The sequence below is a fragment of the Falco rusticolus genome, chromosome 17, assembly GCF_015220075.1.
Source record: "Falco rusticolus isolate bFalRus1 chromosome 17, bFalRus1.pri, whole genome shotgun sequence".
In the NCBI taxonomy this organism is placed as follows: domain Eukaryota; kingdom Metazoa; phylum Chordata; class Aves; order Falconiformes; family Falconidae; genus Falco; species Falco rusticolus.
Genome location: NC_051203.1, coordinates 285,334 through 407,229, shown reverse-complemented (window position 1 = coordinate 407,229; position 121,896 = coordinate 285,334). Strand labels below are relative to the sequence as shown.

Here is a 121,896-nt window from a genome sequence, read left to right as displayed (position 1 = left end):
CAGAGCATGGGGTGAAACCAGGTGTGTCTGGTCCATGGGGTCTGGAGAAGGGCATTGGTGGTGTAATTCTGCTGCATAAGGGTGAGCATTTTGGCTCTTCCCTCTGAAGAAGAGGGGTGAGGAGGATGATGCCAGTTTATGTGGGCACAGTGCAATTTCCCAGTCCTCACTCAGGCAATACAGACAACTTCCAAGGCACAACTTCTCCCGGCTTGGCTGGGAGAGGCAGGCAGACAGCTGATGAATGAACCAACAAGGTGCTTTTCACATGCAAGAGGACACAAGCCAGCCACTGGTCAGCAATGGGGCTCATTTATTATCTCACAAGAATGAATGACATACAGCTGCAGTATTGTCAGCAGAACCAAAGCTTTGCCCAGGGCCTGAGCTCTGACTGTGGGGCTCCCTGCTGTGTTGGGTGGCAGTGGGAGGTTTTGTGATGGAGAGGATGGATTTGGGAGATCCCTGAGCTGCAGGGAGCGAATTTGAGACTGTTCCCAGTGGCCTGTGCCCTCCTGATGCCATCATCCCACAAGGATGATTTCTATTCCTTCCTTCTACATGAGCTGCCCTTAAAATAGGGGAGGGCAAATGCAGCCCCCAAAATGGCTATGCTGCATGGGGGACATGCAAGCAAGAACCAACAGCCTCTTCCAGGAGTGAGGTTTGGGGGCAGTGAGACACCACTTTCACTGTGCCTGACCAGGAGCCCAGTGACTACAGACCGGAGTGTCCCAGGGGTGGTGAAGGGTACAGAGGTGGAGGAAGCGATGAAGGTGGAGGCAGCTCAGTGTTCCCTTGGGTGTCCTGGCCAGGTGCTGCTGTGTGACCTCAGGCAAAGCACATAGGTTTCTCTGGGGAGGTGTTTGGATTTGGCTGCCTTGGATTTCAGAGACCCCTTGTTAGACCCTGTGAGTCAAACTGAAAGAGGGACTGAGCATCGCCAGCTCCTGGTCTTGGCTGAAAGTGGGGGCCCTGCCCAACTCATGAGGCTTCCAATGGATGAAGTGGAGGTGGTCCAAACCTCAGGTGCACACATGGACACACTGCTTTTAACCCATTTCTTCTGCTCTTCCAGTTGATGGCATGGGGCAGACACAAGCCCATTTCCAGGGGTCTGTGGGACCTGCAGAAGACCCTGGAGGACAAGGCCTGAGGTCCCTGTGGGTGGTCACGTCGTTGCAATCAGCCATTTCCATGTGTTTCTGCCACAGAGCAATGGCTTTCGCTAAGACACCTCTGCCTTAAGAAGACATGCTTGGCTTTGCTGCAGGCTCCTCCTGGCTAGCGATGCTGCAGGATGACGATGAGGAGGGTCTCCCTGACCCATCTCCTGAGCTGGTGGGGCTCTCTCCCAGGCAGTCCCTAGAGGAAGAAACACTCATGCAGGAGGTTTATCTCCTCCCATGGCCAGCCCTGGGTATCTGGAGCTCAGTCAGAGCCCTTCCAGGCGAGTGGCAGCTGGCAGGGTGGTGCCTGTTGCCCAGGCAGATATGATGGGGAGTGAGGGTAGATGGGTTGTACTGGTGCTTTACATGGAGCAGCCTGCTGTCACCTTGCTGGCCACCTGGCGCTGGGGCTGGCCCTCAGTGTGTGGTGTGGGGCTGTTCGGCATTGCTACTCAGAGGAGGTTTATAAGTGAGATGTGTAGGGTGGCATGGGCTGGGAGGGGAAGAAGGTTATTCGGAGGCTGCTGCCAGCTGGATCTCGGCTCTCTGAAGTGATCAGCACCTCACTGTCACTGAGGCAGGGACAATGCTCAGAGAAGGCCCTCTCCTTCCCCCTAGTGCCTACCCTTTGGTGGCAGGGGATGAGCGTCATCGAGGGGAAGCTGTAGCTGTCAAGGATGGGGTGCACTCCCAGGGAATCAGGTGTCTCAAATATGTGGTCGATGTCAGAGAAGCTCACCAGAGCCTGGGTGGAGTCATAGGAGCTTTTCTCCATGTCATCGACCCCACAGGACTGGGGGTAGCTCCCCTTGTCCTGGCCCTTCTGCCTCAGCAGGCGGAGGTCATCTCTGAAGTGGGGGTTGAAGAGCAGGTAGAGCAAGGGGTTCAGGCAGGCGGGCAAGGGCAGGACCACAAGAAGGATGGATTTGATGACCTCTGGGGTGATGAGGAAGAGGTTGAGTGTGGAGGAGAAGGTGAGGAAGGCCACTGGGCAGTAGAGGAGGCAGTTGGTGAAGATCAGCCAGGCCACATGCTTGACCATGGCACAGTCCCAGACAGCGCTGAACTCCCCCTTCAGCAGGTTGCAGTAGAGTCGGATGTATGTGCCTGTGATAGTCAGGAAGCAGAGCATGTTTGTCATCACCAAGGCCACAGTGAACCCTAGGGTGGCGGGTTTCCTATCCGGGATGGGATATGGGAGGCAGAGAGGGGATGCTCCATATTCCCCAATGGAGAAGAGAGGCAGGACGGCAGCCGCAGCGGACAGCAACAGGCAGCAAAAGGCAGCAGCCTTGACCTTGCATAAGGAGGGTGACTTTCCATAGCCCCGCACACAAGAGACTGAAATGCTGCACTGCATGGCAGCCAGCGTCAGCAGAAAGATGGCAGCCTCAGAGGCAAACACTGACAGGAATCCTGTCACCCTGCAGCCTGCACTGGTCTCCCATCTGGCACCGTATTTGGCAAACTGGCCATAGGTCAGGGCATCGACGAGAGCCAGCATACTGCAGTAAATGCCAGTCAGTATGTTGGCTCCAGCTATGGAGCCGATGATGAACTTAATTGGAGAGAGGTAGCTGGGAGAGGCAAAGACGGCCAGGATGACCAGTCCATTGCAGAGCACCGAGACCAGAACGATGATCCAGACTCCCAGGCGGATGATCCAGCTTTCAAACAAGTGATCACAAGGCTTGAAGGGACCTGGGAGAAAACAAACCCCAAAGTTACACCCAGAATAGACTGCTTTGCTCCAGCGGTGCTGCTCAGGGCAGTGGCCAGGTCTCAGCATTCTCCTGGTCCCAGCAGCCCCTGAATACTGAGGGCTGGGAACGAGCATACAGCATCATCTGCCCTCTTCTGCAGCTGCCTTTTGGTTCTGTCCCTGCACTCTTGACCCCACACTGGTGTGCCTCTGGCATGCTGACTGGGGCATCCTCTCAGATCTTATCTAGGGCAGAAACAAGGTCATGAGAAACGGCAAACTTATGAGAGCTCCTAAAATGCAAAAAGGCTGGGGCCTGGCATTGCCACCCCATGACTGTATGCATGGCAAAGCCTTTTTGCTCTCTTGTCCCAGGCAGCAGAGAGCAAAATAAATTGAAGGAAACTGAGGAATCTTGTTCAGCTCAAAGGGAGTGGAGGTCTTTGGCTGGCTTTCCTCAGAGAGCCAGCACCCCTGTACCCAGGCAGCCGGGCATGCCCTCTGCTAAAATCTTGTTCTTTCTTGCCTCTTTTACAGCAAACTCAGTGGGGCAACTGGTGAAAAGACCATCCCAGCCAGTGTCCCACGGCTGCCTGGATATAGCCAGGCCTCTCCAGCCTCCAGCTGTGCTTGTGTAGGACACTACTGAGCTGAAAATGGGGACAAAATCAGAAGGCAGCTTCCTCGTGTCCCTTCCTGCCTGTGCCCACTGGCATGTTTTTGATGGAAGGATAACGTGGCTGAATGCAGTCCAGCACCTCCCTTCTCTCCCTTTCTCAGGAAACAGAGTAAAGTACCCCTGCACTTTGCAATGCCACAAGTATGATCGGGAGATCAAGGACAAGGTCTTGTAATGTAATATTCTGGGCTGGCAGGGACAAAGCAAAGCCTAAGCCTTGCAAGGGAACAGGCACTTCTTGAAAGCCAGAGTCTGAGTGCAGGCAGGCTGGGAGATGGAGGAGCTGGTGATACCTGGGATTCCTGATCAGGGATACCCTGACCCTGTCTCTCCTCCTAGGAGGGCAGCCTCATCCAGATGGGAGAAGGAAGCTCCTCCCTTGTCCCCAGTTTGGCCAAAGCCCAACCATTCAGGCTTCTGAGTTGCATGTCTGTGAGACACTGCAGGAAAGGTCATGGGATCCTGGGGATTTAAAGAAGCTCAGAGGATCTCAGCTGTGTTCAAAGGGTTTCACTGGCTGCTCACCGGGGCTTGGTGTGCACTGAATAGTGGGCTGCAGCTTTGATTCCTCAAGGTCCAGCTGGAGATCATCTGCATCTAGGTCATCTGGGGAGAAAACAATGAGAAATGGTGCTCAAAGAAGAACGAGCAGAGCCATCAGGGCTAGCTGGGCCAGAAGCTTTTCCCACTGCCTGTCCTCAACACAGACCTTCCCAGCCAGTTCCCAGCCCACAATTTCAAAGTAGCGGCTGGTGTCCAGTTTATCCCCTGCAGTCACAGCTGTAGAGGGAGAAGGTCTTGTAAATGTTGGTGGGTTGCAATGTGGCCAACCCCTCTGTTTTAAGGTTACTCCCAACATTTGAAGTGTAAGAACCCAAGATCCAAGAGTTGTGTGACTGCAGATCCCTCCTCCCAGCATGCTTTATTAAGAATAAATACTCCAGCCTATGTGGTTACAGAAAACAAAGCCTTCAAATGCATCTTCTAAATGGAAGCTTTCTGGGCAGGCCTTGTCCAATGTTATTTCATCAACAAGGACTTTGGAGCTTTGTTCAAAGGGAGACGTTAGCCTCTACTTGCAGCACAAATTCTTCATCACCAACCCCCACCACCAAATGGCTCAGAAGCAAAAAGACAAGAGAACTCAACATTTATTGCTTTATTTTATATCTTATGATTTCTTGGGACTGTGGTGCCCTGTTTTTAATCCTGGAGGTTCCCAGTCCTGGATTTGCTCAAGGGCAGCCTGCTTGCCCATGCCTGCAGACTTCAGATCTGTAGGGTTTATGCAACCAGACTGCACTGCCCTCAGAGCCCACCCTGCTGGGCCAGCATCTCCATCACGCTGGCAGCTGCACCTGGAGCCAAACTTTGGCTCTCTGAGGGTCAGGCAGAGACTCCCTGGCTGAAGGAGAAGCTGCGGGAAGAGAATGGGGCTGAGAACTCAGCTGTGTTTTTGATGGCCTGTAGGTGTAGGCCATCACCAAGGAGAATGGCATCCTCTTAATCTAATCCAAGACATGCTTTTCTGCTTTGTTCGTCTTTTCAAACTACTTACTGCTAATTCACAGCACTGGAACACAATGAAGACAGCTGCTGTCCCACTGTACCATCCCCACCCATGGCACTAGCATAGCCTTCTCCTCCCAGTGGAGATCTTTGGAGGGTTTTCTGCAGGCGGGAGGAAGGGGAAAGGATGTGGGTTTTTGCTTGCTGCAGCCCAGTAGCCTGGGAGCTGGATCTGCGGCTGTGGGATAAACTCTCCCTTGGATGATATGGACTGATGCTGGTGCCCAGGTGTGCACCTGGCAGCTCAGACGCTGGCCAGGAAGGTGAGTTTCTGTGCTGAAGGTATGGGTATGGATAACCTAAGTGGGATTTAGTTGCCTAATCTGCTTAGAAATGGTGCCTCTCATGAGGTCTGCTCTTTGCCTGCGTTTGAAAATATGACTGGGATTATTTGATTAAAGAATCATGACAAATAATGTGCTATCTTTAGTGCCTCCTGACAAGCATTGTGGCTTTCTCGGCTTCAATGAGCTTTGGAAAAAAATGCCATTTTTAAAATCTGTCTGTGTAAGAGTTGAAATATTACTGCTGCTTTGGAGTCTGGCAAGAAAACACTCACAGTGGGATGGAAAAATATTTCCTCCTTGTATTTTATAGTCTTATAAATCTCCAGTGTCTTTTCCATGCACAGTGCGGAGGCTGTGATGTGCAGTCACGATACTCCAATCAATGCAGAGATCTGAACTTTTTGTGCTTTCCTGCCACGCATTCCATGGTAATGTTAAAGCGTAATCTGCTCCCATCCCTCTTCTTCTCAAAGGGCCAGAATGCACAAAGGCTGGTTTTAAGCATAGGTTGAACATTTACATGTCATCTTTTGTTTTGCCTGGACTACTGAGCTAGCTGTGAATTGCAAAGCAATTCTTGGCCAGCACAGTGGGATTCAAAGCAGAAAATGTACCTCTTTCTGCTGGAAATCAGTATTTCTCCCAGCCTGGGAACTGTAGAGAAAAGAAAATGGCTGTTGTGTTCTAGCAAGGCAGACTGCATTGTTTTTGAAGTAGCCCTTATTTATTTGAATTTTGCTAAGGTGCCTCCACTTTCTGAGGCCTTATGGAAAAAAACCACTTTACTAGTAGGGCCCTTTCCATGGAAAATGGTTCGCAGCTGGTTGTACCAACACTAAAGTAGGAGGAAGAGGAGGAGAATTGCTGGAGAAGGGGTAGAACAAAAAACAGTGGGCTGAATGCTTCTTCCCATTTGTATTTCTGCCTTAGGCAGGGCGGTCCCCATGTGGGGTTTGCGGATAATGGCTCTCTCCCTCAGAGCTAGGGCATGGGTGGCTGCAAGGGGCCTGGGAAGGTGCTTTCTGGGGGACTCGAGCAGCCTTCTTGAATGACAGAGGCAGGAAAAGTGTAGCGCTAAGGACCCTCCAGGGTTTGCTGAATGATTGCAGAAGTCAATTATCAGCTTTACAAGCTAATGGAGGTGCTGGACTGGGTAAAACAGTGTCCTGTTGTCAAGAATAACCATACAAGTGCCTTCTCACTTTCTATAGCTTTGTGCCATTATGGCAAACGTGCTTGTAAGCAAATACATCCCTTTGTATCCTCAAAGCAGTGTTCTGAAGTGAGGTGCTGGGACTGTGATGGAAGTGCCCTGTGGCAATGGTAGTGCTTGTACTTCTCTTGTCTGCAGCCAGTCTCAGGAGGGTGTCAGGAGCAAGCTGCCGGGAGGCGTTGGGTGAATGTCCTGTGTGACAAGCCCCCATGCCACCTCTGGGCTGCTGCCCGGCCACACCGGACAGGCTTGGGGCAGGGGCTATTTGCTAAATGCTGCCGATTATAATCCAAAGAGACATGACCCAAGCACCAAAAATTTTGGAAATGGGACCTTAAATATCTGTTGTGACAAGGTGACAGAGTAGTGAGACATCACTAAACATATTCCTTTGGGCCTCAGGTGGCCATTTCTTGGATGCGACTGGACGCACTTGGGTGGTGTCTGGGGGATTCCTGGACATCCAGAGCCCTGGGAGGGTGGTAAAGAGCTGAGCTGGCTCTGGGGTCCATGGCACCATGTGCACTCCGTGGCTGGAGTTAGTCAGTCCCTTGGATGCTGGGCTCAGCTAAGGGATGGGTAGATGCAGGAACTGGACGTGCTGTGGGAGGCAGCATTGCCTGACTGCTGGAGCAGGCCTATGCCACTGGGACCTGTTCCTCCCCCTACATGGCTGCCTGAGACAAGTCACCTTTCACCACCCAGCTGTGAGGTTCTGTGGACTTGTTTGTAAAGGGCTCCTCAGTCCCTTGCTGGGAGCGCTACGCAGGGCTGAGAGGACCTGGCTACCTGGAAGTGTGCCCCATCCCTCTCACAAGTTCTCCCACAACATCCTAGCACCCTGACTGGGCCTGCCACTGCAGGGACAGAGCCCCAGGTTATTTTCTCTTAATGAGACCACTTTATCTCTTGCACGGAAGGAATGTTTGTGAGTGTTTTTCCTCTTTAATGAGGAAGTGTTACAAGATTCATATAACACAGCTAAATATCACTGGTGGCCATCAGGAAGGAAGCACTGGGAACAGAAATAAGGCAACAATTAAGTGAAATAGCAGTATCACAACATCAAGAGTAGACCATGCATTGCTGGATGGTAAGGAGAGTCATCTGCAAAAGCGGCACATAGTAAGGAAGGATATTCTTGTGCATTTCACATTTGCACCTCTGTGGTTTGATATTTCAAGACAAACCCAGTGCTTTAACATCTGAAAATGTGAGCCTTTATGAGCTGCTAATAGTCTTATGTGGCACATCTTAGAATCAGTCAGCATTCCCCTCTGGTCCTAATATCTCACGAACACACATATAATCCATGAGGCTGAGACTCACTTGGAGGCCTGGGAGCCTGTGGTAGGTATTGGCCTGCTGACAGGGGCAGAAGAAGGTATTCTCTGAGACATCAAATGCTTTGGTGCCCAGCAAGAGCAGGTCTGTAAGCAGTACTATGGGCCCTGGCTGCAAACCAGGTCTTTTCACAGATGCTGCGATTTGCTAGGCAAACACCAAAACTGTATGCACAAGGACTGTTAAAGTACAGGCTGCATTAATGACAGAAAAACTGACCCAGCTGAGAAGAAACTCCTGCGGCAATGACCGTAACATATGGCTCCTCTGTACTGTCTGCCCAGCGTAACCACCAAGTCTACCATGCTTCCAGGAGCCACATCATGCTGGTAGGAATCACACTTGCTAGCCTCTGGCTGGACTGTGTACATTGCCAAAGCTTATTCAGAGTCTGTGAAGGCTCAGGGCAGGGCAGATGGCAGGAGCAGGAATGCAGGGCTTGTGACTCACTTGCTGGCTGTGTCATGAAGCGTCTGGATCATCCTGCCTCCCATCACTGCTGTAACAGGGTCTCCAGCTGCTCTGGGACAGTATCTGTCTCCAGATCTGGTCCTGCCTGCTTAGGATGCAGGAGGAGAATCTGCAGAGCCCCTGGTTATGGCTGGATGCACAGAGCTCCCTGGAGCAGGTGAGTCAACTCAGCCCTCTCCCCATCTGCAGGCGCACAGCGTGATGTGGTTTTGCCTACAGCATGTTTCAGACCTCAGAGGTGCATGTGGCCTCTGTATTTACACAAACATATAAACAAATGCAGCATCCAGGCTGTGTCCTGAAATGCTATTCCCACTCTCTAACAGTTACAGAGGAAGCAAAGGGCTCATTGTTTTCTTTATTCTGAGATTCCCTTGCAAAAGGGTCACACCAGCTTTCTGCCTGGAGCTGCTGTTGTGCTGTGAGTCTGTGGGTGCAGGAGATGGGCTTTGCACACTTCTCTGCTGCCTTCATGGAACAGATTTCATTTGTAAACAGAACTGCATTTTGGAGCACAGAATAAACTGACTCTTGAAGAGAAACCATTGCTTATCTTTACCTGTGGAGCCATTTCTGCCCTGCCTCGGCTAGCCCCTATTCCCCAAATGTGTACTCATCCTATTCCCCAAATGTGTACTTTTGTTCATACCTAACCCTGACCTTTGCTGTAGCATCAGGGTATGTGCACATGAGTAGCACAGACACAGGTCTCTCTAACTCCAGCCATCTGCGCATTCCAGTTCCTGAGTTCATTTTCTTATTCAGATTAATCCTAGGGTGCATCCTCTGCGTGTTGTAGCAGCAAAGACTGATGTCTTGCCAAAGGCTCTGTGCTGCCTAATGGCCCAGCCCAGAAGCTGTCCCATGTAACCTCAGCCACCTTCCCGTGGAGGTAGCCTCCTTCTATAGTCAGCAAGGCCAAGCTAGCAAATGTGTCCATGCTGTTGAGGACTGCCAGGTCTTTCTGTTAGACCGTGAAGGTTTGGATGTGCCAGATCAGCTCTTTCTCCAATGCAGTGACACTAATTGAAGCCCATTCACAGCAACTGGCCACCAGAGTTGAAGGAGGATCAGTCTGCCTTCCCAGAGGCAGGTGTAACTCCATGGCTGGCAGTGGGACCACTCCTGCAAATGCAGGATCGCATCCTGGCTTGCAGCATGGCTCTACCCATGGATTGATCACTCCTCCCAGTTTACTTACAGTGATTATCAGCATGACCTGGAAACAATTCCATAGTCCTCTTGTGGGGATCCTCCTCCTCAGGGCTCATGTCTTCTGCCTCCCATTGGTTGGACATCTTAAAGAAGCTGCTGCAGCTTCCATAGGCACAGCACTGGTAGGCGTAAGGTACCTCAAGGACTCTGCAAAGGGGAAAGCAGAACGTTCAGGTGCGTCACCTCCATAGCCTGACTCTCCATTGCTTTGCAGTTTTTGCTTGATTTCCGCATATGACAAAAGCCAGCCTATCAGGTGATGTTACATTGGAGCAGGACGTTGGTGAATGACTCCTTGTAGGACAGAGTGCAGACCCAAGTCACCCCGCTGTGTCTCTGCACTGCCCCACTTTTGACACTTAAGACACTGTCAATAGGATGTTGTCAAACACCAGGTTTGGAAAGTGCACTAAAGTTCCTGGATAATTCCTAAATCCTTTCTGCCATTCTCCCTAGATTGAATTAGTCTTTCTTTCCCATGCCCTCTGGCAATATGCCATGTGCATGTGGACTCTTCATTTCTTTTACTCCAAGGAATCCTTTATTCAAGGTGAGAAGCTTGAGAGCTTGAGCAAGTGCAAGGTCCTCCTTGCTTGTTGCTGAAGGTCAGAGAGGCACCTCCAAACTCCAGTTTCATGAGCATGGCTCACCCCTGCCAGCTCAGGCAGGGAAATCTTGGGTCTCTCAAGTGTAGCAAGTTATTTTAGTATGTCTGATTTCTACTTGACAGTAGAATTGTTAGCTGTTAATTATAGCATGTATTACAAGGTTAATTAAACAGCAGCTGAACGTCATCTGGATGAAATACCAGGCGATCAGTCAGCAGCTGCATTTTCATCAAAGACAGCAAACTCCTGCTTCTTTGCTGGAAGTCAGGAAGACTGCTGATGAAGGCAAGGGAACGTTAGGTTTTCCAGACAATTAAGGTCTTCTGACAAGATCAGTAAATATGTTGAAACTCTATATTCTAAAAATATGCTTTTGTTTTAAGTTCCCAAACATTTCTGGCTGAGCCCCGGGAGGCTATGGAAACTGTATACAAGCTTGCTTCCTGTTATAAGCTCCAAATTAAATCCTATTATTGAAAGGTGGCAGGGAGGTACAGATCCTCCCAGGATGGCTAAGAGCTATTCTCAGATGATTCCTCCAGACATATGCCCCCAATACTACTTAATGGCAGTACCCCAAAATTTAGGAGATTTTAATGGGTCCGTTGCCTGGTATGGTTCAATGAACCACTCCTGCAGATTCAGTCTGTCTGGTACAAATCCAGACTGGCTCCACAGATGTCAGTGGAATTAGTTTAGAGGAGGAATGCCTCTGGAACTGCAGAACCTGACCTGCTCTGCACAAGGGATTGCCATCTTGGGCATTGAAAGCCCTCCAGAAGCTTCTGGGATCCCCTGTCATTTGGAAACCAGTCATGCAGCAGATCCCAGCTATGAGGAGTCAAAAAAGTCAGAAGGGAAAGCCCTGCAGCCATCACTGCTGAGGCAGACCGAAGTGAGAGCTCCACACTTTTCATCCAACCTGAGCTATTAAGCCCAGTGTTGGCGCAGTGGCCTGTGACCTCAGCAGTGGGTGTCTAAATTTGAGAAGGCCCAGCCTTGGGAATCCATACTGTATGAGTGGGAGCAGCAGCTCATGCATCCTTGGCTCCCGGGGAACTACCTGGGAGACCAGAGGAAAAGATGCCTTCATCTCACAGGAATTTGAGTCATCAGGACCATGGACCCCTCAGCCCGAGGACAGATGCCAGGCTGGAGACCCACCACTAAGGGAGGTTCAGGAGAGCCAGACTTTGCAGCATGGCTCATCTTGCTCAGTTTGACTCCTTCAGGCCCCTCATTAATCCATAGCAGACAAGACACGGCCACACAAACAGAGTTTACTGAAGGAAAGCTGGATGTCATTAGCTAGGATTGGCTTCTGGGAATGTTTTCCATTGAGAGGAGGGAGCCCTGAGCTGGGCCTGCTCCATGCTTTCTACTTGTGTGTGTGTGTTTCGGGTGGGGGTGGCAGGCCTGGGAGTACATCACTGCTCTCCTGTGGAAGGCTTTAAAAGATGAGGCACGTTAGCAGCAGATGAAGCGTCCTCAATCTATTGGCCTGAAAGAATGGAGGAAAGCAAGAGACACAAGGAACGCAGGAGGCTGATTGCTATAAGCAAGTACAGGCTGTACTGAGTGCCAGAAGTGAGAGAGTTAACACCACTGGTACCTTATTTTGGGGAAGCTCTCCTTGCTGAAGGGCTCAGAAAGAGCCGGGTTGCCTTGGAGCTTCAGATGGGTCAGTCCACCCAAACCATCCAGAGGCAGCACGACCAGCTGGTTATCAGTCAAGTCCCTGATGAAGGGAAAGCAGAGAGGGAAACTATGGTTAGGGTTTTGCTGCTAGTGGTATCTCAGCCAAGCAGAGGCTTGGAGAGCCATGCTGCCTGCCTTGATTGCTCCCTCAAATATGATGCTGAACTGGGGCTGGATGCTGAATGGGGACCAGGATCCTCTGGAGATAAACAGATTAATACTGCAATCCCTGGGGAAACTGAGGGGCAGGGGTTAATGCCCATGCTGAAAGCTCTGGGTGGTATCTACCTCCCTGTGCACATATCTACCCCACGCAATCTCTTCCCCCACCACTTCCCCCATAGTAGGTCAGGTATGACTGTAGCCCCCAGCCCATAAAGTACCCACGAGTGAGGGCAGTGAGGGGGCTGAGGACTGGGGACCTCTCCAGAGCCAGCAAGTATGGTCTGCAATGACTCTTGCTGAAATGGTCTATCAGGCTGATCATTCATAAAGGCATCTAAGGCAGGTATGAAAGCGTCAGAAAGTGGAGGTTTAAGTGTTCAGGGTGAGAGCATTTTGAAGATGGCCCTTCTGGGCTTTTATCATCCCTTTAACATTGGTAGGAAACCTTGGGATTTGGTCTGCCCACATCAGTGCCGAGACATGCACCTCAGCGCTGCAGCCTTCTGATATCTAAAATCCAGGTGTCCTGGTAGCTTGGGGAGTCAGTCTGAGGTCCTCAGATACCTGCTGCCGATGGCCCACTGTGAAAGAAATGTAATTGTGACTTACAGCTTGGTGAGCGAGTGTAGGGTCACAAAGGCTTCAGGGTGAATAAACTGGATGTGATTCCAGCTCAGGTCTCTGCAAGGCAAGGACATACCAGTAAGAGGGGTGCAGAGCAGGGCAGTGAAGCTGCTGGCACCAGCCTGCTCAAGGGGTTCGATGCAAGCAGATGTGGGATCTGTAGTCCCTTGGTCGGCAGCAAGTTCTGTCTCATTGCAGCTCCTTGGAGGCAAATATGTTTGGGTCTATATATGGGTGATTTCTATCAGAGGGCACAAGAGTTTGCCTTGGAGGAGCTCCTCCACTGAGACCAATAGGAAAGGTTGCTTTTTGGCGTAAATTTCTGTAAATTTGGGGATTTTATGCTAACATGCTAAACCTCAGAGCAGTAGACAGGTTATGCCTTAGTGCCAGAGAATTCCTGATGCCATCACAGTTGTGGGTCAGGGGCTGCTGGAAGGTGAACCAAGGTCATCTTAGAGTGTCTCCTGTGATGTACAGTTGGTTTGGATTCACCAAGGCTCCTCAATAAGCTCTGCTTCCATCTGAGCTGGAGGGCTCAACTCCCCCTGTCATCAGTGGAGAGGAACCACCGTATCTGGAAGCATTGCTTCCCCTAAGGCTGACTACATGAGCAGTCTCCTACAAGTATCTTTATTTCTCCAGCTCTGAAGGGGCTGGAGGCACCTGCCCAGATGTGTTTCTCACACTGCAGATGGCTGAAGGTAGGTGAGGTGAATCCTTCCCACAGGGACTCAGAACATATCCAAGGACAAATGCTAGAGCTTGCATGCTCAGCCATACATTTGTGTGACTATAGTGTGGCAGCAGCATGTGGGTGTTTTGCATGCTTGTCTGTAGTGTCACATGTAATATGTGAGTGTTCCTGTGAAGTTGTAAACATGGTTTATATGACACTCATGGGATCATGCTGGCCTGTTAAATGACACTCAAATTGCTGCACCATGGGAAAAACCTTTTATGCAATTTAGTTCATTTCCTAACAGAACAGTAAATAAAGACTACCAGCACTTGGGGGGCTCTTCCCACATGTCACAGGGAGAATTGTGCCCTGTGGAGCCTTATTAGCTTCTGAAAGGTGCCAAGCACTTAAGTGGGTTGTCTACTGCAAGGTCACTATGCGTGTATGATATGTGCCGGCCTGTGTGCACTTGATATGTCTAACATATATTTTTGAGTTGTGTGGAGACAGTCCCAAATCAAATGGGATGTTCTGCATGGGTGTTCCAGGAGCGCATGGCCCAGGACTAGCATGTTTAGGGGAAGGGGTGCTAGAGCTCATGTGTGCCATGGTAAATCCCTGCCATGAGTCCATGTCTCCATGAGCTTTTAGGAGGCAGGTGTCCGTAATCTGTGCTGTGCAACATACAGCGTGTGGTTAGAGCACTGGTGTGGAGTGTCTGCACGTGTGGGCAGCAAGGCTGGCAGGTAATGAGTCTATTTATGGGGGGTGTCTGCAGGCAGAAGGAAAGCCAGAAGGAAGGTCTGTGCCCTGTTCCTTCGTAAGGGGAAGTGGAAGAGGGACTAGACAGCGAAGTCTCCCAGCAAAGCAAAGGGAGTGGGACTGGGAAACTTCACATCAGCCCGGCTGGGTGCTTGTGGTTCCCCTTCCCCCAGCTAAAAGCTCTGTTGTTCCCTTCTGCCAGACAGTACTTACATGGATCGAAGGGCCATCAGCTGCACAAAGGTGTCTGCTCTGATTTCATGGATCCTGTTGTTCTGGAGACCACTGAAAAAACAGAAACTGGTTTGAGAAAAGAGCCGAAGGCAGCTTTTATACTTTGTAGGGATCTTTGTCCTGTGGCAGCAGACACAAACTGTCACAGTGGAAGTTGGCATTCGAGCTTGGGAGACCTACTCTTATTTCAAGGGGTAAACAGGATGAGCAACAAACCAGATCAAAGCCAGTCTCTCCTATGGGCAGCTCCAGGGCTCAGACAGCCTCTCCTTTTGATGCCATCATGGCACGGTAAAGTGCCATTGATGTGCAGTGGTTCAAGGTGCACCATTATCTCAAAGGCCATGCTGGTTTCCCACTTCGCTCCACCCTAAGCCTGCAAACTGCTGTGGGCTGTGGGAAACTGTGCACAAATCTGGGGGGGTCTCACTGAGTGGGAAGGGTGGAGCTTGGGAAGAGGGGGTATTGGAACAAGGTAGTGGAAAATAATTCAAGGATGTTTAGCTGCAAGGGACAACCTGTGTGTTGCAGCTAAAAATCTGCACACTGGCAGTTACAGCAGAGTGACTGGCACACCTAAGTTGTTTCATGCCAGATTGTACCACCGTACACCACCAGACTTAATTCCAAACTATTTCCAAGCAGGAATGTGGGTGCCTGGTGGGGGTGGGGCTTACAGGGTGCTAACTTGGGGCTTAAGGGACCAAATACTCGTTTCGTAAGAAAATGTTGATTTAAGACACAGTCTGTTTGACTTAAGTAGTCTGAAAGAGGGATTTACTATGCTTTTGCATTAATGTTAAATCTGAATTTCGTGTATTATAAAATATTGTAAGAAGAAATTCAGGCACAATGTGTGAAACTACAGGTTTGGAATTCTGAAAGTTTGTCCTTTTCTGACATCTTTTCTATTTTTTCAAACATTTTCCTAGGGGTACTTTAGATAAAAATATGTGCAGCTCTAACTGTGTCCTTAGAGTTCCTGAAGAGGCAGCAAGGACTATGCAACTCTCATTTTCACATGATTTCACCCAGTGTCCTAGTGTCTGGTTTTGCTAAGGCTGGATGAACTGGTCTGGCCATCCAGTCCGGGGTGCTGCAGAGCGCAGGGATAACCTCTCCAGTGTAATTTGTGGTGATGCAGCTCCCACACATCTATTCTGCTAGGTTGCAGAATTCTATAAAAAAATCACGGAGTCTAAGGCCAAGAACTTCTGTAGATTTGAAATGTAGGGCCAGATCTCCAGACACGTTGAACTGAACATGAATAACTGTTCTGGAGCAACAGAGGTGCCTCGCAGGGCCCAGAGAAGACCCAATTCAAGTGCTAAACATGAAGAAAACATCAGTCTTCTCTGTGGGAAGGCAAGCCCTGAGTGGTGTGGATAAGAGCTGCTTTGTGCCCATGACGCAGACCCCTCCTTGAAGGAGAAGGTATTTATGGTATAGATAAATTCTTGATTAACTCATACTGTGACTTGAGTTAGTGATATAAAATTCAGTTCTGGCACATCCTACTTCTGTTTGCTGTGGCTGGGACCTCTGAAAAGACCTGAGTGAATGAAGCTCCTATGCACAGGGGATGTGTTTTTATTCTGCATTTGAACAGGGGTAAAGAGTGGAGCTCTGGTCCATTTGCAGTCCAAATAGTGAGTTATAATGCTTAGCTTTCCCAGTGCTTGATGAAGGTTGAGTTTTGTGTGTGGGAGCTGCCTCTGTCCCTGAAATAGCCCTTTTGCCCTAGAGCATGGTGTAAGTGAGGGCTTGCTCTTTACTTACAGTTCCTCCAGCCGCTGACACCGGTGGAAACTGGGCAGATCTTCAATCTGGTTGTGTGACAGTTCTCTGCAGGGGAAGGACCAGTACAGTAATGTTAGGAGATCAAAAGCAAGTGCCCCCAAGCCCTCTCTTGAAAAGCAAATACTGCTGGAAGAGGGGAGTGACCTGACTCCCATTTTGCACAGCTGTGGAGAGTGGTAACCCCAGGTGAGGGAGATTGCCACTGTGCACACACCTGACACTTGCTCTGAGCATCTTTGTGCAAGGCTTGATGGTTTACCTACTGATCCAGCCCCATCCCAGCTCTCTCCAGCACAAGCTGTGGACTGATGGAGCTGCTTCTACAGCTGGGATGGGCTTTTCTTCCCCAGCCCCAAGTCAGCTGTGAAATGCATCTGTGCCATCTTCTACTGTGCACAGCCTTGCTTTTCTGTGGGCAAAGCCAGAGGTCCCGTCCTGCCATTGTGGATGAAGTAGCTCACAAATCTTGCTGATGTTCTTGCAGAGCCTGGGGAGGTTTTGGCCAGCAGAACAGCCATCCCGCTGCCCTTCCTCCTTCCTGGCACAGCAAACCCAACTGCCTGTCGCCTGCTCTCCATTCAGCCTTTCCTGGCTTCTCCCCAGGGTTAGGGAAGGGGTTGTGGCACTGGCAGGAATTCAGTACAGGACATTACAGACTGAAAACCTCTGGTCCCTGTTCTTTCAAGTGATCTTGCTTGAAAGCAATTCCCAGCAAACTCCTGTTCCCGCTGCTTCATGGTCCAGTGTCATATCAGCATCCAGAGTAGAGTGACCTGGTAGTCAGAGGAAACCCTATCCTGGCACAGCTAAATGTGGATTTATTAAAACTGAAATGGGCTGGGTAAGGAGTAATGCTTAAAATCAGCTCTTGCTCCCACCAGCAGAGGCTGGATTTGTGGTTGTTCAAGGGAAATTTGCCCCAGGTTAAAGTTTTGTATGTGGCCTCTCTGCTGACTTCACAAACTCAGTTGCCATGTTTCTGCTAATAAATTGCTGCTAAAACATTTCAATTATTTTTTTTTTTACCAACCCCTTCTCTACCAGTTCTCTATGGTGGCATGGAAGAGGGAGGGAAAAGCAAGCAAAAGTTTTCTGCTTGGCTCTGGAGGCTGTCAGCCAGTATGGAGAAAGAGCTATAGCATCAATCATTTTTCCCTGGTCCCTGTGTCAATCCAGTAGGCTTGACAGGGCAGTGGCTTATCCAGACAGTGATGGAGGGAGAACACAGCCCCAGACTTATTTTTGGTTCCTCCAGAGTGAGGGTAACCAGATGCAGCTCAGTATCTACCAGCAGAGCAGCCTCAGTCACTGATGCTGTGTTGTGAACACACCAGGGTGAAGGTACTGGTGGTATCAAGGGACTTTAGCTCTTCTCAGGGACTCGGGGAAGTTTAATCTATTTCTGCTTGAGAGGAAAGACAAATCTGTGCCCTGAGCAGAAGCTCTGGACAAAAGCAGCAGGGCTTTGTCAGGTTGACGCCAAGCTCAAGCTCAGCAAGGCTGCCCTGCCTGGGTGTGCTGGGCTCAGTGGCCATGCACAGACCAGCACTGCAGCACAGCCACGAGCCTCATGCCCTGTGGTGGCTCTTACAGCACCTGTGCAAGACCTCTGCAGAAAATCTGCAGTGTGGTGTGAACAGCAGGAGGCCAGAAATGCAGCATTAACTGTATCATCTGTGTTGAGATGTGTCACAGTCATAATGTCAACCTGAGGAACTGTCAAGGGGCTGGCAAAGTGGGGGAAGCAGCAAGAACAACCACCAGCTCTCCAGGGACGGAAGACCAACGCACTTCAAAGGCAAGAAAGATGTAAACATGCACAAACATTGGCCCACATTTTCTCTCTCCAAACTCTAAAAGCAAAGCAATTGATGTCAGCAAAATTAACGGAAAGAGGAACAAGGAACAAGGGACAAGGTGGGGTGTCCCAATGAAACTCTCCCACAAGGAGGGGAGAAGCACGAAGAACAGGCTTTGCTGTGAAGGTTTACAGTCTGATAACTTGCAAACATAAACAGAGCACTTGGGACCCTACCTCCTGGGCCATTCCAAAGGCTGCACTTTCATGGCAAGATGTCTACTGAATTAGTCCAGATGTCTAAAGATGAGAGATCTTCCCTACAGGGACAGCTGGAGCCAAAATGCTGTGATCTGCTAAGTTACAATTTGTGTTCTTTTATTTTTATGTTTTTCTCTTGTTTCCAATTTCTATGATGAAGAATTCACTCCTGTTGCTTTCCTGGAACAAGCTTGTTTTCATTTTCAGCTTGCTTGTATAAAGACTGATGAGAGTCAAGCCTCCTGCTTGCCCTAAGGCTGCAAACTTGTATAAATCTGGCTCATGACTCATTTCCTGACGATGTCTTCGACTGCAGACGAAATTGGGGATCTCAGGAATGAGGTGTGTGATTCCTGAGAAGATGCAGTTGTCTTTCTGAGATGCTGATTTCATCATGTACCAAGCTAAAGAAAAAACCACATTCCCCCACTCAGCATCATTCAGCATCTTGCCAAGCAGGTAAAGCCAAAGCAACTTAGAGACTGAGTAAAACCCTGATCTGACACTGCTGCACCTCGTGAGGGTCCATGGCCATGTGGCCTTGTAGGTCTCCATCAGGTCGGGCGTGTCCCCTCCTGGGATGTGAACAGAATCCTTCCTCCAGACGATGGCCCTTGCTGGGGTTCCAACTGCAGTAAGCCAACGCTGGGGCAGAGCATTGTGTGAATGTGATTTACCCCTGGCTTTTGTGCCATGTGTGGCCAGGAGCTCTGAAATGCTGCTGCTGTTCTTGCCCACCACCCCTTCCACCCTCTCTAGTCTCCTTGCATGGGGCAGGCAGTTTCCACTGGTGCAGAGCAAGGAGGAGGCCAATGTGGATGTGCTTTATTGCTTGTTGCCCTGAGTCCAGAGCATAATGCTGGGATGAAGCAAGAAAGTTCAAGAACTTGCAGAGCTCAAGGTAGTGCCTAAGAAGGTGATGTTTTCTGCATGGAAAAGATAATGGGAACAAGAACCACAGGATGATCTTCTATAGCTGGTCCCCTCCCTGAGCTGGGCAAGAAGAAGGTCCAATTTCTGATGGCACTTTTCTATAGGCTAGGCAGGACAGAGAAATGTGTTACTTACAGGACTCGGAGACTGGGCAGCTGTTGGCACATTCCTCTGGGGAGTAAATGGATGCCTGCACGAGTCAGGGTCCTAGAGGAGTGGAAGAGAGAGAGGAAATGGTTACCGAGAGCCAGTGCACAGATTGTGACCCACAAGCCCCGCTACCAGTCCCAGATGGTGGCAGGAGAGACATGAATGGGATAATGAAATACCTGGAGAGAAAAAAACCCCTGATTTAGAAACGGGCACTGCTGCTGGACCTGGTAAAGGTAAATGTGCCTATAAAAAATTCTGGGATGCTGCTGAGTACTGAATTCACTTCTGTCCTTGGACATGTCGAAGGCAGGTGGAAGTGCCCTCTGTGGCATGCTCTACCATCCCAGTTCCCCATTACCCAGACTGGTTATCCACCTGGAGCCACAACTGCCTCAGAAACCCCTGAATGGGGGACAGATAGTGTGTCCCTGTGTCCCTGAGGCAAGGCATGGCCAGGTCACGCTCTGGGACTGGGGTGCTCCGCTGTGCTCCCAGTTTTGGCACAGTGCCCTAGAGAGGAGAACCGTGGGTGGCCAGATACAGTATGTCCTCCAGGCTCCTGCTCTTCTGGGTCTGGTGGTGTGAGGATGGGACCAGACCAGCCGCAGGAGCCCCCAGCCTGGGTGGCAGATGTTTCCTGCACTGAACTGCACTGCCAGTGCTGGTCCCGGAATGGGCAGAGACACTGCGTCTCAGTGGAAGCACTGCACCCAAAGGCTAATTCCTTCACAGATGCAGAAGGGAAGGAAGAGGAAAAAAATCAAAGTAAGTTTGGAGGACACTCAACAGTACTGAGAGAGCAACTCACAGAGAGGAAAGCTGCTTTCAGGAGCCACAGGGGTGAAACGAAGCAGAGAGGTGAGTGACCAGGGAGAGGCAGAGCTGAAGACAACCAACTGCACAGCACTGTGAAAGTTGTCCTCGCTGAAACAGCCTGGACCACCTTGAAGGAGGAAGAGCACAAATAGCAGGGTAAAAGGGAGAGAGTTGCCACTCACAAAACTTCTAGGCTGGTGGTGCCTTTAAGGTCTGGGAATTCTCTGATGTCTGTTGCACCGTTGAGTGACCTGCAGAGAAATGAAGGTGAAATGAAGTGTCCAGAGAACCTGAAAGCAAGTGCAACTGCCCACAGTCCCAGACTCATCAGCTTCCTCACACCCAAATGTGGTGATCAGAGGCCCAGATCCAAAGGTGCCCCTCTCATCAGCATGCCACAGCCGGCTGGGTGGATCAGTGCAGTTGCAGTGAGCCAGATCTGGGCATTTCTATTCAAGGAGGCTCCACAAACTCAGACCCTCCCCCAACCACTGACATTCTTGGCACCACGTCTACCCAAATTAAATAACAAACCCCAAACAATTACCATGGGAATGTAAGCAGGGCATCCCACCCAAGCCTGCCCATGTCTGTGCATTTGGATCTAAAGAATGTATGGGTATTTGAAGGATTTATTTTATTTGCCTCAGTGTGTGTTCCTGCAGTGAGAGGATGGGTGGGGCTTATAAATAGAGATTTTGAGGTTGCCTCTGCCTCAGTTATTTTGTGCTGTACCACAACAGGTTAGCTGAAAAGCCAGCCTGTCCAGACCAGCCAACATGGAGCTGCTGTTGTGGTCCAGATGGTGCCCAACACATGGTGGTGGCCCTGGAGCAGGCTTAGGGCCATACGTGTGAAAGCACTGTCACTGCTGGCTGCCCAGTGAGATTATTTGTGCCATGGTGTCTGTGTTATGGGACATATGTTCCTCTGCTTCTCCATCTTGTGGAGCCAGATCTGGGCACATGCCCTCAGTGTCCTTGTATATGGGTAACTACACAACAATGCAGTGTTTGCTTGAGCAGCATGCAGCGAAAGCTGTGGCACTTGTGAGTGTGGTCTTTGCTGGTGCTGATGCATCTGTGGAGACCCTAGAAGACTCCAGTGCCTGTCAGCTGGCTGGGCAGGAGGAATTAATTGCTCCCTCCAAAATGACCTTCTCAAAATTATTCTTCCTCAGCAGAAAACATCTGCAATGTCTGTCTACTCCTTGGCTCACTGCCTTTGGGGCTGGCCAGAAGAGTGGCATCAGGGTCTTCTATTGGCACAAGGGCTCTAGAAAAGAGGAGGGGAGGAGGCCACTAAGGTGTCCAGCTCACAGGGCTTGGAGCTTGGATGTATTACCACTCTGAGGATGTGGTTGTTGAACTTACAGAGTGTGGAGCTTTGGCAAGTACTGGAAAGCGGACTGTCCAACAAACTGGATGGGATTGTCATAAAAATGGCTGCAAGGGAAGCAAGTAACTGGTCAGATTCTGCTGCGCATAAAGAGAAGATGCTACTACAAGTCAAAAGCCTTGGAGAAACTAGTAGTAAGCTATGTAGGAGGTACTGGCTATTCTGTGAGGAACCCTTGTTTTCCAGATAACCCCAAGCTCTCCCACTAGCCTGGCAGAACATTGCTACAGCTGAGGTCTCCTGCTGCTCTGAAAGGGGCCTCTACGGTCCTGTTGAACCAGGCACACCAGAAAGATGCAGAGCTCTCCTTCGCCCCTGCTATAGTGCTGTAACCCTGCTGGGAAACACCTTGCACTTGATGACACCTTCTCTGATCTTACATATCCACAGCACCAGCATCTTTCCTACTTGTGACAGTCAGTGGAGAGAAGTGAACTCTCCTAGGATCCAACTAGCTTTAGGAGGAGTTGAATCACCTCCTACAAGAAATGCTTTTCCCCCACTGACTGTGAAAGACTTTAGATGGGCAAATCCAATGGAGACATGAGTATTCTGGATGTGTCCCACCCCCATGTCACTCCAAGGATTGTGCCCAAGGAAGATGGGGATAAGCTGGTTTGTTTTGACTGGAGCAGTGACTATTTTCGCCCAGTGTCACCATGGCTTTTCAGATGTTTGGGTTTTTTTTCTATAACTTAAGTCCTGGACTGGCCAAGCAGAACTTTTGTCACTTGCCATGATTTCCAATATCAGTGTGGTACAGGGAAGAACTGTCCAAAAATCTCTACCTGTGTCTGGGTCAGAGGGGAAATGAGCTGACAACTGGGTGTATTTATCTGTAGAACTCGTGTCCATGGGTCTGGAGTAGGGAAACAATGATCTGGTGTCCCAGCTCCCTATAGCTACTGCTATAGCATATAGCTACTGCTGGAGCTGGCTAGCAGCTTTTCTAAACACAAGGAATAAACACAGGCAGATGTCAACCAGGGCTTAGAAAATTCTGTTATTCATAGCAAGATTTCCATGCAGACCACCCATATATTTTTCCTTCATTGTTATCAGCCCGTACTGCAGCAAAGTTCAGCTGTGGGGAAAGGAAAACCCATGGCAAAACCCCTGAGGCACAGCTGAGAAGGAGCTAATTTCAGCTTGTGTTGGCCCTTATATAACAAATGTTAAATTGCAGTCACGCTTACAACTGTCAGAAATCCCAACCAAAGACATCAAGGAATATTCCTTTCTGGGGAATATAAAGATTTAGGAAAAATTGTTTTATTTTCTTACATTGTTTGGAGGAGGGGGTTCCCAACAAATGCATTCTCTGGAATAGCTTTGATGTTGTTGTTATGAAAACCGCTGTTGGGAGAAACAAATATCTTGATATTAATGGATGAGAAAGGCTTGGAGACACCTTCTTTCCTCAACAGTTTTAAAGGTGGAGAGCCTTCAAAACACATGTAAAATAGGAGGTGTAGGCTCTGTTCCAGCTACAGCATAATCCCAGCAAGTGAACAAGGTCTGTCCTTTGACAGGACAAAGCCCTCATTCTGCTGTATTTACTCTGTGTATAGCTTGGTGCTCTATATGTCACTCCACTGAACCCATCAAGAACACAAAGACTTAAAGTTTAACACTTTCCAAGTCAGGAAACAGGAGCAAACAAAATACACTTATTTTATACCCTCCAGGAATTACAATTTTGATGGATGGTCTCCATTATCGCTCCAGAGCTGTTAACCAGAGTGCAGCCTACCATGAATTACTGGCCCATGTGACTTTAAAGTATTTTTAGATCTAGCTGTGATATTTTTGGTTAAGCTTGAGAAAATTGCTATAAGCAAACTTTTGCAGCAGAAGAGAGTTCTGTGGCCACAGTCTGACCTCCTATACATCAAAGGCAGCCACAGGATCCTGCATCCAGGACCAAGACCAGGCTCTGGGTGATCTCCAGGTTGTTTAATCCCAGAGGAGTCTGCATGAGTGATTAGTTGGATGGCTGTTTGAAATCTGCCTCTTATTTAGTGACAGGCATTTCAAAAGCCATCTCAAAGTGGATTAAGGATCTTACTCTCATTTTGAATGTCACAGTAATGATGACATCTGGTCTGATCAGAGAAATCTCTTGAGAATTCTTCCAGTAAAAGAAAAAAGTAGTGTCAGATTTTTACTCCAACCTTGCCAGAAGCCCCAAAGCAGCTGCTTTTGTGCCACCCCAGCCTGTCACCAGCATAACACAGACTTAGCGTCCACAGGAGCTGTGGATCCACATCAACTTGATTTGACCCCATCCTGGGGCTTCTACCTTCATCAGTGTTAAGTGGGATGTTTTCCCATTTTTAGTGTCTCCCAGGCTGACCGGTTAGTGGAGAAAGAGCTAGCCACTAAAATGGTTGTAAACTTTTGCAATTCCTTCTTGTAAATTTGTCCTAAGGGAGATCAAACAGTTTCTTCACGTCAGAGGAGGTGGCACAGGGCCTGCAGAAGCCATGGCCTCACAATAACACAGATAACTACATGGTTGTGGTCCCAAGCTGGGGAATGGGCATTAGAAGTAGCTGGAGGTCAGAGGGACTTTGAATCCCTCAGATGCCACAAAATTAAGAGCTGCAGGAGGAACTGGCTCCAAGCCTGATGGAGATCTCCCACTCCCCTCCACCAGCCATGGTGCAGAGACTGATGGTGAGGTGGTTAGAGCTGATGGAAACTAAGGGGATAAACTGCTTTCATGTGCATGGCGGAGAGGGCTGGGAAAGACAAAAGAAAGGCTTGGACTGAGTGCTGTCCTCAAGTCAGAGCACATGCGATGCTTTATTGGTCACTCTCCATCGGGGAATGCTTTTGAAAAGGAATAAATAGAAAATCTTACAGCTCCTGCAGTCGGCCCAGCGTCCTGATAGCCCCAGGGAATTCCAGCAGCTCATTGTAGTTTAGATCCCTGAAAGACAGAGAAAGGAAAAACATTCATTAACGCTGCTGTAGGAACTCAACCAAATGTATCTGTGCTTTGAAGGCATGGAAACTTGCTTGTTAAACATGGGAGACAGGTTTTTCCTACTGTGCTGATCCAGCCACTGCCTGGAAACAAAATCTCACACATTCCTGCAGCAGGAATATTCCCTGCTAGGAGCACTGTCAGGCAAGAGCCAGTCCAAGTCATGGCTACTGCCATCTGGCCTCCCTCCCCCCAAGTCCCTTCATGCCTGGGGCACATCTCCAGAGTGCCACATCCCCCTCTCCCAGGAACTCACCCCCAGGGGCTTTGGCTGGGAGTCATTTTTCCTGCCTTTCCAGGTCAAAATGGGATTTTACAAAGGACAAGAAAAACAAGAGCAGGTTCAGCTGTGTGGGCCCCATGAAAGGGCTTCCCTGGGCCCTCTCACCCTGTGGTGCAGAGGGGATCAGAGGACCATTCCCGTTGGTGCTTGTCCTGGGGATGTCGTATTTCCCTGCCACTGGGATGTGCTGTGACTGGGACCAGTGGGAAGAGCAGGCTATGGGAAGGCCTAGGTTATCTCCGATGGTTAGGGTGAACCCCATGTTGGAAACTGTGAGCCAAAGGTGGAAGTGATGCGCAAGAGGTATTGACATTGCTGAGCATTAAGTTTAATTTGCAGTATAATAAATTAAGTAAAATATAATATGTTGGTCATAATGACAAGTGTAGAGTTTACCTGCCTTGGCTTGGCAACCAGAAGAGACATCTGAGCCTGACTGGAACCTCGTGGGCTGTATTTGCTCTCCAAGGATGGGCTGGCATCTCCAGAAAAGAATTTATTTGAGCTCTGGGGCACTGCTGGCAGCCTGGGAGGAACAGCCTTCTGAAGGTATTGATCCTGCTGTTGACTAGAGGGGGCCCATGGAGACTGGCTGGGTTTTAGACGTGTAGCACTCTTCCTCTAGCATGCCCAGTGCTCTGCTTTGAAAGTTCCAGCTGAAACAGTAACTTTTGACCCTGTCCTGGCCATCCCCATGGGCCAAGACACTGAAGTCTGAAAACCATGTGACTGCTTCCTACCTGCATGAAATTTGCTGAGTTTTAAGTGGTAGATACTTTGGAACATGAGGGTAATTACTGGCTCCTGGAGATTACTGTATAATTACACTTAATGGACCTCAAAGTAATTACCATGTAACCTGGATTGTGGTTTATGGAACAGAAATAACCATGCATTTACACAGCAATGGGTTGCTGCCCAATTACCTTGTAATTCTCATCCTCTGGGCCCAGGCATGGTAATTACATTATGATCTCTCTTGGCCCCCTCTCTCTTGCCCGGTCTTCTCCTTTGCCAGTGTCCCTGCTTGGGAATTACTCTATGGCACCATCTTGGCTTTGCCCTGTAGGTATTTACACAGTAGATCAGCCCAGAGGGCCTCTCCCAATAGGTTTTCTTTTGCACCTTCCAGAACTCCAGGCTCACATGACTTATGTCCTAGCGAATACTTATCAGGGAATTACAAGACAGGGGACAAAACCAAGAGAAAAATAGGGAATGAGTTTTTCTTGGGTGTCTTATGTAGCCCTGACAAGGTCCATAGCAGACCTTGGTGCTGGATATATGAAAGTCATTTCTTTTTATAACCTCCTCAGTAGTAATAAAAATTAGCGTTAATTGGCTGGACTTGATGATCTTAAGGGTGTTTTCCAGTCTAAATTGTTCTGTGATTCTGAGATTCTACAATTCCCTTTGCAGCCCAGGGAATGCAGCAGGTCCTGCTGTGGCAGGGTTTGTCTCCCCGCACCAAGGGCTGTCTTCTCTCCTCCAGTGACAAGGCACTCTGGCTGCCTGCACTACGTGTATGGATTTGAGCAAATGAATCCTGCTCCTGCAGGACCTGCCTCCCAAGGTCTGTAAAGGGTTCTTATAGTTTAATAATTGCCAGTGGTGGGAATCAGCAGGAGAGGAGCACAGGGCTGGTGACAAGGCCAGGAGCTCTGCTTCCATGCCACGTCCAACCTGCAGTGCAGTGGCAGAGTCCCAGCACACGTGAAGCTGCTGTGCACATCCACGAGGCCCAAGAGTGGAACAGGAGTCATGTGTTCCCTCCTCACAGCAGCTCACATCTAATAGATACAAGAGCTCTGCGTCTCCTAAAGAGCTTGCTCTGACACACTCAGTTCTCATCAGTGTCCAAGCAGATCAGTGATTTTCCCCAGTCTTCTCTGCTTGAGACCAAAATGATCTGTTTAAGAATACATAGCCCAAGACATGACTGCTCATATGCCTCACTCTTTGCAAGGCACTCATAGCTCGTTATCAGCTGCTTGGATGCTCTTAGGCAGTTTCTGTTGATGGTACCTGTCAGGTGTCCATCACTGTCACGGCTGAGTGCCTCACATTATAAAGGCTCTGTTATGGGGGGGAAGACGGGGCAGGACTTTTACAATGCCCAACCCTTCACCAAAGCTCAGGGAGGCATAAGAGTGTATTTCCAAAGAGAATGAGTGATTAGAAGTGCAGACAGGACACCGCTGGGTATTTTGAAAGCATCAGTCAAATCCAATTAACCTTCAGATCACTACACTGAATGAAATCAGAGGGCATTAGCAGCCTAAGTTGACTGGCAGTCCCAAATCTCTATCTGTGCGTAAGGTGCTTAACACCTTTAAAAATCTCACCCTGCAATGACTTCCCAAGATTACCATGAAGTTTCACAGCAGTGCGGGAAGCTACAGAGGTCGCTCAAGGCTGGGTGTCTGCCCGTGCCTCTTCACTCCCTTGTGCCATGAACTGAGGGGCTGGGATGAGCCTGCATGCTGCCAAGGGACTGACCCTGGAGGAGAGGCACCGTGAGCCCTGTCTCCCGATGAGGGCCCACTGCTGTCATGTCGCTGACGCTGGGGGAAGCTTTGTGTGATGCCGCGGGGTTGAGTTTCTCCTCAGCGATACCCAACGTGTCTGTGAGCAGCTGATGGATGGAAAATATTGCCCAACAGAGAGGAGGCTTGGCTCACTGTGATTCACTAACAGAAAAAGGGATCTTAGATCTGTAACCAATATTATTTACAAGGAATAATTGTGTGCTGTAATATTTGCTTCTGTCTTTCTCTAAAAATGCATTTCCTTTCCAGCCTGCATCTCTTCCAGGCAGGCTGGTCTTTCATCAGCAGATGAACATTTTGTTTGTACCTCTGTGTGTGTGCAAGTATGTACAGGACCAGTTCTTCCTGAGTGAACACACACCTTTCCCAGCCCTGGCAGCATCTTGGTGCCTCCCTCCCCCCTGCACTTGACAGATAGACAAAGCATTGTGTTCAGCAACTCCCTCTGGGTAAAAAAGCCATCTCTGAATGCTGGCGTATACTGGGCTTGTTGGAAAGTGGAGATGCAACCAGGTGTAGTCATGCTGCTCCAGCCTGGCTGCCAGCGACCCCAGTCTGTTCAGGAGAGACAATGTGCCCGTGCTCGCTCCTGCCCATGCTTCCTGGTTTTCAGTGAGGTGAGCCTCCCTCCCGGAAAACAAACCCAACTGTGCTCGTTAACAGCTCGCCTGAGTGATGCTTGCAGCCAACTGCTCTTGATCTGTGTGCCACTTGTGCTGCCCTGACTTGCCTCCAGTGCTGCCCTGTGCCAAGCCCTGCCAGTTTTGGGGGGAATTCATCTGACTGCAGCCTGGAAGAAGCCAGTACCTGAGATGGTTCCCAGGTGTCATCTCTTCCCTCCAGCACGGCAGCTCTCCTGGAAGCCCAGACCCAAACCCGGACACAAGGGTGGCTTCCCTCTTTCTTTTCCTTCCTTCCCAGAACTTGAGTTGGGCTGTGGTTCAAGCAATGACCCAGAAACAGCCTCTGACCTTCATGGCGGGGAGGCTGTAGATGTTTGTGGCAGTGAAGAAGTTTCTGCTCGTTTAGTGAAATTCAGTCCTTGGGTCTTTTCACAGATGTCTGAGAGCGGCAGGGCTACGTCCATCCCAGACATCACTCCTCTCGGCCTGCTCTTCTGTGATGAGTTTGGCCCAGCCTGTGTGCCCAGTGGTGGGCCTCCAGAGTTTCTTTCCCAGCGTAGTGTCAAGGCAGATGGGAAGGAGTATGGGCTCAGTGGGTTGGGGAGAATTTTGTGTTTTGACTTCAGTGGCAAGAAAATTTCCTCCACTGAGCATGTCAGCAAACTGTACATCATTTGCAAACCCTTTCCAGGGGCTGGGTAGATACAGAAAATGGACGTGCCCCCCCTGCCTTATCTGAGCTGCCTGGGAAATACTTTCTGGTCCCAGCTCCACACGCTGACACTTTCCCACTGCTTCCAGTTTTGGGACTATGCGGGGAAAGCCCAAGCTCCTGTGGGCCAGGAGGCCTCCCTGGCCAGCCCCATGGCCACCCCAGCCCATGTGTCATAGCGGTGCAGCAGTGAAAGTGTCACCTGGTGCCAAGGTTGACTTTTTGGAGCTTTCCCCACATAGTCCCAAAGCTGGAGTGATGTCTGGGATGGACATAGCCCTGCTTCTATCAGACATCCATGGAAAGACCCAGCACTGCTGGGTCTCAGCTGTCCCAGGTCTGGGGTCTGCCCCATGGCTTTGCACATTACGTATGGGTTCTCCTGGCTGTGGGGTGCTGTCCTTTTTGGCACACCTGGGAAAGTGGACCCAATGCCAGCATTACCTGGTGGAAGGATGCCAATGCGCCATGGCCATGGCTATGCCAAAACAATAGGGAAGCCTCAGAACAAAAGAAAAAATGATGGGCATGGCATAAGGAAGAGCGTTTTGCCCATTATCAAGGGTTTTTGGAAGCAAAATACCCAGGCGAAAGATTCAGAAATGATGTGCAAGAGAGATTACTATAAAAAAAATCACTTTCCTTAGTTGGGCTCCAAGTTACCAGCTCCAGGCATCAGAGTGGGATGTCGAAAGGAGCCTTGTGTGTTCTTGTTAAAATGAAAACCCCTTAAAGGTCACCCGGTCTGCCCAAGACACAGTGAACTGGCTGGCTTTCCATTGTTGTTATTTCTAGAATGAGCCTATAGCTTCATATTTGGAAGATCTTACCCAACCCTGTTGTTTACTTAGAAATAAAAGTAAATTGACATCAAAGGCACAGTTATTTTGGGCTTTAACTGCCAGGATGATTTGAAGCTGACAACACGCAGCCTGGAACTATTAATATCAATCAGGCCAAAAGGAGAGAAGGAGGGGAAAGAGTCTCAGGTCAATTTTCTGCCTGTTAGGGACTATTAGTGGTTCCACACAGGAAGCCAAAAAAAAATTATATAGTACTATAAATTCTTCCATAAGCCACAAAACACCACAAATTTGCAGCTAATAAACCTGAAGGTGCAGTAAGATTAGAAGCTGGAGACGGGACATTTACTGACTATTTCAGTCCCAGTATAATCTGAGATGTGACTGTGGTGGCTTGGAGGGAGACTTTGTGCAGCCTGTGATAGGGACTTGCATTTCCACCTGTCCTGTGCTGGCATCTAATACTGCTGCTGGTAAATGTAATTGCCACTGCTGCTAGTCGTGCTGGTTACTGTGGCCAAATCAAGCACTGGAAATGATTTAATTGGTAGTCTGAAAGCTCAAGGGGGCCGTCATGACCATGTAGTTGACCTCTTGCCTGGCACCAGCCAGACAGCTTTACCCAAATGCCTTATATCAAGGTCATGGCTTGTGGTTGAGCTTGAGCTGGGAAGAGCTGCCTGATTAGTCCAGACTATGAAAAGTAATTGTACCATTAGGTGCCATATTTCTGTTGTGTAGCACCAGCACAAACCCTGCTCTCCTGGTAGCAACCAACACATGAGGTGAGTGGGTGCCTTTTCCCAGCATGATCTAGATTATGAGATGCAGCAAGGGCCTGTAATAAGCAAAAGGAGGGAAGGGGGGTGTGAAAGGAGGCAGAGCACGTGTCTGACTCCAGCCAGCTTGGAGCTGTGCGCCCACCGCCAAAACGGAGGCACGCCAGAGGCAGATGCTCAAGTGTGCACAGGAGAGAGAAATGACCGATTGTGGGATTCGTCTGTTAGGGTCAGTGTTTTAATTTGGGAAACTAATCGTGCCCTAGAAAGGCCCATTTTTGGCAAATTATAAGGAGAAGCCAGGCTGTGATGGAATGTGAGAGAGTTCATGGGTGTCCCAAAGGAGCAGAGATGGCCCTTCACACCATGGGAAGGTTGTTTAGGGACTTGCCCAGGAGCAAGGGGCAACCTCTGTACAAGGATTCATTCTGACAGCTTGGCCTGGAAACATCACAGCCTCTCACTGACATGGTGCTGCACCATTTTACAGGGTTTATGTGGCACTGGAAGGTCTACTGCTGGGGCAGGGGCCACCTGTCTGTAGGTCATGCCTTGTATGCCTGCAGCTGCCAATCCTTCCTCAAACAGCTCTGTTCTCCATTTAAAAACACAGCAGTGCTGCCCAGGATGTGTCTGTTCCAACCAGTATTTCTGTCTGTTCTCCAACTGACTAAGGTACTGGATTAAATATGTTTTCAATTTCGTTGATTTATTTAACAAGGTTGAAATAAGCCTTTGAGAATGGGATCTCGTGGGGGGTCCTGAGAGCACAGGCGGTGCCATGCACATATCATTTACAAGACACAAAAGGAGCTGACCGCAAAGTGGAGCAGCGGGGACCTCGGTTGCTGGGGTGCACAGACAATAACCACGGAGCTGATGACTCAGGCAGGGGAGGCACGGAGAAGGCTGCTGCACTTTGCCAGGCAGGGGGGAAGAAGGCAGACTCGAGGAAGCCTGTCGGCAGCAGAGCATTTCTGGACTGTGGGAAAGAAGCTGGGGACCTCTACCTACCCCACAAGGTATACAAGCTGCTGGTGATCGGTCCCCAGCCCCCTGCAGAGTGCTGCTGCTGGAAGGAGGGAGCGTGGGGTGGGGGCAGAGCTTCTGTGCATCAGCACAGCCGTGGTGAAAACATACCCGCAGCTTGCCTCTGCTGCCATTTCTGCTGCCTGCAGTGGCTGTTCCTCCTCGTCACAGACAATCAATTCGCCCTCACATGTTTCTGGAGGCAGAGGTTCCCCTCCTCCAGCACAGGCAGCTGCTTCTGCTCAGCGGCTCTGTGAAAGGGCCTGGGTCCAAGTGAATCCCAAGGAGCCAGAGGAGTTGGGGACCCCTGACAGGTCACAGAAAGAACATCTAGAGACCCAGAGCTGGAGGCGGGGGGAGAGTCGGTGCTCTTTGTCACTGCAAGATCGGCAACTCCAGGGAGGGGGGAGCCAGGCTGGAGAGCTGGCAAGGTGCGAGACAGGTGGTGTGAGGATTTGGTGGGCAAAGAGATAATAGGCAGCACCCTGTGAAGGAGGTGAGCCTTACAGTGGAGCTATAACCTGTGGAAAAATGCAGTAGCTCCAGAACTACCTTTTCACCTGAACTGCCTTCACTTTCAAACTATTTCTCTAAAATCTTGCAAAATATCATGTCTGCCTGGGGTCATGTTCAGCCAAAGCTCAGAGCCCAGCTGGAAGGTACCTGACTGGTTCAGAGCCTGAGCTGCATCAGTGAGGACACATTTCTGGCAGCCCAGGCTTCTGCTCTTGGAAAAGGACATGCAACAAACTGAGACCAGTTGGCCCAAGGAGACCACAGGAGGGAAGTGTCTGGTCCCCATTCTCCCAGGCAGTGCTTCATGCATTTGACAACTCAGTTTTACAGGTGGCTTTCTCTGTTTGGCAAAGTCACCTTCCATTTACGCATCTATCAGACCAGTCAATGAACTTTACAGGTCTGTTCTTGGACCAGACACAGGGATCCATGCAACCAGGACCCTGAGCTGTGGTCCATTTGCCAAAAAGCCACCTGCCCCCTTCCTTTCTCCATCCCCTGAATCTTGGTACCCAAGCCTCTGCTGAAGTCACCTTCCTGCACTGGTAGGGCAGGGTGGAACCGCAGAGCCAAGCTGCCTCTGACGAGCTGCCTGGGGACCCATAATGACACACAGCTGGAGCATCAGTATGCTGAAGATGTAGCAGAACAGCTCAGCAGAGTGAACAGGACATCCTTGGAGGAGTCAAAACCAGCTACTTTGGGAACTTCACAAACTGGGATTAGCATCAAGAGACTGCACAAAAGGTTTCAAATTAAACATGCTGGTGGAGACAAATGCTACTTGAGAAACAAGGTAGCACTTGGCAGACAGTTTTGCAGGAGAACAGCAAAGCCTGCCTAGCCCTAAAGGGGTTAAACAGCGCTTGCATGAGCTGTGGTGGAGGTATTTCCCATTTCCTTCTTCCTGGCTTCATTGCCCGAGGTGCACTTTATATTAATTTTCTTTTTTTATTCTCCCATAGAAAATCCAACTCTCTGGAGGAGTTGGTAGGTTCCAGCTCTGCTCTGCGTTTACAGACTCAACTAATTACCCAGATAATAGGGCAGCGCGCTGAGAAAGCCTGTGGTAAGGGCATTTCCTGTGACGCAAGGTTAGGCAGATAAAATGCCTGGAGCCAGAGGGTTTTGGATTAAGCCATTCTGGGAGACGTTTTTAATTTATTAGCACCATTTTTAAAAAATAAATTAAAAGCTTTTTTTAATGCATGGAAATTTGCTCTTTCCAAGTGATTTATCTCCTTTGTCTGATGAGCAGAGGAGCTGGCAGGGTTGTGGATGGGGGAGCGAAAAGTCAGAGAGATAGGAAGCAGCAGGGTCATCTCAGGCAGAGGGGATGGGCGAGGGCTGCAGGGCCTCTCTGAACTGGTTCCCCATCATGTCAGTGTCAGGTACAGGCTGGAGATGCCTGAACAACCAGAGGAGCAGCACTTTTAGGGCAGATCATTGCTATTTTGGCTGTAGCCTTGAGACCTTCAGCATTTTGGGCTGGTCCTGGGGAGCAGCCACTTGTTTCTCATCCCTGCCTCTGCCCTGGGAGCCACCTTAGCCCTGCTGTAGGCTGGGGAGACAGGGTGCTCCTGAGACACGTTTTCACTCTCTGCCAATGTCAGGGTCTTGTCTGGGTGCGTGTGCCAGGGCAGGGAGGAGCCCTGGCCCCTGCTTTTAAAGGATCTAGTACATTGTCCAGGAGGCCTTCAGGAAGAACGTGTCACATAATGACATTTACACTCTTATTTATACTGTGTCTTTGGGAGAGGGCTAAAAAGTGCCAAGTATCACCCATTTCGACCATCTAATACCTGGTTTTATGGCTCAGCGAGGCTTGGGGTTTCTTCCCACAGCCCTGCAGCATTGCTCTGTGTCATCTCTCAGACTTATGGGAACTGGTAAGGGAATCTCACTACATTTCAAGGCAATTTCGAAACCCTATTGGGAATTTGGCAGAGCAGCTCTGACTTGCTTCCAGCCCATGTGCCCATGTTTCCTTCCCAGAAAGAGGAGGCCGAGGGGGCTGGTGAACAGCCAGATCTTGCCCTGACAGAGAAAGTATTCTTGGAGCTGCTTTCTCCAGCTACATGCTGATGTTTGACCGGTTGAGACCTGGCGGCTCTTGCACATCTACCTGCCCCCTCATCAGCATGGAAAACACAGAGCTGCTCTTGCTCTATACATGGCAGAGCTGACTTGTGCATGGTAGCTGCAGGTCAGTGCAGGGGAAACATGAAGTCATTCATCTGGCTTCATTTCACCTCTTTCTAGATTGCTGCCCTCCTAAAATATCAGGACTTAAGACCTCTCTAAGAACAGAGATGCTCCACTGGGATCTGTTTTTGCAGAAATGATAGGACCTGGAGTAGGCACCTGGTGTGATTGTACATAGGCAACTTGCACACTGCTGAGACCTGCATGGGGCAGTGGATGCTGTTTCTTTTAAAGTTTTGGCTGCATTTGGTAAAAACAGACATTTCCCTGTCTAGCTCAATATGAGAAGAAACATTTCCCTTAGAGGAACAGAGGTTTCTGCACCTAGAACTTCCTAGGCTTTTCTAAAAAGCCCAAAACAATTTTTTTTCCTTTCAACTTCTACAGTTCAACTGTTATGCCTGGCTTATAATCAACATCTGGCCACAAATACTCATTTTAGGAACCCTGGAGAAGTTTCTGCCTTCACCAGCTCTTACTATCCTGCTGCCTTCCAGGAGGTAATGCCCACGGGGTAACTGAGAGCACAGTTTGGCCTCCACAAGCCAAGAAAATGTGCTAAGTGCTGTCAACAGAATGTAATCATAATTTGAGTTAAAGGGTATGTGCGGAGACTGTAATAGTCTCCACATGCACAGGAACTGGGAGGTGGTATGTAGATGCAGGTCTAGCAGCTTGGCTGGGTTGTTGCAGCCAAATGCTCAGCTGTGTTTTGCCACAAAGCTTGGCCAGCTTTGGTCAGCAGGGTAGATGAGTGCTGGCAATTAACATGAGGGGGATGGCTCCACCTGAGGAACAACGTGTTCCTCAGAGATCAGTGACTTGAAATACTTGCTGGCTTAGAGGTAAGAATTAGATGCTCAGGCCAAGAGGAGCAAAAGCCAGCACACTCTCTCTTGAAGATGTTCCTTCAGTGTGATCAGATGCAAAGGAGAGTCTGGAGCTCTTGCCCACAGCACTGTTCTTGCAGCTACAGGCAGCTGGTGCAGAATGCGGGCTGCGGGATACTCGTATGCACAAGTCTGGGCTGTCAGAGCCTGAACACAGGCAGTGGTCAGGCAGAGCCCTGCTCCAGGGGGACAGCCCCTGGAGGTGGAATACTCCCAGGGACAGGACTTCCACAGCTGCAGCCTCGCAGAAAGCCCTGTCCCTGTTCCTGCAGTGCTATGCAGTCCTGTCCCTGTGGGAACTGAGAGCAAGAAAGGGAGACGCTGAGCTCTCCTGAATGCTGGGCAGCATCTCAGATGGGCAACAAAAGGTAAAGGAAGTGCTAAAGCAGGAGCAGAGGGGAAGAGAGGGAAAATGAACTTTCAGCACAAGTGTCTGTGGAAACTGAATTATTTCCCAGGGCAATGGAAGCCCTTTAGTCTTTCCCACAGTAAATAAGGGGCCAGCTTCTTCTCTGCAGCTCCATCCTGCTTGGGATGGGCAGCACGGTGGCTTTAACCACCCTGGCTGCAGAATAAGCTTGCCCTGATGTAGGCTGTGATGTTGCTGCATGGTCTGCCTGGGTTATAGCCCAAACGGGGCTTTCTTCCATCAGCAAGTCCGCCCCTCCCTCCTGCAACTTGCCTGCCTTTGTGCTGCCCGGACGCCATGACTCTGTGCTCACATATTTGCCTGCACCCACCATAAATGACTGGGGAGAAAGCCAAGCTGGCACAGTGATGGAGGAGACCCGTGGGTCACCAGAGGAGACCATCTAGCAGCCTCCCTTCCCACATCATCCCTGGCACAGTTCAACCTCTCCCCAGCTGAGCCCTTCTGGGTGGCCCCAGGATGTGCCAGTCTGAAAGTAAGAGACAATGCGCGTCGTGGTCCTGCCCCTGAGGAGTGCGTCTGGGGACCAAGGGCTTGCCTGTTGCTTCCACTCTTGCCTGATTGCTGCTGCTGGCACCGTGCTGGGCACAGAGGGGCCCCGTCTCCTTGAGTGGCACTTGAATGCTGGGAAGCATCACCTCTTTTTTTGCCGTGACCTGCACCCCCTAGTTCTCCTTGGCAAGGAGTGAGGGCCTGGCTCTGACCCCAAGGCCTGTGTGAAGGGACATGCTTCTGCACAACTGAAGGCAACAGGCACCTCTTGCAGTCTTTCAGAGCCTTAATTTATTTGCTTGTTTATGTTTCCTCCTAGGCCATTGCACAGCACATGAGACCCAAGCAATTGATACTGCTGTTAAAAGCACAGTGTGTGCAAGGCAAGGCCACCAGATTTAACTCTCTTTGAACTCAGGGTGACCCATCTGCTGCTAATGAAGATGTGTCCTAAAGGAGAGTTCATTTCTGCTTCCCATCTTCCTCCGAGGTCTCCTGACAGACTGCCTACCCAGCCATGCCAAGAACATGGTGCAAGCTGAAGGAAGCTGGCAATGGGTGGTGCCAGGTGACTTGAGACCATCTCAAAGAGAGGTATTCCACAGATCCCCAAGGATTTTACCAGCCTTGAACTCAAGACAGCCCCTTATTCTGCTGGAGTCAGGTGTTTAGGAGGCTTTGGGACAACATGCCTGTGGTGAGGGGGTGGGGACACCCCCCGGGGAGAGCATACATGCAGGCTCTTGGGACTGCACCAAGACTCGACTTGTGTCCAGGGCCTCAGAGCCCCCTCCCAGCCACTCTGCCCACATGTGCAGACCCCTCTGCAGCAGCAGCACAGCTAGACCAGCTTGCACAGGCGCAGGGAGAAAGTCCAGTCTGCCACCACCCCAGGAAGCATCATGCCCTCCATGGGCTGGTGCCTGGAGCCAGACCTGCTGCTGCTCTCTGTGCGTGGCAACGAGTAAAACATGCAGTGTGGCTGGCCCAGAGACACCAGCCCTTTCCTGTGGGCTGTGCTGGAGGGCATGAACACACACGAGTTCTTTAGGACAGAGAAGAGAAGAGGTGACTCACAGGGTTTCCAAGCTGTGCAGCCCATCAAAGCCATTGGCTCCCAGGCTTTGGATCCGGTTGTTGTGCAGGTGCCTGTGGACAAAACAGAGATGGTCAGTGCAGGTGCAAGCTGACTTTTTCCTGCCACTGTGAGCCATGGCCCAGGGACATCCTGCAACTGGAGCACAGCCTGGGCTGGGCTGACAAGGGGTGCTACAAAGTCCCCTCTCTTGCCCCATGAGACACATGCTAGGTGCAACAGTGCTTGCAGAGCAGCTACAGAGCTCCCATTTCTCCCAGGAAACCCAGGCTGACATAGGACTTTCCCTGAGACCTCCACTTTCACAGCTGCCAGGTGAGTTTGGATGAACATGCTTAAGCAAGAAGCTTCAAGAAACACCCTAGATCTCACCTTACATTGTGCCCAACCCTACAAAGTGCTGTGTGGCTTCAACAGTTGCCCACGGACACCGGGTGCTATCTAAGGACACAGCCATATTTAGACTCCTCAGAGCCCTAGTAGTAGCAAGAAGGCTTTGAGTTCAAAATCATCCTGTTAGTCACAGTTTATTATCTTTACTTGCAAAAAAATGAAAATGCTGCCAGTTCCTGGATTTAGCTCCAGTCTGACTGCAGTGAAAGTTGTCTTTAGTTTAATGGTTCAGAGTGGTTAAATTGCAGAGGCCATGCGACAGGCTGATGCACATTCTCCACCCCAAGGCAACAATTTTTTCCCTGTTCCCCTTCATCGTGGTGCTACATGCCATGAGCCAGTGCTTAAGGGCTCTGGATCTCCCAGCCTTAATGTTGGTGCTGAGGGCCCCTGCAAAGCCACCTGGGGTATTTTTTGCTTTGGAAGCTCCATAGGTGATGAGTTTCTGGAGTCCCATGTGATGGGTTTTCTGTTTCCACGGGCCCCTTACTCCAATGTCTTAGTTTTTGGGTAAACCCAAGACCTTATTTCCTGGATTCTTCCTTTCCGATGTCAGAGCCTCTGTGTGTGTATGTGCACATCTGAGTGTTTTTGCCATCTGGCTTCCTTTGCAGCTGGTGGGAGCTGCATGGCTAATCGTGCATGTTCCTCTGAAGTCCTACTCAAGGGCACCTTGAAGTTCATCTAGAGAGATCTTGTGGGCAGCCGCAGGAAAGTCTGCTGAAAAGCAGAAGACAACCCACTGCTACCAGCCTACACTTCTGCCAGCCTGCGCTTCAGCACATTAGCGATGTCCGTGCTTCCACTGGGATGGTCTGTGTGGAGAAATGCCCGCTGAGGAGGTAAGGTCCTCTGGGGCAGGATATCCTCTTTGCTGTCTGTCAGGGTGGGTTTCCCCATGAGTTCATTGTACAGTTCAGGTTCTTCTTTAACGCGGAGTCATGTGTGGTGAACCTGCTGCCACACAACTTGCCTTTTGTCCCTTGCCCATGCTCAGGGACACACCAGCCTTTGTCCAACAGTGCTGCCTCCTTCCAAAAGCCTGGGGGAGACTCCACTGGCTGGCAGGTGGATCAATGACTTTTTTTGTTATTTGCTGCTTGATCTAAATCTGTCTTGGCTTGAAAAATCTCTTACTCCACCTGGATTCAAGTGTGAGCTGTTTGGCTGAGCACAGGCAGCTCCCACTGCCAAATATTCTAGGGTAAAACAGGAGAGAGCTGGGAGTGGAAGAGCAGCCAGGCTCTAGGGCAGTTTGGTAGGGGCTTGCAAAACAGAAACCAGCCCAAGACGGATGTTTGTCATTGGGATGAGAACATACAAACATTTCAGAGGAATGGGAAGGGAGGGGAAAGATATGTGATAAAATGTTTGCTCCTTTGAGCAAACAGGAAAAAAGAAAAGGATGTTGCCTGCAAGAAAACTCTTAGAGGAGAAAAGAAGCTGAGATCAAAATCAGAATCTTACAGGAGAAATTTCTCTTGTCACAAGAAGAGAAATTTGTCTCCAGGTGTTTTCATCTATCAAATGTTATGGGATAGGTTCAGATCATGTTGCCCTTACTTGGCACTTCCAGTGCAAGATGGTGCCAACCGTTTTGGGTCAGTCTGAGTACTGGATACTGCATCTGGCAAATGGAGTGTTTGGATCTGGAGTTGCTCTGCAATTGCAGCAAGAGGTACCACAGGAACCCTGTGCCCCACACCTCTGTCTGCTGGGAGGGGACAGCGTGGGGAGAAAGGAAATGCTGAATGCTAGAGGAGATGTGAGCTCCCTGGAGCTTTGTCAGGGTGGTACAGCAGGACACCTTGTCTAAGCGTGGATGTGCTGGGCAGCTGACTACCGTCTCTCAAGTCAAGCAAGGAGACAGAATAGAAAAGCAGTCACCTGCTGTGTTTCTATTTGGCTCTAGAGTGCTTTGTTTGGAGACAGAGTAATGAAAATCGTTAGAAGGAAGTTCTTTGTTGGTAAGAAAATTATGAGCAACCAAAGAGGAGAGTTATAAAAAAATTTGCAGTCCAAGCTGAACTCTAGAGTTGTCCAAGCTGAACTCTAGAGTTGTTACCCAACCACATGGCAATAATAGAAACATTAGAGTTGCAAAGGTAAACACTTGAAAAGATGTTCCTTTCTTCCATCCTGCCTTCCCCCCCACCAGTAAACAAAGTTCAACAAGTAGAGTTGCAACATCTCCAGTGTTCGTCAACTTGAGCTCAGCCCACATGACGTTCTATTCTGCCCCGTAAATTACAGCTGGTTTGATAGCAGCTCGAGATACTTGGTTCTGCGCTATAAAAAACCCTTCTGTGATGCAAAAACATGAGAAGTCTTTAAGCCCTTGCCGTTCCTACTGGAGCTTGTACCCACCACCGCCCTCAGTAAGAGCAATGAACTTTAAGATGTGTCTCCCTTTGCAGGTCAGCAGCACGATGGAGTGAGGCTGGTTTGTGGCAATCATCCATGACAGTAGCTTTGCCCGGGAAGGAGCAAGACAGTCATTGCTTTTTTGTGGGCTGGCATGCAGACTGCTTTTCAGTTATGCACCTCCATTAGAAAACAGTGATATCTTTGCAAAAGTGATTATCACAACTGACTTCTGGCGGGGTCGCAGGTTTGCCCAACATGCTCCTGCAGCAGCACGAGTGCTACCAGATGTCATGAGGCTGGCTAGCTCCTCTGCTGTGTCAGGTGAACCCATGCTGCATCTTGCTGAAAGGCAACATAAATTACAGTAGCTGCAGAATTCCGAGTGGCCACGATCCCCCAGACAGGCTAGGGAGAGGTGCTTCGTCTAGGTTGGTGTCTCAGGTGATGAGACTTTAGAAGCACACCAGAAAAAAACCAACCCTACAAGATTAATTTGTGCCCCTCAAAAAAATGCACAATTGTTTCTAGAAGGAAGATTTTCTATCCTCGCCAACAATTTCTTATCATGAATTGGGCATAAATGCAACTTTTTCGAATCACCCCTGCAGCACTCCTAGTAAAATTTGTTTCATTTTCATGTCACTTCCTTTTCCTGTTATTTTTCAGTGGATTAATTTTGATTTTTCTAGTGGATTAAAAGACCCTGGAGAACAGTCTTGTACTGAACTGGGAGTGAGTCCAACACAGGCATTAGCACTGTGAGCTCTAACTCTGGAAGAGCCACCTCCAAGGTGACAGGGCATTTGTCTTACACACAAAGGAAGGCAGCTTCAGCTAATGTGCTAAATACTCATTTAATAAAGGTGCTTGTCTGCATGAACAAGAGGGTAGACTGTAAGGAAAGGGAAATTATATTACATCTGCGTTATGCACTGGTGAAACTGGCTCTGGAAGGCTAAATGTATTTCTGGTACCCACATTGTTAACCGGATGTTGATAATTTGAAATGGGTGCAGAGAAGAGCAATAAAAATGATCCGAGGTCTGGAAAAAACTAGAATGGAGACTGAGAAAACTCAATCTGTTTAGCTTATTAAAAATAAGATCAAGGGGATGAATGCAGTGTAATGTATAGGATTCTTCCTGGTTAGAAAATGGGTACTAAAATGGTTCTGTGATTTAGTGGAGAAAAGAATAATAAGAACAAATGTCTGAAGTCAGAGCCAAAGAAAATTCAAATGGGAAATATGAGCTTTTTTTTTTTTGTTGTTGTTTTTTTTTGTTAACACTATGGATGATTAACCACTGGAACAAACTACAAGGAAAAGTGGTGGATTCTCCATTGCTTTCATTTCTAATGACTTCATTTTTTCTTCTTAAAAAGGACAAATAAAAACATTTTCCATCAGTTATTTGCATTAGATGATTTGAACCAAGTTAAAATCTGACATGATATGAATTCTCCCACTGGACCAGCCATTGCCATGAAAAATTTCCAGCTCTATTGTGGCAAAATCATCCTTTTCCTCAACCTGGCCATAGATAAGGAGAGAAACCTAAATCATAAATGGTGCAAATTCCCATGGAATATTTCTGTCAGTGAAGGACCAGCATGCAGCTTGTCTGGTGAAGAATAAAGCTTGATCAGAAGTGACGTTCTCAGGGGTACATTGGAGTGAATGGGACCCAGGTGTTCCAAGCAATATTGTTTTTAGCAATAATGAACTGCACATACCTGGCACTCTCCACCAATACCTGTGTTCCCAAGAACTTCTCAAAGAGGGACTTGTTAAGTCCCTTGTACAGGTGAAGGTAGTGATGCACAGTGATGATTAATCTGACACTGACCTACCAGACTGGGGTTTGTTGTGCTGGGGAGCTCTGAGTCCCACAGATGTCAGCAGAATCTACTGGCGCTCAACTCCCCTGAAAAGCAGGGATGGGATATTTGATGTTTGCCCCCAGGCAGGGAGGACACTGAAAGTCAGTGGTCCCTTTTGGAAGTTTTGGCCAGAGTAACACCAGAACAAGGACCAAAACAGGAAAAGGGAACCCAGGAGTCTTGGAAACCAGTTTTCTCCTCTGGTCACTAAACTATAATGTTAGAGAGCTCTATCATGTCCTTACATGATAAAAACTGTAAGAAAGAGAAATTCTGCTAAATGCCCTTCATTTACTATCTTCAGATCTCAACATGTTCAGATGGAAGGTCTTATTGGGTGACCTCAGAGGGCAGCACTTGCAGATGAGTGGCTTTTCCCTGACAATAGATCATCAGCTGAAATTCAGGTTGCATGAAGGTAAAGTGCTGTAGAGGAGGGGAAAACCAGCCTTATATGAGCATATGCAGTAACAGGCTTTTAAATATCTACAGGAAGAAGGTCTTGGTGTTCAGTAGCTGTCAAAAAAGCAAATCAAATGATAGAGATGACTAGAAAAGAGAAAATAGGCTACAGAATGGCATTATGCCATTGTATAAACTGGCATTAATTTTTGTCTTTGCTACAGAGAGTAGTTCTGCGTCTCTCCATCTCAAAGGTGTGGAGGAACAAACAAGTGTGATACGTAGATTAACTTCTGATTGGAAAACAGCTGACTGGATATGGACTAGAAAAGCCATGAGAAGGGACGTGTATGACAGACAGTAACAAAGACAGAGATGGCACAGAGGAGGTAGAGACAGAGTACAATAACTAGAGGGTATTAAGCAAAACTAACAGGTAGTGGCACAGAAACAGCTTTCCCATAGTCCTTGTTTTCAAAAGACTTCTGACCAGGTAGACAAGGGTCAGGGCCAGGTAAGAGAGGTGGAGCATCTTTTTTGCATTATGGGGCCAAGTTAACTCACTGGCTCCAAGCTCACTGCATGTGAAGCAGCAAACGCTGGGTCCTTTTGACAGCGCCATGTTCAGCATTGCAGGGATGTTTGAGTCAGTGGGGGTTCCAGGAGCTAAAGCTCCCTGTGGAGCCAAACAGTGAAGGATCTGGGGTTTGACCTAATTTGCTCTAACATAAGGGATCACCTGTTACCTGATGAAAGTAAAACTACCCAAAGACTCTCTCTAGCCAGATCCGTCATTACAAGGCTGCAGAGCAAACCGCTCTACTGCTTGGCCTGTTCAGGAGAGGTCACTCCAACTCGGTGTCCCATCCACATCCTAGCATCTCTGCTGAGAGTGCTCACAGCTCCTTTGGTGACACCAAGAAAGAAGGGAACTGCCACCCATTGCAGAGAATGTGGCAGCAAGGGGGAATTCTTGGCTATGGTTCCAAAATTTGTCCATGTGTGATTCTACTGCAGGACTAGTGGACCTCTCTGGGGACTGGGGCTGAAAGAGGTGTTGTGATTCCTGGTTTGAGAGTTCACTTTCTGCTGAATTCAACTGACAGAGGAGATGAGGGACACTAATGAGAACTGCTGTCATGCACTTTATCAGCCTGTCAGCACAGCAGCATGGGGGTTTCAGATGCTTGCTTCTAAATTAAAAAAATATTTTATGCCTGAGAAAGAAGACAATTTTTGTAAAAAAAAAAAAAATAAATGCTTCATACGAATAATTGGCTGAAAAATGTTCAGGCCTGTTTCTGTTTGCAGATGCTAAGATACATTCTGTCCTGAATAGACCAGGCTTGGAGATACATCTTCACTGTCCTGTTCCCATGACCCACTCTGATCAAACAAAGTCTTGTGCCATCAGCAGCACAGTGCCAGCATCACAGCACGTGAAGCCCTTGTTATCAAAGCTGGGAAAAGGATGGCATCAATTACTGACACTCATAGATTTCATGATGAGTGATTTGCGTGAGGCTCTGCTTACTGAACACCCTGCAGCCCTATTTGGCAACCTGTAGCAACGATAGGTGGGAATAAGATCAGGGAAATACTCAGCAGAGGTGTAGTTTATCGGCAGAGACTGAATTCCTTAACTTATTCCAGACTGAGGCTTCTATACTCTGCTGGTGGTGCTTTGAGTGAGTGCAGGGTGACCACTCACATCTCTCCCAAAGACCCAAGGTGTGTGGGGGAGGAAAAGCACACCTCTGCACCCAGGAAGGTCATGCCCTTAGCCATGGTCAGCTGTGTCCATGAGTATTAATCAGGCTGTGTATGAGATGAAAGATTCCCTTGTGCTCCTCCACATCTGCCCTTGGCTCTTCTCCCCCAGGTACTCATTCTAATACCTCTCAGGCAAGAAGTTTCCCAATATTTATGGTACCAGCCAGCTCTTCTCCATCTACGTGCGAATTCAGACACTTGAAGAGAAATGCATGTATATGTCACCTGTGTCCTGGTAGGGCAAGTCTCCTCCTGACCTTAGTGCCTAGCTGGGCTGGCTTTTGGCAGGGGTTGCTTCTCACCTTGGTGGGTGAGTCTGAGGCAGGGAAACATCCCTGCAGGGGTGCAGGAAGAACACTGGGTGACTTTCCACTGGCTGCGTGATGACAGGGCTATGCATGGAAGCAGGGGAGATTTATGGGGCCAGTTCTGCCAAACACTTGTGATGCCACAAAAATTTATCATTGTGTCCCACAGTGCCTGGCAGGATCACACGTGTTCTATTCCAATTGTCTGTGGTGGGACATTATTCTCTCCCTTGTGACCTAATGGTCAATGACTTTTATTTCTTGAGCTTGCCTGTTTAATTAAGGAGTTGCTTTTCACCCAAAGTATGGGATAAGCCAGAATGAAAGCAGCATGCTTTTGAGACTGAAATAAAACCCCAAATGTCAGCTCACCCGCTGTGCTAGCTATTAAAGCTGAATGAAGTGGTTGCATTATGATGGTCATGGGATGCCTTGTAGAATGAGCACTATTGTGGGTGAAAACTACTTATTTGACATTTCTCAAGTTGCTTTTAGCATTTCTCCTAAATAAGCCTCTATGCTTTGTCTAAACAGCTGAAGTTGATGCTTGATAAAACTCTGGACTGTGCTCTGTCCAAGCGCTTTCTATGCTAGATGGCTTCAGTAAACACTTTAAATTTTGAAAGCGAAATAATTGCTAAACTTTCACTAAGGCACCACATGCTGAGGTTACTTAATACCCTGATATGAACATATTAGCAAATGAAAAGGTAGCATTTCATGTCAATACAGGAGCTCTAAACTAGTTGGCAATCACACCTGAATTTGCTAATCAACACCAAAAAGGTAATGACTAGCTAATTTGCACATGTAAACTTCCTTTTAAAAGCTAAATAATATGCAAGCCTCTGTTGATAGAAAGGATGCACCTCCTGACATAACTGCCAAAGACATCGGTTTGCCTTTTGATTACAGGCTGTGGTGTGTCTGGCTGCCTATGGAGTAAATGTTTCCCTCCTGGGCCAGGTATCTATCTTCTCAGAGCAGCACTGTTCTCTACATCGCTCTGAACACTGTCAGTAAAATGTTTATAATGCAAACTGGATGACAACAACATGCACCATGGGGTTGTGATCACTGCAAAGAATAGGTCATCTGCATATATAACACAGTTATGCAAATAGGCACGTGCAGGCTTGGACAAGGTGTTGAGGTTAGACCTTTTGTTCAAAATCATATTTGGCCAAAAAATTTTCTTGGCATGTTTTCCAAGAAAAAAACAAAGTTGTTCTTTGACCTGACTGCAAGTTGTTGCAGTTTTATTTTTTTTTTTCATGTTGATATAAATTCCTGTAGCTTTAACACAAGGATTGGAGGGAAAAGAGAAATTATAAGTTTTTTATTGCTTGAATCTTCGGGGGGGGGGGGGATATCTGCTGTTTCTATGTACTGATTTATTTATTTTTTTAAATGCAAAACATTTTTTTACTATCAAGGGAGCTTTTTGGCTCTTCAGTGAAAAGTGGGGAAAACGTGAAAAAAATCAAAAGAGGCAGATTTAGCATTTCGTATCAAATGGCAAGGATTCCTTGACTCTCAGTGAACAAAATCCCTGCCTGCTGCCCCTGCAGCACAAAGCTGCTCCTGGGGAGTGACCACCAGGTCTTCTTCCCACGGGGGAGGAGGACCCTGTTTGCCAGGCACAGTCAGCACCTTGTCCCAGCCGGAGGATGCTGTGGCTGCGAGGGAGGAACAAGCAGAGAAGGCTTACAGCACCACGAGGCTGCTGAGGTTCTGGAAGGCGTAATCAGGGATGTGCCAGATTTGGTTGAGAGCCAGGGTCATGGCTTGCAGCGCTGGCAGGTGGTTCAGAGCTTGGACAGGGATCTCCGTCAGGGCATTATCGTCCAGCCACAGGTGACGCAAGGAGAGCAGCCCCTCAAAGCTCTTCTCGGGCACCACAGAGATAAGGTTTGCATCCAGGCGTCTGAGTGGAAAAGAAAGGGTGGGGGTAAGTGAGAGACGGATCTAGCATTGCTGTGTGCCCGCAGTGTTATGCAAAGGGAGTTTTGATGCTGAGGGGGATGGATTGATGGCCAAGGAGATTGGATTAGGCTGTAAATAGTGATTAGCATAAGGAGGTATCGGTGCAAGGCTCCTAACTGTGCTTGGAGATGTCTGACCTCTGCCAAGGATGATCATTTCTCGATGGCCATTTAGAGCTGCCAGCTGATGGCAGCTTCTTAAACAAAGTGGTTGAGCTAAGTCCTTTCACATGGACCTACCAGATGGACAGTGGACAGCTGTGGCTTGCAGGCACCCCCCTTAAAAATGAGCATCAAAGCTGCATCCCCTGGGGCTGGGCTTGCCAGGGATCTGCCTGAGCCGATCTGCAGAGGCACAGCCCTATTTGGGGCACCCCACAACCTGCTTAGACCCACTGCTGTGGGATGTGCAGGACAGTCAAACTGTGTGGCCAAGGCCCCATTGCAGGAGAAAAGGCTTTGTCTGGAAATGCAAAATATGTGGCAGTCCTGCTTGGGGTCCTGTGTTTGATCCGAACTGCCAGAGCTACCTGCAAAATCACCGCAAACGAGTCAGACCATATGTCATGGTGCAGGAATTAAGCCTGTGCTCTCTGTATCGCACATGTTCAGGCCTTTCTTTCTTCTGGATTTGCCAATAGCTTTTTTCTTTTTTTATAATCATGGAAACCTTAAGGCAGTTGAATCTGAGGTTTAATTTGGTGAGAAACTTTAATTTTTAAGACTTGTTTTTGTTCCAAATTAGAATGAGAAGCCAAAAAATATTAAGCTTATTAAGAAAAAAAAAAGTTAAAAAACTAGGTTTGGAAATCATCTCTCTTAAAGATCTTTTATTTCAACAATGGTGCACAGGATACAATGTGTTATCTTAGATTTAAAAATCAAAATATAAGAGGAAAACACTTCAAATTTGGATGAAGTACCAGGAACCAATTATACCAAGGAGAAAGCAAATTCTGTTTTCCATCCATGGCCAACAGAGCTTATTTTATTTTTCTGAACTATCTAAAGGAAAGATCTCTGAATTCAAATTGCAAAGAGAAAGCACTTTGTCTTAGCAAAGCATGGGAGAAGGTAGTTAACAGAACTGTCACGGCCCAGCCCTTGAATCAACACTCCTCCATAAAGGAACGTGCTATAGAAATCAGTATTTTTGACTACAGAAAGGAATACTTCTGATGAAAATTGGACACTGGAACAGACCCCCAGACGCTGTTTTCCTCCCCCCACCCCCCCAGCAGCAGACCCTTTTCCAAAGAGCACAGACATTCACAAACCACTTCCCAGCACCCTGCAATAAACTTCTAGTCTGCAGGAGGAGGCCAAATGCCCCACCATGTGCACAGAGCAGGGAAGAGGCCAGGTGCAAACAGTGGTCTCTGTGGGGTAGGGGTGGTATTTCCTGGGTGAAATTCTCAGATGATCCTGGAAAACAAACTTTTTCCTATGCCGCAGAGGGAAGCATTTCCTGCACTGGCTGGTCTGAGCTGGATGGACAAAGCTGGAGATTTGTACGTGGTCAAGAAGTGCAGTCAGACCTTCCTGAGATCACCCTTGGACAACTGCCCTTTAAATGCAGTGTACAAGTCTTGATACAACATCACCTCAAAATGAAATGATACCCCAATGTGGATTAAATAACTATTTTGTTACTTCCATTTTGCCACATCACCACATTTTTCCAAATTGCAATACGCTTGCATTGCTGCAAAGCAGCATTTCCTGGTGTAATGCTGTTCAGCTGAGAGTTTTTTAGCCAGCTCTGTTGATTCCTCTGTGGATGACAAAAGCACATCGCACCCAAAGCTCAGCTCAGTTGCCACCAGGTTTGAATCTTTGCTCAGAAGACTGACACAAAATGGTGTATATTTTCCTCTTGAAGAGGGTGGGCACATTGCAAGTTCTACCTCAATTTACCTCCTGTCACCAAGACTACAAATAATTTGGAGCACAGTATCATTTATCTTCCCAAGAAGACAAATCCAAAGAATAAAAACCAGAAAAGCAAACCCTACAGCAGCCCAGGGTAAGATTAAAGACTCTATTTGAAAAATTTCATCAAAATGTTTTGGGACAAACAAGAACTTTTTAACCAAAATTAAAACTTGTGTGGGAAATGTTAATCTTTGCTTAATTTTTCCATTCCTTCTTCAGCATAAGAATTCTGTTAGTTTTTGGCATCATAATCTGTTTTTTTTTTTAAAAAAAAAAAAGTACTGCTTACTTTTCTCAGAGACATTCTTTCATCCAAATCCCTATATGTTTACTGAAAATTGTTTTAAAGTGAATGCTCTGTTTTAAGTTTAATTAATTAAAGAACAGACAATGAAAATATCCACTGGGAATAGTTATCATTTTTCAAAACCAAATTAAAATTTCAGAAACAGAGATGCTGAAACAGAGGCAAGGGCTGGTACACCAGGCTGAGCTGTCCAAGGCAGGGATGGTTTGTGGCAAGGCAGCGGGGTGGGCCCTGAGACTGTCTGGCTTTATGTCCATACTTTGGCCACCAGCTGCTGGGCAAAGCCACAGACGTGAGCCACGAGGGAGTCTAGCTTCAGTGTGATGGTGCCCCAGGTGTTGGGGAAATTTACCGTTAATGCTGATGTATCTGCTCCATGGCTGTTTAGCATATGCTCAGGACAGGCACTTTTTAAAATCCATGGCCATAGGTACGAGAGAAGTGCCAGTGAGGTAGCATGGCTCCTAGGCAGATTTTTGTGAGGTGCTTGGACACCTCCCTGCCTTTGTGGATCCCTATGGTTAGTATAGGCACGATAATTGAAGTTCATCTAACGAGTTTGTTAACTCTTCTGGATGGCCACTAGCTTTGGACATGCTGCAGCTCCCAGCTAGGCTCTGCTCCACGTCTCTGTGCCCTGCCATCAGTGAGAGGTCACCTCTGCAACACCCAAAGGAACCCCAAGTCTTCTGTCCCCTCACCTCCACATGGGCTGCCTGGCGGCAATGTGGAGCATTGTGGGGAGCATGGCCACTGCCCCTGAGACACTGTGGAGAGCAGCACGCTCAGGGAGTGCTGGTGAGCTCCAGCCTCATAACTGCTGCCTTAACCTGGTCCAGAGGGTGAGAATCAGACCCCAGCCAGACTCCCCAGTGAAGAAAAAAGGGAGACTTTCTGCTGGTTGCAATGAGCTGGACAAGGACCTGAGCAACCTCAGAAACAGCAGCCTGCTCGGACCACAAGACAGCAGCTATCTGGAGCTAATGAAGTTAAAATTAGGAACAAGGACGTGTCCAGGTGAAGGTATTTCACACACAGAATGAGGGGCAGGATCCCTTATGTGCCTTTGCAACATTGAGAAGGGAACAGGGAACATGGACTAAGTGATGGCTGCCTTCCTGGTACCAAAAGTTCTCTGGGTTATTTAATTGCTCCTTGGGGAGCTGATGGCTGTTTCTGGAATAGAGGTGCATTCTTTCTAATAAAAGCTGTGCATGTGGGTATTGCTAATTGCTATGGCTTTCAGACAGCTCTCCACTCTCTTCTGGAAGGAGAAAAGCTGAAGTTCTTGGCACAGAGTTGTTAGTAATTATATCAATTATACTAAACAAAAACCAACCCAACAGTTCTCTCCTTTCTTCAGTGTGTGACTCTGGCTCTGTAAGTGTTTTGTTATGATTTATACCTAAGATAATTGGGCTGATTAGTGGGTAAATTGGACAGTGCAGGCTGGGGCTGGCTCCTCACCTTCCATGGAGATGTTTTAATCTTTATTTCACCAAATCACTCAGTTGGTTTTCCTTGCAAGCATTAACCCGTTTGTTGTTTACAGAGGAAGATGCCTCTTTCATGGAGCTGCTGAATGGCTTAGAAGTGGGACTTCATCTCACACCTGCTGTTAGGTCTGGAGAGTGGATGACACAGTGGTCTCCAGATGTCTGCATGGACAAAATTTCCAAGTGACTTCACAGGCTCAAGCAAGGCACTTCAGAGCATCATCCTGTCCATTGGAGGCAAAAGGAGCTGATTTTAAGTGGGACATTCAAGAACCACGTCATATGAAAATCACCAGCTCCTTGAAAGTCTCAGCTTCTGGGTGTAGACCTGCATCTACTGCTGATAGTTATGGGGCATTTATATGACTTCAACGTGACACTTAGTCAAAAGTCCTAAAAGTGCCTGGAATCACCTCAGATTTTACTCCGTTTTTGGTTTTATGGACTACAGGGATGGGGATAGAGGGAACTGACTGGGAAGCATGTCAAAAGTCCCTTGGCTTTTGGTCTGAGCCATTGACTGTGTCATCTTCGTTCACATCTGTGCTGAGCCATGGTGAGAGGAGCAGGTCAGCACCAAATGCAAGTATGTCTGAGCCCCACCAGCTGCTGCCTTTGCTGCTGCTGCACCAGTAGCAGCTCTGGGGAGCCAAAGGAACCCGCACGGGGTGGGAAAGGGAAGTCTTTCCTTGGGCAGGGCAGTGTCAGGTAGGCTTCATGTGGGTGCAGGGTTAGGAGCCCAACATGCCTCTGAAGAGCCACTTCATTCCTTTGAGCATTTTCTGTATTTGATAAAGGTTTGAGGAGGAATTGCCTGCCTTCTTGCCAGGAACAGTCTAGAGTTGATGCTAGGACCAAAAATATTTCTAGAAGGGACCAAGCATGTAGGGAAGTCCTTTTCTAATGAGAAAAGGTCAGGAGTGGGAGATTCCCCCTTCCCAGCGTGCAGAAGATAAGCCAATGCAATCAGTTCATCCATTCAGGAGGTCCAGGTGGTGGTGGTGCTATGTGCAGCTGCCAGTGCAGTGAGCATGTCATAAGTTTTGCATTAATTCTGACAGGTCAAGCTACAATCTGAGATCTTTGGTTTCCTGCACCACAGACCCAGCAGTTTTTAAGAACTGTCATGTTCCAAGAACTGTTTCCAGAGTATTTCAGAGGATGTACAAGTGCATTTCCTAGACATCTGTAAGCACATGCATCCTGTTGTCTGTAACATGACTGGCAGAAGTGTGCAGCAGTGGATAACCAGAAACAGCCCCTCTGTTCCCTAACAGATGTGGTGCAAATCTCAGGCTATGACTGGCAGAAGCAACTTTGCCCGTATCTTTCCAGTTCCTTCTGCCTGTGGAGCATTTACAGGGGGAGCTGCAGCCTAGAAACCAATAAAACCAGAAAGTGCCATGCTGTCAGGAAATATCCTGACTTCTGCTGCTGTGCTTCCTTCCTTGCACACAGTACAGACAATAATAGCTGGCTCTCTGTATGCCTTAGACAAACTATGTGCAGTAACTGGTCTGCAATATAAACTCTGATGTTCCTCCACTGCCTGCAGCCCAGTCACAACAGGACAGTGGGACCTCAGACTCCAGCCCATCCTCCCAGTATTTTTTGCAATATATAGAGCTATTATTTCCCTTGATAAAGTTGGAGAAAACTTTCCACCAAAGACTATACGCAGCGTTGGGTATACTGGGCTGGGCTGTTCTCTCTCCAAACCGAGGAGCTCCACTGCATCTCGACTCTCTGTCAACAGCAGAATATAGGACATAAAAAGGATGGTCTGGAGAGAGCTGTGACCCCGTGAAGGTGTTGAGGCCTGACCCAGCAGCACTGGGAGGCAGAGATGGTTGCCCACCCCTCCCTGAGTCCACCCCTTCCTCGGGGAGTGAGGTGCTCGCTGTCTTCCTTGGCCCCAGTGTGCATGTGTGTCGGCTGAACAGAGCTGATCTCACCAGAAATGTCTAATTGGTGCCTTCAGGCAATCATGTCTCTCTTCCTGTCTGAGTTTATCTTGAAAGGCTTGATTGAGTTACCTCCTATCCCATAATAGGATCTAAGTTCCTTGTAGTAACATAAGAAGGAGATGATGTCACTGCAGCTATTCTCCGATAACTTACTAATGACTGGGGCCAACACCTCAGTTCCTTTCTCAGGCAAAACTCCCAGACACACTGAGTCAGTACCTGGCTTGTGAGCTCCTGGGGGAATGTGCCGCGAGGAGCTGAGGGCACAGCGAGGGAGGATGGCTCCAGAGCCCTGCAAAGCGCCCTGCTCGAAGGCACTCTGTCCCCCTCTGCCAGGCTCCCCTGCAAGCCAGCTCCGTATGGGCTGCGCTTTCTGCGATGCACAGCACCCCATGGGGCCCAGATACACAGAGGTTCTGGGTCCCTGAGCCTGCCCAAACTGCCCAGGTGGGCAGCAAGGGCTCCTTCCATCAACTGATACCAAACGGGATAGGAGAAAGGCAGCCAGGGACGGACTACAGTGCTAACCTGGAAGGCTGGAATCTGGTTTTAATTTCTGCTCTGTCATGCCCTCGAGGTCATAATGCACTGCAGATACACTGGGAGAATGGACCTATTGGAGCGGGTCCAGAGGAGGTCACAAAAATGATCAGAGGGCTGGAACACCTCTCCTGTGAGGACAGGCTGAGGGAGCTGGGGTTGCTTCAGCCTGGAGAAGGCTCTAGGGAGACATTTATAGTGGCCTTTCAATACTTAAAAGGGGCTTATAAGAAAGATGGGGACAGTCTTTTAGTAGGGCCTGTAGGAACAGCACAGAGAATAATGGCTTTAAACTAAAAGAGGATAGATTCAGACTACATATAAGGAAGAAACTTTATGATGCAGGTGGCAAAACACAGCCACGGTTGCCCATAGAGGCAGTAGATGCCCCATCCCTGGAAACACTCAAGGTCAGGCTGGACAGGGCTCTGAGCAACCTGATCTAATAGATGTCCCTGCTCACAGTAGGGGGATTGGACCAGATGACCTTTAAAGGTCCCTGCCAACCCAAACTGTTCTATGATTCTGACTCTATGAATGATACATTACTGAATAGGTAAATTGTTGCCTTGTAGGCTCTCTGCCTCTGTCACAGAAGAGCTCACAGCCCTCAAGCAAGACTTGCAAGTGTTCACTAGCTCCATTTCCAGGCTGAAAACACTTGTGAAAATCATCTCAGGCAGCAAATGAAGGTTCAAGATGCAAATGTTCCCAGTTGGGTGTGGAACAGGACCTGGTGGAAAAGTTTGCAGGGCTCTGTTTGGACTGCAGTGAGTCTTCCTTCACTCCTGACTTAATGGGACATGTACCTCTGGGAAGCCCTCCACAAGGGATGCTCAGGAAATGAAATCAGAGCAATACCAAGACTCCACACAAAGTGCCTTTGGTACAGACAAGAAGGCTTTGTTATCCCCAGCTGCAGACACCTCCAAAACCCCTCAGGTCAGAACCGTGCAAGAAGGATTGCCAAAACCTCTGTGCAGCTATAGAAACTGCCAACGGTTGGGCAGCTGCACTCCACCGGTGCACCAATTCCCCAACCAGCCCTTTCCCTGGGCACCTGGCATTGCCCCTTTGCCCATGGTGCCAGGCACAGGGAAATGGAGAAGGTGCAGGAGGCAGCCAGAGGCTGAGCAGAGTGGCTCAAAGGTCCACCAAGCACTGTGGGTCCTGCATATTTGCTGGAAAACCTGGTGTTCGTCCAGCACAAAGCTTGCTGGAAAAGAGAAGGGAGAGCAGCTTTTGGGACCGAAGCAACAGGACACACTGATTTCTGCAGAGAGGGGCTCTGAACAGGTGATGGTGCCCTGAGAGCTCTCCAGAGCCAAGCATGTACTGGGATGTAAGAGCCAGCTCACACCTTGAATGCGCAAGGGACCAGATGCATCACAAGGACCCTGCCTGGCAGTGGGCACCTGCAGGGTGTCACAATGGGGTCCATGCCTGACCTGCTCCATCCGCTCTCCACTTGCGAGTCGGTGTTGAGATAGGGGTCCAGATGTCCAGTCTGTGGTGTTTGACTCAGGCAATCATTGCGAGACTGGCAGTTATCTTGTTTTGATGGACACCTGGGTGGAGACTTCCTCCTGTTGGGGTGCTGGACTGTACCCTGGCATGTTCGAGTGCCTCCTTGTGCTGGGTGAGCATCCATAGGATCCCCTGTGACCTTCCAATGCAGCTGGCTTTGTTTTAGAAATTAAATCACCCTTACCCTTACAGTGACACCTCACACCTCATAGACTATACTGGGGAGAAGCACTGGCCTTTGCTGAGAACTTTGATGGTCATGCATGCGGCGCACCACTTCTCACTGAACATGTGACCCACAGCTGGCCAGATGTTGACCTGGAGAGGAGTGCACAACAGCTCTCTATCTCACCAGGGACTGAGGGCCTCTGGTCTTGGCCCCTCCACAGGTTTAAACAGCATGGCAGCCGTGAGCCCTCCAGAGCCAGCGCAGGGGTCTGGGGGACTGTCTCCTGGCCCCTCTCCGGCTGAGGGGATCCTCCATGGGCCACACACAGCAGCTTTTGAGCCACACCACAGCTGCAGGGCACTGGAACGCTCTGCTGCTCTTTCTGGCAGCTGAGGCTGCTTTCAAGGTGGAACACTGAGTCGTGAGAACAGGGCATAGTCTGCTTGGCTGGGATTTGGAGCTAGCTGTCCAGTGCCCCTGCTCTGCCGCGGGCTCAGCGTGACCCTGGACAAGCTGCTTGGCTTTTCTTCGCCTCCTCTTTGCTCTGTACGAAGGGAACTGTAGCTTTGCCCTGCACTGCAAGGGGCTGTGCAGGTTGCTGTGTCCCTTCGAGAGCAGTCAGCACTGCAGGCGGCTGTGAGGGGACAGATCGCTTGGACCACCTGCAGCCTGGGCTAGCAGGGACCTCCCAGATCATGACAGTGAGCTCTGACTGCCAAAGATACCGTGTCTAATGGAGCCTGTCGTGCACAGGGCTGGCTTCTGCTGCTCCTAGAATTTTGTATATGTGCCTTATATCACTTGGCTAAAAATTAACTTGGTGTTTATCCTACCAACACAGCTAGTATTCCTATGCCTTACCTAATAAGGTGGGACAGTTCTGTACTTTTCACCCCTGAGTCTCACTAGATTGACTGTGCTCCCATCTACCTTGCTGTGGGAGGAACTTCTTGAAGTCCACAGGGTTATGAAAGGGGCAGAGAGTTAAAGATGAGAGAAATGTGTCTTGAATAGAGGACTAAATGTTGCATAGGTGGGTGCCATCTTAATATGTTGTTCATTTCTTGTTTGCCTTCCTATGTCCAGTTTACCTGAAGCTTCTCTGTGGTTCATCAGGACTGCTTGCACATTCAATGCATGTAACATCTGGGACCCATCTTCCTTTTGCACTGACACATCTACTGTATGTAACATCTGGGACCCATCTTCCCAGCTCTGTGGCTGTATCTACTGTAGGTAACATCTGGGACCCATTGCCCATCTTCTCCGTTGAGCCTTCACTGGGGAAATGCAGCATGCCCTGGATACTTACATGTGTAAGTGAGTGAGTTAAGGTTCATGAATCCCCATAATAAAGGTCAATGGAAAACACGTTGGAACTTACTATATGACTCATATGCAAGAGCGTGTATGTGTGTGGATTGTGGATGTGAACTATATTATTTCTTTAGTGTCTACAATGTTCTAGGCACTGGGAGGGCAGTCAAGACAGTGTGTGCCTCTTCCTGAAAGCTATTACAGCCTGAAGTGGGAACTGACAGTGCGTATGAGAGGGCTGTGAAGGTGAGTTTAAGTTTCTGTGTTTGTTAGAGTCACTTCTGAGGGACATTTACGTATGGAAAGCTGGGTGTTGCAGCCATTGCACTGTGGGCAGAGGAGGGTAGGAACAATACAGATAGACAAGCGACCACCGGTTTCAGCCTGGTGTGAATGATCTCTTGAACGTTGAGCCAAATGGGACTCCTGGTTGCCACACTGGATCTCTAGCAGTCAATATAGGAAAGTTTGGAGGTGGCTACAGTACGTAATGGGCATAGCCATGTAGGTATAGCTTCTGCCAGACTGCTAGAAAAATACAGCTCAAGCCACTCAACCTGTACTGTGACCTCTTCACTTGAGAGCACAGCTGGTGAATCCTGGAGGTGTTGGGGCACGGCAAGGGTATCCCTCATCATCACCCCCTTCCAAGTGTGGCCAACCACAAGATCAATAAATGTGAAAATTAGAAAGTGAAGTATGAAGAGAGGAGTTGACTCAGGGGATCGTCATGAACATTAAGGCCCAAGTCAAGATCACTGGCAGCTGAAGAGCCTACACTCCTTGCACTTTTATTTTTGGGCAAGACGATCTCACCTGATAGGTTTCTCTGAGGGCTACACAAGTGTGTGCTGGGTCATGGGGGAGGAGAGATGCTCAGCTCTGCTTTGGTACCCATGCTCTGATGATGTGTGTTAGCTTGGTGAGCTGGTTTTGCCAGATAAAAGTGGGGGGTGGGCAGATGGGTATTTTTTTGCTCTCCAGGGGTAGGAAAAACACATCTTACCCAGCCTTATTCACACAGAACTTGAAAGTAATTATAGGGTCTTTCCATAGCCAGAAGAGAAAACTAGAGTCCTTCAGAGAGTGATTCATCCTCTGAGACAGGGCTCTGAGATAACAGAGGTGATTCACCCTCTGGAGATGCTCATCATTTTCCACTGCTGACTAGCTGAGATGAGTAATATCTAGACAGCTATGGTCAGAGGAGAAAAATCCACCTGGCCGGCCTGAGGGAGATGTGGGCACAAGAGAAGCTTACCTGAAGGGAAGGAAGATTGTGTAGCGAGGCCATGGAGGATGACTCAGAATTTGATTTCCTGCCTGGTGGTATCTTAAGCTCTCCCACCACGAGGGAAGGATCTAGCACTACAGTCACAGCAGAGGCATGAAAACACCAGCCTCCTGGTTCCAGCCTCTCGACTTCCCAACTACAAACCTGGCCCAGGCTGCTCTGTGTAATGCCAAATGCCCACATGGCTGACCCCGCTGCTGTTATTTGAAGGCTGCAAGGGGGAGGCAGTGAAACTGCTTGTTAGGTCCCACCAAGAATACAGTGACCAAGCCATAGTTTTTTCCCCTGTAAAAAGAGGGTGATTTCAGAGACAGGGCAGGAAGATTTTGTGCAGCAAGCATCCTCTAGTGTGGAAGCAACTTCTTTAGCATGCTGCCTGCACTGGGGTCTCTTTCCTGCCACAGGCATGCTTTCTGCTGCAAAGTGGTCTGTGAAAGGTGACATTCAAGGTCCTGTGCTCTCAGCAGCAGCAATCACCAAGAAAGTACTTGCTGTTGCTTTGTTTCAGTCTATCTTCAGATTCATCATTAAGAACTACCTCACTGAACTCCTTTTCATTGTGCTCCAGAAAGACCCCATAGCCAATAAATCATGTTACAGGACTGAGGTGGTCTTGCCACAGACAACTTCTGTGCCAACAGATTGTAAGTCACTGCTATGTTATGTCGACTTTTATAGAGTTCTGTTTTTTCCGTAGCTTTCATCCTCTAAACACCCAATGGAAAAAACACCTTTCTTAAACCTTACTCCATCACGTGTGATTTATAGAGAAGAATATTGCTGTTAACAGCAAACTGTCAAATCTCAAATAGATCAAAGAAGTTAAACAAGGGATGAATTGACTGAGCTCTTCAGGCCATGCTTCCAAAGCATGCTTCCAGCCATGATTCCAAAGTAAATTTTTTCTTCCTTCTGTCATAAGAATTTATATGCTTGTGAGAATCTAATCAGGTGGGAAGAGCTTTCCTCCTTTGTCTACATCAAAGTCCACATGTTCTCAACTTGCTATAAGTCATTCTTTGCATTTTAATCTCTGGCCATATGTATAAAAATAACTACCTGCCTTGAGGGACAGGGGATGAAGTAGTCTTTATTGCCTTTCCATAAGAATCCAAAAGGTTCCTGCTAAAGATATCAGAGAAGTGGCAAACCAATGGGTTGGAGTAACTGGATTATTTTAGTTAGAGATAAAATGAACCTGTATGCAGGTGAGTGTACATGTCAGGCTGGTTTACTGCTCAGAGATTATGCGTCAAGTAAAGCTGGAGTGAAATCAGAATATAACGGGGAAATTATATTTGTAGAAAACATGAAAATGCTTGCAGTATTTTTAAGAACAGTGTATATGACACAGTTTGTCCTCCAGGTTGCATCCCATCAGCTTATGAAGACATCAACTCCTTCTGCAGGACAGATATAAAGAGAACAGACACTGCTGTCATATAAGCAGTGCACCTCGTGGTGCAGGATCTTGAGGCTTCACTGCTCATGAAGGGAAGTGCTGCTGCTGCTGCTGTTGGGGAAAGGGAACGTCACAGAGGAGGAGGTGAGTGCAGTGGGGAGATTTGTCAAAAAGTAGCTGGGAACCATTCTCCAAGTCTCAGGTGCCACAATTGGTTTCTGTGCTTGCAAATGCAAGGGTGAAATGGGGTATGGGCTCGGTGTGCTGGAGGCTTGTGGGGCAGCAACAGCTGTGGGGAAATCCCACGGTCAAGGCTGGTCCAAGGACCTGACTGTTGCTGGTCACTTGGACAAGGCAGAAACATCTGAAAATTACTTTATGGGACTGAATGGGCTTTGCAGACCTTTAGCCAAGACACCAGACTTCTAGTTCCCTCTTATCTCAAACTGTAGTATCGATGGACTATGATTTACTTGCTCTCTCTTGTCTGGAGCAGAGAGTTACCAGATTTTTAGATATTTCTAGACAAACCTCTGTATGTGCAAGGCCAGAGGATGGGCTAGAGCTGTGGTTAACTCCCTGGTACTAAAGACTTAATGAGGACATCATTTTGATACCCAGGTGGGTATCACAGCTTGAAGTCATCTCAGCTGTACTCATATGTCTCCTTTTGAACTGTGTCTCTTTCCAGCTGTGAATGGAGGGGACCAGGCACTGCTGTGAGTGATCTGTCTCAGAAGGCAGGTGCCTGCTTTCCAGGAGACGTTTGTCCCCCCCTGCATCTACTTGTCTCTCTTGACTAAAGGATGCTGCTCAGACACATGGCAATGAGCCCAGCTGGAGCCTTCCCCACTGCTGGTGTCCCACTGGGGGACACCATGTGTGTCAGCGTCTCCATGCCAGCTATGTCCATATTCTCAGAGTCTGCGGTCTGTGTGAGGTTACATGCAGCCACAAGTCTCTGTGCAAGGAGAAATGAGCTGCCATGGGGCAGGAGACAAACAAGTGGATGCCATTATCTGGCAGGGAGAAATGTGACCCTGGAAGCATTGTGCCTATGCCGCTGTGTTTTACTGGGTCAGAAAACCTGCTACTGTCTCAGGGATGTCCAAGGTCGCTCAAAATCCCAGAGATTAGATATTAGTGCAGTTCCTGCCCAGCCTGGATAGGGAACCCTGAGGAAATGCAAAGCTCTGGGATTCGTGGCCGCAGGCAGATCCCCACGCTGAGAGCACAGGCTGGCACTGTGGAGCTGGGCTACAGCGGTAACCCTAGGACAGCTGCACTGGGCCACTCAGAAATCTTATCCTCCTGGAGCCCCTGGCCTCAAAGCCAGGCGAGAGAAGTGATGATGACAGTCCTGAGGCCACCATATAGCTGCCCATACTGGAAAAGCTCTGACACCCTTCTGCCTGGCACTAAACCTCCATTCCCCCACCAAACTGCTGTAGGCAACATCCCCCCAGAGGAGCCAACCACCCGCCAAGCACCTCCCCAAAGTGCTGATCTGCGAGAAACTCCAGAAAAAGCTCACTATTCTTATTGTTTTCAATAAGTATTTGAAAAAGAAAACCCAAGAGTGTATCTTGATCTCTTAATCCATCAGATTTCTTTTCTCTTTGCTTTCCCTACCTCTGCAAGCCTGGTAATTATAATTTATAGCACCTGCTCACTTTGAAATACCTTGGACTCCTTCTGCCTGGCAGAGGAACAGACACAGTGCCCATCTGCTTTAGGTAAATTCTCACAAACCACAAAGTCATTAATTAGACTGACACACGACTCTTCCAGAATACACATGGTATGTTGTTACTGCACCTATAAACCACTGGTAACCAGATACTCTGCCAGGGGATCACAACCGGATCAGAGCATTACGTAAAGCCCTGGCACCCCTTGCAGGGCTCAGAGCATTGCCATCAGGTGTGCGTGTTCTCTCTAATCCTCCTCACCGGGCTTCCCAACATGCTTCCCCAATAAAGCAAGCCTGCTGGGAAGCAGCTCCCTTACACTTGGTAGGAGGCTCAGTCTCCTGAGGTTTGTATTCTCTTCTTTTGAAATCCAAATTCCTCTCTGTATTAAACTAGTGATCCCCGCCAAAGTCTCCTTCCTGACAGCTCAGGCTCCAGGCAGTGATGCCTCATCATCCTGCAGCTGGCAGGGAGCGGGGCAGGTCTGATTCTGGCCCCACGGGACTGGCTGCAGCTTCAGAGAACCTGTGATGAGGGTGTGTGTAAGGACAGGTGTGTCTGATGTGGATGGGGGTATTTGGGTGGGTTTGACACTTGCCTCCTTGGGCTGGCTGGCAGTCATGGGGCAGAGTGAATTGTGAATGCCTCTGGCTGGGAAGTGCTGGACCCCGCAGCAGATGCCTCCCTCCGCAGAAGGAGCAGCCCAGACCACATGAAGTCCCTGATGAGGGATTCTTGGTGATACGCAGTAAGCCAACCTGGAGCAGCCAAGGTCAGGGTCAGCACTCAAAGTGGTGGCAATGCGTGTCCTAGACCTACAAATGCCCTTGGCACAGGACTATGCTGAATGACTGCAAACCTCCACCTGGTTTGCCAGTCTTCCCAGCACCTGTGTTAGAGTTTGCAGGAGGAAACCCTGTTAGTGTGTTTGAAGTGTTATTTGCCAAAAGTCAGAACTGCACTTCCTTGGTTAGAAAAGGTACGGGGGATCACACAGGGCGATGGGAACATCCTCTTGGATAGCATCCACAGGGGAACACCCTGACCCTCCCTTGTCATCTAAACCTTCCTGAATCTAAAGTCAGTTTTTTTGGCGTGCTGTCTGTCCTGTGAAGGACTGGAACTTCAGTAACTGAGGTTTCCTGAGAGCCAGTATGCCTCATCTAGGTTAGTTAAAACTACTGTCTTCCCATTGCTGGTTCCTACACCACAACACATATTTTGTGGGTGACAGCACACCTGCCATGGAAAAATCCTGCCCACCTGAAGCTTGTGGGTTGGCAGCTTCCAGAAGGCTCCTTGCCTGAAAACAGATCCTCAGCCAGATCAGAAGTGAAGAGCAGGGGGAGGTCCACAGAAAGACAGCAGTGTAAGCATGGTCTTTGTGGCATCTTGTCAGTGTTTCTCTTTCCTTCTTTCTGGTCTTCTAGAGACAGACGTGAAAGCAGGACCTGGGCCATGTTAAGAGAGAGATGCTGCTTCCTCTCCCTGGAGGTGGAGTCCTTTGTTCAGGCTGCCACAAGAAAAGCTGTGTGGTAAGTCATGCAGGGTGCAAGAGGGTTCCAGCGTGGAACAAAGTTTCCTGGGGTCAAGGTACTCTGGAGAGTAGAGTTCATGCCCTGACTGTGCCACAGAGACTCAGATCATTCTGGACAGGAGACTCCTACTTCCCTGTGCATCACCCCCCAGCAAAAGGGAAGAATAACTTTCCTTCTGCTCTCTGAGTAGCAACGTTTATTGGAGTTTCTTTCTGCCTGGACTTTCCTGTCCTTGAGCATGTATGTACAAGTTGATCTGCTGTCAGAGACTCCCAAACTTGCTGCAAACTTCCTAGTTGGTACCCCAACCTCACAGCATGCATCTTGCAGAGCCTGAGGAGCGTCTCACTGCCTGCACTGTCTGGCACTCTCAGCCAGCAAGCAGAGGGACGTCAGTACAGGTCTGAACATGCCTCGTGCCTGGGACTCCAGCTTGGACCCCAGCAGTGCAGCAAAGGGACCCAGCAGTTCAATTCCAGGTGCTACCAAGGGTTGGATGCATGTGTCCTGTCTCAAGTATCTCATGTCCTCTCTGAATGCTTGAGAGTCAAGACAGCTGCCACCTTTGGAGACATAGTGGAGTTTATTAATCATTATTTTTTTCTTTCGTATTTCAGAGACTCAACTGACACGTTAGGTTTTTGCTACATTTCAGCTCTAACTTGGTGATGTGCAGGCAGTAAATAGCAACCTCCCTCTGTCCCACAGTGGTTAAAGCATGCCCTTCTGCCCCACTTGTTTGGCCACCTCATCCCTTGAATTGCTTGGTAAATCCTACTGGTAGAGCTACACTCAAGACAATCATTCTCAGCTTCCACTTAGTTTAGCTGCTTCTGTGTAAACCTGACAAAAGACTTGTTTATTGAGAAGTCTGTTTTTCCTCGCCTCTGTCCATAAGGGATACATACTTTCCTTTCAAATCCTGCCTGAATCCCAGAGTGATGGATGTGGACATCAAATGCAAATATCTGAAAGAGCAAGAAAATAACCAGCACACAATCCCTTTCTGTCTAATACAGCTGTGTGTTCCACCCCACTCCTGTTGGCTCCCATTTTCACCCCCCTTTTCAGCTGTCCTGCCTGCTTAGCATGGGTTGCCAACTTGCAAAGCAGATAGTTAATATTCCACAAAGTGCCATACAAGTCTGGTAACTCATGAACTGTCATGATGTGCCATCAAGCCACTTCCCCTTCTGAATGGAAAAAAATAGACTCTGGGCAACACGAGTACACTGGGTCTCAGATAGTCTGACCAGTGATGCTTGGAAATCATGCTGTGGGTGACCTATAGATGTTCCAGGCTGGCTAATTTTTTGGCAACTAATACACAAGAGTCTCATAAACTTGTAGAAAATGACTCAGATACTTGAAAAAGAGGGGAAAAAAAATACCTAATGCAGACCTGTACTGGAGCCTCTTGGTCTGAGGTTAGTAACCACATTTGGAGAAATCATGGCAGCACTAGGAAAACCAAGCAGAGCATCTTAGCTCTGTATCTGCCTTAAGACATAGCGACTGTCCACACTGTGCCACTCCTGTTGGTCTGGTGGCTAAAGAAAAGCATCTCTAAACATGAGCTGGAAGATGAATTGCAAGACCCTGCAAGCACTAGCTTCTCCGTTGTGGGAGCAGCACAGGACAGAGGCTCCATATGAAAGCGGGTCATGCTTTCACCAGTGTGAGACACAGCAGTGGTACAACCTCATAACACACACAGTGTGTGTTCAGAAATGTCCCCATCCACGCAGAGCAGGGCTGTGCCTCACAGCCATGCTGGGCTTTGTCACCAGACATGGTTCCTGGGCCCTCCCTGTGCCCGAGGGTTCTCTGTTGTACACTTTCTGTATAAAGAAGAGAAAGTGCAAATCATCTTTTTCTGCATGTGCCCTCCACACTTCCAAGCGGCCGAGCTGGAGACACAGGCAGGGTTTGGTGCAGATCTAACGTGAGGCAGAGCTGGCTTGTGCCTGTCCTCTCGGACAGCAGCTACCTGTGGAGAATAACCAACTACCTCCTGTACCCTCCGTACTGAGGGCAGGTTTTACTGCAGCCTGTTGGTGATCGGTGACCTGAGAGGCACCTTCTGTGCATCCTTTCACCAGGCAGCTTGGACAGGGGAGAGGTCTCCATCATGTGGGACCCTTCTGAAGCTTCTGCTTTCAGAGACTGCCCCCCGGTTTAGAGAGCTGGACCCAGCCTTAGGGTCACAGCACAGAAAAGCAACTGTAGGGGACCTGACTGATCCCTTATTGCTTTACCCTGAATTCTCGTAAGCACAGAAAGAGCAGGATGGGTGAGGTGGCTTCACTGATGTGAGACCTACAGAAGATATTACTGTTTTGCTGCTTGCTTTTTATTCTCTCTCTCTCCTGGAGCTTTTGATCTTTCACACAGTCTGTCCCAGATACTTCCTCTCCTAGTGACTGGTGGCCACACATACCGATTATGCCATTGCAGAGTCTCAAATGAGGCGTGGAAAGACTTTATTGTGGCAAGTGCAGCCAGGACCCCTAGGTCCAACTCCTGACTTTGCCATTGCCCTAGGGAAAATCAGTTTGCCTTCCCATGCTTGGTGTCATTCTGCCAGTGCAGTGCAAGCACTGGCAGTGAGCAAACTCTCTGGAATGCACTTCTGCATGTGCAGCTAGAGATGACCTATGTGCAGTTGTTATTATCCTAATGGGAGAAAGATCCAAAGCATCTTGCCCCACAGTTTGCACAGTCTACAGTTCCCACCAATTTGCTGCCTGTGGCTTAGCTAATCCCTTTCCAGTTTCTCTGATCAGGTGAGAAGTGATGGAGAAGGTCCAGTCCCAACCAGACACGCTTTTGATACTCAGCCCTCTGGTTTTATTCCAAGACTAGTCCCCCTCAGGTTGTCTGAAGCAGCTTATTTCATCCTAAAATGTGCTCTTACTGTTCAGTTTCTGCAGTGGGAACATGAGATCTCATCTGGCCCGAGCTCTCTGTTCTCACCCAACTTTGGAGACACTTGTGGGGCCCACACTGGATGAGGTGGCCTTGGAGTACACTAAGAGCAGATGCCTCTGTGTTGATTCAAGATAAGCCATCCTTCAACCCTGAGCCCTAAATGAAGCCCAAAAGTGTGGTGAGTGGTTTCTTGGAGCATTTTTCATTTCTTGTGTGCCATGTAGTATTTTGGTGGGGGCTGCTGGCTAAAGGGATGGAGCATATGGACATCTCAGCACTAGTTGATGTGCACACATCACCAGTGTGTGCCCAGCACCCGGTGACCCGAGCAGCAGTGGTACCTGCAGGCACTTGAACCTTCATCAGCAAAGGTTGGGTCTGTCCAGCCGTGGTGGCACTGGCAGTCACGCATTTTCATGGGCATAAGAGAGACAGGCCAAGGGGGGAAAGGGGCATTCGCTGCAGTCAATGACCTTCCATATCATGTTCCCCTTGAAAGGGAAGTCACTTGGAAAACAATCTGGTCTCCAAATCCACAGCGTGGGGGGTCTCAACTCTTGCACTGGTGGTGATAACACATTTTAATAACAGCCACAACTGTGTGCCAATGATATTTCAGCAACGAATGTTTCAAAACTCTCCTGGCAAAAAGTACATTCATATCCTGCACAGCCACACCCCCATCACAAATTAATATTTAAATTAATATTTACAGAAACTCCTACTTGGTGCTGGGAGGGACACACATGGAGAACTGTGCCCAGTTTTGGGCTGCCCAGTATAAGAACGATGAAGAGGAACCAGATGGGTCCAGGGGAGGGCTGGTAACAGGGTCAGGGTCCCAGAGTACTTGCCTCATGAGTGGAGGTGGAAGGTGCTGGGCTGGTTTCACCTAGCAGAAAAGAGGCTAAGAGAGATCTGCTAGTGACCCACAACTAAAGACAATGGAGCCAGGCTCTTCTGGGTGGTTCCAATTGATCAAACAAAGAATAATGACCACAAATTAAAAAAAAAAAAAAGGAGGAGGAACGGCCCCAGGCCAGGTCACCAGTGGGGGGGAAATGTCCATGCTTGGAGGGTTTCAAGGCTTGGGTAGACAAAGCTGCACCTGCCCCGCATAGTATTGCTGATAGTCCTGCCCCAAGCAGGAGGCTGGCCTGAAGACCCCCAGAAACCACTTCCAGCCAGCATTTCTGTGACAACAAGACAGTAAGACTAGGACTGAAGTCAAGGATTAGGGTTAAGGTTAGTTTTTCTAGTGGTTCAGCCCAATTCAGAATGATCTTACAAGCTTTAGCAGTGCTGCTTATGCCAGCTGGGTGATTACCAAACCAACCTTCCCTAAATTCAGTGGCCCTACCAGGATCAGTTTGCAAGTGTGTCCATACTCAGAAAAACTATAAATATTTCAATGATGTGTGATTTTTAGTGAACACAATAGCACAAACCTGCTGTGGATATAGTTACTTTAAAGGCAAAGCATGGTCACAGCCTCAGCTTCTTCTCATGACTGAATCACTGAAAGTGCTTTAAAGCATTTCTACTGATATAACTGCCCTCTATCTGGGTAAAACATCCCTACTTGCATGTTGGCAGACCAGAGTGTCCTCTGTGCTCCCTGGCAGGTCCCTTCCCACTGTGGTCCACAGTGGAGAGGACAGAGCCCCTTCTGGGTAGGCATTTTCCAGTGTTCCTTGAAATATGCACTGGTGCTGGTGGCCTTTTCATCACAATGCACACATGGGGAGCTGTAATTTCAACATCCTTTACCAACACAGTGTTCCTTCCTTGAAAACTGCTCTCCCCTCCCTTCTATGCTAAGTGACAGTAATCTTTGGTTTAATTGGAAAAGAAAAGGAAGAAGGGACAGAACATCCTTGACAAAGGAACTAATGATTCAAATGCTGGGAAGCCTGGGGCCCCCAAGGGACTGTGCAGCTCGCAGCATTGATTTTTAATGACTTACAGAGATTGGAGGTTTGGAAGATCTCTCAGTGCCTCTGCAGGGATGCGACTCAGCTGATTGTTCTGCAACATCCTATAATTAGAAAAAAGAAAACTTTAATAAAAAAAAAAAAAAGCCTAACACAAAATGGAAGATGTTGCTGCTAGTTTCTGAAGCTGTCCTGGACTCTTGTTGGAAAGCTGGAGGGGTTGGAAAGCACCACACTGGTCACCCAGGGCTCTTAAGCAAGCCTTCAGGCTGCCAGCAGGTGAGCTGCAGTCCAGGCAGGCCCAGAACCCTGCAGCAGAGGGTCCCAGGGTGAGTTTGGTGCTGAAAAGGGGGATCCGCTGGGGGAATGTGACTGTAAAGGGGCCTCCCCACGGCACGTGTGCCTCTGTTGGTCCAGAGCAATACCAGTGCTTTCAGCTGAGTTGTCCTGTGTTTATACTCGTGCCAGACATCCTTCTCCTAGCGTGTCAGTGGTGATGACCTCTGCAGGGTCTATGGAAATTAGCCTGTGGGCAGCTTTCTTATTCAGCTTGTGGGACAGCTGCAAACACAATGGACAAGGAGCCACTCCGTAGCTATTTGCTAAGGGGCTTCACAGCACTGGCACAACTTGTAGCGGTAACTGGAGCTGTTGTGGAAAAAGCCAAACCAGCCCAGGGGCTCCAGAGGGAGCAGGTGACTGGAGCTGTTGGGCTGAACGGGCAGGACCAGAAGGACTTCTTAGAAATGGAAGTCAGTGTAGGGCATGGAGAATGGCCATGGACACTGTGGTGACTACACAAGTGATTGGCAAGGAGACACTGGGTGGCCGTGCTCCAGCCCCAGGGGCGGGTGTCTGCCGGCTCTAGCGGTTCAGGCAGGGTCAGAACCAGACCCCAGGGGTATTTCTGACCTGGTCAACCACTGTGTTCTCTCACTGACCTCCTGGAGCACCACACATGTGAATTTACTGTTTTTATTATCTCTGCATCTCTGGAAAGGCTAGGTTTTTGACTCTGGACCAGCCTTTGTTCTGAACCTACTTGTTCCTTCCAGAACTAGGGCATCACAGGCACATGCTCCTCTGGATAAGAGAGACATCCCAGCGTGGTAGCTGGGCTGCAGGAAGTGCCTAAAGAAAGGAATGTTTTATCTATCTGAGGTTTCTATTTCCAAAACCTTCAAGAAGTGGTTGGAGATGACATGAAAAGGGAAATGGTGCTTGGGGAGCTGTCATAATTACTGCCAGTGTCAAAGGGATAGAGCGTGGCCTTAGTAGTGAGGGGCAGCCCAAAGAGCAGTGCCGCAAGCAAGAAAGCTTCCCGTTGCTGTGAGTGCTAGCTTTACTGCAGAGGATGCACAGGTCTGTCATGAAAGGGAAGTTGGAAAAAGACAACCATAGTGACAAAGTGACAGTCTTTAAAAAAGGCCTATAGGCCACACAGCTCTTCAACTGGTGGAAGAAAATGAGGACTTACCATTAAATTATTTGTATGTGCACAGAAAAAAGAAAGCAGGGAAACAAGCAACTGTCAGTAGTGGCTAGTGAAAAATGAGTTGTGCTGAAGCATCTAGGTTTTTTTTTCTGTACAGAGTAAAAGGCCATGAGACTGGAGAGGAAAGAATAGACACCAGCTACCATGATTTTACTTCACTTTAGTAAGATGTTAAATGCTGGCATGCAATGCAGGAGAGCAGACACATTTGATGAGGTACAAAGAGGCAGCAGAGAGGCCATATTCAAATTAATCAATGGTTCCCTCTAAAATGATGAACATGTTTAAGGGTCTACAGAATCTCTCCTGAAGATCACACTCAGCGTTATTGCTAAGGACCCAGGTGATAGCTGGGAGAGGAAGGTTGTTACCTCTGCTGGCAACATGGGGCTGCACAAGGCATGTTGCACAGATGAGGAGGGGTGCAGATCTAGCTGGGAGAGCAGCTGGAAAAGGCAGGATGCTGCAGGGAGACCAAGAGTAAGGCTCCATGGATGGACAAGAGATAACCAGCTGCACAAATACAGCTGGGCATGGGGTTGCAGCCCTGCTGAAAATGCCTGGATCTGGTGGGGATCCCAGGAGACCTGAGGCAAGACAGACATGAGCATATGGGAGACTGCAGAGACCATGTGGGGGTGGCTACATGGGGGTGAAAAGAGAAGGACACCAGCTGTGATGCTTCTGCACCTCTTGATGCTGGGCAGGCTTTTTCTGGGTGACCAACCGAGGCACAGACATGGTCTGTGAACTTGGACTTCAGTCCACAAGATCACAGCAACCCTGAGATCTCAGATCACACTGGCCTCAGCCTTTCCCCGTCAGCACCTGTCTGCTCCTGCCTTTCCATCAGCTCCTGGCTCCAAACAAAATTCCTGGACTTCATTAGTTTTCCTACTGCAAGCTTTACAGCAGCCTGGAGACAACCTTTGTCAGAGCTTGACCTCTTGCACCAGTGGAGTAATCTCACCACCTACCCAGGCTTATGCCCACTCTGGTTGGCACATTTTCTCAGTTGCTGAGTGCAATTTCTGTCTTCAAGCAGCTGTATCAATGAGTAAAATCCTACAGGACCGCACTGGTTGATGAGCCGCTATCAAATGCAGCACAGGACCTTCTGGACAAGTTGAGGATGTTGATGAACATGACGAGCAAAGACCACTCAGGCCAGCAAGTGCTCAAAACCAGGTCTGGATAGTGCACTGCCACCTTGGATTGACTCTGTTCAGGTGACCATACTGGAGCTTGTGGACAGTGGCAGACATGGACACACAACCTGCTGCCCACATCAGCCTGACTGGAACTATCATCAATCACAGCTCTTCGAGGTCATGTTTTATTTTCAGAAGTAGGAGGATTGTTTGTTGGCATGGGCCACGCCTGAACGACCAGAAAAATGCCGGGATTGGGTCCCATAACACCAGGATCCTTGCACAAGACAGTCTTAGCAGACTTACAGCCCTCAGAGGTACAGGCCTGTGCATGATAAAATGTCCCCATCTTGGGAGGCTGAAGTGACTCAGCCAGCACAGTCAAAGGCTGTTAGTGCTTGAGGCAACTGTGCCTGGAGCCATGCATGGGGATTAAAGACATTCCAACCTCTGCACGTTCCTCTTCCCTCCCCATGGGAGCGTCTCTTGGATGTGCCACACCATTCCCTTTGCCTTAAAGCCATTTCGGTTCTGCACAGGCTTGGGGTTGTCAAAGAGCTATAGTCTGTCTGGGGATTCCTCAAGTGTCCCAAACCACCTGCAAACCTGCCATCCTGGGGCAACATGGCTTTTTGGTGTCTGTTCACAAGCCAGGCTAGTCAGTGCCTGTCCTGGACCACATGAGATGCTGCGATTGCAGCTCAAGGGGGGGAAGAGCAGGAGGCACCCAGGGGGTGGCCATTGGGTAGGTCCACCCGGCCAGGAGATGTGGCATGTGCAGAGCAAGGCCACTCTTGTCAGGCTGACTCCAGCCTGCCTTGACGGAGCCCCGCTGTGGGTAGCACCGGGGCAGTGTGTGGGTGGGAGCAGCTGCGAGCAGCACCGGCTCGACACGCTTGTGCGGGCAGGTGCTGGGCAGCGCTCGGGCCACCGTCCATGCAGGCAGGCTGCGGGCAACGCCAGCTCCGCGCGCTCGCACAGGCTGGTTGAGGCTTGCTGCAGCGCGGAGCAGCGCGGGGGCCACCCCAGCTGGCTGCTGCGGGTGCAGGGTCTGCAGCCAAGAGGATGCACCCAGGCATTTTGCCCTCCGCATTTCGGGGTGAGGCAGGCTCAGGTTGTGGTTGTGCTTGGAATCTTTCCCTGTGGAGTTTGGTGTGGGATTCCTTCTTGGCTAGTAAGTGCTGCTGCTGCTGCAGCATGTTCAGCCAGGGAAGGAAGAGGCCTGGCAACGCTGCTTGTGTGGCAGAGCACTTGATGGGGGATACACGTGTGAGGGTGGGATGTGGGGTGAAGCTGTGGCAGCACAAGCTCAGCCACGTGGATAGCTGGGATGGATGCTTCTTGGCTGATGGAGCTCCAGCCAGGGCACAGGGAGGTGAGGGGCATCCAGGCAGCTCATGGAGGGGCGGGTCTGGAAGGACAGGGAAGTTTCCAGTTTTCCAGAGACTCTGATTAAGCAGCATATTCTACCACGCTGGAAAGCTCCAGGGCTGGGAGAGCATTGTCAATTTTGCAATGGAACGACCTTGGCAGAGGAGACAAAGCAACCTGTGGTGCTGTGGGTTGGCCATGCTGCAGAGCAGGGCCCTTGGGAAAGGTGCACTTGCAAAGTCTCTTTGCAAAGGGATGTACCCATCAGTTAAGAAGACCTCAGAGCACCAGCTGCCACTGCTGAGCATCCATCACCGTCAGCCTCCATGTATCTGAGGGGAGCCAAGGAGGCCATGTGTCACCTTGCCGGTGGCTGGGGGCTGGTTCAAGGCTCGGTGCATGAAGATCTCAGTGTATGCGTCTGTGTCATGATGTTTTGTTGGTAGTGGGGCAGCCTGGTTCTTCACTTGCTCTTTTCCAAGTCTCCACACACCTGCTTTCCCGGGTGTACCCCTGCATGGTTTCTGCACAGGCCTATCTTCATGGCCACTTTCCAGGTGGTTTTTGTGCAGTGAAGCAGCCGGAGGAGGCAGAGCCAAGAATCTGGCCCTGCTTCCAGTAGCTCTGGGTTTCACTCTGAGGGCAGGGAGAGGACCATCTGCACAGGCAGGTTTGTGGAGGAATTCCCAGGGTGTTTCCCATCCTTTTTTAAACATAAACTAATTCTCTGGAACGACCGGGAAAGCACCAGGCCCCTTGACAGCCCAAGATGCATGTGAGGGTTTACTTGTGGACATGCACATGACTGCAATTATCTCTAAGGCCCTAGCACATTAAAATGAAATTATGAAAATTGTTGCCATCCCCAGCTACCAGGCTGCCTCCTTGGGGAACACCCCTGCCACCAGAAGGAAGATCTCTGATCCTGCTGTGAGGCAACTCCTGAATACCTAAAGGCTTCAGCTGGCCATGTTTGGGGCAGCCTGTCCCAACTCCAGCCATGCCTGTCACCTATCAACTCTCAGCCATCTGCTCTAAAACCTCCTAGTCCTGTTTTCAGATATGGAGAATATGTATTGCCTTCCTTATTGCAGCAGCTGCTGGTCCTTAAAGGTTTATGTCCCTCCTCATTCACCTCTCCTTCAGGTTAAGTAACCTCAGCTGGCTCCTTCTTCCTTTAATTCATCACCAAACCCCTGATCCTTCTCACTGGTTTTCAATAAAACAATTTTTTCTTACATTTCCTCTCCACTCAGAGCAGGCAGTGAGATCACCTGGGAAGGTGAAGAGGGGAAGTATTTTGAGAATGGCAGGGTGGTGGGAGTGGGATACAACAGAGCAACTGGAGGAACATCAGGAGTTGGTGGAGTAGGGATCTGAGACTTCCAGAGTGTCTAAGGCTCAGACTGCCCCTGGACTACACCAGGACACCTGGGCCCATTTGTGCTGCCCATGGACCAGCTTTGCATGGGAGATGCAGGAGCAGGGGGAGCCACTTCAAAGATGCCTAGCCCTGCCCCACCAGTGAGGAGCAGTGAGCACCTTGCATGTCATCACGCCTGATGCTTCTGCGCTGCCTCCTGAGTCTTTTCTTTTCTAGACTGAATTATCCTGATCGCTTTCCTTTACCGCCCCTGTAATTTCTATTTGCATCTCCCCACAGGTGAGGATCTGGCATTTCCTCATCTTTCTGCCTGTTGTCCTCTGGCTGCTCTCCCGCTTCTCCATGTCGTGCAGCACAGGTCCCAGTTGGGAAAGCATGGCCTGGCCAGAGGCTGCCCAGCATCAAGAGGTGCAGGAGCTGATGCCTGACTGCGGGTCAGAATCCAGCCCAGCAGCCTGTCATAGCCTTCGCTGGCTGCCAGAGCCCAGCACCCCCGGGAAGCTCAGTGTACAGCCTGACGGGTTACTTGCCCTCCCTGAGTCCTCTTCTGTCTTGGTTTTCAGCAGAGCCAGAATGGTTAGGTATGAACTTGATGCTTTGCCTCTACCTAAAGCAAGGGGACAGGACTTTCCTTCCTGTTCCTGTCTTTTCATATCTCACATCCCAGCATTTCTCCGATCTTTCCTGCCTCGTGAGCTCTTCAGATTACCTCTCCAGATACTTCCTTCATGAGATCTGTTGTTTTTTTTGGTGATGAAATGCAGAGAAAAGCACATGACTGTGGGAGTGGTTATACTGGTCCTAAGGGAGCAAGGAGCTGATCTGGGCAGGGAGCGGTGAGGTGCATGTCTCAAGTCACCATGAAATGTGGTGCTTTGCACAGTGCAGTTTCACAGCAGCCTTACAGGACATGGATGTAGCTGGGGCCAAACTGATGCTCCCCAGTTACATGGCACACTTCTGTATGCTAAATGAGACATGGCTTGGGAAGAGGGCAAGGTTTTTTGGTCACTGCTGGGGTGCAAGGAGCAGGGTGAGCCAGTCCCACAGTCTGTCTCCAGACTCTGCTCTCCACCCCTGACCACAACCAGACTCTGAGGGAAGGTGCAGGGTGTTCTGAATGGGCTGGGAAGGGACATTTTGCTTCTAGGCTCAGTTCCTGCCTTGTTTTTTCCAGCCAGTAAAATAGCAATAAATATAACTTTTCCCTACAGGAGGTTTTGGTGATTTTATTGCGCTGCTGCTGAGGCTGTGGTGCTGCTGTGGAAGGCACCCTGTACTCACACTCCTGTTCTGAGGAGGTCAGAAGGGAGGCAGAGTGGCCCGTGGGTCTTCAGCGAGCCAGTGCCAGGAAGGACACTTGTTCCCTGAGTCCCTGGGGAGACAGGGCAGATCCTGCTGAGCTGCTGCAGTCATGAGCCCCAACCAGACCACTGCTGCAGTGACCTGGAGAACCTAAATCACAGCCTGAAGGGAAACACATCGTGGCCTTCACCTGCCTTCTTCAGTAGCTTGTGCCTTTCCTCAGTCTTTTCTCAGTAGAGGAATCTGTGAAAGTCCCCATCCTTCCAGTGTGATTAAGCTTGATGCTCCTAAGGCCTGTCCTGGCAAAATTTCTAGTCCTGCTCCAGCAAATTCCCAGGGACCAGCCTATCTTTTCCACGTCCCTCACTGCTGACCAAGAAATAGATGAGGGTGAATGATGCTGTTCCTGGAGGGCACAGGGACCCACAACTGCATCCGCCAATGACCTCACTCCTGTGGAGCCCATGGTGTTGTTGCATAAAGCAATCCCAGCATCTCCTGCAGCAAGAGCACATGACAGCCCAACATACACCTGCAAAGAGCCAGGAGAGCGTCAGAGACTGGCAAGTGAAAAGCTCCCGGTGAAATGAGGGCTGGCAGTGGCCCCGCTCTTAAGAAGCAGGAATTCCTTCAAATAAGAGGCCCATGGCAGGACCTGGATGGGCGTCAACTCTGTGGGTGTCAGCTCTTCCTTCCCTGGTCTTGGAGCTGGGCTAGTCCTCTGCGTACCTCCATGGGAAAAGTTGAGGGATTAGGGAAAACCTAAGGCAGAGCTGCAGCCAGAGAGGTTGGTATGACAGCCCAGGTGCCACTCTGTGTCACTGGGCACAGCCTGGCTGAGAGCAAGGCAGGTTGTCCTGAAGCATGAGGACACTGACTTCAGCTCTCACAGGACAGCAAGCTTCTCCATGCAATCACTTCCCATCTGGAAATGCTCCCATCCTTTGAGCAACTCCTTACAATGGGATCACTCGTGGACGTGTTGCCCCCAGTGCCACGCCATGGTAGAGATGCCGGGTGTCCGTGAGCCTGCCTGCACGTGGGTGGTGGGGCAGAAAGTGCACGCTTCTCTCCTTCCTGCAACCCACGGGGGGCTGCGCCAGCACCGGGAGGGAGGCATCGCTCCTGTACTCTGCACCAGTAGTTACCTGGGCCTGACACAAATAGAAATTGATCAAAAGCAGCTTTAAAAGCTCCCGCATTCCCGGAGTAGAAAGTTCCTCTTGTTGAAATTGGGTGGGAGAGCTGCGGTTTTTCCTCAGTTCCTTTGATTTGTTGCCTAATGCAGGGGATGGATAAATCTCTAAGCCCTGAGATTTAGGGCAGGATTCATACTTTACATCTTCAGAAGACGTAGTAAACAGCCCTATACTCTCTAATCCTGGGAGCAGGTTTGTACCTGCTTGCTCTGTATAAACTGGACCAGCTACAACAATTTCACATTGTGGCTGAGTTCAAAACATCCCCTTGGGGATGAAATATTTATTGCAGGAGATTTTGAAGATGGTTCCTGAAAGGGAGAAAGGGACTTCCACCTCAATAACCTGTACAGAACCTGTGAGACTGCCACATGGATACAAAAAGCAGCGTGACTGCACGAGCAGTGAGACAGTGCAGCCTGTAGGAAAATACTCTGGAGAGGAACTTGCTGGTAACCTGTGTCACTTAGATCTTCCCCACTGGACAGGCAGAGGTGGGTGGCCTGCCCACAGTGGCGAGGAGGTTGGCAGTTCCCAGGCATGGCCTGATGGCTGCAATGCTCCTGGGTCCAGCTGCATGTCCCCATCGCCCCTATGGACAGGCTGGGCTCAGGCTGAAGTCAGACGGTCCAAGGATCCTACCCTTGGCAGGGGCAGCTCACTCCAGAGCCCTGCAGAAGCCTCCTGGGCCATGCATGAGCTTGCAGGAAGGGCAGGCTGGTTGCGAAGAGGCAGCCGAGCTGGGCAGAGCACAGGAGCTCTCCACGGCGCCTGCCCAAGTGTAGATACCTGGACCCTCGGGTTGCACCAGCCCAGCCCCAAGACTCTGCAGCAGAGCAGGTGGGGGGCAGTTTTCTGTCTGGACACCACATCTGGGGTATGCCACATCTGGGGTGCACCCCATCAGGGCATTTGGTGAGATTTATGCAAAACGTGGACCTCTGCAGATTCTCCTGTGGTGTGTTTTCACACAGCATGGAGGGCTGCACCCTGGAGGTGACCTGCTCATGGTTTGCTGTAGCAGAAGCAAGGAAGCAGGGCAGGGAGACAGGTGGTCCTTGGGGTGGGACACAGCTCTCCAGTCACCAAGGGACACATTAGTCAGCGCGGAGGTTTAACAATGGACACCACACTGTCTTGTAACTTTGCACCCCCCCGGACAGCTGCAAAATGTTGTGCACGGCCAGTGCCAAGGGGGTGGGGGGACGGGGGCTGGGGAGTGGTTTACTCACAGAATCTTCAGGCTGTAGAGACCAAAGAAAGCTTCCCCTGGGATCCTGGAGATCTGGTTTCCAGAGAGGCGTCTGCAGTAAGAAGAAAAGCCAGTAATGTGTCAACATCCTTGTAATGACAGTGCCTTGTCTGCAGAGGCTTCACAATTCATGCAGCTTGCCACAGGCCCCCTGGGGAGGCTGCCACACCTGCAAGCTGAGATGCGGTGTGCGCTTGGGCAACCTTTGCATATCATCCCGTCTCACAGCTTGGGGATAAAATAATACATTGCTGCTGCCAGACCTGAATCCAGTGTTTTCAGCATCCAGTCACAGCTTATGGCTGAAGTACTTCCCTGGATACCCACAGAGGAACCCGCTCCTGTGAGAGGGACCTCTGCTTGAGGGCACTGACCAACCTGCAGACCCTGCGCTGCGCCAGGTGCCTGGCAGAGGGTGGAGCAGGGGGAGAGCTACTTTCTGCTCATGCATGGTCCTGGGAGAACTATCCATAAGTCATGGACCATCATCTGTCCCTTTTGTCTGCACATGTCCTGGTTCTGCACCCTGCAGGTTCTTTTTTGTTCTCTCCATCAAAGCTCGATGCCACTTGATTTGCTTCCACTCTATCATTCCCATCACTGCTTTGACCTGTGTGATCACAGCTAAGGCCCAGCTCCTTCAACACGCGTGAGTTTGGTGTCGCTGCTCTAAGGGGAGTCTGGGAAAGGGACTGGAGATGGGCAGTAGCATGTAGGTGCCGCAGTACAGCCAGGTCACCTGAGTATTGTTTCCAAAACCAGCCTAGAAAAGTCAAAAGTGGTTCTTGGATGAACTGTGACTAGACAAAACTGTAGGAGGGAAGACAAGGATAGGGACAATGCAACCTGGGCAGGCTGATGAATGAAGATGGACATGAAGGGGTGGGAGAGGAATACAAAATGAAGAGCAGCCCCATAAAGGAAAGTGGGATCATTGTGGAAACAGAGAAGAAAGCAGGGGACAGCATTCAGAACTGGCTGAAAGAATTTGTATAAAGAAACGTGGGACTCGGCACGTACAGCATCATCTGATCAGAACGCTCAGAGTTTAGCAAGGCTCAGAGCAGGCTGGGGCACAAACAGGCATTTGGATTTTTTGCTGACATTGGGAAATGCACCACTGTCACTATCACCCACTGATGAAGACAGTGGTCCTGGGAGGCCACGGTGGGGGCGCCTGTGGGGGAGCCAGGAGTAAAGTCCAGGACTCTTGAGTCTAGGCTTAACCTAAGGAGAATCTTCTCCTTCTCCCCCTGTTTCTCCCATGGGGACAAACATAGACCAAGTCCCAGTGCTCATCGGCCAGAAATGATGAAGACGTTCAACAGCATGAGACCCCAAACTGATACTGCATTTGTGCGTTAAATCTGATCCCCAAGTGGTCAAACAGAGGTCAGAGTTGGACTTCTCCATAGTCACAGGGTAAGAAACTCGTTGTTGGCTTAACTTGGAGTGCAATTTTGCATCTCCCAAAGGGAGACAGTGAACATATTTTGTTCACTGAAATAATCACTGGAGATGACCAGGCTCATCTTCATGCTCCCAGGAAGTCCAAACCAGGCCCAAGAGGCTGGCTCAGATGCTGGAAGCCTGTTGTATTCATTTTGCATCGGCAAAGCTCCTTTCCTGTTAGATGTTTGGTCTGCAGACAGGTGCCAGGTAAGCGGTGCGATGCAGGAGGCAGAGCGCATCGCAGTGGGAGCTGCAGAGGTCACCGGGAGGATTGGGGCGTTCTGGGGAGCCACACGCACTGGTGGCAGAGCAGGCATGTGTGGGTGCCCGAGCTCTCTCCCTCCCTGTCTCTCCCCTCGGGAATCCAGAGAAAATTGCTCCCATAATTAGGCCTCCGACAGCACAAACAGCGCAGGGTCCTCTCTTTAATGTGTGTGCACAGGTTGTAACCTGCCTCTCTGCAGTACGCAAGCCGCCTGGCAGGCTCAGCTATTTGTCACTTAGGGGCTGTGATTTGGGGTAATTGCTCCTTTTGATTGTTGATTTCCACATGGGAGGGAGTGTTGTCCAGGAGACTGGAGTGCTCGCCTGGAGGGGAGGTGTTCCTGCACGGCATCCTGAGCCTGCTCCAAGCATCCATCCTACCGGGCTGTGCTGGCTCTGCGGGGGGCTGTCTGTCCTCACCTCCCTGGAGCTCCTGTCTGCCCCCATGCCTTTGCTGGCAGCAGTCTATGTGTGTTCACAGTTTAATGTGCCTCTCGACTTGTTTCCTGGCAGCTCTGCACTTTTATGTTCACTTTCCTGGGTGTGTTTGAGTGTTTGCCAGGTCCCGAAATGGATGTGGGACCTCCAGGATTTGCAGGAGAGGAGTGTGGAGTTTGGATAGAACCCAGGCTGGGGCTCCTGGCCTCAGAACAGGGTGGCAGGGAGCCCCATTTACTGGTGGGACACGTGCTGAGACAGCTCGTGACATCTCAGCACTATGGGCAAAACAACATGAGGGGAATAACAACTCCCTGAGACATGCCCTGGTTTCACTGGGCACCATCTGTGGGTGGACTCAGAGGCACAAAGCATCCCCCCCCCCCCCCACCCCCCCCCCAGCTCCTTCCCCCCACCTCAGGAAAGGTATCCACGTCTCCCTGTTGCGGCTGGTTCTGTCCTTGGCACTGCCATGCTAAGACTATGCTGTGTCCCTGGCTCACCTTGGCCTCTGGCTCTTCTCTATCCTTACCTCCTCCCCACTGCCAGGGCAGCCCAGCTCCCCTTCCCAAGGTGTACAGCTCCGTGCTGAGTCAAGGAGCCGGCATGAAGCGAGGCACCCGCCACAACCACTTCACTCAATCCACCTCCCAAGGCAATGACCATTGCTGCAGGGGTCCAAGGTGGGCTCTGCTTACTTGTATGCATGCAGAGACTGGGAGGTGGGACATGTCTGTGCCTGAGCACAGGCTGAGGTTGTGCTTTCCTAGAGAAGCACACGACCAGGACATGCACACAGGGTCTGGAGGGGTGGGCTTTGGAGATTTGCTACACCTCTCAGGACAGGAGCTGCATGATGCTGTGAGTGGTAGCCGGGTGTCCCAGGCAGAAGAGCATGGCTGTCCCGTCTCCCTGAGAGTAGGTCAGGAATGGGTAAGTCTTCTGGGGTGTCCTGTCCAGCAGCACGCGTGGCCACTGGGAAGAGATGCTGGTTTCCATGTTAGTTGTTGTGCCAGTTCACATAAGAGACCCAAGCCATAGAAGACTCCCTGCGTGTGACCTTCCTCTGCCCATGGCCACTTGGCAGTCTCCCCAGTGCTTGGTTCCCTCCATCCCCCTCACTCAAACTGTCCAGAAATCTCCCAGCCTGGCAGACAGGCACCCATTGAATGTATCTCCAGAAGCCAGATCCCACAGGAAATCCACAGAAATGGTCCTTTCCCTTCTATTTAGAAAGGAACAATAACATTTGAAGTGATGCTACCAGTGTGACTTCCCCTGAGACAGCTCTTAATTTGCTCCTTCTGTGCAGAAGACCAAAGCAAATACCCCACCAAGAGGGACTGAGAGGTGGCATTCCCTTGTGCCCCACGCACGCGGTGGGGAGAGAAGCTGCTCTTGCCGGAGTGAATGTCTGTCCCCAGAACACGAGGTCTGCTCCAGGGCCGGCTCAGGTCTCTTTAGGATAGGCACGTGGTTCAGCCGCAAGCCCTGCCATCCTGGAGCTTACGCCTTGAGACAGGGCTGGGAGAAAGGGAAAGCTCTGGGTTTAAAGTGACCGGTGGAAGAGGGAAGGAAGGTACAGGTGGAAGGGGAAGGTGGGAGCTGTATTTGCCTGGCTTGCTTTGGAAAGCTTGTGTGTTTGGTGGATTTTAGATTCTGCTCCCCCCCACTCCCCATCCCCCGCCTTCCCCAGTCCTGTGATTTCTGGGAACATTCCTCCGGGCTTTGATCTGCATTCTCAATACACTCCAAGTTGGAACAAACTCATGGTTTACCACCTTACGGTTGCTGCAGTTCAGTTACCACAGGCTCCCACCCCCTCCTGTATCCTGGGCTTCTTGGTCATGCTACAACTTCCATGGCACACCCAAAGGCTGTTTGTTGGGCATGATCGCTCATGCCAGGGGCTCAGGCAACACGATGATGCTCTTATCACTCACATTAGGAGGCAGGAACATTGCCCATTGGCAGGACAGGACAAACATGTGTGTCCATATCCCAGTGGAATTTTCCCCTTGCCAGATCTTTATTGAGCATGTCAGCCTCCTCCTTTGATCTCCGGCTCTGGTTCATTTCTCAAGCACTAACACTGTCAAGGCAGAATATGTGCCCAGATAAACTCCCCATGCTCCTGTCTAAACAGTGTCATCGTGCCAAGACTGTGCCATCCCCTGGGTGCACAGGGGACCATGGGCTGCGTGTCATGCTTGAGTTTGTTCTCATGCTGGTGCTAAACAGGCATCAGGCCAGTTGAGTCATGCAAGTGAAAACATGGTACATTTGAGAAAAGGGCCAGGCTTGGACTCTCCCTTCCCACACAGGAATCTGCAGCTGGTCCTAGTCTGGTATCACCTGGAGGTGTCTCTAACGTGGTCTTTACTGCCTTCCTCCATCCCTGAGGAGGAGACTATGCAGGCCTGTTTCTCAATCTGCTCTCCGTACCCCCACTGAGTGCCTGTTCCAACTCGATAGATTGATGGCATTAATTTCTTTTGTTTATGGTCCTCAAGCCAGTTTTCAACCCACATGAATGTTATATGCAAGCTAGTTTGGACTCATTTGCCAGGTAAGATTTAATAAGACACAACTCCTTAATGAACAACCCGATACAGGACACTGAATGCCTTCACTCCATCCCCTTACATTACAAACTGTCGAAGGTTTTCAGGGGATATTTGTCCCCTCCAAACCTTCAGAGCAGTTTTGACTTTTCTGGGTGCCCCACTTGGGGTACCCCAAAACAGCTAGTCATTTGGAAGGCAGTTTTCAGGAAAACTGGGGCCAGGTATACTCACTTGCAAGGATTTTTTCAGTTGCTGAACGCTATACCTAGCCTAAGTGGAGTAGAAAAAGAATGGAAATCTCTAAATATTCACAACATTTTGAATTTGACTTGGGCCCCTGCAATAACTTGGCTTCATTTTTTTCAATCCACATGATGGAGAACCCCTTAGAAGCCCTTCTCTCCTGTCCCCGCCTGCACCTTAGCCATCATCTGCCTCCACACCATCCTAGATTACACAAAGAAAACTTTTGGAAGGCTTCATGAGATTAACTATCCTTTAACCCTCTGTGCTTCTGCCCACACACTCAATTGGCAACCAGTGCTATCCTCTGCCAAGGACCAACGTCAACCAGAAGGACAGAAGGTCCTGATGAACCAGGGCTAGCCCCCTCAAGCTGCACCCTGGTGCCTTCTCAGACACAGGAGCTAGGCAGCATCCTGGGGGACCTGCGGTATCCAAGCATTCGGAGGAGCTGCATGCAGCTCCTCACCTAGAGCCATGTGCAAATGGAGAGCTGTGTCGGGCAAGGTGGCTACCAAAGGAGCAGTGCCAAAGAAAGCTCATGGCCCTACAAGCGTTTGTCTCTCTACCAGGTACCTCTGCAGCCTGCTGTGTCATGGAAACCCCCCAAAGCTGATTTCCGAGGGGTACCCAGCTCCAGGCATGTTACTGCACTGCTCCAGGAAAGGCTTTTCACCATGATGTCAGCACACTTGTGCATTGCCCAGAACCGTCAGCAGCCTTTACACAGCTATCGCTCCACAGGGAGTCATGCCCCAAAGGGTCAGGCATTACTGCAGTGCTGCCTCTTACAAGAATGACAATGCCTTGGAAGGAGAGACGCTGCGCTGGCCAGCACCCCCAAAGGTAGATGTTTCAGATGTCTGGGAGCTGATGTGGGTGGTGCCGGGTGCTCCAACATGGGGCAGGGGCACACTGCAGCGCTGCTGGTGCTCCGCAGCCTATGATGGGCCTTGTGCCCGCTTGGGAAGAGGAGTGAGGAGGGGGCAAGGGGAGAGAAGGGGGCTGCTGTGTTCACATTCCTAGCATACACACTTGCATGTTCTTTCGTTTTGCTTTTATGCAGTTTCTCGGCCTCCAGTCCCTTGAGCTGCCTGGCAAAGGAAACAGCCTGTGCTGCAGTGTGGGTCCTGGTCCTGCTGTGCCTGCAAGGATGCAGAGGCACAGCACTCCCCATGATGGTGAGTCCCTCTGCCCTCAGGGCCTGAGAAGAGGCAGGTGAAAGAGCCAGTGGCTGGGAAGGGGTCTGATCTTGCCGCTGTGCCCTGAAGCAGGAGGTGAATGGCAATGAACACCTGCCTTTGGCTGCAGTTTCTCTTCTTGGCATGAAGCGCTTATGTTTGGATTCAAAGCGCGGTAACAAAGCCCTTGCCGGTGAACACATTTCAACATGTTATTATTCCCAGGCCGGCTTTCAAGATCCTCTTTCTATTCCTTCTGTACTGACTGCTCTTGTTTCTCTTGGCTCCCAGCTCTGGCTTTTCAGGCTTCATTAACTGGAATTTATTAGCAACTTTAAACAATCTTCCTGCTGCCAAAAAGAGAAAAAGGAAGAAAAAAAAGAAAGAAACAAAGAGGAGACACACTTAACTCTGGGCTGCTCCCTGCCTGTGTGAGGCCCAGGTCTGAACACCTCTGTCACCGGCAGTTTTCTGTGGAGGGAAGGACCTGGGCTGGGACCCTGCCTCTGCTCTGCGTCCCTGCTGGAGCGGGAGGCTGGTGGTGACAGAGGGGAGCGCAGCCTGATCGAGAGGAGTCCTCAGTGGCATTGCCTCTTCAAAGCCAGCTGAAACTGGAGAATCTGGTCTCTTGGCAGCCTCCGATCATGAGTGCTAATTGCATCCGCAACACCTTCCTCAGCAGCTCGCAGTAATAACTAATGACTAACAGGTCCTGGCACACCTGAGAGGCCCATTCTTGTCGCTGAATGGATGGGTAAATAGAGGCACTGGCAGGGAAAATCACTTTACCAAGACCACACAGTGAGTGAGCAGTTTGAGCTGGAGCAGTCCTGGTGCCCTCAGCTGTGCCCTAACCACAGCGTTGCCTCCGGTCCCCTCTGGGGCACGGCTGTTCAGTCTCCAGAGGAGACCTGAGCTAATGCAGAAATGTTCTGTGGGCCACAGCCCAGCTGGACATCATGGTGTGGCTTGGGTTGTTGCTCCTCTGCCCTCAAGACCCTCATGTGCCACCCTGCTCTCACTTGTTCTTTGCATTCCCCCACCGGCATGGGTGCATGCAGAGGACTAACATACTCCGGTGGATCCAGCAGCTGGGATTCACAGTGCTCCACAGTAGCCTGGATAATGTGCAACAAGGCACGTTTATCCTCAGCGTCCATGAGACACACGTGCTTCATCTACCCATTTTGCAGCTTGCTTTCCTCTTCCCATTATTCCTGTTCTGTGGTTGAACCCCAGCTTCATGCACAAGCTGAGCCTTGAGTCCAGCTGGTCTCTGACTTCCATGAAACATCACCATGAAGAGCCTGAGATGGTGCTAAAGTAGAGAGTCATAGAGCCAGAGGCACAGAAAGAGGAGGAATAGTAAAAGGTGTGAAACACCATCTCTCCTCCAAGCCGCTGTGACCCTGGGCTACTGGGACTAGATCTAATGCGAGAGAAGATTGGCAGCAGCAGAGCCAGAGAGGGGAACTACGAGGAGCTCGTGAAGGAGGTGGAGGCACACGGGCTTTCTCTGACTGTCAGAGAAAATGAGGGTTACAGATCACATTCCCATGTGCTCAAGGGCCAGGGGTGTCAGGAGTTTCTGGGATGTTTCTGAGCATTAGACCAAGGTAAAAATGTCCCTTAAAAATAAGAGTTTCCAGGGGACCTGGAAAGGAGATTTGAAAATCTGTGTTGAATTAGGCAAATATTTTTGGCTGAGGACCCTCTGATTTTTTTCAGAATGTTCAAGTATCTTTTTTAAGGCACCTTTGCAATAAGGCATATACCATTTGAAATACTATTTTCTTTTCAAGTTTGACCCAAAGTGAAAGAGTAAAAGTTAAGTAACCTGAAAATAAACCAAACTTTTCTTTTTCAGGTTAAAAGAACTGTTTTGGGCTGACCAACACTCTAGAACATCAGTTTTGGTTCACCTTGAATTAAATTTTGCAAGTTTTGTTTTCAGTTGCTGCGGGCTCACCCAGTTGACCAAGGGTGTAACAACACAACAGCCCGGGGGGCAGGCTGGGCTGTACGGTCACCCCAAACCCCCGGGGGTGAGGGACCTGCCAGAAGGGTTCATCAGACTGAAGATGGGCACTTGCAGCAAGGAGAGGCTGCAGCAGAGTCCTCCTCATTGTCAGCCCTGCTCTTCCTGGAGGGCAGTGGGGTGGGCAGCCTGGTGGGTGGGCAGTGGGGCAGGTGGGTGGGCAGGGGGGTCTCCCTCCTCCCCGGTGGCACTGACACTGAGGTACTGGGGTTGTCCCTCATTGCTCAGCGGGGTTCCCTGGTCTTCACTCACTCGTGCCCTAGCATGGGCAGCTCTCCCGCGGGGAAGAAGGCTGGGTCTCACGTGCTGCCTGTCTCCCACCAGGACCCAAGGGAATATGTTCTGGGTAGATGAAATCTGCAGAGATTTGAGCTGTGAAACCTGAAGAAACTTCTGTTGAGTATGTATAAACAGGCGAGATTTGTTTGTTTGATTCTTGTGCACATTCTGGCACTGAGGGTGATCCCATCCTGAATGTCATGGTCCTGATGTAATGTTTTGGGATGAAATTTTGGTAAAGATATAAGTGAAAAGAGCAAGGGGAAATGCCGGGCAAGTTGCATTACTGGTTGATGACAGCCCTATGATTAATGTACACTCTGCCCCAGCCTAGATGATGTTGTTGAAACCATCACTTTTAGTTCTTCATAATAGATAAGAAACCTTCCTTGCTTTTTTCATATAAATCATTTGATTTCCATAAATAGGATTACTGTCTTACTGCTATCAAATTCAAGCACAAACTTGGGTATGCATAGATATATAGAGATATATAATGCTGCAGTTTGCATTTCTTCTCCTAACTGTAATGTTTTTTTCCTAGTCAAAATACCTTTGCTTTCCGAATGAAGACTTGTGGCGTTTTGAACCTCTAGTAAAATGTTCTCTAACAACTTCCAATTATTTTTCAGATTTTCCTGTTTAAATTTTTCCTTTTTGCCTGTTTCATTTTTAATTATTTTTGGCTGTGGGAAGCTGCGTCTTTTGGAGCCTCTGAATATTTATTCATTGCTGGTTGAGACTGTTCTCTTTGTACATGACATGTAATCAGGACACAATTGCTTGCAGCAAGACAACTGTTAATTGTATACAGCAGAGTATGGTCTTTGTGTGTCTAAAGCTGTACTATCCCCAGTGAATGCTTTGGGTGTCACACTTCAACACAGATGTTGGCAAAATGAAAAGAGAAAGGCTGCGAGATGGATGTGAAGTCTTGAAAAACCCACCTTCTGTGGGCAGCCCAAACTCAGAAGCCAAAGGAGGATAAAAAATAACTCCTGCTCCGCCTGTAAATACCTAATGGGGAGGGAAGTTCAGGTAGCTGGAGTCCTTACAAGTCTAATGAATAGAAACTATGGGCAGATGCAGAGAAGTTACAAGACCATTTGAAGTTAAAAACCTGTCATATGATTTGGTAGTTATGAGATTTGACCTGTTATGGGAATAATGAGCATCACTATCTGGTCTGCTCTCTGTAGTCAAGATGAAATAGTCAGAGAACTAAGTTTGTCTTTGCGTCTAAGTGGCCACATAAGTGTGCACATTCATCTGCAAGCTCTTTTTCAAATGCACAGACAGGACTTTCTGCTCATGACAGTGATGCCTGAGCATGGTACACGGTCACACAGTGCAGAGGCTCATGTCAGTAAGGTGTTAGGCAGGTCAGCACCACAACCTGTGCACATCACTGGTGTTATACTGTGGTACTGAATGCTGGTGATTCAGGGTCGCTCCACTAAAGAACATGTGGGCTGGCACACCTGGGAGACAAAAATGCCTCCATTCAGGGTAGTGCAAACACCTGTTCTGTAGGAAATTGTGACATTTTGGAAAAAAAATACCATATTTGAAGTGTCAATGTCATGTACGGTAGTGGGTGCGAGAACTTATTCAGTAAAGTCGAAGTGTTTCATTTAGTCAGATGAGGCTGTAGCAAGTGTTATATATACAGTAAGTTTACAACGCATACTTCAAATGCAACATTAATATTAATATTTCATGTGATGTAGTAACATTGTTTTGAAGAAACTGCATTTTCCAGCAGAAGCTATTGTGTTGAAAGGAGCATCAGCATGAGAATAACACCTGGAGGTATTTCTCATGGTCAAGTGGAGTAAGACCATACAGGTGCAATTTACCCGTGCAGAAATGGCCCACCTCAATATTCTGCCCTCCCAGGCTCCCATTTTTGGGGCTCCCAAGGGATTCCAGTGATTTCTAATGCTGGTGGTTAATTTTCACACTTTCAGAAGTGGGGCCACTCCTTCACTGACACACAGCCACATGCTGACGCTGGTGATTGCGATTGCTGCTGTGCCTGAGTGTGCCTGCTCAGACCGCAGTATGCATTGGTGCACAATGGGGCACCTCAGCCTCCCAGGTAAATTTTTTGGACTTTGATTGTCCCAGCTCATGGCCATCTGAACTGCCAGGTGCCCAGGACATCATGTGTCTATGGACTGCAGGAGGCTGTGGAGGGGGACCCTGACCCTCTATGCAGAAGGGTAAATGAAGCTCCGTGCTTGCTGGCTCTGCTCCGGGGTACAGAGCTGATTTCTGCATAATGCCTTGGGTCCTCTTTTATTTCTGCTTTTGGCCCATGCACCATCTCAGACTAAAGGTAATGACTTCTGACAAAACCCTAGGCTAGAGTAGCAAACAAACCCTCTCCCATGCAGCCATCTCCTTGCATCTCAGCCTGTAGCCGTGGTGACAGCACTGGGGGTTGCCGCCAGAGCCCCATGTACCCTCTCCAGTGCCCTCCCCACCGCCCCGACCCTGCCATGCCCGGTGCAGCCGCTCCATACTCACAGCTCCTCCAGGAAGCGCAGGTGGCGGAGGGCGCGGGGCTGCAGCCAGCTGATATTGTTCATGCTCAGGTCTCTAGCAGGAAAGAAAGCCAGAAGTCTCTGATCAGTCATGCTGTGGCTTGCATGGAATAAACCCCAACTCCAGGCTTACAGAGCCTGCTAAGAGGGAATATGAGAAGCCCCTGCAATGGGCATTTCAATGTTAGCACGTTATCGCACCAAGGCTCTGCCTGCAAAGGGGTGGAGAGGAGCAACCGGAGAGAGACGCTTGCTCCTTCAGGATGCTCTGCCTGAGCTCCTGCAAGTTAAGGAGCAAGTCAGGATGTTTCCTAGCAGCACAAGCATTATCAGTGTCTCAGTTTTTGGAGAGTGAGCAGGAAGCCCAGTGATGCTGGAGTAGGACCTGGGCACAGAAGCATCTTTCCGTGAGCACCAGTCACACCAGTCACCACAGGGAGCTTTTCCAGCACACGCAGACACTGCTTTGGGGGAGAAGGCGAGCCATGGATGAGGGGGCACATCCTGTTGGACAGACCTGTCTAAACTGGAAAAACTAGAGAGCAACACCAGGAACAAGGGATGGACGTTGGCTCTGTGGCTGACAAACTCTGAGCTCAGGTGGTGGAAGGAATCTGCCTGACTGTGCTAGTCTCAGTCTTTGCCATCTCCAGCTAAAGGGTCATCTCCTACCTGCCTAGGGTCTGACAGCCCCTCACAGAGGAGCCTGTGCTGTCACGCAAGGGGTCCAGGGGCTGCGCCGAGTCTTAAACCCGTAGCACATTACAAAGTCACTGTGAGCCACCTGCTGCAGAGCTGGCATCTTCATAGGAGATGAGCAGCAAAGTTTGCAGTAAATGATGCATTAGACAGGCTGGACGCTGAAAAAAACAAGGATGCTTCTGGGCTCCGAGGCTCTTCAGGAGGTCTGATACTTGATAGCTGCAACTGTGCCCTCAGGAGCAGCTGCACATGCAGAAAACCACCTGTTACCCAAGTCTGGAGCAAGCTGCATCCAGATGAGTGCAAGTGAGAACTGATTTCTACGACTATGAGGAAAGATGAGGCTGAATTAAAAGCTGGCATGGTTAAAACCGATGGGAATGTATGGGACATATCTCCTACCAACCAAACCAATCCTGGTCAAATGCCATCTGAGGCACTGAGACTTGTGTGAGGCAAAGGGGCTATTTTTGGTCGTTGTGTATAGGCAAGGACACCGCTTGGCTCCTTCGGACTGCTTAGGCTAAACAGCAGAGGCAGGCAGGTGTCTCTCGTAATGTGAGAATAAGGAGGCACAACGTATAAAGAAAGGCATTTTGCTTGACTCTTTCTTCCTGTAAGTCTCACAGACTTGTGAGCCTGAGGAAGGCTGTGCCCTCGCCCCACAAAGTCAGTGGGAGCCTGTCTTGGTGTTGGACAAATGCACGGGGGAAGGAGGCTTGTGCCAAGGACAAGGACCGAAACATGAAGGAAAAAGGTGGCTCAGCACAACACAGCCATACAAGAGGGACCTCTCTGAGCAAGCTGCCATCTGCACAGCACGCCGTCATTTTAACTGGGATCCTGCTGACCCAAGAGGTGACACTGCACATCATGTGTCAAATGCCCTGGAGCATCACAGGGTGGCTTTGGGCTCTGGGTACAAAATTGCTTCAGTGGAAAATAAGTTTATTGAAAAAAATACTGTGATTCCTTTGTATTCTTCAGTGAAAAAAAATCCCAAGTTCTGCTAGTGAAGAGGCTTAAAAATTTTGGGGTTGTGAGCTTCTTCAATTTGCACCATTTTCCACAAAATAACCCATCACTTTCTGACCAGACCTATTTGGCATTGGTGGAGGCAGGTTACATGGAAGGAGAGTCTAAAGCCTGCCTTTACAACTTCCCTGGAGATGTGTCCTGTGACAAAACTGTGTGGTTTTGTGAGCCCTATTTAGAGATATTCTGGTAAAGTTGTTGTTGTTGGGGGTTTTTTATAACTTTTTGCTCTCCAAAGAAGTGGTAGAAAAATCTCCAAAAGACCTATGAGAATTCAAAATTCTGTTTTCAGAATGAATGGAGAAATAAAGTTATTGTCTGCATTGTTCTGCGTGCAACACTGCATTCTATATTTAGATGATCCTGGGATACAATAGAAGGGTTAAAATATTAATTTGTGCTGGTTCTATTTTTATGTTTAAAACCCTAAGGGCAGTTGCTACTTAGCACCCATTAAAACATCTTTTTTTTCTACATCAAAGTGTCTCCTGTTTATGTTGTAAAGAATCGGCCTGATGTTTTGACATGTTGTGAAACAATGTAAAAATAACGAAAAATAACATAAAATGGAAGGCTATGAAACAAAACACACATCTAAACTATCCAATATCTGCTTGAAATTCTGGGGCATAGTCCTTAAGTTGCCTTCTGCTGGCAGTGTAGGGAATACTCCTTGCTTGCTGCAGGAGACACCTTCCAAAGCATCCTGGCTGTGGACAGGTCTGAGGGAAGGGGCTCTCTCCCACCATCTCTTGGGGCAGTGAAGAAAAAATCCAGCCCTGATCTCCAAGGCTATTGCCTGAGGAATGTTTTGGGTCATTTTATTTAAAATTCACTAATGGTTTGGGTGTTTGGATGTTCTGGTGGTTTGCAGTCCTGTAGGACTCGAGCGCAGCACACCTGCACTCGTAGTACTGAAAAGGGGGTGCCCACGGTGCAAACCCTGGCAGCGCTGTGCTGGCTGAGGAGCAGCAGGGCAGACGTGGTGCCAGCGCCCTAGCTTTGCCACTCACTCTCCAGTATGACATCCTGCAGGGGCCCCACACCAGCTTCTTTGGAGCAGTGGGCATCACACCTGGCTTGGCACGGTGAAGTTCCTGGACTGGCCATGGCATGAGGCACGACAGGGATGGTGCAGAGAAAGAGTGTGAAGGAAGAACAGGCTCCTCCAAGGGCTGGAAATGAACTTCCTGAGCACAGTCCTGGACCCAGTGATTTTGCTGGCCACAGGAATATGAGATGTTTCTCCACAGGCTGTCCATGCTTGTGTAAAACCTGAGGCACAGGATTCTTGCCTGAAGTGTTGTGGGAGTAAATATTTGACTTATTACTCATGTAAAGATGTTGTTGACTTGTTGCTGTGTTTTCCCAAGCTCATGCTTTTCCTCTTAGTAAGGTTCCTTGTGTTATGTACATCCCCTTTGCATGCAAGAGTGGAAATGCTTCCTGTCAGAGTAATCAGAGAAGCTATTCATCTCTTCAGGTGTTTGAGGGTGGTTACTTCAATGGGCCACACAGTTAATTTTAAAAGGAACTCATGGTATTTGAACCTTGTTGGATTTTTCTTTTTTTCAGCAACAAATATCTGGCAGAAGGATGAAGGATTCATGGGATAAATGGGTTAGGGACTCCTCTGACCTTTCTCAGCTCTGTCAATGGCACTGGCTTTCCCAAATAGGTCTCTCTTCTGGGTGACCAACATCCAGTGGAGTCGAGGTGCTGGCTCACTCACAGGTAAGCACAGTTATTGTCATCTGCACTGGAGAAACCACTACAAAGATGGGGACCGTACCATAGCAGGCATTACAGAAATGCGCAAAGAACATAATTCAGACCCCAAAGTCCCTTAAACTCTAAAAGTAGGAGAGGAAAAGGGGTGCTGCAGCTTCCAACAGGTTTGCAATGTAGGACCAGCAGAGGAACTGTCCAGATTCTTGCCTCTGGGCTCAAGCAACCACACTGCACTGGTGCACTGGGACGAGCCATCCCTCTGCTGCCCTGGGGCTCCCGTGTTCCTCTTTCTCATGACTGGCCTGCCTGTCCTCTCTGTAAGCTATCAAATAAAAGCAGGAAACCTTTCACCATCAGATCATTTTGCATGGCTGTGGTCTGAAACACCGACAGTCAACTCCTACTCCTGGAACCAAAACTCCGTTCTGGTATCACTCCCGTTTACCATGAAATGATGTCTTTTAAGGCCTCTTGCATTAGGTGTTGAAATTACCTATGCTTTCAAATGGCACTGCACCAAAGCCATCATGGCTATAATTAGTGTGATTTAAAATCCCCCCCTTCCCCAACTAATTCTAAACATTTATCGTAAGCATTTCTAACTTGTACCTGCAGGAAAACTGAGACACAGTTCATGGAAACTGAGCTCATGTGATTCAGCCTCAGACCTTACAACTCCTCTGGCCCTCGAGGGGTTCCTTAAATTATTTGCTTTGATGTCGCCTTCTTTCATGAACAACCTTTGATTATTCACTGATTAGCTGATCTTCCTTACCAAAAAATGATGTGACACACACCACACTTTGGGTACCCCAGTACGACTGGCTGCTGTGCTCGCTACCAGTGCTATGAGGTGGTTACCACAGCATTTTAGTTCAGGGATGATACAAACTTTAAAGATCAAAGGAATTTGTCTTTGGCATAATTGCTTGGGCAGGTGGGATGCAGGCTGTGGCGCTGGTGCTCTGAAACACAGAGCCAGGGATGTCCCTGCAGGAAGCAGCCCAGTCCCAACAGACTCAGCTCTGGTGACGGCACCTGTGAGACCTGCTGGAAGTGCAAGTTCTTAGGCAGAAGGGATGTCTCTTGTGCCACAATATGTGGGTCCACGTGAGGGGCACCTTGCAATACTTGCCCAAGGTAAGCTTAAGCAGTATCCTCAGGACGTACCTCTAGGGACGGCAGGACTGATGTGTCTCACAAGAACCCAAGGTGTCTAAAAGCTGCCCACAAAACTGGGGAGAGATGAACCCTGCCCATGGCCCCCAAAACTCCTGACATACCTCCTCCCCAAAGGGCTTTGTTAGAGATACACTGTAACGTGAATTAACACAAGCAGAAGTCAACAGCCCTAAAGCAGAACAGGCTGAAGCCACATGACAGTGACACAATGAGATTGTGGCTGCTCCGTCAGGAGGGTTTGAAGGTGAAATCTGCAGTGATACAGTTTTGGCTGAGGCCAAGCATGTAGACTTCAGAGCCAGGTGTGCCCCTGGCTCAAGATAGCTGGCAGAGACATCTCCTGGGAGCCATCACAGGACCAGGAGTTTTTCTACAGAAAGAGCAGCTCCTGTGCTGCCATTCTCCAGCCACCTCCCTCTGTACTGCCAAGGGGCAGAAAGTCAGGTCAGCATCCTCAGCCCCCCGAGGTGCTCCCCATGGGTCCCTCTGTCACTCAGCATGACGAGAAGCCCGTGTCCTCTTGCTGTGAGAGCCAGGCGAAGCAGCTGCCTTCAAGCAGATCTTTGATCTACAAGGTATTTGCAAGCTCAGAGTGTGGTTCCAGGGGCAGACCTTCGGGGGGTCAGCAGTGGGACTCTGTGGGCTCCTGGCTCTCCATGCCTTGGTGAAATCCCATGCATATGGCAACAGCTGGAAGTGACGACAGACATTGCTCAAGCCACTGGTCAGGATTTTCTGTATTTAAGCAAGTGGACCTTGTGCTCCTCTTTTGTAAGGAGGCAGGGTCACCCCACAGAACATATCTGACCGTTAGCCTCAGGTTTTGAGCCTACAGGAAGCTACTAAGAATCCCAAATGGTGACTATCTTCTCAAGCCCTAAATTGCTCCACTATATGAGTATCTTTGCATTTTTTGAGATGTTCAGGATATTAATGTGCTTTCTTCTCAGCATGGACCCAACCTCTCAGTGTTGGTGCTGAACACATGGGTTCCTGGACTGTATAAAAGACCTCCCTTACACTCAGGCAGTTGAGCAGAAATTTTTATGATAGTGGGGAGAAGCTAATGACCTGGTATCCTGTTGATTCATTAACTGTACATTTATAGCATTAAGACCTGCCAGTCCAGCAGCCTGACTTCTGCAGGAACTGTACAAAACAGACTAAAATTCCCATACTTTTCCTGGAAAGGTCCAATGCTAGACCTGCTCTTGCAAGGCATGAAACCCTCTCATCTCTCTGAAATACTAGGAGATGAGCAATGGCTCTACCTATCTTCTGGCCACTCATGTCAGCATCCAGTGAAAAACACACCATTACACCACCTTTAGAAAAGAAGCCCAAAGGCAAGAAATGATGGTTTTAAAAATTCTTTAGATTATACTACAGTGATTCATAAAGGTTCTTGTTATCTCCTTTCGTCTTTATCTTGAAATCTCCGAGGTCACCACAAAATGCCTGAATTGCTCGGGGTAAAGCAGGGGCTGACGATAGAATGGTACTTGGAGCCATAGAACCAGCTGAAATTTTTCCTAAAAGCCTGCAGGTTGAAAACTACACTAAAGGTAGTCTTCATGAAGAAGAGGAGAAAGGGAAGATAAAGAGATCAAAGCAGTAAGAGCTTATTTGCATTACACCATATCTGGAGGCACCAGCCCTGCTTCAATCCCATATCACTGCAATAGGCAAGAGCAGAACGTGTTTCTACTCCCACCTCTCCATGTTTGAAAATAGATCAGTCATCTCAGATCATCCCCCACGTGTAGGCCCTATCCGAGATCTCCACAATGTTTCAATAATAAAGACTCAGCCAAGGCCAGTTTGCCAAGGTGAGATTAAGCCCATCCCTGCACCAGCAGGTCTTCTGAAGTCTGGTCTGTGGGTGAATAGCAGTGACCTACGGCAAGAACAACTCTCATGCCACTCCACTTGGAGCTTCTCCCGTAGCTGCCCTGGCTCTGCACCACGTTACATGCCCTCCACACATGAAAGCAGAAAGGGGCTGAGCAGAGGACTAACGCGCTTCTGCTGCTGGGAATGGCTGATGTGAGAACAAGAAGCGCTAACTCCTGGAAACCATCTGCCAGGTCAGGGCCGTCAGTGAACAGGACTCACCCAGGGCCCACAGGGCACGCCAGGGGAAGGTTCTGCCTGGACAGCAGAGGAGAAAGGAAGGTGTGGGGTGCACGGCCAAGGCAGGGAGAAGGGCAGATTCCTTGGCAGAATAGGCTGCAGCCACATGGATGAGACGTGGCTGAGAAGCAGCAAGGAGCTGCCTCCAGAAGTTACCGTGCCATGGGACAGAGATGAACCTTGGATCAAAACATGAGGATGTGTTTTCCAAAAAGGCAAAATACAAATTTTGCTAAGTCTGCTCCTAGAGATTTTTCTCATGGGCTCTGTCTCCTGGCTGCAACTGTTCTAGTTGCCGGAGGAGAGTCTGCATAGCAATAAAAAGGGAAAGCACTTGTGCTGTGACAAGACAGGGAGAAGATGGTTTGTCTTGCTGGGTACAGCTGTTATGAGCACGATGGGCATTGACGTCTTCTGACCTACAGGTGTACAAGTGCCCTGGTGCTTCCAGTAGCCATTAACACAGAGCTGGTTCGGCTGGAGTCAGGGAGTCTCACACACCAGAGTGAGGGGGAGGCTGGTGGAGCCTCCTCCCAGCCCCTCCACTTTGGGGGTTCCTCTGCTTCCAGGCAGGGAAATTCAGAAAGAATTGTTTTGGGTTGATCAAAATAATAAAAATATGCGTTGTTTGGCTTCCTCCCCCCCCCCCCAGTTTTGACTTTCTGGGATGATATAAAAAATGTCATCCCAGGAAGGACATTCTAAACCAAAAGTCATTTGAAAAGAAAAATACTTTCTGTCCTGGAAGTGTCCGAGCAGGATCTCTCAGCCTCTTTAAAACTCTTTTTTACATTACGGGATTCACATAATGAGATTCAATTGGCCAGTGTTAGAGCTAGGTCAACATGAACTTTTTCCTTAGTGTGAGCACATCAAAACCAAAAGAACCTTGAAATGAAAAAGAAATATTGGGGCACAAATTAGAGTGAGGAACATTTTTTTTAAAGCAAGAAAATGAGATTGTAAGCAAATCCCCTTTCTGTCCACTGTGTCCTTTGGAGCAGCCACAGCCCAGCAATATCCTGACTTCTAGCAACTAAATGGTCTCCACTAGATCCCTGGAAAGATCCTCATGTTCCCTTGTGTTCTGAGTGTGAATTTATTCCCTGCCCTTCTCCAGGTCTCTGTTGGTCTCCAGCTCCCCACTCGCTTTCACTCCCCACTCTGGCTTTCCCTCCTCTTTGGGAACAGACCTAGTCACTCTCATGGAAAGTGAAACTGCTCACTCTGCTGAAGTAGGTATCCTCTTAACACTCAGAACAGCTACCAGGGAAAGGTAAACCCAGGAGCATCTTTCTCTCTGCTGCCCAGCCAAAGTCTCTTGCAAGAGATAATGAGCAGTAAACAGCAAACAAATGCAACTGGTGCATCTGTCACATTCCCCACGTAAATGTCCTTGAAATCAACTGAGTCATGGAAATATTGTGCTTTCAAGTTGGCATCTTCTTCTTTGATTAAGGTAGGATATTTATGAAGACAATTGTTGTGTTGAGAAACTCTTACCCAGCTCTTCTCTGGGGCATGAGCCACACTTGCCTGAGGGCTGGCTGAGGGGCATGGTGCTGAGCCCCGCGAACAGCAGTGCAGAAGGGTAGAAAGTGGGTCAAGGTGAGCCAAGGACAGTTGTAAGCCACAAGCTGGAGCCAGAAACACCATGGCAGAGGCACCTGCCAGCAGATTGGAGCTGTTCTGCAGCCTGCGATGCCTGAGAACTTAGCTCATTCATTACCGTCTGCCCTGCCTGCTCCAGGCTCCTGCCCAGCACCTCCAAGGAGACCTCCATGGGCAGTTCATGCTGACATGCAGTGTGCACAGGGCTGGTTTTGTTCTTCAGGGCAGTAAAGGGCTTTGCAGCCCCCTTGTGTCACTAGCATCGGACAAAGCAGTGGACAAAGGAGCACAATGGTCGAACCCCTGTGGCAGCCCACATGGTGGGGACAGAAGTGAATTGCTACAGAGATATTCCCAGGAGAGTAAATGATCCACCTAGAAAGCAAGGCTTGTCGGACCGTACCAAGAAAACTTATGCTGAAGGAGCAGACGTGATAGGAGAGGGAAGAGGGTCTAAGGAACTGGGTCAGTGTAGAGGTGAAGATATGAGGACTCTTCTCCTTGGCAAGGAGACATGTGAGGAGAGGTGTGACAGAGAAGAAGACGCTGGTTTGAGGTACTGGGAGGATGTACTTTCTAGCTACAAATTGATGGTAAAGAATTTTGTGGAGTTTCCCTATAAAGACACAAGATAAAGATAGAAGACAAATTAATAGAGGATAAATCTACCTGTGACTATTCAGGGTAAATAATACTACACCTGGCTCAAGGGTGCCTAAACCACTGATTCCTAGGACCTGGGGCGTGGAGGTCCAGCCAAGCTGAGGACAATACAAAGAGGTTCTTGAAAGTTGTCACCTCGTTGCTCCCAGTGGCTCTTGGTGAGTTTGCATGAGCAAACATCTGAGACTGGCAGCCTGCCTGTGCTGGATGCCAGCTTTCCTTCGGGGCCACCATGTGTGGAAACTCCTGTGGCCCAAGTGCTTCCTGAGTATGTCCTTGACTTTTGGACTACCAGCCTGGTACCCATGCCTGATTCAGAGCACTTGCTGTGAGTTCTGGTTCTCTTTTTTGGAACAGCTTGAGGTGAAGTTGCTGTGGTCTGCACACACATGCCATAGACATTCTTCCAACAGCATATCAGGGCCACATGCAATCACTGTCATCCACATCCTTCCTTCAATTGCCCAAGTTCTGCACAAGGAGCATTTGGCCCCACACATCCTGAAAAAGCATCAGCAGGAATTCTAAGGAGAGGCAGTGCTTGAACTAGGGAAGAAAGCTCTCTGAATACTGAATTACAACTCTGCTTGAGAGTTGAAAGCCCTGCTGGACTCTTTCTAAGGTGCCCACAGTTAATCTGTGCACACGAGACCCTGCACGTCTGGCCCAGAGCAGCCAACTCTGTCTTGTCTCTCTTCATTGCATCCTCTCTTCACTGCCAACTTGTGACCCCCCCAGGGCTGTTCAGGAATCCCTGACAGCTGATGCCCATCACCCCCAGCCCATCCCCATTTACTGTCAGACCGACTGAAAGGAGCTGGTGGAGCCCAAGGCTGGTGGGCAGGAAGCTGATAGCCTGTAATTGGCCAGAGGTGCATGTAAACAGGCTGGTTTCTTTCACATTGAGGGGGTCTGGCAGCATGCTGTTATTCCTGTTAGTTCTCTGGCTGGCAAGAAATCAGAGAAAGGATCTGGCAGGCTGTACGGTTACAGATGGGGTGTGACTTCTACCTGAGCTGGGGGCAAAAGGTGCTGAGATGGGGAAGAACTGGGGCAAGGCACTACTGGAAGATCTCTGGGCCAGGATGCCTCTTCCTTTGCAAGTCATATCTTGGGGCAGGGGGGTTACACCAGCTCATGTATAGGGCAGAATTGGATCCCAAAGTCTTGAGATTAGCAAATAAAGAATTACACGCAAAGTAGAGATTTGGAGCAGATGCGTAGCGGAGTTTCTGTCTGTTACTAACTGGAAGAAGCAGGCAAAATTTGGAAATATTTTACAGGGGATAAACTCTGATACATTTTCTAGTTGAAAATGTCAGATTAGCTGATTATAATGCTTTATGCTGACATCAAAACATTTCATTCACTAAAAGCTAAGCCATGACAATGCAATATTTAATGGCAGGCAGCACCTGCACATATTAACCTGAGGCTGAATTTGGAAAAATCAAAAGTAAAATGAAACCCCAGCTGAAAGAAAATCCTTCACTTCAGACCTAAATGTCTCCAACATGTTTTCATTCAAAAATTTCAACCACATCTGTGTGTTGCCTGGAAACTTTTGCATTTGATGAAGAGCCCTTTTTGCTCTAGGAAACTGTTTCTCAGAGGAAATCCTGGTTTCCCTGTGCATTGTAAGCAGATCCTTTTGCTGCTTATGAACATGCTGCCAGCATGGGACCCTGCAGGATGCCAGGCACTGCAATTGTGGGAAAGGTCTTTGGCTCCATGGGAACACTAGTCTTGGTGCTGGGCTGTGTTTAGACACAGGAGCCATTGCCTGAGCAGCTGTTCCCCGTCTCCCCCTGATGGAAAGATGGTGACTCTCTGTATTTTATTGGCACACTGCTTTGAAGCCGTTTGTGTTATCTCCAGGGCTGTGCGTGCCCAGAGCTGAAAACCCACACGCTAGGACAGAGAGGTGGCTCAAGTGTCAGGGAGAGACCAATGCACAAACAAAGAGCTGGCAGAGGGAGTGGGGCTTGGCATTCAGAGACTTCTGCATGGGCTTCCTCCCCTTGCATGTGACCTCCTGAACGTGCCAAATGTTGATGTCAGTGCTGCAGCTGCACGTCATTCTTTCAAAGAACAGGATTCCAGTTACTGGGGTATGGAGGCTTGTACCTGATTTGGCACTTCTGGACAGATCCTCTAAAGCTCTTGGAGAAGCACGAGACGCTTGCTGGCAAGAAATAATAGGAAAAGCTTCAATGAGAAGCCTGTGTCTTCCTGCCTGTGATTCCTTGGAGCAGACTGTTAGCTCCAATGATAAATGGTTTCTCTTACTCAGAAGGTGAAAAAAGATCTTAGGTCAGAGCAAAATGGGCACTTGATGTGCCAGGTGCAAGCTGATGGCTTTACGCTCAAATCCTTGACCTCATGGAGAGGGCGTGCTTCTCTCATACTTGTTAGAAAGCTGTGAAGCTGAAGCATGCAGAGCTTCGGGAGTTAAGGTTCCAGGTGGGATTTAACCCGAGAAGGTTGTGCTGGGGACAGAGGCTCTCCTGTTAGCACAGCCTAGCCAGCTGCTGAGGAGAAGCCTGGTCTCGGCAAGGTCTGGACTGCTGCAGAACTGGAGCGGGATGTAAGCACGGAGTGCGTGTGAGCCATAGGCATGAACCTGCAGCAAGCTGTGCTGTGTGTGTGCAGCACATCTGCACTGAGCAGCACCAGCCTCAACCTGCAGCCAGACGAAGCCGTGACGAGCACGGCCCCCTGCTCTCTCGGCTTCTGCTCAAAGGCTAGGAGCCGTGTCAGCCTGGGAGCTGGCAGCAGGGACCAGGGGAGGCAGTGCTCTCTGTCTTGGGAAGCAGTCCTCAGAAACACTCAAGTGCTGGCCTGTCCCACATTTGGTTTGGAAAGACTGCGCAGCAGAAGCCCGTGTTTAAATGGCACTTTCTAAACACTCCCAGCCACCATGACCAACCAGCAAAGACAATTCAGTGTCATTAACAACCGAAGGAGCCAAGGCTGTGTTCCCATGCCCAAAATGGGTGGAAGGCTCAGCTCTGGCGCCTCTGACACTGCTCTAGCCAGCTCTGGTGCCAGCTGTGTTGCAATGCTGGCTGACAGACACGAGAAGGTGGGCTGCTGTGAACGTTCTCATTTGGCTTGTGGTGCATGGTGAGGCAAAGCTTTTCGCCAGCTACCCCTGCCCTGCTCTGACAAGTGCTGCTTTCAGAGTCACCCTGTGAACCTGACCTTGGGCTCGTCCCTGCAGAGCAGCTACACCAGAGGAGCTAGGATCAGCTGGGAAACCAAGTTCTGATACCAGAGAGCTGATTTAGTGTCAGCACCCTACCCTTCCTGGCTATCCCAAATTTCAAGCAGAATAAGCTACAGCTTTTCTTTTTGGCCCATGTGAATCATGTTATGTGGACATCAGCCCTCCCAAGAAAGACACAGCTCTCATACTGCCTGGCATGGATTTAAAATGGGTTAAAAATCTGTTAATCCAGCCTCAGATCTGGATGTGATGCACTGGGCTGGCTCTCTAGGTTTTTTTTTTCACAAGCACCAGTCAGATGCAGCAAGCACAACCCTTGCCCAGCACATCAAGTGCGTGGCCGTGCTGGGGAGGGAGCACCCCCAGGCTTTGCCCCAGCTGAGGCCGTGGGTGCCCAGCATTCGCTGCTGTCGGGTCATGCTAGCATTAGGGATCCTGTGCCTGTCCCCTCTGCTCTGGAGCAGGGAACCCTAAAAAGCTGAGGGATGCTGGAGCTGGACTCCTGTGTTTCCCAGGTGCTCAGCTCCCTGCTGGCTCCCTCGTGGCTGCTGGGGTGCTGGCAGCAGGCATAAGTGTTGAATTCAGTCACTCAACGTCTGCCAGAGAAAAACAGCATTTTAGCTGTGTTATCCACAGATTTTCACCTGTGCCTTTAAAGCTGGGGTCCAGCTGACAGCTGTGAGGCATTGGGAGGGGTCCGTCTGTCCATCCATCTGGGCTCAGCTCCCCACCAGGGCAGGACCCAAACAGCAGCTGCTTCATCCAGCCAACGGGACCTTGTCTGCACCGACCCACAGCCATCTAAAGAGGGACGCTGCGGCACCCCTGCATTCACCTGGGCCTCCAGCCACCACCAAGGGATCTCTGTGAGTCCTGTGCTGTGTTTGCCCACCCCGTGGGTGTCTGAGGTACCACGGGTTATCTCAGATTGCACTGCAAGCCCCTGTGTGGGGAACTGTGTCCAGCCCCAAAAGGCTTTGCCAGATCTTTGGCCAAACAAAAAGCGATGGCTGTGTTCCACCCAGAGCTGACAGAGAGACCTCTGAGTTGTCTCTCTCGTCTTTCATATGCTTGGACCCCAGCAGGCAGGTCAGCAGGGTCCTCCTCCGAGCAGAATGACTGAGACATGATGGGGTGGGGTGGGGGTGTTTGGGGGGTGGGGGGCGGGAAGAGTTTTTGGAGAATAGCAACCCTGTGCCTGTGCATTTTATCACGGATTCAGGTGCCCTGTCACGGTGTGAAGGTTTGCTTGCTCACCAGCGCGGAGGCTTACCGCAAGGATACAGGATGCTCCTAATTGCCTGCGCTGCCCGGAGGGAGCTGCCCATTGCAAAGATGGAGCAGCAGAACCTCCCTTAAGGTTTGCACTTTGCTTTTTTAATCTGGGTTATGGCCCTATTTTAGTCTAGACTGTGACAAGCTGTTGTCAAGATAGAGGACTACTTGTGCAGGCTGGGATTTTCAAAAAAACTTAAAGCTCTGAAAATTACAAACAGCAATATTATGACATCTGCAGAGCGGCTGCCTCGAGAGGAGAAAATCATGTCATAACCTAACACCTGCTTAGTAATGAGACAGTGTCCAGGCTTTGCTTTTCAGCTCACTTGTCTTGGAGATGGTGCGGTGTGTGCCAAAACATGTCAGAGAAGTAACAATCACATCATGACAAGGCTGAATGTATTTAATGTGCTCAAGCAGGAACGGAAGGCAATAATTCACTCCAGAGCAGGACTAGCTTGGGATGGTCTGGCACTGCAGATGATTTATATTATAGAGTTGGGCTTGGCAGGTGCTTTTATGGAACAGAGGTTTGGTTTTCTATTGTATTCAAACTCCCAAAAATAGTTTAAACCATTCTGCTTCATGGCATGGCCATTAACTATCTCAGCTGGGAAAGAAGTTCACAAAATTTCTGCCTTCTATTTCTTGGGAGTTGGGTAGTGCTAGGTGCTGCTGGAGACATGATGCTGGCATTGGTCAGAGATGGCCAGCCTCTTCAACAGCTTTCAACAGTATCTGGGTAGACGGACAGAAACACTGGGGCCTGAGAAAGGATCTTACTCCTCTTCTGCCCCAGCCCCTTCTTCTGCTCTCCAGCTCCCTGTGTTGCAATGCCGGCATGTGGACTGAGAATCAAAAGACCAGCTGAGACCACATGCTCCTAGCACTGTGGTGGGAGGGCAGACAACCTGTCCTTGCAGAGGGGCTGTCCTGGCATGGGTGTCCGTGATGAGTTTTGCAAAGCTGGCCGTGATGGGTTGCATCAAGCCTGCAGCATTGGCTCATGCAAGGCGATGGCCAACACTAACACTCCTGAAGCCTGGTGCTGGCCACCCCAGCGTGCAAGGCAGGGAAGGGCACGGGGGGGGGTGGCACACCCCCAGCCCTGTCCTCACAGTGTGGAGGCAGCTGACTTGACCACTTGGCTCTGGAAACTGAACCCCTACCTTGGGCCTGGTTAGACAAGGTTTGATGCTAGAGCTACAGGAAGAGACAAGCCTCTGCTGATACCCAGGACAATGTTAAATGTTTTACCTTCCTCATGAGGCTTTGAGTAGAAGGAATCTCAAAAAAAAAATTGCTCCTGCAAATGTTCCTGCCTTCCCTTTTTTTTTTTTTTTTTTTTTTTTTTTTGTAGGAGGGTGGATTTGGATACAATGAGAAGGAAAATATCCTTGAGGAAGCGGAACAGGTTCTGAGGGAGATTCACAGGCCACCCCAGCTATTGCCCTGTCTGAGCACCAATGGTTGACCTTGCGTATGGGGAGAGAGTCAGAAAAAGTGAAAAAAAGCCCAGGATTTGAGATAATTCAGAAGCATAAATAAAACTTAAAAGAGCTTTTTTAATATCACTGAAGTCCCACATCTAGGGCTTTACAAAAACTGAGAAGCACTGGTCTTCCTGCTGGTGCCAGGGTAGAAACCCACAAGACTGATGTTACGTGCAGAGGTAGGGTATCACGGGACAACTCCTGCTGTTATCTGCAAGGGGTGTCGGAGGCTGTGGCACGACCCTGGGACATGGGCTCTGTCTGTTGGCCTCCCCCCACCACCCAGGCACCAGGGTTTTTGCGGTGCATAACTAAGGTTGGGTTTTCATACGGCCCCAGCATGTTCCCCATCCTGATGTTTCCACCCTGTTTCTGGGCTGCAGTGGGAGAAGCAACGTCCATGGAGCACAGGGCACTATCTGGGTTGCTGCCCAGACAGTCTACCTGGCTGTCTGCACCTGATAGCCTGTTGGCAATGCCTATGCAAGGGGTGTGCTAAAGGGCCCCCCAAAACAGGTAATCTGGTTCTCTAACCATCTCACTTATGCAACGACCTGAGTTGTTGTAGCCTCAGATAGCTGGAAAACTCAGCAACCCAGAGCCACCAAGAGAGGATGTGACAAAGTTGTGCAGCTGCAACCAGTGGACCCGTTTGGGTTAAAACAACCATTTACTAAACACATAGCACCTGCCTGGAGCAGTCAAGACTAAGCAATGCAGCAGCCTGAAGCTGTTGTGGATCCCAACAAAATGGCCTTTCACAGCAGAAAGGACGACGACGTGTGTGTAGGTGGTGCAGCATTTCCTGGTATGTGCCTGCTACACCCACATCAAGGAGGGACTGCAAAGTTGCCATGCGGGCAGTTGCAAGTTGCTCAAGTGATTCTCCCAGCTGAAAATGGATACCTTCTCATCCCCCTCACAAGACCTCACCTTTTGCACCAACTTTCCACTGGTCTTGCCATGCACCCACACGCTTGTATGATCTGGCGTATGGTGCTGCCAGTCCATGTTCTAATGCACTATCAAAGTCATCAGCAAGATGTTTTTATTCTTACTGTTGAGGTAAATGAAAAAAGGTTGGGACATTTTTATGTTCTGAATAAGGGGGAGAGGGTCACCAACCAGACATGGTTGAGAAATCTGGCAAAAGAAGTGTCAGAGCAGGTGGGGTAAGCTGCACCCAGAGGCAGAAAACAGTCACAGCCCAAGGATTCAGGTTCTGGCTCAGGTCTGTGAATGGAGCTGGTGCTCAGGAGGCAAATCTTGCCTGTCGCAAGCACACAGCACTCCCGACCCTCCCTATCTCCACTTTGCTGACAAGGCAGGACAATGGAGGCAGTTCCTGAAGCAAAGAAAGTTCAAATTCCTCCAGCCCATTACCTCATGGCAGTAAATCTTCCACCTCTCTTTCCCAGTCATTGGTGAAGCCTGTCTATTGTCTGGGGAGCCATCTGTCTGCCCCAGCACAAAAGGGAGAACAATCAGTGGGCTTGAGTAACATCTGATGCATTAGAAGATGGAAGAATAAAGCAGGGAAAGAGCCAAGGAGAGCTGGGTGGGGAGGGAATCTCCAAGAGGCTGCTCCAACGTGTGAGTGTCTGGTTTGCAAAGGCATCCAGCCTTGCCTGCCTGGTGCAGGTGTCATTCAGGCTGGATGCTGGTCAGGGTCATGCTGGGGAGGGCTGGGGACCCCTCTGTGCAAAGGTTTTCAGAGCAGGGGGTGCTGCTGGCCTGGAAGGGGATTGCTGCCAGCAGCATTGTCCAAATCCTGCCATGCATCCTAAAGCTTTCTTCCCTATGAGGTCAAGCTGCCTTGAGTGCTGGTAGGTCAGCATGCTGAGCACCTCCTGGTTTCTTCTGCTGCCCTTCTGCACTGCCAGGCACTGCTCTTCATCAGAAAGAAAATATCCTGTGCTACCAAGATCTAGGTTGTTGAAGAGCAATGGCTCTGTGTTATTGCCATCAGTCCTGATGGTCCTGAGAAAGGCATGAGCCTAACTATTCCCTGGCTGATTAGGGGTCAATGGATGTCAAAGGGCCTGCCCTCTCCAGCCTTGCTGCTTGGTGCCTTCATCTGGCTTGCTGGAGCCAGGTATGCGCAGTCTCTCCCTTTAGACAGCCCAGGGTACTGCACTTCCTGGGAAAGACCAAGGTCCTGGGGAAGCAAATATGAATCCAGTCCATGTTTAATTGACAGGATGCTGTTTGCCTGCTGTATCCTGCGCAATATCTGTTCAAGAAACAAGAAGCAGCTGCAGTGATGTCTGCTTTCTGAGGCTTTTTCAGGAGCTATACCTGTGAACTGATGAAGCTGAACTGCTTCACAGTTTTAGTCCCTCCATCTGCAGTCCAATCTCTCTCAAGACAAGTTATGGCCAGACCCACAATCCCAGTCTTGCCAGAAAAAATTACTGAAAGTAGGAGAAAGAAGACTTAATGAAAAAGAAGGACTTATTAAAGTGCAAGCTCTGATGAGCCCAGAGAGAGCCCAGAGTTGTGCAAATTGTGAGAAGACTGAGGACAACTGAGTGAGAAGCAGATGCCAGGCTTGTGGGCAGTCCTGGTGCTGGGCAGCATCCCATCTGGTTGATGTCTGACCACCACCTCTTCCTGCCACTGCCTCCCCACCAGGTCTGCTCTGATGACCACCAGATGCGTGTCAAGTGCTTTGAGAGCTGAGCACAGGGGAGGAGGAGAGCAGCTGCTGCAGAGCTCTGGGCAGGGGATGTGACGGGGCACATCCCCTGCAGCATGCCCTGAAGAGCCTCTCTGTGTGCAAGGGGTGGCGGCTGGACGCAGGACCATGAGGCAGTTGCAAAGCAATCCACCGATGCCATAACAGCACAGTATGCTCCTCTGATTTGTCTCCCAACTTCACTGCAACCTCCTCTCCGCTCTGTGCTTTTGACAGCCTGTTGGCTGCAGTGGGCACCTCGTGTCCTTGGCAGCCCCACTGCAGTACCATGACACCTTTTTTTCTGTTTCCTCTGGGATAGGTAAGTAAATTTACCAAGTAAATATTAGCAAACACTTTCTGTGCAGCCTGGGCTAGAGGGGTTTTCACCTGTAGCCCAGCAGGGCAGCAGAGGAAGGGGCAGCAGAGAGGAGCTGGATGCTGCTATGTGGAGACACAGGAAAGCTCTGGCTGCACACTCAGCCTTGGATGACAACTCTACCCTGCTTGAGTAGAGCTGACCTTGGACACAGAGACTAAGGCCTTTGTGTGGGTAATCTAGGGAATACTTTGGGTTTTGACTGCCTTCCCACTCAGGATGTGGCCATGCTCCTTGGGGTATGGGCAGACACCTTATCATTGTTGGAGTGTTTGCTGGCAGCCTGATCCTGCACAAACCATCTTCAGAGCCATGGCCTGCCTTGCTGCAGATCCCTGTGGTTCTTGCTCTTCCTGGGGGGTGAAAGGAAGCTTCTCTGGATGACAGTGAGACAAGTAGCGTCCCATCATAGCCCGTGCTGGTCCAGCACTCCCATCTAACTCCGGTTTGATCTTGCTTTTATCCTGTGCAGTTCAACTGCAAAATATTTCTGGAGGAAATCAGTGAATGTGTCATTTGTCCCCTGCGTTTTGGACTCGGCTTTGGGATCTTTCACTGCCTCAACAGACTAAGGCATGGAGAGACAGAGCCTTCTTCTGCACTATGCCTTAGAGCTGGCACAACTCCCACAACCCACCGATCTGTTGAAGATTATGGGGGGAATCTGAAACCACCATCACAGCCACAAAGTGATGTGCTAACCCAGGCTATTGTGGGGAATGATGGATGACGGCTGACAGAGGGAGACCTCACTCTCATTAGCAGACTCCACAGGTGCTGTGCAGATGTTCTTTTCTGAGCCAGCTGTGCCCATTTATTATCTTGAGCTGTTCCTCATTGCCACAAACCAAAGGCCAGACGTCCTGCAGGATCCTCTGAGTGATCCCCACACTGCTGCTGGCAGTTAGCAGGCCTGGGTCAAGCTGCCTTTGATGGATGTTTTTTGTGAAGTGGGGCTGGGAATGTGCCCACAGCCTCTCTGTTTGTCAGTGTCCCAGCAGAAATGGGGCGCAGAGGTGGCTATCCCCAGCTGGCACTGCTCACTGCAGCAGGAACATCTCTGCACTTCTCCATGTTTGAAATGCAAAGTGCAGCCTTGTCCCTGTTGGAGAGCTGCAGGCTTGTGCCTGCTCTGGTCCCTGCCTGCACCTGCAGCCCCTGAGCTCTGCCATCACAGGGCATGCCTCACCACTGTCCTGTCCGAGAGCCGAGGTGGTGGCAGGGCAGGGAAAGGGCACAAACCGCTGCACAGGCTGGTGGGAGGCGCGGTCCCCAACCATGTACGAGTATTGTTGCAATGCTCTTGTATAAGGTCAATCCCATTGTCAGCAAGTTTATGTATCTCAAACAGAAGCAGCAAAGCACAGAAGAAGGAAAGAACATCCTGAACACTGTTACTCAGCACTGGCTACATATAGCTCTTAACTCCAACAGGAGCACAGGGAATGGTGCCCACCAAGCAGACAGTGCATGGGAGGAACTGCAGTGCGACCTGCTGTGGTCACAGCTTGGGGGCTGTGAGCCATCAATGTCTTTATGCACTGCCCTGGAGCAGGGCCTGCTGCAGGGGGTGACTACCTTTGCTCCCAGCTGTCAGGGGTCCTGGTGCCTGGGCACCATTTTTAGGTGGACTTCTGCTTGTAAATGCAAGGGAAAGCCACAAGGCACTAGGCACGATGAGCCCTGAATCACCCTGAGACTACAGTACTGAGATTTCTGGTGCAGATCTGCCTGTTCAGCCTCTGAAAAAATTTGGAGTTCTCTACTAACTTAACATCTCAAAAACACTTGGATGCTTGGCAGTGTTCTGGGTGTCCTTGCTCCATTAGATAGTACATTTCTACCTCCTTGTTATATCCATCTGCATCGATGTATTCCTGTCACAATAGTGCAAGCAGTTCCAGTCTTGCTTTCAACACCAGAGATGTCCATCTCCAGCCTTCAAATACCCCATATGTTTGCAGGATGATGCAAATATTAATTTATCTTAAGGAGACATCAGACTTTCAAGGCAACCACCACAGTGCACTCCAGTTCCCTTCCAGCGATGGCTGCAGTGTAGGTTCCCAAAGTCAACCCGATTTTAACAACCAGATGTAAAAACCATCATCCTGATAGTTACTACCCACTCCCACAGAGGAACCGCAGACCAAAAGCTGTGTGGGTACAGGATTTGCAGTATCGGGTCCTGGAGTCAGGCTGCAAATAAATGGAGCTTGGTCTGGGGGAAGCTGCTCAGTGGCGGGAGTCAGGGCTTCCTGGGCACGGAGGGGCAGGTGTGGGATTTCTGTGCAAGGTTGGTGGTGTTGTTCTGCCGTGCACAGGGGAACAGGCCCCAGCGTGTGTTCTTGGTAAATAAATGAGATTATATCAAGAATACACCCAACTCCTATAATTTACTTTTCATCCTAACAAAACCAGCCCTTTGTGACTCTGGATATTGTCAACTTGCTTGGGCAAAAGGGTTAACAATGGAGAATATTCGGTTTCTTTTATTTGCCAGCTGAATTTTGAACCTTTAGAGCCCTGGGAAATGCCTTTTTCAAAGGAAAGACCCTCACTTTGTGTGATTGCAAGAGCTGGTGTTTGCTACCAGCTCTAAGAAGTGTAAATGTTTGACATTGCCACTGGTTATGCACATGCTGCATTCTCTGCTCCCATAACCAACACCTGTGCAGTTCCTTGCCAGCTGATCTTCCAAAATGTGACCTGGGACACTGTTTTTTGCTTTCACGGAGACAATCACTGGCACTTCCTAATGCCTGGTGAGGATGGGAAGTGGGAAGTCACCACCTAGGGCTGCTGCTGTGGTATCCCCAGACCAAACCAAGGCCTCTCAGCCTGTCTTTGATATCTGACATGTCTCCCCCTTCCCTCCTCACCAGCCTGCCATCCTTCAGCCATGCTGTGAGCCCTATTTCCGAAAGCCAGGTAGCTCCTTGGGACCAACATAAGAGCAAGCAGCCCCTGTGCTTGGTGCTCAGAATTTGCACTCTGTTTGCTTTTTCCCTGTAAGGAAAAGCCCTAAAAAAAGCACCACTGCCTTCCCTGCCACCACAGGCAAGGGTCAGGCAGCTCTTAGAGAGGCTGCATGTGGACTCCAAATGACCATGTCCCACCACGTGGTGTGCCTACATCTATTGTGATGTATCTGTTTACATACACTGCACAAGCAGGTGGGCTGGGGAGAGCTGGCACTGGGGAGGGAGGTTTGGAAGTGGCTGACCATCCTGATTCCAGCTGTGCCACTGTCTCTCCATGGGACACTCAAATGGTCCCTGCCCTTGAGACCCCTGCAAAACAAGGAAAACTGAGCTTTTCCGCTTGCAAAGACCTGGGAGCTGAACCACAAAACCAAGAAAGTAGTAAAATGCTATGGTGAGAGCATGTCACTGTATGCTGCTCAACCTCCTCCAGCACATGTACATTGGCTGGGAAGCTCCTTGACTCTGAGCACAAGTTTTTTGGCCCTTGGCCAGGGCAGTCAGTGCAGTGGTTTCAGCAGAAACTGCCTTTTCTCTGAAAGCAGCATCCCTTGGTGCTGCAGGGTTTTAGGCTGGTGTCCCAGCTGGGGCTGGAGGAAGACTGTGAGGGCTTGGCTGCAGGATGCAGGTCCCAGCCATGCCAGACCATCCTTCCGTTCAGTTTGTGTCTTCAAAGGGCTCTGCTCCCACTCTGCACTATTAATATTGTTGCCTTTCCTACCACAATCTGTAAATCCTCTTGACAGCAGGGGAGAAGAAAGCACCAAGCCCAGATCTGTTGTACGTGGAGTGATGCTCCCTGTGGCCGCGCTGGAGAGAGGCTCCATCAGGCAGAGGCACAAAGCGGCTCCCGGTCCTGCTGGTGCTCGCAGGATGACCTCGCATGCCTGAGCTGGCACCGCAGCCCATGGCTGTGTCCACTCTCAGCCCACACTGTCCTCTTCCCAACTTCTGCTCTAATGCCAGCTGATGGGTGCCATGTCTCCTCATGTCCCTCTCCAGGCTTGTCCCCATGTCCAGGCTCCACCCATCTGCAGAGCTGGCTGCCCTTCTCTCCATAGTTGGAGAGGAGCATCTGCTGGGCAGCTTACAGACTGCATTCCCCTATACAAAACCAGGGTTTTGTTTTAGTACTGACACTCACTAGACAAATATGCTGCAGCTTTTCCCACGTTTACTGTTAAGCTTCCAGCTCCATCCGTGCCCATCCATGCAGGTCCCTGCACAAGCACCATTGTCTCAGCTCTTGGTAAGCACCACTTGTCACCGGAGGCAACTGTTATTGATGTTGGGTTGCACGGCCAGCTTTTTATGTAGGCCAAAAAAAAAAGTCTAAGGAGGAGCAAAATGCAAATGTCACCTTTGGTTTGTTGCTGAGGGGCTACTCTGTGTTAAGATCTGAACAGGTATCTTAAATCACGGCAGATTAGTGGCAAATTACGCAGACTGTGCCTGTCTGAGCACACACGCACACCAGCATTCACAGAGGGAAGAGTTCAGCTCACCGGCTGCACCGGGCTCCTGCTCTGCTCACTTTTTGCTGGGCTGGGTTACTCAGCCAGCAGAAAATGGAACAAAGCAATGAACTTATTGCAGAGATGGTAAAAAGTTTTTTGACTAACATTTGCTTTGCCAAATGCATTCATGGAATGACAATACAAGACTTGGCAAATCGGTGTCCGGTTTTCCAATTATTTATGGAGGCAAAGGCTGAAAATCTCTGAAAATGTTAAAATGCTCTGTTTTCACAGAGTCCCTTGTAATACATTATTCTTCATCCAAACTGACACAGTTAAAGAGATTGAATTGCTTGAAATCAGTTCAGACAAAAAATTGTCTTCAACTGAGAACAAATGCTCCTGTTTTTCAACTTGTGAGAGCAGTTGGAGTATTTTCTTCTAGGATTTTTTTCTTGTTTCCTACAGTTTGTCTGTCTCCACCTACAAAGAGCACCAGCCAGGAATCAGAAAGGACCTGGTGAAAGGCCAGCTAATCTGATTAAGGCTGCCTGAAATATTCCCAATATATTTTTCAAGGAAAAAAAAAAAAAAAAAGTTGAGATACCATATTTGCTTTCCTTAAATATCTGTTCTCCACATAGAAAACAATTTTCCAGCATTAATGTCTTTATCACATCACAGTCATCCTGGGGGTCCAATTAGGGAAACTTAGCAGGATTATCAAAGCTACAGGTCCAAGCAGGTGCCTCCCATTATAAGTTCAATGTCACTGTGAAGTCAAATATGGGTTTGTTCGACCCAGCCAAGTGTTTTGACTGAGCATTAGAGGATGCCAGTCAGTTCATCGTGATTCAACTTTCCCAGTGGAAACTTGAGACATTCTGGCAAATATCACTATGTTCTGAAGGAAATATTCAATTTGAGGACAAAATGCATTTTTCCATTAAAAAAAAAACTAAACCAGAAACTTCCCTCTCCCGTTGAGCAGCTCTTGCGTGGAAGTCAGCATGTGGCACTCGCCTGGGAAAACCAGGCCAGGAGCTACTTTGTTTGGAGCCAGATTTTCAGAGGAGCTTAGCTTCCTTGTAGGCACCTCAGTACAGTCTGGATTTCACAAGAAATCAGCACCAGCAGTACCTGTCAATGTAATGGTTCAGGTTTTGCACATCCCAGCACCAAGTACACTGAGCACCTAAAAAGTGACCTAGACGGAGATTCTGCAGAGGGAGCTGGATCTCTCTGGCCCAGGATGGAATGGGAAGAAGGAAGCAGAAGGCATGGTTCCTGTGAAGTTATTGTTACTTTAGCAAGAAGAGTTAGGGAAGTGGTAGTAGAAGTTGACATATCTACTCTGTGTCATTTTCATGATGGGGCCAGTGACAATGGTTTTATAATAATTTCACTAGCAGTTCCCACATAGTGAGAGCACATTGCACCCACAATGGGCTTGAAAACCCCTTCTGAAGTCAAATTTTTCCACAAAAGTGCTTCACAGCGTGGGAACTGCTCTGAGCAGAGGGAGGAGGAAAACCTGGCAAAACAAACATTTTCCTAAGCTCCCAAGTCAAAGGCATGTGAAACTGGCTGGGGTAGTAAAGCAGGACCTGCTGGAGTAACCAAGAGAAGCAGGGATTCAAGACAGGTGCAAAGAACTGATTCATACAGACCTGCTTTCTCTTTCTTTTGCTGTCTCTTTTCTGAGCTTTGGGTGAGTCTCTGAGTCTAGGTATTGCACTGCAGTTTGGAAAGAAGGTAGTCCCAACTGCTGGTCACCCCTCTTGACTTCAATGGACCTATGACATTATTTTAGGGGCTAGATCTTCTGCGGCTTCCCTCTTATTCCTCAACACTTCCTAGCATTAAACCGCCTTTTTTTTGTTGGCCTGAGGACCAAGCTGACACCTTGATCAATCTGCCTGCACTGCCCCCATGAACTCTTTCTCATATGGTGATAACACCCACGCAGCCCACTGGTGTGTGTACGCAAGTAGCAGTTTGTCCCCGGGTCTCCCGAAACTGAATTTTGCCTGTTTTGTTCTTCTAACAAAGCTCTGTCATCTGCCAGAGGCACAGGTCCCTGTGATGCTCTCCCGGTCCTTGGTTCCTGCCTGCTTCTGCTCTGAACATGCCACTGAGCCTTCTTTCTTTTCCTTTTTCCTAAGCAGTCATCAGTCCATGTCAACTGAGTTTCTTGGAGACTTTCAAGAACTAATTTCTGTTGGACCAGATGCCTGTTGGCAACTCCAATGAAGTTTCCCCTTCTCAGACCCTCCTCTTTTTAGCTCCTACCTACCCTTTAACTTTTTATCTACTAATTCTGTTCCTTCTAGCTTCACTTCATCTGATGGGCTTAAGGGTCTGTGATTTCCTGGATTGCCCTGAAGGCTTTTCAAAAGTTGGTTTTGCATTTGTCCCCTTGCATTTTTCAGAACTGGTTTAAACAATGGGCTAAGCAGGGTGGTTAGTGGGTCAGTAATCTCAGATTTGGATGCCTTTAGAAACCATGCGAGTATCATCTGGTTCTGACAATTTTTGTTATTCATCTTATCCATTTGTTCTCAGATTTGTCCACAGTAAAAATGGCTTTGAGGGAAGCACCCACAGCCTGTTCTCAGGGAACAACAAAGCAAATTATTTAATTTTATGCTGATGGCCTCTGTTTGAGCAGCTCTTCCCATCTCTGCCACCTTTTCGCCTGCCAGATTTCCTGCTTGTCGTATGTTGGAAATAATTCATATTTTTATTAGTGGCTGCTGTTATACTGTGAAAGTAATTAGCTATTAAATGTTGCCTGTCTCACCCCCTTTCCCATTTATGTGAGGGGAGGTGAAGGACTGGCTCTCCTTGCACCATCTTTAGCCCTTTGGAATGAGAGGATAACAGTCTGTCCTGATTTTGGTCTCCATCAATATGACATCAGTAGTGTCATCTCAGTCATGATCTCAGGAGGAAAGGTCATTGGCATTACACCAGCCTTGTGTGAGTTAGAAAACAAGTACTTGTTACGCCAATACAATACTGGGCTTTGGAGACACAATGCTGCACCACCACCCCTCCCTCTGGGCAGATGACCACAGCGGCCCTGGGAGCAGATTTGGGTTCCTTTACTCCTTGTCAGAGCGAGCATGAAAGCACTTGGAGAACACCTCTGAAAGCCAGCCAGAGGGTTTGTGCATCCCTCAGCTTTGGCACAGGTGTCCTCACCTTCTTTTTGTGTGCAGGTAGGATGGCTTATTTCCATCATACATCAAGGTTTTGGAAATCAGGTAAGACAGTTGAGAGAAAAAGACATCCATTGCTCTTGATCTTGAAAATTAGATTGCAGAGAATGTCTTTACAAAACTGCAACTCAGAGATGTCTGAAGTTTGGCAAGAGAAGCCTCAGAAGATAAAATGAAAATGATCTTTTGGACCAAAGACAGACATTTTGACTGTTTGGTCATGCCCTTTGGCCTATCTAATGCTGCAGTTACCTTGCAAAATTTTTAATTATGTTTTTTAGAGATTTACTGGATTCCTTTATAATAATACTCTTGGACAATAGCAGGTTCTTTTCACAGGGCATGAACCAACCTGAGCAGCTTGTAAAATCAGTCCCAGAGTATTTGAGTTGTCACAAACTCATACGCCAAATTAGAGACATGAAATTCTGAAAGGTCTCCCATTGAATTCCTGGGCTGCTTCACCACCCCAGAGGCAATGGAAATGAACGCTGAGAAATCACAGACTTGGCCACGCCAAAGACAGCTGCTAGGTTTCAGTGCTTTCTTAGCTGCATTATCTTTTATCACCAATTAATTAAAGACTTCACCAAATGATCTTCCCATCCTGGACTTATTAAAAAGGAGGACATTTGACTCTCACCACCTCAGTTTAGATGCCTACCATGCACATGTCTACATCTGAGCTAGACTTTGGGTTCCCTTTATAGTCCTATGAAAAGAAACAAGTCCTTTTACTGTGTGATTCATACAGCCTGTTTTAGGTAAGCATTTCAGGTGGAGATAAATCATACCCTTATTGCTGAAGAAACACTTGATAGTTTTAAACAGGTTTTTATAATTGTCCCATTCATAATACACACAAACCCTTCCCATCAGTTCATTGTTAAAGCAGATGTTTCTCGTTGTGCTGGAGGAGTAGTGGTAGCTCAGTTAAGGACCTTTCAACCGCAGCTTCCTCCCTACACAAGCTATTTATTGTGACTGGCATCAGCTGGGTCCAGGAGGATGGGCACTCATGGATGAGCTACCTGCAGCAGAGCTGCTCCTGCTGAGCTGGGACGGGGGCACTGAGGAGGCTAATGCACTGTGGTTGCAAGGCTTAGCTGCTGTTAACACAGATTATTATCTTTCAAAGGTATTTAAAGATATTTTTTTTTCAAGTATTATCTTTCATTTCAAAATCTTGTATTTTGGTCTGTTGGGAAAACAAGGAGAGCAGGCTTTGTATTAAAAGCATAAGCTGACCAGCTCTGGTCTGCAGTCCTGGAGGGCAGTTTCACAACCACCTGGGTTTGCTAAGTAACTTGTTTAGGTTCCTCGGCCACCCTGAAGGTGCTTTTGCCTACTCATGGCTCTCGGTCCTCAGTCATAGCAAGGTACCCACACGAGACAAACATGAGACTGCTCGCTCTGGCTAGGAGGCAGCTCCTTGGCTCAAGGTCTGAGCAAGCCATGTCTCTGACATAGTAGGTCATTTGGGGATTGTAAGCTTCTCACCATGTTCTTTTTGACTGGCCTACCATGCCTGGGGGCACCCAGGAGTGTATTATATGCTGAACTCAGCAAATATATCAAGGCTTTAGAACTAGTGATGGCCCTACATCTTTAATTGCACAAGCTCTTTCTTTAACTTACATTTTTGGTCTAAGCTTATGTTTCCTACCTCCAGGGAATCGGAACAGCTTTTTTTTTTTTTCTTTATTAATGAGTTTAATTAAGACAGTGCATCTTCTATCCTGCACCTACCCCCTTACTATTAAGGAAGTGGCTCAGCTTTTCTGAACTTGTAGACTAGCTGCCTACTGCAATTTCTGACTGAAAGCCCCAGACTTCATCCATGTTTTGTAAAGAACTTCTTGTCCTATTGGGAACACAAGGGCTATTCACTGTTCCAAACTCACCTTAAGGTAAAGGATAAATAAAGAAAATAAACTAAACTCTGGGATGATGGTTGGGCTTGTACTGTTTGGATGACGGGGTATATTTCACCCCGCTTGCACAATTCCCATAGTATTCCTCCATTCATTTATCTGTACAGCTGTCTGGACTGACAAGTTGAGGTCTATCAATGATTTTGCTCTCTTTGCACCAAATTACAAAGGACCAGATTCCTCAGCTAGGCCAGACTGCACACCAGGATCACAGTCCCTTATGGAAAAAATCAAAGGAAGTCTTTAAAGCCCAGCCAGATTTTCATTGTTGGGAGTCTCCAACTCCATCAAAAGGAGAGACAGTCTAGACAAAACACCTACAAACTTCACTGCCATCTAAAAAATTAACTGTTGTTTTTGTGGGGAGCCTTTCACAATTTCTACTCGGATCAACCCAATAAATTACATGTTTGCCTCTTTGAGTTCTACTGTTTCATGAATCCCCATGAAGAGACACTTGAAAAAGCACTTCCCTCCCTTTAATCTAGGTTGGTGACCCTCTGGGGTGTCAAATCCAAGAAATACTGGATTCTGTGGAAACTTATAGACGGCATGTCTTTGGTTTGGGAGTTATCCATGTTGGAAAACTGGAGAGCCACTGAAAATCTCATGGAAATCCTCCATCCTCTATGGAGGCTCCATGTTCTGGGGAACCCCCCTCCATTAATGTTACACCTATGTGATAAATAATGAGATGCCTGTATAGCCATCCCAAAAGTTTCCTATACTCAGCTGTCAACAGCTCCTCAAAACTCTGCCCGTACATTCCTTAATGCTTCCTGCTTTGAGCACTAATGCAGCCTTTTCCTATCCTCTAGGCCTTATTTCTTTCTGGAAAAATACTCTTTCTGTTTTGTTCCAGTATCAGTGGTTGCTTCAGTGGAGAGGCTCGAACCCTAGTGAGCCCTGACAGTGGGGATCCACAGCACAGTCTGAGTGTCAGATGGGTTCTTGCAGGTTTTTTTTCCATTTCCAGCTTCTTGTAAAGATGAACAGTCTAGAGACACTTAAAACAGTTGGAAATGGGGAAGGTCAACCACCAGCTGCCTACATGACCAGCCTCTGCTAGGACAGCCAGTGCTTAGCCTTGCCTGTCAGAGGACAGGCACCAGGCTGCCTTTGTGGGGGCTGTAAGCTCTTGCACGTGTATAGACTTAATAAGATCATGGGGTAGTCATCTTCCTTCTGCACTGAGCACACGCATTAACCAGGGAGCCACTCTCTCTAGTCAGAATGAGCGTAACATAAGCAAAAGAGATAAGTCCCACAGATAAAGATCCTATCTGGAGAATAGCCCTGACACAATCACAGTCCACTGAGGAAATCGCAGCAGTGACTCATTCTGGTGTCTCCAGGATAAATCTGCATGAGATGGGGAATGAGAAGGGAACACAGTGCTAAAGTAGACCCACCCAGTCTTGAAGCTGCCAAAGTACCACGGTCCCTGTGGTTGACATGTCTCTAGCCTCTGTGCTGGGCTGGCCCACTACAGCCGTGGCTTCAGGGCTGGCAGCTCCCTTACCAGGGAGCAAGCCAGACGGGCAAGTGCCAGCCCTGTGCGGGATGGGTACGGAATGGCACAGCAGCAGAATTCCCTTTCTGCCAGATGCACACTGTTAAGAGGTGACCTTGCACTGTCCCAGGTGTGGTGCCCTCCAGGCAGGGGAAAGCAAGCTATTCCTGGGACACAGCTCTCTGCTGCGGTGGTCACAGGTGGTTGTTGTGCCTTCCCTTTGGTAAACCCGGCTCCAGACCCACAGAACTGCGGCATCCACCAGCTCACCCAGCTCTGCCCACCTTTGTCTGCAAGTGCTGACACTCGGATCACGCTTACCTTTACCCACCAGATTCCTCCGGGAACCTACTCCTAGGTGGGTGCAAGAGAGACAATTGATTTATACTGAGGAAACTCACAGGCAGAATTAAGCCACCAAGAATTGTGGGGGGAAAAGAGAAGCTTTCAATGGCAGAAATCAGTTTTCTTACACTTGGTGAAAGTTTGAAAGCTCATGTTTTAACATCCCTGCTGGTTGCGTGTGAACAGTGAAGTGACCCTCCAGTGGAGTGTTTCTAATTCCCCTTTTTTGACAGATGAGATCCAGTACAAATCCACTTGGCTGCAGTACCTGGAAGCTGGTGGATGTAGAGGATTAAGCAGCAGGTAAATACCAAAGAGCTGGAGAACTGTACCTGGAATTTGTAAATCACCAAAGACAATGCAGATGAGATGGGTTCATCTGTTTAGATCAGTCTCCACATTCTCGCAGGAGGCAGCAGAGCCAGAGGAATGCAAAGCCTGCACACATCAGTAATAATGAATTGTTCCATTGTGACGCTTAATGGGAAGGTTCATTAATTACAAGGAGTTTTTAAACTGGGGGGGTTTACACTGGCAATGGCCAAGCTCTATGGGCAGGCCCGATGTTCCCTGATGCACTCCCAGATTGGGAAATCGTAAGCAGAGCTTGTGCAAACCTCCCACCTCCGGCTGCCACACACTGGACCAATGCCTGAGTTCTCAGTGCTGGTTTTACTCAGCTCTTCTCCGTGCTGGTGGCCTGAGCAGCAGATGGGGTTCCTGCCGGGCCCCTTCCTTGGTCCTGCTAGAGGACAAGTTGTGTAGGACACGGGGGTCAGAAGAGGGGTGGGAGGCAGGACCCCACCGTGAGGTAGTCTGTGCCTGATCCGTACCCTGACCTGGAGAAGGCACTGGGACCTTCTTGCTGGGGCTGTGCTAATGTGTTGTCATATGCATAAGGCCACATACATCTGGTCTGGGTCTTCAGAGTCTCGGCTGTCATCTGCCCGCTACCTGGGGGACATTGCCACCGAGTACAGCCAGCAAGAGGGGGATCTGCAGGGGCTCTGAGCTGGAGAGAGCTGCCAAGGTCCCCCCCCAGTGCAGAATCAGGCTGTTCCTGCTGTTCACTCTCTCCTTCCCCCAGCTCCAGGTAAGGAACTGGCCCAGATGTTGCCCCACATGGAGGGAGGACCACCCACCAGCCACTTTTGGTCCCAGCTCCCTGGCAGCTGCAGTATGTGGGAACCATTGCCTGCTGACAGGGGATGCTGCTCCATGGAAAGCCCTGAGTGCCAGCCCTGCTCCCTCCCTTTTCAGATACAGATCGATGAAGGGATGACCGCAGCACCTGTGGCCCGGTCTCCTGGGAGAAAGGCAGTGAAGTGCGTGGGCCACGTCTGGAAATCAGATGCCCTGCAGGTGACTCAGTGGCACTCCCTCTGCTCATGCACCAAAGTATCATCTGTCCTGTTCAGACAAGTTGCACCAGCGTAAGCAGCAACTAAAAGTCGGCAATATCCCAAGATGACAATATCTGAGAGCCCGGTGCTGCCAGGATCCATCTGTGGGAAACAGCCCTTTCTCGGGGAACGTGTGGTGGACACCATTTAAGGAACCCAGCATGCACAGTGAAACACCTTCCTTGACAGGGAGAAGGCCAGCAAAGGTGAGGTACAGGGACTATGGCAGGCTCCAGGCTGATGAGGGCTACACCTCCTCCAGCCCCATCAGTCCAAAGTCCACGGGGCAAACAGAGCTCTGTTCGCACCTGCTGTATGCGGTGGGGACGTCCCAAGCAGCACCCAGCCAAGGGAAGGTTACATGCCAGGCACACAGCACCTCCATCACTGCAGGTACCACCCAGCTGGCTGAGGCGAGGAGGGAGGGCACTCTGCTGTTCCCTGAACCTTCTCTCCCCATGAGCTCCTGCTACATTGGCCACGGTTGCTCATTGGGTGAAGACTTCTGTGGCCATCACTCAGCCCTGGCCTCCATAGAAGCTCCTTCCCCAGCAGCTTGGGGTCTGCATTTGAGGAGGATGCTGAGCAGTTGGCTTCCCTGGTCTGTGTTCCCTGAGCAGGGAGTGAATGCGCCTGGCGTCTCTAATAGCCCTACGGTGCCTTTGCCAAGCTCTGAGTCTCCTCTGTGGAAGGGCCTCAGACAGACAGTCTGTGGCTCTCAGGTGACCTTCCAAGTATGGCTGTCATGGTCTGATCCTCCATCGAGTCCAGCTATGCCAAGGCTGGCCTCAACTGCTCTGAAAATTTGCAGCTTGTATCTGCCTGAGCTTAGTGGCACCTCCACTGTGGTTCACCTTCCCCATTTCCAACTGTTTTAAGTGTCTCTAGACTGTTCATCTTTACAAGAAGCTGGAAATGGAAAAAAACCCTGCAAGAACCCATCTGACACCACTTATTTTATTACATTAACTTAGGAATGTCAGTGCTTCTCCGGAGCAAAGACAGGTCTCCTTTCAGGTCTGCTTGATGATGCATGGCTTGGGTATATAGCAACGTAACTGCTAGTGCTCCCTCTCCTGAAGGTCTTAATCTCACCAGAAAGTAACCTGGAGCTCTGCTTCAGGCTATGGAGGTCAGTGGTCCCAGCCCTGAAGGTCTGTAGCTAGCCAAGAGGGAATGGCCAACTTTGAAACAAGCAAGACTGTGAGAGAAGTAACGGGTAACAGGGAAGCAAAGCTCCTCCAGTACAGCCGTAGGAGTCCCTCATGTGCTAAGAGGAACTGCAGTGCTACAGCTAGGACAGGTCACCCCCTGCCAAAATAACTCAAAGTCATCGGATAACAAAAGGCCCTTCTAGGTCTTATCATGAACCTGGTGACTCTGGTGAAAGTTCAAAGCGTAGCAGAGGCAGGAGCAGCTAGGACAGCCCAAAGCACCTTTGAAACCTTCTGATGTCACCAAGTCTGACTTCAGATGCAAAACTTCCCAGACACTCCTTCACATCTGCCAGGCAGAAGAATGTCATAACTATCCATTAATTGTTATCTGGACCTTTAGAAGAATCATGGTATGGATGGAGGGGCCCTAAAAGGCTGGTGCTGTAACCAGTTGTGCAGGACTGTGGGACTGGAGCTACAGGATATAAATATTGCCTTCCTGCCTCCAAGACGTGAGCGATTTGTTCAGGGAGAAACACACATAACTGATGAACAACACTACAGAAATAACTGGATATAAGTGAATATTTATCAGAATTGGATCGATTTATCAAGATTTAGCACAACCCTGCCCACAACAGCAACAATGATCAAGACCAACAATGGGATTAAATAAAGGATGATTTTAATCTGGCTGTGGCCATTAATTCATGCAGTCATAACAGGATCTGGCAACAGAGCCCTACCTCCACACCAGCCTGCAAAAACCTGCTAGAGAGAAGTACAGGTGGGTGGATGCTGCAGTCTGGCAAATCGGTGGAGCTGTGAATTGGTTCCGGCTGGGCTGGAGTTCATTTTCTTCATAGCAGCCTGTAGAGTGCTGTGTTTTGGATCTGTGTCTGTGCTGGTGGCACAGTAGTGTTCTGGTCACTGCTGAGGAGTGCTTGCACAGCATCTTCCTCCCACTCTGCCCTGCCAGGGGTAGGCTGGGGGCACGCAAGAACCTGGGAGGGAACACAGTTGGGACAGCTGGCCTGCGCTGAGCAAACGTGGATCACCATGCTCAGCCATAAAGCTATGGGGGAAGGAAGAGGAGACATTCATGGTTACAACATTTCTCTTCCCAAGTAACCGTTATGCGTGATGAAGCCCTGCTTTCCTAGAAGTGGCTCAGCACCTGCGGGCTGATGGGAAGTAGTGAGCAATTTCCTTGTTTTGCTCTTCTTGCATGCCCAGCTTTGCTTGTCTATTAACCTGTCTGTGTCTTGACCCACGACGTTTCTCACTTTTGCCCTTCTGATTCTGTCCCCCTTCCCGCTGCAGGGAGTGAGCGAGGGGCTGGGTGGGACTGAGCTGCTGGTTGGGATCAGCCCCCATAAGCTGTCACGCAGGGAAGCTCTCTGGGGCAGTGCACAGTCAGTCCTTATATTTATTGCAGCTTACCCACTCTCCTGCACTTTTCTCTGGATGGTACCACCACAGCCAGAGTGAGAACCTCATTATGCTGTTTTCTGATCACCTCTTGTGAGAAGCCCTAGACTATACCATCTCTTCTTTTTCTTGGACTGTAGCACAATGTCCCTTTGAGAGCCACCCAACCAACCTGGTCTGCCTTCCTTTTGGGACAACCTTATCAGCCTGCTGTTAAGTCCCTGATCCTGGGCTGCCTGCAAAGAAAGAGCCCAAGACATGGTCAGGGGGAGAGACTCTGCTCCCCATCTCCTTCAGTATCTCAGAGATGTGGGATCTGTGAAAGCACAGATTTCTGTGAAACCACAGTACCAGGGGAACTGCCCTAAACAGTTGATTTTCCCACCTGAATTTTTACACTCTCCCAGCCATGGCTTTATTAGCCAGCAGCATTCTGACTTGCAGTTTATCTTTCCTCTTTGAGTTGAATCTTACTGTGGAGCAAGCCACCAGCCAGTGAGCTCAATAAACAATGTTCCCATCCACACACAACCCAGACCCCTGGGCCAGAAGCAGCGTTCTGCATCTTGTTGGAGGTAATAGAAATGGTCTTTGGAGAAGGCACTGTGTTGGGCGAAAGAGATGATAAACTGTTGTGATCCCAGAGGATAACTGCCTGGAGACATTTGTCTCATCTTGCAGGAGACTCTAATAAGCAAGGAGCAAAACCCAACAATTGTTGACACTGTCAAAGCGAGAGCAGCATTTTTATCGGAATTAAAAATTGTTGGTGGTTTTCAGCCATTTTTGGCTGGAAATTATCTGTCTTCAGACCAAAGATTTCCCAAAATGAAACATTATGGCTGAAAGCTTTTGAAAAATGCCTTTTGGATTTCTGGCCTTTTCATGAGGAAATTTCGAAGACGGCAGCCATGAAATCTCAGCCAGCAGAAATTGAGGATCCAGCCCAAGGAGTCCATCCTGGTTATGGGGACACATGGCAGACAGAATCCTGTGGGTCTTTCCTTCTACTGACGCAGCCCATGTGGGCAGACTTCCCTTATGGTACCAGCACTGGAGCAAGTGATACAATCCGTTCGTTTTTGGGGAACCACTGATACTGGCAGCATCCTCCCTACCGTAAACCAGAAAAGCCTGGGTCTCTGTGACTAGTAAGTATCCAAGCCCTGCCTCCAAGACCGTGCATGAATTATAGACCAAGAGTCTCTGAGCAGAGGAGGAGAGCTTCTGCATGCTGTGTGTAGCAGCCTGGCTTCTTTGCTGAAACTCACAGCCCAAGGTAAGGGATGAATACCAGCTGCATTCCTCACCATGTTCACAGCCTTCTAGGGCAATAAGACGCCTGCAGGGGTTTGGGCTGAGGTGTTCTCCAGCCAAGCCCAGCAAAGGGCTGGGAGCTCCTCTGGTGGGACAGGCTGCGTTTCACAGATGCCAAGAATTGGCTCATCTCAGAGTGATCTCTGCTACCCTGTAACTAGCGGGTTTCCATTAACTGTGGCAGACTCTATGGTGTCACCAGGAACCCACAAGACATTAGAGCATGACAGCTCTTGCCTTGTCTCATTCTCTGGTGGGTGGTCCCTGTGCACCAAGAAAAGCCTTTCTTCTGCTGTCAAGTGGGTAACGAGAGCCTTGCTGTCTCCAGCACACATTGCTGCTGGAGCGCCCGGCTGCGTGGCTCACACTGAAGTGGTGGTGAGTCACCTCGCTCCGGACTCTGCTGGGGGAAAAGCTCCACTTATCAGTGCAATTGGGAAAGAGTGGGGCCGGGCTGGGGAGCTGAACCCTTCTGCCGAGGAGCCAGACCTCACTTGTGGGAGTTCAGCAACGGACAGACTGCTGCGGATGGACCTGACTCATCACCCTGGTGTGAGCCAGCCCTTGCTCTGTGGCCCCTGTGGTTCAGGTAGATGTCCTGCTCCTGCTTCTGCACGCCTGATTTCATAAGGCACGTGAAGCAACAAGGCAGGGGCATTATTTGACCAGAACAAATACAAAAATTCCCAGGAAGCCAGCATGTGTGGGATTTC

At 49.3% G+C, this 121,896-nt stretch overlaps 1 protein-coding gene and 2 long non-coding RNA genes across 3 annotated transcripts; 1 reads left to right on the top strand and 2 right to left on the bottom strand.

Moving 5' to 3' along the window:
* Positions 1-319: 319 nt before the first annotated feature.
* Positions 320-49,067, bottom strand: LGR6 (leucine rich repeat containing G protein-coupled receptor 6). Its single transcript, XM_037410284.1, has 15 exons — positions 49,033-49,067; positions 45,816-46,031; positions 36,962-37,033; positions 24,448-24,516; positions 22,866-22,937; positions 21,557-21,628; positions 20,366-20,434; positions 19,350-19,421; positions 16,202-16,267; positions 14,402-14,473; positions 12,730-12,801; positions 11,870-11,995; positions 9,636-9,796; positions 4,076-4,156; positions 320-2,870 (listed from the first exon to the last, which is right to left on the bottom strand). The coding sequence occupies exons 1-15, from the start codon at positions 49,065-49,067 to the stop codon at positions 1,633-1,635; spliced, it is 2,493 nt and encodes an 830-aa protein (XP_037266181.1). The 3' UTR covers positions 320-1,632.
* An 8,946-nt stretch (positions 49,068-58,013) lies between these two features.
* Positions 58,014-83,587, top strand: LOC119158558. The gene is made up of 5 exons (XR_005107903.1): positions 58,014-58,187; positions 61,165-61,269; positions 64,197-64,381; positions 80,831-81,104; positions 81,325-83,587. It is a non-coding gene; the product is annotated as an uncharacterized LOC119158558 (long non-coding RNA).
* Positions 66,170-88,488, bottom strand: LOC119158559. The gene is made up of 3 exons (XR_005107904.1): positions 86,289-88,488; positions 75,275-75,346; positions 66,170-66,241 (listed from the first exon to the last, which is right to left on the bottom strand). It is a non-coding gene; the product is annotated as an uncharacterized LOC119158559 (long non-coding RNA).
* Between the last annotated feature and the right edge of the window lie 33,408 nt (positions 88,489-121,896).

What these genes read in the sequence shown, in the direction of transcription:
- LGR6 (XM_037410284.1), bottom strand. Translation starts at nt 49,067, where the DNA reads ATGCTCCACATTGCCGCCAGGCAGCCCATGTGGAG. An exon ending in ACCACCAGCCTAGAAGTTTT is followed by an intron (nt 19,422 to 20,365) that starts GTGAGTGGCAAC and finishes CCACTCCTCTAG; the next exon opens with GACCCTGACTCGTGCAGGCA. An exon ending in AGGTCATGCTGATAATCACT is followed by an intron (nt 4,157 to 9,635) that starts GTAAGTAAACTG and finishes TTTTCTCCCCAG; the next exon opens with ATGACCTAGATGCAGATGAT.